General features: G+C 44.2%; 1 protein-coding gene and 1 long non-coding RNA gene across 3 annotated transcripts; both read right to left on the bottom strand.

The window, feature by feature from the left end:
• Positions 1-34,040: 34,040 nt before the first annotated feature.
• On the bottom strand, positions 34,041-73,246 carry LOC311596404. 2 transcript variants are annotated; one of them, XR_014778818.1, is made up of 4 exons: positions 73,137-73,246; positions 58,808-58,957; positions 55,479-55,568; positions 34,041-34,556 (listed from the first exon to the last, which is right to left on the bottom strand). It is a non-coding gene; the product is annotated as an uncharacterized lncRNA (long non-coding RNA). The 2 variants fall into 2 exon arrangements; XR_014778819.1 differs by lacking the exon at positions 34,041-34,556 and adding an exon at positions 54,869-55,016.
• A 4,035-nt stretch (positions 73,247-77,281) lies between these two features.
• Positions 77,282-77,474, bottom strand: LOC311596134 (thymosin beta-10-like). The gene has a single exon (XM_084779351.1). The coding sequence runs from the start codon at positions 77,442-77,444 to the stop codon at positions 77,295-77,297; it is 150 nt and encodes a 49-aa protein (XP_084635477.1). The 5' UTR covers positions 77,445-77,474; the 3' UTR covers positions 77,282-77,294.
• Between the last annotated feature and the right edge of the window lie 66,705 nt (positions 77,475-144,179).

Here is a 144,179-nt window from a genome sequence, read left to right as displayed (position 1 = left end):
TGCCTTTCACTTCCTGTCCTTCTGCCTGGCTGATTGGCTAAGCAGCATTTTATTGACAATTGTTACATCAACTCAAGACATTCCTCCACACATGATCTTTCTTTTTTTTTTTTAAATACAAGTGCCAACACTACAGGCATGCACTATCATACCTAGTCTGACCCTTCAGTGCTTCATGTGTCAAAGCAGACTAAGTCTATACAGTGTATCAGCCTTAGGAACATGGCAAGCAGTGCTAACCTCATCACTGTGAAGACAGGTTCTTGACACTGGAGAACTGACACAAGTGTTGAGTGGGTTGGTACACTGGTACATTGGTAGCAATTGGTTATTTCATTGGACAACACTTGGGTTTGCTAAGGAAAATCCTGTTTTTAACAGGGTAACTCAAGGTTCCATCCCATGCAGATAGCGTATTTTTCCCCCAAAAGTCTTGGAAAGGAGAAGAAACTAAAATGTCACCTTATCATTGTGAAGCCATCAGCAAGTGACGAGTTAAAGACTAAGTCCTTGTCTCCCACAAAATATCCCACAGACTATTGAACGGCATGCTACTATTTTTAAAAATGAACTGTCCCTGAGCTTTCTGCTGAGAATACAGAAGGCTAGAACTTAGAATGTATACATAGAGTTAAAAATGTAAAGAATTTTGGATCTGACATTAAAGCCAACTCAATTTTATTTATTTTACTTTTTAATTAATTTATAGATGTCATTGGACCTCTGGAAAGCTTCTTCTTGGAAGATGTACACACATACATGTATACACACACACACACACACACACACACACACACACGTACACTTGCACATAAGATCTGTCCATCATTTCAAGGTAGCCATAAGCTCTCTGAGAAACTCACTCAAGAGACCTATATTAAGATTTCTAATCAAATTCCTGAAGAATCCGAGAATCAGAGACTCTAAGCAGCATGTCAAAACCCAAGAAATATATTTACGATCCCACAGTTCCTGCTGCATCCTGCCTTTTCAAGGTGTGCCCCACTTCAGCCAAGACTTCTGAGTCAGAAACTAACGCTGTAGATGAGATTTTGAGTGAGCTATCACCACACAACTGGAACCATCCTGCTTCCTGACTCGGCTGCGCTCTCAGCGTGGTTCTTTCCTAAGTAGTTGTGAGGTTCCGGTTGCTCGTCTGCAGCCACACCCTCTGGTAGAACACAGCCTCCATCCCACACACACTTACCCAGCTCTTGTTCTGTTTCTCCAGCAGGGCTTTCTGTTTCTTTCCTGCACTGTGTCCTTTCAACTTTGTTTTGCTCACCTTAATTCTTTTGCCTGTAATTATTCATGAAGGCGAGTTTGCCGGTAAACTTACATTTCCTTTACAGTTTTCTTATGCCCGCAGCAGGGTTGGATGGGTGAGCTGGGGCCTCCTCTCCCCAGACTAACATCTAGTTCGGGTTTATATGCTAGCAATGAGACCAGTGTGTAGGGTAAAGAATGTTCAGGTCTTGGTTGCTTTTCTTTTGCTGGGAGACACCATGGCCAAAGTAACTTCTAAAAGAAAGCATTTAACTGGAGCCCTGCTTCCGTTTCCAGGGTGTGAGGAGTATGACTCAGGCAGGCAGGCATGGTGTGGAGACGTCACTGAGGCCTTGCATCTTATCTGCAAGTTGGAAGCAGAGAGCAAGAGACTGAGACTGTCACGGGCTTTTGAAACCTCAAAAGCTACTCTCGGTGCCACACCTCCTCCAATAAGGCCATGTGTGCTTCAAAAAGGCCACATTCCCTAATCCTTTCCAAACAGTTCTACCAGCTAGGCACCAATAATTCAAATACAGTAGCTGACAGAGGCCTTCTCATTTCAGTAACCACAGCTCTACAGAACCTTGTTAAAAGATCAAGTCTTTATAAGACTTTTTCATGTTGTTTTACGTCCCAGTTTATCAGATAAAATCTTTCCTCCATTTTGTAAGGTTTGCTGCTTATTGTTGTTGCTTTTTTATTTTTAAATGATTTACTCACTGGTTGTGGTGTGGTGGTGGTGGTGGTGGTAGTGTGTGTGTGTGCGCGCGTGCTCGAGTGCGCACATGCATACATGAGTGCACATGTGTGTGGCATGCCTAAGTGTATGTACATGTGTCACATGTGTGCAGGTACACACAGAGGCCAAGAGAAGACATTGGATCCCCTGTAACTGTAATTGCAGGTTATAAGGAACCCTGGTGGGTGCTGGGAGTCGAATCTGAGTTCTCTAGAAGAGTGTTAATTGTCCTTAACCACAGAGCCATCTCTCCAGGACAAGATATCTTCCTTTCAAAAGGTTAACATAGCATTTTATGAATGAAACAGTCCTTTCTTCCTTTGGGGTTAAGTCGGAAAACACTTCACTCTCTAGCTTGACCAGCAATGCTACAGTCACAGTTTTGCAGAGAGTTAGAATATTAGGTATAAATTGCCACTGGCCCCAGAGAGGAAACCCATAATATTGCTGCCAGGTTTCCAAGGCCTGAGGCACCACAAAAGAGCCATTTCCCCCACCCCCCAACCCCACCCCCTTATCTCAGGTATTTGTGTCAAAAAGAGTTTGCCAAGGAGCCAAATCTGTTTATGGCTTCACAGTCTATGAAAAATGCAGGATCATTAGAAGCTAATTACTGGTTTCATGGTAATATTTATCACAAAAGCTAATTTGGTCTTGCAGAAGCCACTCTGGGGGACAGCAGAACCCATCTCTGACAAGGACTGCAAAGTTTCCTTTTCAAACTCCTAAAAACACTTCACTAACAAACCAAAACCAACTGGGGAAGACAACAGATTGGCATGGCCTGACATCTCGATGGTTTCCATGTGGCTGTCGTCATTTCTGAAACAGTGCATTTCCAGAGCATTCCTTTCTGCTTAGAGGAAGATAGTTCCAAGTTTCACATATGGAAAGTTCAATTGAGCATGCCTTTCTGTGTATCCTGGAGAACTGATTATTTTACAATGCAATTGAATTGCTTACACAAGACATAAAAATACACTCAAATAAAGCCTAGAGGCCCAAATTCCAAACTTTCTGAACTATTTGCTGACCCCTGTATTTCTCTGCTGTTGCTTTTGCCTTCCTTGCATGTATTGGTGCCTTCTGAAGATGAAGTGATTCATGCCTATGTTTTCTACACTTATTACTGGGGACACAAAAAAATTCCTATTTCATGGCTTCTATTAAGTTTTGGAGATAAAAATCCTTGATAAAAATGTCAGAATACATCACAGTGCAGAAAACAGCCCTGGATAAGTATATGCATTCAAAAAGGAAGAGGATGGTATAATAACCAGAACCACAGCACCAAACCTGAAGGAAGAAAGTCATCTGGTGTGAGCCTCAATTGCACCATCTCCAAAACGGTGATGAAGCCCGCCCCCTTTGATGCACCTGTACTTTAATATAGCCTGAGTCACCAAGGAAACCCGGGGCTCTCCAGACCAACCGTTGGCTCCAAATCAGAATGCTTGCTTGCTCATTTTTGTCATGTCCTCGTGTATAAAGTTCATGCCTTCTCCATCCCAAGTAAACACTTTTGTGCACACAGCTTTGCTATTGTTATTTTGTTTTTGTTTGTTTGTTTTGTTTGAGAACAGTGTTTCTTTCTGTAGGTAGCCCTGGCCATCCTGGAACTCACTCTATAGACCAGGCTGATCTTGAATGCACAGAAATCTGCCTGTTTCTGCCTCCCAAGTGCTGGGTTTAAAGACATGCACCACCAACTGCTGCTCAGAAGGAACCAAGCTCTTACATTTTAAGACATGAAGCAAATGTACTATGAATTTTCCTTTCCTTCTCCACACTTCCTTGATTAGACAGTTCATTCTGGACGTGTGTGGGGACAGAGGAGAGAGGCGACTGCCTCTGACATGAACTCTGGTGCCTGTGATTTTATCACTGCCCCTTGGTGGGGTGGCCTTTTGGGTGCACAGAGGAAGGGGATGCAGGCTACCCTGATGAGACCGGATAGGCTATGATCAGACGGTAGGGAGGAACCCTCCCCATCAGAGGTCTAGGGGAGGGGAATAGGGCGGAAGAGGGAGGGTGGGAACCAGAAGATAAAAGCGACAGGATAACAATCAGGATGCAATGTGAATAAATTATAATAAATAAATTAATAAAAAAGAAAGGTCATTCTTGTTTTCTGCCCTAGCTATCTCCACTTGTGCTTATCCTGTCCTGATTATGCCAAGAACTCTTATGCAACTTAAGCATCTCCCAACATCTCTTGGGCAAGTCTGCTGCTTTGGGGCAGCTAGTAAGAAAAACAAGTTAAGAACAAGCATGTTGAAACCACATAGATAACAAAGATGTATGTTCATTGATGGGCAGGTACCATTTGCAGTGTGGATCTGATGGGCAGGATTTACCCTGCGCAGTAGGAGATCTCAACAGCCCCTCAGAATGGAGTGCAGTTGATGCATTATGAATTCATTTCTGAATGGTTTGGATGGGGGTAGAACACAGATACTGAAACTACAATGTGATACGTGTGTGTGTGTGTGTGTGTGTGTGTGTGTGTGTCTGAACACCAGGAGAATTGCTTCACCACTGTAATAGGTAGACTGGTATGGTCTACAGGGATAGGTTCTGGAAGGACATGGGAGTGGTTGGGACTGTGAAACATGGCAAATAAAGGGCGGGGCTGGCAACCTAAAGATATTATAAGGAAACAAGGAGAATGATCCACTATACAATTTGGGGTGGCCAGGCATGGGAAATATTAAAAATGCATCTGACCAAGATGTTCGTGGTTAGACCGAGGGAGACCTATTTTCCTGAAGAAAGGTTAATGCCTGCTAGATTTTCTCAGCTTATCCGTGTACTGTCTGCTTTTAAACTTTGTCTTTGCTTTGTTGTATCTGTTGATGCCAAAAGCAGGTCACCTGAACAGGAACAGGTGGGGAAGAAGTCTGACCTAAGGCCTAGCTCAGGATTTGACACCAACTGTGTGGATTAGGCATCACCCCTGTTCAGTTCCTGTGGGTCTGTGAGTGTGAGATCACGGGAGTTCCTGGCTCTTTTCTGGCCCATGCTCTGTCTTAAGTCTTTGTTAAATAGCACTATTTAAGATAAAAGACATCTCTGGAGAGAGTGTATTTTATCAAAAGGACCGAGGTTGCCATGCCCTTCCTCAGACATCAAGGGCCTTTGGATGTTCACAGGTAAAGCCTTGGAGGTCAGGATCTATGTCTCAGTATCTTAGACCCCCTACTGTGCCCAGCAAGGAGCCCTATACCGAGCAAACATGGTGTCTACTGAGGGTTGGATGAAACAGCAAGTTTCCTTTTCAAAGCGGCCACCTTTGCCCCAGACTGTTTGTGTGTACTTTGGAAAGGCTGGTCATTGAGGCCAAGGCTCAAGTCAGGGAACCTCTAAAGAGAACGTGTGGTGGCTAACCCAGATGGGGGCCCTCAGGTACTTGGCGGCAAGCATCACACTTCTTCACATTTTCAGATCCTCCAGTGTCTCATATGGGCCTTTGCCAATGGTAGGGTATCAACAAGCTAGCATCCAATTTAAATAAATTAACTCCATGAAAGTCATTTGATTTTTAAAAATCATTTGCCACTTATTCAATCTTAACAAATGCTGGGGACGGGGCGGAGTATGAGAGAGAAACAGAGAAAATTCTAAGTTTCTGTTTTTACTTGTCAAAGCCCATTGGTATGAGAACATTCAAATGTCCAAAACCCCTTAACTCTGTATGGCTAGTCCATTCATTTTCAAAACCACTTCTCTTTCTATTTTCTAATAACATGGGGGAAAGGAGGCAGAAGGAAAACAAAAGGAAAAGCTCCTCTCTCCAGTCCATCCCCTGAGCACAACTGTAGGTTCGGATCGTGGTGTGTGAGATCATCTCTAATGCTGTGTCAGCTCCGTGTATCTATAAGCGGAAGGTGGATGAGATGGAATTGGCGGAAAGGGACCCAGAAACCGCTGTCTCTCACAATGGCCATGTACATCCTCAGGTCCATTCTCCTCTAACCTTTGCCCTTTGAAAGTGCGTGTGTAGCAGCGGCCAGCCGTCAGCCAGAAGCAACCTGTTTCTCACTCTCAAATCCCATGTGCAGTCAGTCCTCATCCTGGAGGCTCTATTTCAGAAGCGCTTTTCAGATCCTTCCCTTCCTTCCCCAGGCATCACCATCCAGCTGTGGCCCCTTTCTGGGCTTGCCTCTTACCACCTCTCCTGTGATCTATGAGCTTTGGGTTTTCATCCTTTCTGACTCCATGCAGGTCCTTCTCGCCCCGCCCCCAGCCCCGCCCACATTTGGTCTTGAGAAGCCCACTCTCTCATCTCTAGTGTGAAGCTTATCAGTCCACCTCTTCCTGAAGATGCTCGCAGCCTCTGAGTGGCACCTCCATGCAATTATATGTAAACGGCCTCGCATGGTGTGGGAGGACTGAAGTGGGTGCTCACGCAGGTCAGGTCTAAATCCATGGCCTCTTCTCTCCACCCCAAGGACTCAACAGGGGTCTTGCACACAGAAGAAGATGATAAATAAATTGATCAGTGCCTCATGATCAGTCTATAAATTGATCAGTCCACAAACGACTTGGAGGTGGATGGGAATGGGGGGATAGAAATTATCACAACCTAAAACACAGAATGGCTGGAGCAAAGAAGGCGTTGCTTCCTCTTCAGTGAATTGTGTCTAATCTTAGAACTAAAAACAAAATCCAGTGTGGCCTGGCGATGTGTGGAGAAAGTGAGGAGAAAAACAAGAGATGGCCCACAGAGAGGGAACACTCTCTTGACTTGATCAGAGAGCGCCTAATACTGAGACAGAGAGAGAGAGAGAGAGAGAGAGAGAGAGAGAGAGAGAGAGAGAGAGAGAGAGAGAGAGAACTTCTTACTTATTTCCCTTGCAAATGCTTGTTTTTTCTTTCTTTTTTTCCGCAATCCTTTGCCATTTGGAGGACACTCGTTAATCTGCAAAGCAAGCCCCTTTCCAGGCCATTAGTGCCAGGACGATGTGAAATAGCAGCCAGCCTGGGCCATTAGTGCCATGGTCATTTAAAACACCAGCCCGTTCAGGTTATTAGCGAGCCAGGGCAATTTGAGTGAACAACCTGTCCAGGCAATTAATGCCAAGGTAATTTAAAGTGCCACACCATTCACGGGCCTGTCAATTAGCAAAGGTGTCTTCCATTTTTACAAATGGAGCATGCAACTCCTTGGGCACATTGGGGCACCTCCCTCAGATGAAGGAGGGTCTCTGACTTTCCCATTCCACGCCTAGGATTGTCTTCCCTGACTTCAGGCTGGCTTCTGGACTTCATACCTATGGGTGGAGACAAAGCCACAAATCTTAGATACTGGCTTCAGTGCCCAGTGGCATCTTGTACAAAGTGTTGGGCTACAGTCAGAGCCTCCCCACAGCCCCAGAGCACATATTGTAATGCAGATTGCACCCCCTCAAGAGAGCCAGGGCACCATTCACCAGCTTCTGTGGTGGTCCCACTGAGTGCCAGAGTGTGCCAGCTGCCTGGGTATCACATAGACCAGCCCCACTCTTGGCACGCCAGAGGGGGTTGGGTGCCATCTCCCATTTTCTACAAAATCCAGCCTAGAAGCACAGATGACTCTGTGTTCTGGGTGTTGCTGAAAAGATTAGTGCTGTTGTCTGTCAAACACATCATGATTGAATCCGGGGAAGTTTGTGGAAGGCACCGGGTTGCGCCAGCTGGCTCATGGGCACTCCTCTACTCGCCTGCCTGTCTCCAAGTGGCATTCTCAGGTGGCTTATCGGTGCTGGCTCCCAGACACACAGCCCTTCCAGGTCATCTGTGGAATGCGGGGTCGGGACCCGTAAACTGCAGTGTGAGGTGAGGGCTGTCCGCTCAGCGGAAGGCAGAAAGCATCCATCAACTTTATGAGGCACTTTGACCTTGTGGGTGAGCTGAACCAACTTCATAGACCCTAAAATATTTTTATGTTGCTCATTACCATTCTGATAACAGTTCAGCACGTGCAAAGTCCGTCTGATGAAGCCACCCTGCGTTGCCTTGATTAATCAATTCTGTTCAACAGTGGAGTTTAATCCGTTAATTTAAAAGCCTTTGTCAAACACATGTGCAGGCAACAGCCTTAGGAACCTTGTGCTGGCATTAAATAGAAAAGCTCTCTGTCTCCAAGAATTTACAAGCCCACTCACTCTATTCCTTCATCAAATCCTTTTGAGGCACTAATCACAAGTTCAATAAATCCCACCAGCTTCAGAAGAAAGGTGTTCAAAGGGGACATTAGGATTCGCTAAGGAATGACAGGAATTTCAGTCAGGGATTAGGATAAAGAAGGAGATGGACCAAGAGTCCATGGTGGCCTCCAATATGATCTAGAGAAAAATTAAAATTTCTAGAAGGTCTTGGGGCTCCATTCCAGGGTAACAACTGCATTCCTGATTGTTACGGTGAGAGGAAAGAGCTGACGTTTCCAGACACAGGTCATTCGTGGGGGGAACTGAAGCAGGCCAGTAGTGTTGGTTTTAAGTGCTGTTTTCTATCCTATAGACAGAGCTTCGTCAAGTATTTACATGGAGGTGGTGATTTTCTGAGAGAGAGAGAGAGAGAGAGAGAGAGAGACAGAGAGGAGGCACCACACTTGCATGGAGGTGAGAGGAGAGGAAAGCCTTGTGTTTGCCGAGGGGGGTGGGGGGGGGGGAGGGGAGACACACTTGCATGGAGGTGAGAGGAAAGCCTTGTGTTTGCCGCGGGGGTGGGGGGGGAGGGGAGACACACTTGTACGGAGGTGAGAGGAAAGCCTTGTGTTTGACCTCGCCCTTCCCTTTATTTGACCCAGAGCCTGTTGTTCACTGCTGCCTAAGCCAGCACTTGCCTGTCTTCCCTTCCACGGCACTGCGGCAGTGCTAGGATTACAGATGTGTGCTGTGTGTCTATCTGTACTTGGGTTCTGAGGATCCAAAGTCAAGTCCTTGCAAATTTAGCAGCAAGTACTTTGCTGGCTGAACCATCGCCTTAGCCCGGCAAGGACTGTGCTTTTATGACGACACCTAAGGCTTGAAGGCTCTGTCCTCACAATGCTAATTACTCCTTGCTAAGTCCTTTAAGGCCAAATGGAGTACCATCCCTTCCCAGACAGTTTTTTCCCACTCTTTTCTAGAAACCAAAGTTAATTCTTAATTACCTTACAGCAATTATTTATTTCTATGTTGTATTGCCACTAAGATTTGTGGGAAGCAAGCAGACTAGGTTGTGTCTTACTGTTTTATCTATAAGGCACTAAATTCCACCAACGTTCCAATGTTCTCAAGCACCCACGTTTCTCAGATTGACTCTTTAAAATATTTTAGATTACATTTACTCATTATTTATTTGTGCGCGCATGGGTCACAGCACACATGCAGAGGCGAGAAGACAGCTTGAAGAAACTGACTCTTTCCTTCTGCCATGCAGCTCCCTGGTTGTCAGGTTTGGCAGGAGGCCCTTCTGCCCGCTGAGCCATCTCACTGGCCCCGAGACTGATTTTCAGACAAACATATAACAAGACTGGGCTAAGATGTGTCTTGGTTTGCTATTTATACCCCATGATGTACGACTGTGGTTACTTATGACCATGGTCCCACTTTCCACTATAACTTCCATAAGGCCTATTGTAGACATTTTTAATCTTTTATTGCGTCACTATATTCCTAGCATATTGCTCTACACATATGCTATTAAGGACTTTTACAGTGTTGAACTGCATCTGCCTTCTGTAACTTGTATACTAAATACGTTACGACTCACCAGGGCAGAAGCAGGAAGTGGCTTCATTTGTCTTCACCCACTGTTTCCTAATATCTTTGGACAAATATCCCTTCACTGTGCCTTTGTGGATTCCCTGATTAAATGTCTTCAAAGGCATTTTCATTGACAGGAAAACTCCCATTTTGATAGTTAAGATTCACATTCAGTTATTACAAAAACCAGTGTAGTCATGTTTATAGTTTCAACCCCAAATTCAAAGAGAAACTCCTCCCCTGTGCTCTGGGCTCAAGCCTAACCCATACATGGGCCACCTGCAGTGGGTCTGAGGCACCTTGGTCTGTATTGTGTCACACTGCAATTCAAATGGAGACATAAGAGGTGATTTGGTCACATCATATACATTTCATACTATTGACTTCATGAAAACAAACAAAGAAACAAACAAGCAAAAAAAAACACCCCAAGATGAATGTTTGGTTTAAACTATTTTGAGTTGTCAAACTCTTCATGCACTTTCATTGTTCTGGCAATGGTGGAAAACTCTAAGACTTTAATAGAGCAGGCATCAAATCCAAATATTATTGCAGAACAGAGCTGAAGTACCCTTTGCGGAGAAAAGGCTAATAAAAATTTGCTCTGCGTTCTGAATTTGGAATTAGCATCTGACTATCCCCTTGGAATTATAACTCTTGCATTGTTACACACTAAATAGCTACACTTGTCTTGTTAATAAAATCATAGTAATTGAGTAGCATTTTCATTAAGACAGGAGCATGGTTCATTTTGGAGACAGATGAAAAAGACAACCTGGAAATGCCACAGGAGCTCCGCTCCTCCATTCAGGTGGTACAGGATCCATACTAATGGGAAGTTGTTTTGAACAAACACAGCAGTGAGCTGCATGCTGTTGCCCCCTCTTGGGGTCAGCACTCTGTGTCTCTGCTTTGGAGGTTATCGGGTGTTTTTCTGTCTCTGGGCTGCCTCATTAGCCGACAGAGTGGCTGTACACATCTATGTTAGAAACCCACACAGTACTCTCCTGTAGGTAGGGCTGCCTCGGGCCTGGCAGGCCATGGAGTAGAGGAAGTGGGCAGAGCACTACTAAAGCTCTTGCTCCTCCACGCTGAGTGGGAGAAGCTGCACGCATCAGAGGAAGCCCATTAGGTAGCAACGGATGCTTCGCGCTTTAGTAAAGCCTGGCGCCGAATGCGGAACCTGGGTTTGGAAATGGATTCTCCCTCTCTGAAAAAGAGGAGGATAAAGGTCCTGTTCTAAGAAGGGGTCATCGGGAGGTGACTCAGCCTACTGGACTGCATTCATGAACATCATGTTCAGCGTTGTACACAAGAATGCTCAGCATTCTCTATGGGGTGGCTCTGGGTGCCGAGGAGGACAGCGGCTTATCTTGTTGCGCTCCACGCAACTGAACCTCAGGTGACTCCTGCCCTAAAGAGTAGATAAAGCCGAGAGAACAGCATCTCTGTCGACTTAAGGTAAGAGCCCTCTGCTTAGCATAGAAAGAAACTGGGAAGGCTGAGAGGAGACCAGATGCTGAGCAGCTCCTGTTTCTACAAAGACCTAAATTCGACTCCAGGTCACCCACACCATCTTTCCTTAGCCATTGGAGTAGTTGGAAACAGCTGCTGCTCAACGCACTCAGCACAGCGTTAGCTAGAGGGGACATTTCAAACGAGTGTAAGCTACTGTGCTTACGCCTCAGAATCTCAAAACTTCAGCTGTTTCCTTCCAAGGCATTTATTTGCTATCATAATTGCTGTCGTCTGACGAGGGTGGGGTAGGTGGGCTGATTGAGTAGCTATCACCTGAAGCAGACACAAATTCTGAGACCAATGTCCAGATGTATACTTGGATAGGTTCTCAGAGAGAGAGAGGGAGAGAGAGAGAGAGAGAGAGAGAGAGAGAGAGAGAGAGAGAGAGAGAGAGAGAGAGAGGCCTTGGCTGAAGAATGTGTGGGTCTATGACAGAGGGCTCAGCTCCTCCCAGGGCAACCTATGTCTGGAAGATCCTTCAAAGAACTCTGAGTTAAAGGGGTCTCTCATCCCTCTCCCTACAATGGTTTCCCCCTTTCAGGGTGGAGGTCGGACCAGTGCTGAAGGCAATGCCTAGAGAGAAGCCCAGGTGTGAGTTAAGGGCAGGCAGCAGCCTGCCTGTCTATAGGTGGTCTCTGAGGCTCCACTTAAGGTGCGCGAGGATTCTGACTTCCTCCCCCTTTCACATAGATGCTTGGAGCTCAGGGAGGAGACATGCGTGAACTTCAACACAGGAACTGGGGCACAGAGGTGTGGAGTCCGGAGGCTTTTACCTGAGGCAATTCACAAACCTGAGAGATCCTCTTGAAGGGTAACAGTCATCTGGAGAAGGGACTTTACTAGGCTTGTCATAGATTGGAAGTGACACTAGAAGAACGGGGTCTCAGAGCCCGATAAGCTGGGGTAAGCTTGGGGACAGTACGCCCATAATTCTGTGCACCCAGAGTTTGGGGAGCCCTGTCAGCTTTCATCCGTCTTAGCCTCACGCACTCTGTAAATGCAGGAGAAGACCTCGCTAGTTAACTTGCTAAGTACTGGTACAAAGCAGGATGCTGTACAGAGACAGAGCAACTGACTAGGTTCTCTAGCTTAGGGACATATAATGAAAGTAGAGGCAGAAGTGCAAACAGAGCATGGAGAAGAGATTTGGAAAGTGATTGGTCTTGGAGATCTGAGTTGTAGCATAGACATTTCCTACCACTGTGGTTTAGACAAGAGCCAAGAAAGGTGGGAGGATAAATTTCATTACTAGAAACATCTTCTGCTTCTCTTGTATGTAAGGAAAGAATAGTTCTAAATTCTCCTGACTTCATGAAGATATGGAAGTTTAATTTTTTAATGTTGGGGTTTTTTTCTTTTGTTTACTTTTCTTTCTTTTCCTTTTCTTTTTCTTTCCTCCTCCTCCTCCTCCTCCTCCTCCTCCTCCTCCTCCTCCTCCTCTTCTTCTTCTTCTTCTTCTTCTTCTTCTTCTTCTTGTTTTTTTGTGACAGAGTTTCTGTGTGTAGCCTTGGCTGTCCTGGACTTACTTTGTAGCCCAGCCTGGTCTCCTTACAGAGAACTTACAGAGATCTGCCTGCCTCTGCCTCTCCGAGTGCTGGGCTTACAGGTGTGTGCCACCACTCCCCAGATGATATGGCAACTTTTAAAGTCTAAGTTTTATAGCTCAGAAACTTTCTTCCTACCCAACCAGGTACTTAATTCCTAATGTTTTATTCACTTGGCCTGAAGTACTATCTAAACATAGATTCTTGTAGGATACAAGGGATGGGATAACAATTGAGATGTAATATGAATAAATTAATTAAAAAATTAAAAAAATAAATCCAGATATTTAAACCATGCTCCCTGACCCCACGTGGTAGAGTTGGGATGATCTTACACACACACACACACACACACACACACACACACACACACACACAAACACATGGCAGCCATGAAGGGCTTCTATATAGACAATGACCAAAAATGAATTAAAAATCAGATGTGTGGTGGGTCGCGGGGGCTTCTGGCAGTGTTCTCCTATGTTGTATAGTGGGACTGCAGCATCAGTTCAGAGCACACAGTATGACCACTTTGCACTGGGTATGCTGTACTCCAGATACTGCAAACACTGCCTAAGATGCCTAGACTCAGACCCGAGACTGCTGTGTGTTGTGACCTGGGGCTTTTTAACTGTAGGTACAAAACTTCTCTCTCTTATAGACACAATGGTTGCCTGTGGGATGTTTAAGAGGTCGCTACCATTGTTCCAGGTGAGGACCTTTTGGACCGGAGAGTGTTAGAATGTTTGATTTTTTTTTTAAGTTGATGCTTGTTTTGCTGACTTGGATTTCATTTAAAAAAGTGATTGAATTAGCTTTGGTTTGGGATTCGGACAGAATTTCCATTCACTTATGTAATAGTCCTAAACATAGTTCCAGCATTTTGTGCTATGTATCCATGTGAATTAGTTCTCTCAGCATTTATTGATGATCATAAAATCTATGTTGATCAACTCGTAAAAATGTTGTAGATACCCTACGTACTGTAATATCAAATATTCAGCCAAGATTTATCTTTTTATACAAAACAAACAGTATATCCAACTCATTACTAGGCAAATTTCCTTACATCTTTAATAAACACTAAAATTATATATGTAAAATGATTGAGAACATTTTATTCATTATTTATTAGTAGCAAATGTTTGTTTGTGTAGTATCTTATAAAGCTATATGCCTAGGGTCACATAACGTTTTCTGGGTGTGGCCTGGAGCTAGCTCAGGGGATGAGATGATTGCCCTTGTGGAAGACTCAGGTTCAGTTACCTAGTACCCATAATGGTGGCTAACAACAGGTGAAACTCCGGCTCCAGGGCATCCAGTTGCATGTTCTGGCCTCTGTGCACACCTGCACACACAGGGTGAACAGAAAATCACATAGGCACACGTATACACATGACTTAAAACTATCCTAAAGGTACAAAGTGAGAAGTTGTTAAGAGTAGAAAAGTTTAGGAAACCCTTATACAAAGCGTGGACCCCACTGGTGGCTTTCAGTCTTGAGTCTGCCTAGTCTTTCTGCCCTGTCTCCTTTGAAAGGACATAGAGCCACTCAAGGACTATGAATGATGGCCACTGAGTTCACAAGGGCTTCTAGAGCTGTGGGTCTCCAGAAACGGAAGTCTGGGGTTCAAGTGTGTGTGGGATGAGGAGGCTTGAGGGCAAGCAGAAGGTAAACACATAGCATTGGTAATCGGACATCAGACGTCTTTGTGGAGCTCTCTGGAGACTGCGGTGTGGAGTTGCTTAAATGAAGTCTTCTCTCACACAGTTAATGGCTGCAAGAGCCAGAACTGAGAACAGCATCCTTAGACACCCTGCCCCCACTTCAACCGCAGGGTGGGACAAGGCGGTTTTCTTCCTATCATGTGCGTAGTACTGCTAGAGGCATGGACCTCCGCCAGGTGGGTCACACAAAGGAGGACAGAGCACAGCCTGCTGCTCTCTCTAGCTACACTCTGTCCTCTGGGTCTAAGAAAATTGCTATGTTTAGAATCTCAACCTCCTGCGTGGAGCTTCGGCTACTTACTTTTGTCTCAAATCGGAAACATTCTCAGGAGCGTGGTTCCGTTGGTCTCAAGCTCTCTGACCAGTAAGCTCAGGAGCTTAGAGCCAGCCCAGGGACCGGCAGGGAACAGAGAGGGATCAATGTCCTCACCCCACAGCTAAAGTACATCTGCAGGAGCTACAGTCTCCCCAGACACTGTTATTTTACCCCGTCCTTTTGTTGCTTGCAGCGATCGCATCTTGCAACATCTTTATTTCAGCAGATTCTCTGTGCCTGGCTTTTGTACTGTTAAAATGTCCACTGAGGCACTTTCCCATAAACCATATGGATGGCCTGCTGAAAAGGGGGACTAGCAGCCCCATATGCAGCAAGACAGAGAGACGCTCAGACTTAAATAACGGATTCTCTGGCTCTCATTATCCTTATCGTGATTTATGGTATCCTAGAGACAATGCGGATCTCAAGGTCCCCGTCTCTCCTCTCCCTGCAGCTGTCCAGGGAGAAATCCCTCTAAGACCTTAGAGTGGACCGAGAAGCTTACCAACATGGTGTAATATCTGGTGTGACTAACGCACGCCGTTGTGAGGACCGTCCTTTTTCTTCAGTGGCTGCAGATGTAAGGGTTTGCATGCAAAGGGAAAGGATGTGAATTTATAAGGGGATTGACTCCCGGACAATTCTGAGAGTATTAATAATAGTTTATGAAGAATAGCACAGTTATATACTTATTATGGGAAAGAGGAGCCTTAAATGTGGATTCATGGAGATAGTGGAGGTCAAGGAGGTCAGAGACCATCCCTAGGTTCCTACCTAATACAATGGAAATGCCATGTGACTCCTTTTTTACGCCGGGTTATTCAGACTGAGAATAGTGATGTAGAAAAAGTTTGTACATGTTAAGTGTCCACACAGCCCTCGTGGGCCTGCTGCCTTTTTAATCGGCCTTTGATGGACTCTGATGATGTGGGGCCCCCAGATACAGAGGGTGGACTGTGTGATCTTGTGATTCTGGGAGAGTTTCTAGCTGAGCCCTGACTTGAATGACATTCCGTTTCCTATTTATCCCGCCTTGGCATATTCATTCTAAAGCTCTGGCTGGAGATTTTCTACCTACTTCCCAGACATAGCAATTCTTCCCTTCAGAGTTTCACCTTTAATCATGTGTGTGCACACGTATTAGTGTGTGTGTGTGTGTGTGTGTGTGTGTGTGTGTGTGTGTGTGTGTGTGTGTTGGGGAGGCAGGCTCTGACTTAGTTAGGGTACTAGTGCTGTGGTAAAACACCATAATCGAGAACAACCTGGGGAGTGAAGTGTTTATTTGGCTTTTGCTTCCACATCACTGGTCATCACTGGAGGAAGTCAGGACAGGAACTCAAGCAGGGCAGGAACCTGGAGGCAGGAGCTGATGCAGAGGCCATGGAGGGCTGCTGTTTACTAGCTTGCTCCTGGTGGCTTGCTCAGCCTGCTTTCTTATAGAACCCAGGACCCCAGGCCAGGGATGGCCCTACCCACAAGGGGCTGCTCTGTCTCCATAAAAACACTAAGAAAATGCCCTACAGAGATTTTATGGAAGTGTTTTCTCAGTTGAGGTACCCTCCTCTCTGATATGTTAACTGGTGTCAAATTAAGATAAAACTACTCAGCATGGCCGCACCCTTGGGCTGTATTTTCTTCATTCACCAGATGGAATAGTGTGTGTGTTTACCTACTTTCCACCTACCTATACCTCCACTAAAGCCTATGCAGTTGTTGTGAGAGTAAGTACGACAACCTTTGTGATGCTCTGCATATACGAAGCATGCTGTAGGCATTAGATATTTCATTACCTCTTGTCCTTATTCTTCCATGTATTTTATTTTAAAAAGCATGCTTAAGGATTCTAGGCAAATACACTAAGACAGGACAGAAAGTAGGAAGTTCACGAGAAAGAAATGTTTAGGGTTTCAGGAGACCCGGCTCACTGAAGGGCCAAGCCCAACTAAGGCTCTTTCAGAAACTGGGTCAAGCTATGCACATTTATTTATGTAGCATTTCTTTATACATTTATTTATACTCAGGAGCCTCTTGTGTCCCTTGTATTTTAAAATATTAATTTAGCTGAGTTCATAATCCCTCTTGTGAGCTATAATAAAGAGAAGAGGGAAGGAAGATGAGTGAGAGGGAAGGAAAAGAGTGTCCTTGTTGGGAGGCCACAAGCAGATGAGGAAGAGGAGAGAGAAGGTGGAGCATGGGCGGCTGCGGTGGGTTCTCAGCCCATGATGGAAAGTAAGGCCCTAGCCTCCTATGAAGGCAGACTGAGGAAGTGGTGCCAAGGGCTGTTTGGTTTGTGAAACAGGTCAGATATTTAGAAACTAAAGAGCATACCAGTCTCCAAGGCTGAATTTAAAAATACCTGGAGACTGTATTTTATTTTAGGTGACCAAGAACTGAGCTGAAAGCCAGGCTGTGGTTCTTTTTAGAGCTGTCCAAACAGTTTAAGCTCTGAGGCTATTGGCATCTCAGTTTGTTATGTGTATGCACGCTGTGAAAAAAGTGCCGAACAACTCTAGCAAGGTTTATTTCGGCTCATGATCTCAGAGGACTCGGTCGATTATTAGTATGGCATGATGATACAGTTCCGTGGCAGGGAGGCATGTGGGGATGCTCTTCACACAGCAGCTGGACCAAGAAGCAGAAAGTTCCACCAGAACCTTCGAGGTACGCCGCATTATTCTACGTCTGGATGGCTGCACATCTCAAAGGTCCCATAACTTCTCAAGACATCACTGACAGTAGCTGGGGATCAAGTAATGAAAAGGAGCCCATAGAAGTTATACTAGATTTGAGTACTACTACTACTGCTACTGCTACTGCTACTGTTACTGCTACTGCTACTCCTCTTCCTCTTCGTAATAATAATAATAATAATAATAATAATAATAATAATAATAATAATAATGTCCTTCTGCAAATATTTGTGAACTCCTTTCTTCAATAAATGGCCCAGAATTATCGAATAAAATGAATGGTCCAACACTATATACAACTCTGATGGAAAGAGCTATTGTGTATCTGGGAAAGTCATAGTGAAATAAAAAAAATATATTAGACTGTATTAGGGTTTTTTCATTGCTATGACAGAATGCCTAACAAAAAGTAACCTAAAGAAGGAAATGCTTATTTTGGCTCACAGTTTGAGGGTGCTGTACATCATGGGGTGTCCACCACGGCAGCAGGAGCCTGAGGCTGTCGGTCACATCGACTCTACAGCGAAGAGGCAGAGAGTGATAGTCAGATGGTGGTTAGTTTGCTCCCTCTCTGAATTCAGACTGAGCCGCTAGCCTGTGGGATGGTACCAGCCCATTCAGGTTGAGTTCCCTCTTACCTTTCAGGAACCATTCTCATATATGCAGCCAGGTGTGCGTTTCTATGGCAACCCTAAATCCTGGAAGGCTGGTAATGAAGTTGAACCATCACAAAGAGGTGAGCAGCAGGTGGGTTTGGCACATCTCAGTGTAATTCGGTTGCGGGCAGTGAAGGTGCCAGGTTAGACTGTTTTTCTAGACTTCTGAGACTTAGCACCCATCATCACAGATACTTCTGCTGAGACATGGCATATGTTTTCCCTCCGCTTGAGGCTTTCATAGACATGAAAGTGGATTATCTTGAGGGAAAGCTCACTAGTCTGTGGCCATCTTCTCTGATGTTCCTTCATGTAGGTGAGTGGCAAATGGCGCTCAGGAGCTAGACTACAGAATTCCTGAGTTCGAGTCCCAGGTCTGCCATTCATGTTCATGTCTCAGAGCCTGACTTTCTCCATCTTTAAAGTGAGGCTTCAGTGTGTGCTCCAGTGGTCACTATCCCAACGTTGTCTCTACTGCGCTGCTAATGGTCACAGGGTAGGAAGTGCTTCTTACAGTGACCTGTCCTGTCAGTCAGCGGTGATAATGATGGTCTCAGTGCCGGTTGTTGCTGTTGTTGTTGTTGCTGTAAGGTTGCAAGAAGAAACAGTTTGTATTTAAGGGCTGAGTAAACCCACCATCTATAGATATTTGGTTGTTACTGGTGGCTCAAGAGTCTTACGGGAAGGAATTGATTAAGCAATGCTGAATGATACAGTAGAACTTCACATTTAAATACCGTAGGTCACTCCTTCTATAGATGTACATATTACCTGCCAGTCAACTGCCATTTATCTTTGGACATCTATCAATAATCTGCTCCCTATTTATATATTATCTATCTATCTATCTATCTATCTATCTATAATCTATAATCTATAATCTATAATCTATAATCTATATATTGTCTACATATCTATTATCTATCTGTGCAGCTCCCATTATAACCCAGTACTGATTTGTATCATGGCCACATTTCTAAGCATCTACACTGTAGGATGATATCCCTCAGGAGCTGAGGCGACATGTCTGTCTCTCATTGTCAGCCAGCTCTGTTTGCTGTGTACAGTGCTACCCCACGGGCCCCACCGCAGATGCTGATAAAACCCTATTGCCCTAGAGAGAGGAACCTGGTGACCACCATCTCTGATATCCCCCTTCTCACCTCAGTTCCTTGTATGACAATGGCTTCACAATTTTTGTCATTGAGATAAAATTTCCTTACCATAAAACTGTACTCATGCAGTGTGTCCAATTCAGTGTCCTTGTTCGTACGTGCACGTAACTGTGTAGTTGCCACTAGTGTCTCCAGAACATTTCCTGCTTTCCCTAGGGACCCCTTACACTTATTTATTATGGTTCCCTCATGTGTCCCTGCCCTACATTTTTGTCTCCATGGATTTGCTTAATTGGAGCATTTCAAACCAGTGGAACAAGATAACATGGTCTTTTGTACCTGATTTCTTTGCACTAGCATTTTGGTCACAAAGCTTATCTACATTGAGACACGTATCTGAGCTTCAATCTTGTTCTACAGCCTAATAATGTTCCATTGTATGGACATACCACATCTTTTTACCCATTCATCTGTAGATGGACATCAGGTTAATTCCTCCTTGGGACTATATGCGTAATTCTTCAGTGAATATCTACAGTTTTGTTTAGATATGTATTCTCACTTCTTTGACATGTATCCCCAGGAGTAAACTTGCTGCCTCATGACTATCAAATATTTTGTAGCTACCTTGCTACTTTGTTTTGGGTCACTTTTCCCCCTTCTGTTTCCATCTATCTGGGACATTTCATTTTCTCTTTGATGCAGAGGTAAGAATCTGTCATTAACTGACATGGCTAGCTGATGGTACATTGGCCACACGGACTCACTGAACAATGGCTTCTGCAGGCAGGGCCATTGAACGCAGCTAGGGCTGTTCCTGAGTATTGGGAGCAGCACAGACAGGGCTCATCATCTCGATCCCCACTGCTTACTGTTACACCATTTGCTTCTAGCAAGTCTGCAAAGACTTGTCTTAAGGATGGTTCCGTGAGCCACGGCTCTTCGGTGGCAGAGCCCAGTGACAAGCTTAGATATGCTCTCCCTATGCAGAGTAAGGCTAGAGATGTTTGCTTCTGAAAAACTGCTCTGGAGGTCTCTTATGACAGAAATAATGGAGGAAAACAGAGGTAGGTCCAGTGGGGTGTGCCAACCATCAGAATGCTTCTCAGTTGTCAGCAAGCCCAGTCCTGTGCTGGGGAATCACTATGTCTGATGTCCAGATAAAAGGTTCCAATCAATGAGGGAAACTTGTCTAGGCAACAGAAAGTCTTTTGCTGTGTCTGACACAGGCTGGAAGGCACAGTCATAAAGGAAAGAACAAAAAAAATGTGCTTGCCAATTCCCCGAAAGGGCCCTTTTCAGCATCGACATTCCTGGAGCTGGGGGCTGGGGACCACAGATGTCATCAAATAGGTTATTAATGTTTCAAAGACTACAGAGCCATAAAGGTAAACACGGAGAGTAGCTATTAAGCCTTCTAATCCTTCAATTGCCAATGCCTGCCTCTCTTTCCTTCCCCTCTACCCAAGCAGGTAGGTTGTCAGGTCTGTTTTGAAACAATGCCTGTGACTGAGCGTTCCTCCTCTGGTGCAGGTGTCTCTGGTGAGATTTGACAGGAAGCTGGCCAGAGTGTTCCTAAAACAGTAACTTGAGAGGTGGAAGTGAGGGTGTTCTGGTGTGTGACGCTCAATAGCAGGCCAATACACGCTGGGGCCAGAGCAGCTGGAACCCTCAGCTTCAAAGACGTTGTTAGTGGCAGGCGGTGAGGTGCCACGTCTTTTATTTATTTTGGAGGTGGATTTGCTCCTGCTTGGGGACCACTGACTGTCATAGGCGTCCACTCCCTGGTTTGCTAGGAAATGTGCCTGGTGGTTCTTTTGTGTTTTCTAGCTTGTGGAAGAGTATGAAAAGCCCCCCATTAGCAATTCTTACCCTGGGTCACGATGTGATTCTCCATTAGGATAAAAATACTCACGAGAAAACAAATGCATTATAGCTGCCTGTCATCTGCCTTGATTTTTGTCTAGGCATCAGGATCTTTTCAGACAGCAGGTCCTGAGGACAGAGTTAGACGGAACTGGGGTGGGAGCAGGGCGGAGAGGTGGAGAGGAAGAGCGAGTCCTCCAGCAGGCTGCATCCTCTCTTGAGCGCACACCTCTGGGCAGCAGAAGGCACTTGCTAGAGAGAAGGAGGCCCCCCAGCTGGGAAGGGCAAGTTCACGCTCACCTTTGGCATAATATCCACTCCAGCCAATTCTGCAGCCAGTTCTCAGCCCCCACACTTCATGCCCACTACAGCCAGCTGGTCCACGATGCGCCCTGAGGTGAACATCAGGGCTGACTCCGCATCCTACTTTCCTGACCTGCTGCCCTCTGCCTGGGAGGAACAGTGCACATCCATCAAAACAACCTGGTGCCTCCATTTCATTCTGAATCTTCATCAAATTTCCAACTACTCCACACCGATGAACCTGTAGCAGCAGTCAGGGTCTGCAGACAATCAGAAACTGCAGTGTGATACATTATCCAAACAAGCAGATAAACATCTCTCATGACCCATGCACTCATCACAAGAAACTGTAGATAGTTACCTCACAGGCAAATGGAGCTCAGTGGATGTCATTAAGTTAAGGACTCAGAGATGTGAAAAGCATCCTTGCTTATGCAGGTGAACTCACTCTGTTCATAATGCTGCGGAAAGGTAGAGTTTTCCCGGCTGTGGTCAGAAAAACATGGCAAGGAGAAGAAGGGGCAGGCAGAGAGGTTGTACTGGAGAGGGACAGGGGCGGGGGAAAGAAAGGAGGAAAAGGGTCCTTTACCAGAGACCCCCAAAAGGAGCACAGCCCTGCTGACATCTTGACTTTTAGCCAAGTGAGACCCCTGTTAGATTTTTGACCAGATGACTGTAAGCCAGTACATCTGTGTTGCCCGAAGCCACTGAATTTGAAGTAGTGAGTTCCGGCAGAAATATGAAAACTAACACTCATATAAAAGCGAAATGAGACAATTCTGCAGCCTCCATGGTGCTCACTCGATCCTCCTTGGTCACTACCAATACAGAAAGATGCTCACCATTTCTTCTTACAATCCATAGCTCTGCATCAACTCGTCTGATTGGCCACCAAACATTTCCACTCTGCCCTTTGAGATTTATTTTATTTTTAATTGTGCACAAGTGTGTGTGTGTGTCTGTGCACATGAGTGCAAGTGCAAGCAGAAGCCATAGGCATCAGGGTGGCTTTGAGGCTCCTCCTACAGGCACTGAGAGCTTAGCTCAGGTCCTCTACCGGAACTGCCCCCCTTGACCAGTGGGCAACCACGCCAACTCCTACTCTGCCCTTGGAAAGCTAACTTAATCAGTAACAATAGGTTTTGTGTTATGAACACTTATTGATGCATTAGTTTTCGTATGAGCTTGCTTACTTTTCATTCATTCCAAAACACTTGAATTTTACCTATATGGACACTTGGGTTTAGGGAGGTAAAGCGACTTTCCTGGAGCAGCACGGCAGGAGTGGTGGGAGGAGCTCTGGGCACAGATGTCCAGCCTATGTTGTTGGTCTCTGTCGCAGCACTCCGCTTTCGGACATGCCTTAGGAAATAGCTCAGTGTGGGACGAAGGAGCATTAGATGGGAAAAGGATCCTGCGGTCTATTCTATGGCTCTAATTTTCTATTTTCTGATTGCTGTCTGGTGAGGCCAGGTCACCTTTGGGCTTCTAATTTGCAGGCTCTCCTCATCTTTGACACCTGCTATCCACTAGGGGCTTCTGTGTTTTTGTGGCAGAAGCATCTGGCCTTCCTACTTCACAGTTCTCTCTTCGGGTACTTTTTAAACCTATTACTCAGTCTACCTGAGGCAGAGCTATTTCTGAAACGCCAACCTTCCGGCGTCTTGCCCACTGCCTAGTCTCCTCTCTCCTTCCAGCTCTCCCAAGCTATTCCCAAAGGCCTTTCATCTCTTTGTCCTTCCATCTTTCCAAGCCTCTTGGCCCCATCTGGGCCCTCCTAGATGTGTGATAGCTTTATGTTTGTTGGTGCAAATGGTTGAACACAGAAACTAAACCTCTGCTGTGGTGGATGAGTCTTTTGCCCAGGACAGCCAGGTTTCAGAATCATGCTCAGTGGCACCTGGACCACCAAGCAAGCCTTATCCCTACACCTCTGCCTGCTGCCTTCTCTGTTTCACCCGTGTGCTGCTTGCATTCCTCAGATTTCCATCCCTGTACCAAATACCTGAGATAAACAGAAGGGAGAAAGGTTTGTTTCAGCTCAGGGTTTCCAAGGATCAGTTGGTAGTTGCTTGGCCTTGCAGCTTCCCTGGCGAGGCAGAGCATTATGGCAGAGGCTCAGGGAAGGAAGAGCTGCTCGCCTCACGGCATCCAGAAAGCAAAAGAGACAGAAGGGGTATTGATCTCAGAGTGCCATGAGTCCAGGGCCAATCTCGGTTACATAGCATGTCCAGGACACCTTCAGCTACAGAGTGAGATCCAGTCACAAAACAGCCCCAAACAAAAACAAATCACAACCACAGCAGTGGCAATGAGACCCAAAACAGCAGACACAGAAAAATCAGGATCTGTATAGTCTCGCCCTCTTCTCCCCACCCTCCCTGCTGCACCGCAGTGTATGTGTGTGTGTGTGTGTGTGTGTGTGTGTGTGTGTGTGTGTGTGTGTGTGTGTATGGAGAGAGAGAGAGAGAGAGAGAGAGAGAGAGAGAGAGAGAGTTATGGTGATGCTTTCTGGGGATAAGGTCTTGTGTAGCCTAGGTTTGCCTTAAATTCTTTACAAAGCAGAGGTGCCATGGGTCAGCTTGGGAGTTGTGGACACAGTCTTGTGTGGCAAAGGAAGCCTGGGACCCACCCCCATGTTTCTCTTCTCGTCTCTTTCTGCATTCCTCCTGCATTCTTATTCAGATGCCAGGAATGTCAACCCTTACTAACACCTGCAAGTATAGTTTGGGAGAAGGTTGGCTGAGGTGGGAAATTTCCTGTCTAGTTTAAACTCCAGGGGAGGGATTCTACCCTTTATTTTTTAAAATTATTTTTAATATATTTTATTAATTTATTCATATTACATCTCAATTGTTATCCCATCCCTTGTAACGTCCCATTCCTCCCTCCCTTCCTCCCATTTTCCCCTTAACCCCTCCCCTATGACTGTGACTGAGGGGGACCTCCTCCCCCTGTATGTGCTCATAGGGTATCAAGTCTCGTCTGTCCTTGGATTAATTTCTTCTTTTGCCAGGACTGCAGGTGCAACTGTGTGGCCAAAACATGGCTGTTCCCACATAACTCATGCACCCGCACAGTATTTGCCCAGTCCAAGCAACATCAAGGTTGCTGAATATCACAGGGGGTGGAGAGGGGGACTTCCTTGAGGAGACGGAAGGGCCAATTGCAGAGCTTGTTTTCCAGAGCCCACTGGGTCTTGGATGGAATTGAACAAGCTCTCTACTCATCTTATTGCCAGTCAGTTCTCAGTCACGTAAGTTGATTTTTGAGCCTTGCCACCCCGCTTCGTATTTCCACCACATGCAGCTCTACAGGTCAAGTGGTAGCCGCTGGGCACAGACTTCCTCTACTCACATCCTTCCAGCCACAACCCTGTCTGTAGCCCAGCATCAGTCTAGAGTGATTTCTCTTCCTCCATAGGCTACTAAGACTTCCTCCAGGTTACACACTCTCTGGCTTTTGGTTTCCTCTCACTGGGCACTAGGACCACACTCAGGACTTGACCCTGCTCTTTCACAGCTGGGACTTCAGCTTCTTCCTGATCCCGGATCCTTCCGTCCCTCCACCAACTCCTGACGTCCCCTCCAACAGAGGTCACCAGCGACCTAAATGCCAAACCCACTGGGTGACTTCAGCCTTCCTCCTAATGCAACTCCTTGCTGCCTTTGATGTGCTTTTCTGCGTGTGTCTCAAATCTTTCCTGTTCGTCTTGTCCTAGTGGCCATGTCAAGCCACCTTTTAATTTCTCCTGAACAGCTGGAATAACTCCCTTAGTGGTGTCCCTGCCTTCAATTTTACCCACTGCTTCCCACCTCTATTAAAGTACTTTTTCTAAAGCAGAGTACGAGCAAGCCAGTCCCCCGTTTAAAAATCTTTCCATCGCTTCCTGTCATCACCTAGAGGAGTTCAACACCCTCAGCGCGGCACAGACAGCGTTATATGCTGCCAGCGCCTTCTCCCTGCCCAGTCTCATCCTCTTCCTCTCTCTGCACTGCCTCTGTGTCTGCACAGACCCAGCCACTCACAGTCCATGGATTAACTCTGTTTTCCAGCCCTGTCCTTGGGGGCAGTCTTCTGTGTTCAGTTTTCCCTTCCTCTTTCTATGCCTAGTGTCTTTCTCAATTGGGTTCTATTGGCCCATTTGTTTCTTTACATAGAAGAATCTGAGGCTTGTCGCTGGCAAACCAACAGCCTGTCATTCTTAATTAGTAGATAGCTAATAAGTAAACAAATAGGTGGTACGAGGGGCTCCATGCAGACTGAATTAGGAATCATAACACACTCTTAATGTGAAAGCCTATGCTACAAAATCCTAGCTAATCCCTGCCATGTGGACTTGACCTTGCTTCGTGACATTTACCCTGTCTGCTTCTAGCCGCGTTCCCTGGTATTCAGGAAACAACACCTCCCTCATACGTAGCACCTGTCTCCTTTGATAGCTTTTTTTTTTTACCAAGGCCTCGCTTGGCTTCTTAGACATTCTGCCTCTTTGCTCTTCTCCTTAGAATCCAATTTTGCAAAGCAGGTTGAGGAGTTCCCACTGAAAGATCCGCATCGATTTGTGCTGCCGTCCTTATTTATTAATGGGACCACTTTCTCCTTGATAGTTCGCTTCCCCTTGATGTATTTGTAAAAAGCTCTGATCCTTCCTTTTAACCCCATGAATGAGATTAGCTGGGCCTTTGGGCTCCCCTCTCTCACCTTTCTCTTCCCTTCCACTCCAGTTGGGATGCATTTTTGTTGTTGGTCTCCTTTTCTACACCCTCCTTCTCAGAAAACAAAAAAACAAACAACCCCCCCCCCCCAAAAAAATTCAAATGTTGATTCTGGAAGACAGCAAGCTGTTGGCTTGGAACCACAATGCTTTGCTCTTTGTTAAGTGTCCTTGGCTCATCACACAGTTGGTAAGAATGCTATCTTAGAGCCAGGCTGCCTGCATGCGGATCTGAGTTTCCCCTCTTACCAACCAAGTGACTTTATTCAAACATTTTTTTGCCTTAGTTTCCTCTACTGGAAAAGTCAACCAACTGACGAGCTTTCTAAAACCTGTGCTGGGGTTGTTTTGATGATTAATATCATTGAGAATGGTACCACATTGAAGGAGGGTCTGGCACAGAGTGGCCCTTGACGGGCACTGGGTCTTCCTATTGTCTTTTCTTTACCTCCTTCTGCTGTGCTCAGTGGGTTTCTTGGGTGGTGAGCGTCAAGCATTGGGCCATTGTCTTCTCTGTATGGAGCACAATTCTGGGCAGTGTGTGGTGTGCGTCATGACAGGAGGATGAACCTGGGCACAGACAAAAGCTAGAGTCTGACTGCAGACCGTGGGGTTAGAACATAAGAGAATGTAAGCGAGCCTTTATCCCTGGGCAGTGTGACACGTGCCTCACATAGTTTGTTACATATGATACCATCTATTACATCAGAATATATAATACCATATGTTATGTATGAAACCATATCAGCAAACTTCGTAGATGAACAAATGGAAATTCAGGAAGGTAAGCAGCAGAGGTGAAATTGAAGGCACCAGTTAATCACTATATATTCCTTAACCACACGGCTGTGCTCTCCCTCACAGAAAGGTGTTGCTACAATCCTGTCATCTGATGTAATGTTATGTCAAGAAGCAGCTGGTGCCTGGCATGCCATTGTTCTCATGTAAGCAATAGCTGGGAGGGCTCTGACACAACTGGGGGACTGTAAAATTGAGATAAACGGGGATCTTAGACTAATGCCTACCTATTCCAATGGACTTTTAAAGGTTGGTATGGAATAGAAAATGCTAATTGCGGGGCCTTGTAATCTCACAGTGGCTCAGTAGCTGTTTTCTGGGTGGACACATTAGTATAGAAGTGCAGCCAGGTGGAATAGAGGCAGATCAGAGACTGAACTTCCTCCAGGTGGACTCTGGGTATCTCCAGGATTCATCTGGTCCTCTGATTCAAGCCATATTTAGGACACCGTAGAGGCAGGAGTGTTGGGAAGGTTTCTGGCTGGCAGAGAAGGCCAGATGAACCAGTGAGGGGCAGACTGCTGTGACAGGTGCTTGACAACATTTTGTTCCTGAGGATGAGCTGAGCAAAGCTGCAGCCTCTGTGTCCTCTTCAGTGACATGGCTCTGAGAGCATCAGTGATCCTCACAGTAAGGTCTGGGGTGAATGCTGGTGGAATGCTGCGCACATTTGACTCTGCCCAGAGTTTAGAGTGACTTATACAAATGACCATTTGGGGCTTACTATTAATGAAGGTAGCTCTGGAAGCCTGTTGTGGGTTGAATGTGAAAATATTCCCACAGGGGATACATTTGAATACTTGTTTCCTAACTGGTGGAACTGTTTTGGAGACTTTCCATGTCTTTAGAGGGTAGAGTCTTGTAGGAGGAAGTTGCTCACAAAGGGGGTGGTCCCAGGGGTGTTGTAGTCTGGATTCTACTTCCCGTCTCTTCTCTGTTTCCTGACTGTGACACAATGTGACCAGCCTGCCTTACATTTTTATTATGAAACCTCCTACACCATAATGGACACATCCCTTCTACCCTAAGTAGAATGAATCCTTCCTTTCGTCCTTCCCTTGTCTCTTGTCAGCAAAGAGGAAAGTAACTAACCCAGAGCCTTCCTGCACCTCACGTCTATCACGGTCTATGGGCACTATGGGACTTGACCTTTGCCTCCTCTGCTGCTTTCTTCTTGGTCTTTGCTCTGTCCCGAGACATGGAAGCTTATCTTGGCCCTTGCAATTCGGCATAAAACGGTCCTCTCTGCTTCTGGAAGGGCAGGCTGCCTTGCAAGCTCCCAGTCTGAGATTCAGGGTCTCCTCAGTTCCTCATCTGAGACAGAGCCTACCAGGCTGCCCAGTCACTCGGTTTATCTTCTTCCTGCACTTACTCCTAACTCAGGGTACCAACTCTATCTGCTCAGTCTGTCTTCCTGTGAGTTGAAGCTCAGCAGAAGCAGAACCATGTCTGTTTGTCTGTTGATACAACCCTGGTTCGTAGGGAGGTGCCCGGTGGACAGTGGATGTTCAGCAAATGTCTTTGGAGAAAACGAATGAATCAGTCACACTGCTCTTCACAGATGGAACTCAGCTTTACACAACATATCCAGTCTTGGTTGCTGTACAATGCCCTGGCTTCTGGTTTGAAATTCATAACTCCAGCTCTATAGCTATGAAACAAGTAGAGCCTGCTCTTCATCAACCCCCAGGGGAGACTCAAATCATAGAAAACACTACAGTGTGATTTACTGTAAAGGAGACAAGCAGGTTATAGGGCAGCATTTTTATAAAGACTTAATAGTTTTCATTTCTCTGTTTACTAAAGAGAAAAGCGATCTTGGTATTTGACTGGGGTTCTGCGCTTACAGAAGTTCAAAGGCCTGGAGGGACGGCTCAGTCAGTAAAGTTCTGGCTGTGCAAGCATGGAGACCAGAGTTCAATCCTCAGCATCTGAAGAAGAAGGAAGAGGAGAAGGAAGAGCAGGAGGAGAAAAGAGAACAAGAAGAACAAGAACAAGAAGAAAAACAAGAACAAGAGGAAGAAGAAGAAGAACAAGAACAAGAAGAACAAGAGGAAGGTGCCACCGAATGGCACCGGAGAGATGATTCAGTGGTAAGAGCACTTATTGGTCTTATACAGAACCCAGGTTAAGTTCCCAGGACTCATGTGGGGGTTCACAGCCATTTGCAACTCCAGGGGCTCCCTCACCTTCTTCAGACCTCCAAGCATGGGTGTGGTGCACATAGATAAACGCAGGCAAAGCACTCATACAGGCAAAGCAAAATATAAATGGGAAAGAAAATCCGAGCTAAGCAGCATGCGTGTGTAATCCCAGTCCTGAGGAGGTCAAGACAGGAAGATCCCTGGGGCTTGCTGGCCCCAGTTGAGTTGGTGAGCTCCAGGGTCAGGATGGGGTTGTGGAGACAAAAATGGGAGTGGGTAAAGAGTGATGGAGGAAGACAGAAGACCAACCTCGGGCCTCTACATAGACTCACAGGCATATGCAAGAATACCCACGTGCTGGCTCGCTCTCTCTGTCTCTCTGTCCCTGTCTCTGTCCCTCCCTCCCTCCCTCCCTCCCTCCCTCCCTCCCTCCCTCTCTCCCTCTCTCCCCATCCCATTTGAAAACTGAGAAAGAGTGAGCTTTGTCCCAGCTAAGGGTTAATTTTTCTTTGGAGAGTTTGCTGCTCATGTTTTTACTGGCTGCAAGGCATTTTCCATTCTGTCCTGAAAGAGATTTCCTGTCTCTCTCTTCTTAAGTCCAAGGAAACTGAGAAATATGATGTTTCTCCCCCATCCTCACCCAGACACGCCATCTGCCCCCCCATCCCGTCCATCCGAGAGCCGTTCCTGCCTCTCTCTCCTGCTGATGCCTCATTCTCTTCCCACATCAGCTTCCGTGCTGTCTTCATCTGGACGTCTTGCTGATGTTTGAAATTTAGCACACCATGATAGCAGATTCTCACATCACCTCCAGAAGGTTGCTTTCAGACTGGGGAATATGATCTGGGCTCACCTTCTCCCCCTTTCCGCTGGGAGCACCTCATGAACAGCCTCTAGGTCTCCCGTTGTTAGTTGTATAGTGGAGTCCTTTTGCTTTTTTTCCCCCAGGGAATTAGGTTGAAATGGGTAGGGCGGGATCTGTGGCTATTTATGTTATCTCAGTGTCACCCATGGCTGCCGTGTGGCCCCCAAGCTCCTATGTGGTCTGTCATCTTTTCTCCGATGCAGCATCTTTTCCTCCATGCAGCTGCGTTGAGATGTGGTACCTTAGGCCGTGTTCTGCTGACACAGGCGAGGCTTTCATGTGTGGATAAATGCTTCTTCCTCCAGTGAGTTCTGCTCTTATCAAATTGAATTGGTTATGATAACAGATGGTCAGAAAATCAGACCCTTGTATTTGGTCTCTTCCAGATGTATCCACTGGCCTTCCATCTTTCCCTGTGAGTTGAAGTGGCATGTCCTCCTCAGTGGGTGGGGCCGCTTTGGCTCTGACTTCTAAGCCTCCAAACCACAAGAAAGTATCTTTCTCCTACATGACTTATCCATTCTCAAGTGTTATGTACAACAAAAGAAAGTAGACCAATACAATGCTCTTTAGCATCTGCACCTTCCACCCATGGTCCAGACCCTAAGACCCATGCAGCAAGTGAGAATGCAACAAAACACCTGCAACTCAAGCTCCAAGGGACCCCACAGGCTCTCCCAGCTTTAGTATGCACACAAGCATGTAGACTGCCCCGTATACATTCACAAACTCTCTCTTGCTGTCTCTGTCTCTCTCTGTCTCTCCCCCACTGGCCTCTCTCTCTCTCTCTCTCTCTCTCTCTCTCTCACACACACACACACACACACACACACATTAAATATATATATGAAACAAAAAAATATTCAGAAAGAAATATGGCAGAATGAAGACTGCTATATTAGTCAATATAAATTATTTTAATGCACCAGTTTAAAATTATTCCACCTTATCTTAAGTGACAATACCTCATTAAGGACAAGAGATAACCTTAAACAAAGGGACAGGAGGAGATGAGACAGGAACAAGCAGGTACAATACGTAGCCAAAGGAAGAGAAGGGGTTGGGCGCTTGGCATCAGCCTTCACAGGCTTCCGGCCACGCAGCGCTCTGTAATCAAAGAAGGGGTGAGCTTAATAGAGCTTGAAGCAATGCATCACAGGGACACACAGTGTCTGCACTGAGGGTCTTGGTCTCAACACTCACAAAGTAGGAGTGCAGATTAGCAAGGGAGATGAGAAAACACTGAACAGAGACATTTGTAGGATTCTCTGTAGGCGATGACACTGAGGGACAGCAAGATGATGCTGTGGATCCCAGTGCTTACTGCAGCTCCTTATTACGGAGCTGTGAGGAAACACCATGACCAAAATGGAGGAAAGGGTTGGTTTGGCTTACATATCCAGAGTCGCTGTCCACTGAAGGAAGACAAGGCAGCAACCCGGAGCCAGGAGCCGATGCAGAAGCCATGGAACGGTGCTGCTTACTCGCTTGTTCTTCGTGCCTTGCTCAGCCTGCTTTCTTATAGACCCCACCACTGTCAGCCCAGAGATGGCCCCTCCCACACCAATAACTAATTAAGAAAATGCCCCCAGAGGCTTGCCAACAGCCCGAGTTTATAGAGACATTTTCTCAATTGAGGTTCCTTTGAGTCTGAGGACTCTAGCTTGTGTCAAGTTGACATAAACCTAGCAGAGGGGACCACAGCAAAGCATGGTCTGTGCTGTGAATGGGGTACATGGAGTTGAGACAATGAACAAAACTTGGACTTCAAGCTTTTATATATATATATATATATATATATATATATATATATATATATATATATATATATATATATATAGACACACACACACACACACACACACATACACACACACACGCACGCGCACACACATATACATACATATATATTATTAGAATTTTGGGAATTTGCTCTTTCATGAGGGTAAATGAGGAAATGAGAAAGAACCTTAGAAAACATGGCCTGATTTACAAATGTGTGTGGACATTCGGGCTTCTTCCAGGAAGTGGTGTTGCACAGACAACTATAGCTCTTAGGGACGCATCTCTGGGCAAGCTGAGGGTAAGTTCCTATGATAAGGAGAAGTTTTAAATGGTTCACATACTTAACCTCACAGTGGGCCCTGGGTGGGGGTGGGCATGGGGGTGGGGCTTCTGCTTGAGGTCAACCTTGTCATTCCTACGGTGTATGTACATTATCCATCTTTTAATAGGTTGTCCTAATTTAATAGGACATACTCTAAAACATGCATACTTTGTTGTGCTCCTTTTAATGGTTAAATTTGGCTCATTCATGTCTGAATAAACACATTGAAAATCATAGTGTGGCTACTGCCTATACCACAGTATTAGATATTTTACCATGTAAAGCAAAATAACCTTGCCTCAGAAAGATAGATAATTGCATGTTTTCTCTCATATGCAGAATCTAGATTTAAAAGTGAAACAGTTGGTGTGTATTTGGGAAGAAGAACTATGTGAGAAAAGATTTAAAGAGTAGGGTAGGGGAACAAGAGTGGGATGCAGTAGATATGTCATGAAGTTCTCACTAGACTATTTCTTTATACATTAACCAAAAAGTTAGGGAAAACAAATAAACAAGTAGGCCAATGAAGCAGACATTCCATCATGATGCTCAGGGGCTGGAGATTTGCTGTTTCATGTTGCACACACAAGCTTCTCAACAGTATTAAATGATCAGAAGGCTTGCAGAATATTTAAAAATCCATGCACCTTTCTTTCTTTATCTCCTGTGTTACTGTTAGCACACTAAACTTGACATGTGACTTGACACATCTTACTGAAAAAAAAAAAAAACCTTACATAGAGTTTTCCTGTATCTATGCAAGACCCAAATTGTTTAGTGCCTGTCTTTCCTCACACTTTAGCTAAATAGTTAACTACTTGGTCACTGACCTTGCTTTGTATGCTCTGATGGTTTTCTCTTCTAGATCACTTATAATATTGTTTTGCACAGAGGCTAAAGGGCTTCACTAGTAAAGCCCCAAAGGTCCAAGCGTTCGGAACCAGCCCAAGGTCTAGTCTCCTTTATGTCCTGCCTGGGCCTGCCAGAGAGGTCAGAGCTTTAAAGGGATTCTTTCCCCCTGACTGACAAGTGGGATTTCTCCCGCCTTTGGCAACTCTGCATCTCATGGTTGTGGGGAGGGTGGCGTGTGTGAATATTGGCGCATGGCTAGACAAGGTCCTCAATTCTACTTCTCCACTTGGATTTTTTGAGACAGAGTCTCTCAGCAAACCTAGTAGATTAGCTGACGAGGGCGGGATCTTAGTCTCCTCTCTGGGCTTGCAGTTGCATACCTCCATGTTTGAACTTTCCCCGAGTGGATGCTAGGGATTCGAACTCAGGTCCTCATGTTTTACTGAGTTGTGTCCTCAGCCCCAGTGACCTATACTTGAAGCAGGATTTTCCTGGGGCTCAAGGTGAAACTCCAGTTTGCTCTTCCTGGGCTCGTGGCACTTTCTGATGGGGGTCTCTGTGTGCTTCAGGGGTGAGGAGTCTCCCTGGTTCAGGAAAGGAAGAATGTTTTTACCACCTTGACACAGGAGGAAAGTATATTTGCCACGGGTGAGCTGTTTGTAATTAATGTGTGCTATGTGGTTTTAATCATTCTTTAATCTGTTAAGCTATAAAAATTTATAGTGCAATTTTAGAATCAAGCAGGGAGGGGGGCTAAATTGCATAGTATAGACCTTAAAGTTAACCTATTTCCCAAGATCAGATTTGCTGAGGTAGCATCTACATAGGCTGCCCTGTGCTGTTCAGTTGTCTTTTCTTGATGGTTTTGCTTTGTCCCTTACCTTGCAGTCACTGGACCAGAGACTTATCTCTCCAAAGAAAGTAAACAAGACAGTACATGCCATATGAAACAAAGAGAAGAAAAGAACATATTAGGTAAATACCAGACTACTTATTTTATGATTTTTAAATGTCATTTTTTGCTCCAATATTGACTTTTTTTTTTTACAGAGGATAAATTATAGATCCATGGCACTGGCGAGGCTGGGGTTGCCTTTCTTCGACACAGCTGGCCAAGTGAAGATCCAAAGTCATGGTAATTACTTACGAGTTTCTTGGTTTAGAGGATCAGGCTACAGAGAAAACTTTGAGAGGTGACCCCTGGGGGAAGGGGTGGTCCTCCAGTGAGAGGGCTGGAGTGGGTAACGAAGGCACACAACATCTCTATCTTGTAGCAATGAACAGATGTTGCTCCCGGCAGTTGCTTGCAAAAAGGAAATACAGGTCAACCCTTCATTTGTCTGAGCAACTTCTCCAGGAATTGGCTTTGGGGCAAATTATTTCAGGATTGCACAGCCTGCTAACAGGCAGTGGAAGTGGAAGCTCTTGTGGTCCTTGGCAACCTGAGGTCTCAGAAATGATGCTGCGAGAAGTGAGAGGGGTTGACTGGGGTCATGAAGAGACCTCAAGCCAGAAACCAGGTCACAAGGATGGAGGCGCTGGGGAGGGCATCTCTTCAAGAAGAGGATTCTTCAAGTAGCTAGAGGAAGCTGGTGAGCACTGTGAGGGGGAGAGGTCACAGGAGGAGAAGAGAAAGCTGAGTTAGTAGTGCCCGTTGCCCTCTGCTAGGACTTGGGTTGTTCATGCAGGCTACACAGACACATGCTGCTTTAGAGAAATGTAGATCAAATGAGGTAATTTGAATTTGCAGAGTCAAAAAGAAGTTAATTCAGACCAAAGGGGTTGTGGTGATGAGGCCTTTTGCTTGTTTGGAAAAGCACGATTTTAGGCTGAGTTGTGTCCGATGACTTGTTCTCCAGCCTACATACATGGAGTGACATGACTAGGATTCCCCACATACATGGAGTGACATGACTAGGATTCTTTCCTGGTCTGTTTTGCCAAGAAACCTTTCCCCATTGGAAGCTGAAGACAAATATTATGTATGACAAATGCACAATTACTGAAAAATTGAATCTATTCTCTACTTCACTTTCTTGATCCAACTGCTTCTACAATAGTGAGCCATTTGTAAGTTATGTGCCCAGGAATAATTAACACTGAAACCTATGTTGGGTCTGGGTATGTGTTTGGTATTTTGGTAGCTGGTGTGCGCATGCACATGTGGTAAGTCACCTGTCTATATAAACAAGCTAGACTCCTATTGATATAAAGCTAGATGCTAGGCATATTTTAAGAGCTCCATGCCTCATTTTATTCTGTCATCTAAATTAGAATCCCCCAGCACCCACATAAGAAGGAGAGTGTGGCCACATGGGCAATGCTGGGCTTGTTTAACCTGAGAGCGCCAGGTTCAGTGGGAAACCCCATCTCGGGAATAAGGAAGAAAACAATAGAGCAAGACACTCACTGTCCTTTGTGGGCCTCACACAAGTATGCAGACCCTCCCAACACAGGCTCTCTCTCCCTCCCTCCCTCCCTCCCTCTCTCTCTCTCTCTCTCTCTCTCTCTCTCTCTCTCTCTCTGTCTCTCTCTCTCTTTCTCTGTCTCTGTCTCTCTCTGTCTCTCCTTCTCTCCCTCTCTCTCTCTCTCTCTCTCTCTCTCTCTCTCTCCTCAACTCTTCTCTCTCTTACACACACACACACAAACAAACAAACTTTATGAACACTGTTAGAATGCCTAATTTGTTAGAATCCTTGGACTCTCTATATTAGCCCTATAATATAGGAATTGTTGTTACCTTTTCTTTACAGAGGAGGAAACTTTGGCCCAGGGAAGTTACAGGAATATGGCCCCAGAGTTATGAAGTTAGGGAACAGTGGGCCAGATCATGATTTCAGAGTTTGGTCTCCTACTGGTAACACTAATCTCATTTCATGTTAATTTCATGCCCTTTCAAGCCATTAGTGTCATCATTTCCATTGTATATAAAAAGAGACTGAGACTTAGAGATTAAATAATAAAGATTATCTGGTGGAAGAAGCCAGGACTCAAAGCCAAGTAACTTGCATTGCCCTTTAGCTAGTGGGGAGCCCTACACTAGGTTTCCTTAAACCTCTGCTTTTCAAACTTTAATGTGCATGCGCGTTGCCTAAGGGCCTTGCTTGAATGTGGCCTCTGACTCCTTAGGCCTGGAGAGGAGTCCAAGGGTCTGCATTTCTACCCAGCCTTCATATGTCAATGCCACGAGCGAGCTAAAGCCCCACACTGAGAATCTGTTGCCTGCTTGGCTCTGCTCCTTGATTATAACAGTTAAAGCCTGAATGCTGAGAGCCACATGCCCCAAGCTGCCCACTACCCAGCTGTCACAAACTCCCAGCCACAGGGGTGGGTGGTGGGTGGGCAGTGCTGGGGGTGCTTGAAACAGGCTTAACCTGTTTCCAGTATCTTGTTGATGCTCCGGATGACCTTGATCTCATTATAATCTCATTATAAAGATAAAAACACCAAGTGGGCAGCCAGCACCAAGGCAGATCTGACCATGCCTTAAATTAGGAGGAAAGAGGCAGTGCCCTCAGCCCTGGAAGCTCTGCTGAGGGCATTCCATATCCCCTCAGAATCCAGTCCTTGAAGAAACCCTGCCTCAGTCCTGAGCTGGAGAAGCCCCCCTTTAGGTCCAGCCTCCCCTGTTGTACTCACTGGCCAATGAATAGCATGTCTTGCCTGCTCCCAGCACTGGTCTTTTTGTTACTGTTTTGTTTTGTTTTGTTTTGTTTTTTGAGATAGGGGTTCTCTGTGTAGCCTTGGCTATCCTGGACTTGCTTTGTAGACAAGTCTGGCATGGAACTCACAGAGATCCTCCTGCTTCTGCCTCCCAGCACTGACTGACAACCATATTGCTTGGGATAAAAGATGAAGTGTTGGTGGGAACTACCAGTACAAATATTGCTGAACCATGGTTTGTGTTTCAGAAGAGCTTAGGGGGCAGACCATTAAAAAGAGTTCACAGCTTCTGTAAGGCCTTAGAGCAGCAGCTCTCAACCCATGGGTCGCAACCCCCGCAAGGGTTATATATTAGATGCCTTGCATATCAGATATTTACATAGGAATTCATAACAGTAATTGCCCCCATAGGCTCAGCAAGTGGTACTGTTAGGAGGTGTGGCCTCTTGGAGTAGGTGTGGCCTTGTTGTAGGTAGCGTATCACTGGAGGTGGCCTTTGGGTCTCAGAAACTCAAGCCAGGCCCAGTGTTACTCTCTCATGCTGGTGCCAGTAGATCCAGAGGTAGAGCTCTCAGCTACCTCCCCAGCATCATGTCCGCCCTCATGCTGCCATGCTTCTCGCCATGATGACAATGGACTAAACCTCTGAAACTGTAAGCCAGCCCCCCAGTCAAATGTTGTTCTTTCTAATCTGTCTCTTCACAGCACTGAAGCCCTAACTAAGGCAGTATCCAGACTATAGTTATGAAGTAGCAATGAACTAATTTCATGGTTGGGGACCACAACAACTTGAGAAACTGTATTTAAGGGTTGCAATAAGTATTAAGAGGTTTGAGAGCCCCTGGATTAGAGTGTGTCTTTGAAAGTGCTGAGCAGTCAGGAGCCAGATTCAACTTGGCGTTCTGTAACCGAGAGTCATCTCAGTGTTTTCTTTCCTTCAGGACCATCCAGACGCCCACTGAAATTCAGGTAGTTTCTTCCCTATGGAGAACCAGTTTGTTTTTAGCTTATTGGAATCCATATCGTTATCAAGGCCACAGTAAATGTCATCACTTTGCCCATAATGGAGCTCCTTAAATGACTTTTACAGACCTCCCTTCTTGATTTGCATTGTGTCCTTCTGTTCGGATCCCCCTAATAAACTCAATTTGATCATTAACGAACATTTTATAAGACATCAGCTTTAATACTTCATATGGGTGGCCCCCTTAATCACCTACCTTTAGAACTAAATAAAGGAGCCCATTGCGCCCACTTTCTTCAGACAGAAGAGCCTCTGGCTAACCCATTCCTGTTATTTCCTGCCTTCTCCGCACCCTCTGCCTTTACTCTTTCTTTTCCTTTCCTCTGTAAACACCGTAACTGGATTCTGAGCCTCAAATCTATATGTCAACTCTGGCTTACCCAACCCCGGAGAAGGCAAGAATACAATACACTGGAATTCATGATTTATGCCAAGACCCTTCATCAGCCTTGCTTCTACTGCCAACTGAGCTGAAAATTGAAATGCTGGCTCTGTCTGTGGACTCTGGTTCCATGCCTCTGTTGTGTTAACTAATTCATTACTAACCCTAGCTTGAGTGTTTCGCTTACCCCAAAGCATCTCATACTGGAGAATTTAAATTTTTCATGTAATCTCTTTCTTTCCTTCGTTGATCAAACTTATCCAGGGTAACAAGGCTTTCCCTATGGATATGAATTTTCTCCCCCATTTTGCGGAACCTTCAAACAAAGCTCAGAGGCACACTGCAGTCATTCATTAACTGAAAACATGCAAAGTGCACAAAACCTTCCAATGGAAAAAGCGAAGCGAAAGGCAAATGAGGTAAATTGCATTTCTTGACCCGCCCTGGGACAGCTTAACAAGTGTTAGATGCTAACATGCTGCCAAGTCTCAAGATGATGGGACGGTTCCCATCGGGGCCCGGAGTGCTTGCTGAAGGAGGAGGTCCACCCCTGCTCCACACAGATGCGGTCTTTCCAATAGCCACTCATGTACCTATGACAATAAGTCCTCAGAGGCGTTGTCCAGTGGGTGGGATGGATGACAGGGCAGATCAACCTGGGTCACCATAACCAGACATAATGCTTCCTTGTCTTTGCCTATAGCCAGGTATTTCACTTGTAAATATAGCCAGCGTAATGATTTGTACTTGAAACTGTTGCTCTTACTGTGCTCGGTGCCTCATTCATTCTGTCACCTAGAAATCCAGCCTTGATATATTTAAATTATAGTTAGTCTACGGGGTTTCAGAGATGGTCAGTGGTACCTTAAGAGAACTCAAGATAAGAGTCACAGGCATTTCATCCTTCCAAGGTACCCCAATTTCTCTTTGTTCATGGCTTTGCTTGCCGCAGTTTCAGGAACCCATATTCACTAGCGGTCTGAACATAGTGTATGGGAAGTTGCAGAAATAAGCAATTAGGAGGCAGCTGTAAGGTGCCGATGGTTCTGATAGCATGATGGCATCCCATGCTGCCCCTCTCCATCTGGCCTGGGATGTGGATCATCCCTCTGTGAAGAGCACTCAAACTGTATACGTCCCCCACCCATTAGGTAGCAGAGCAGCCATCTCAGTTATCAAAATGACTATTCTGACGTCACATTGCTTATGTCCAGGTAGCCTTCTTTCACCTAATTGCCTCAAAACACATGAGTAGTGGTTTAGGGAGGTGCTAAGGCAGAGGCAGTTATTTTAGCTCAGTGATCAGTAGACGATGCTGCCGTAACTGTCATGTGCCTATGGGTTCTGTGTATTCATGATTTCAGACACTGATGATGACACTGGAATGTATCTCCTACAGATTAGGGGAGTCAACTGTAGTAAAACTGGCATTTCTGGGATGACTTTGATCACTCTGTGCCTGCCCGCTGCCTTCTCTTTCCCGTAACTATGGTATCCTTAGTTCTTGGCTCAGCTATCCCACTGGACTTTGGATTTCAGACTACCCTAAGAACAGTTATTCTCTTTATTGGGAGTGTTCAAAACTGATTGCCTAGTTCGTTAGCCAAGTGGCTGACTCACGTGGATTGCACAGCAAACGTAAACTGGAAGGATTCATGCTCCTGGACTTTTACAACATGAAAGATCAGTGAACGGGAGGGGCAAATGTTAATTATTTTAAAAATTAAAAGCACCTCCCAAGTATTACAATCCTATGATAGCAATTCACCTCAATTCAGGCGATGCTTAAATAGTCTGGCCATGTTGGATGCTTCTTGCCTGCAGGACCACCAGCATCGTCCTTCAGCCCTCTGATAACTGATGCGCACCACTGTTCATCCCTTCTGCATATTTAAACCTCAGGAAGGGTGCCCCACATCAGGACCAACAAAACCTATTAAATGCCTTCAAGGGGTCAGGGAAGAGTGGCCCAAGGTTAATGTGTTCTGGTCCCAGCTCTCTTTTCACGTGTCTCTCCTCTATTGTGCTGTGAGTATCAAGTCTGCAGGAAAGTGTTGTGACCAGAATACACAATCCAGATCCCCCAGCATGTGACTGACAATGTTATTCAGCAAACAGTCCAAAAGAATGCCAGCCAAGAGCGCTCGCTGGAGCCCGGGACAGCCATGAGATCCTGGCGGCAATTATTACATCCAGCCTGTTTCTCCCTCTACTAAAGGGTAGTATCAACAGTATTTCTGAAAGCTCAAGAAAGCCTCTCTGCAGCAGTCTCAAAGGGCATGTGGACTCTGCCCTTAGAAGCCCTGTGCCTCTACTTGGCAGAACCTTTAAGCCCCCTGCTTTCAGCAGTGACAAGAGAGTGCCACGTTTCTGTCATTCTCCCTTGTCTGATTCTTCTTCCGTGAGCTGGGGTGACTTGCTGGAAGGTGTTCCCTTTACCAATGGCTAGAGCCACACATGTGCATCCAGACAGTAATCCCCACTGGGGAGACATATATGTAAACACATTAATGTATATATTTAATTGGGTTATAATCTATTGACCATAGATACCAAGGCACTGAGCAAGCAATTAACAAAACAGCTTTGACTAAATATAGTTAGCTCTAAATATAGTTGGTTAATTGGTATTTAATATGCTTATTAAATGTCAATTAAGTATCTTTAGCAATGAATTGGTAGCTAATTAACTTAGTATAGCTATCCCGTTACTTGACATTTGAACAGCTAAATATTCTCTACAAGTTTAATGTTTTAATAAGAAACAAATTATCCATGTATTGCTCATGAATTTTTCAGTTAGTTTAATGAGATTTAAATGTATCTTGCAACTTGGATGCATGTTTTTCTTATAATCAACTGGTATTTTACATTCCATATCTCTTTTAAACTCAGAGGGCTGATCATAGGAGAGGAAAAAGCTGCGCAAGGATTTTGAAGAAGTAGTCTAATATCATCTCCGTCATTGGACACTCTTTGTTATCACGACCCATTATTTCATTGCTCAGGAGCCTCATGGTCCTTGTTGACTCCATGGCATTAAAAAATTAAGAATAAAAGTTGTTTGTGTCTGGGGAGATGGCTCAGTGGGGGTAACATACTTGCTATATACGTGTGAGAACCAGAGCTTGGCTTCCCAGCACCCACATAAAAGTAAAACCTAAGCAGCAGTAACAGTCCCATGATCCTTGCCTTTGAAAAGTGGAGATAGGGGATCCCCAGAGCAAGTTGAGTAGGGAGACTAGCCATATCAGTGAGCTCTGGATTTGATTGAGAGAATCTGCCCCCAATAATAAGGGCGAATAGAGGTGGTGGATGATTTCCAATAGCGATGGTGGACCATATCCTGGGCCTCACACACATGCAAACATACATATCACACATACATACAATATACACACACATAAGTGCACTCATATGCACATACACAAATGGAGTTAAAGTCTTAAAAAGGTGTAGTGTGTGATCATGCTAACCGATAGCATGCACTTACTTAGCTATGGTCTTAGGTGATCTCTGTGTCCATCGGCGTTTCTCTTTCAAAGGCTAGCCCGTGATTTATAGCATGGTCGCTTTCTTGTGCTACTTGTGGCGTGGGGCAAGGAAAGCACATGCCCTGTTCTCTGCTTGTGTGTTTTACACACCCTGCACTTCATAAACAAGGGTTCTTTTATTAAACACTTGCAATAATTCTAGTGCCAATTACCCTCACTACACTAGAGCCTTCACATTCCTCCAACATATGCTTTCCTTAAGCTATAAAAGGAAATACATTAAGCAGGAAAGAGGGGCTCAGTGTGTCTCCCTCAAAATTTGTTGTTGAGTCATTTTGAAATGATCTCATGGCCTGCATTTATTTTATTTTATTTTCTAAGTTTTTATGGTCTCAAACTACGGCCATTATTACTGACTAATTTATAGAGGTTGTAGTCAGCCTTATGGTGGCAGCTTAGCTCAGTTTTGTTTCCAGGGGCAATATACATTGTTGAAGTTAATTGTTCCCTAACCACTTTTTCCATATGGCAGAGCGAGTCTCTCTGTAATAGCTTTGGAATGATTTATCCCGCATTTGTCATCATCCTTTGGATGTTTCTTGGGAAGTCTCACCGATCTTTTGGGGGCCATAGGACCGAAGTGAAGATATTGCACCTGCTCCCCCTCCGAGCCACCCATGGCCTCACTGTGATCACATATGTGGCGATGGCTTGATTATGTGTTCTCCACAGACGAAGTAGGTCGCTGTTAGCCTTATTGCCTTTGTTGATGTTATTGTTGTACAGGTGCAAACATACTCCTATTTTGCTATTTATAAATCTTCCCCTCCAGACCCACAGGTAGTGATTAGTGCTCTGTTAGTCATCTGCTGGCATATTTGGAGTTCTCAGTTCATTTTAGAAATTACTGGTGTTTTCAGAGAAGGTGGATAAGACAAGGGCTTGGGCACCACTGGAGTAAGTTGGAACAGCATGGGAAAGAGACGAAAGCCAGATTCAAATCAGAGCTGTAGTCTCAAGCTCACCTCATGCACAACCGGAGTCCCAAAAAGTAGCTTAGAGCTTTGATTTCTGCTTCTTTAAATAGGTGAAAAAGAAAAATGGTATTTACCATGTATGGGTGGTGAGGGGAGTGAAGGGACACTGTGCTCAAAGGACTGAGACTTCAGCTTGTAAATGGTCTTCAAAACAGGTCAGGGGCTGAAGAGATGGCTCAGTGGCTGAAAAGACTTGCTGGTCTTCCAAAGGACGCACGTTTGATTCCCAGCACCCATTTTGGGCAGCTTACAGAAGATTCTCTCTCTCTCTCTCTCTCTCTCTCTCTCTCTCTCTCTCTCTCTCTCTCTCTCTCTCTCCCTCTCTCTCCTTCTCTCCGTCTGTCTGTCTCTCTGTCTCTCTCTCTCTGTGTCTATCTGTCTGTCTGTCTGTCTGTCTGTCTGTCTGTCTGTCTGTCTGTCTGTCTGTGTCTGTCTGTCTGTCTGTCTGTCTGTCTCTCTCTCTCTCTCTCTCTCTCTCTCTCTCTCTCTGCCTCTTGTACATCTACACACGTGTGACATATACTCACACAGACACACACCCACACAAATAAATCTGAATAAAATGAAAAAGCTAAAGCAGAAGATTGAGTACTGTTGAAAGTGAGTGCTCTCCTAAGGTACGTGTCCTAAGACGTCCCTAGAACCACAAGACAGACTAGTGGGAAAGTAAAACAAGTTAGGTTTGAAAGCAGGCAGTGGGTTCATTACCATCTGAAGAAAAGATTATAAATGAGAAAAGGCCATGTGCTGGATACACAGAGCTTGAAAACATTAGCCATCAGGACACCTGGCCATTTTATTGATGCTTCCTACATAATACAACTGTGAAATTTCCTTTCCTATTTCTGGATAGTGAATCAACTGAAATACAATGAAGACGTTTCAATATTTAGAGAACAACCCATGTGTTGAAAATGTTCACATGTGTATTTTAGCCTGAGTACACCAGACCACTAGAACAAAGGCATTCTTACTATTGTGTCAAGACAGTCACTGGACTATTTTGTCATCAGGGCAAACAAATATGTGTGCTCCTCATCAGGAGTGTGTCACTTATGGATCAGATGTTTTTTTCACAGGGAGACAAAATGAGCTCACCAAAGCTGACTGATAAGACAGAGCCCTAGAGAATCTTTCCTAGCTGTGTCAGCTCATTTATTGGGGAGGGGATATATTACCTTTTAAAAAAGAATGGCTTTATGCTCTGAGTTTATATTAAAAACACACACACACACACACACACACACACACACACACACACACACACACACAGAGCTACCTCAAAATTTAAATTAAAACAGTTCAATCACCTCGTATTGAGAATCTGCTGTAGCCAGGCAGGCACTGTGCTAGGCTCTGAGGAACTAAAGATGAAGTCGCGCTTGTGATTTGCAGTGGAGACAGAGGCTTGTAAGTGTTTCTTTCTGCAGTACAAAGTGTGCAATACAAACAAAGGGCTTTGGGAGCTCAGAGGAAGCATAGGTGACTGTTATACAGTTGAGGTATAGGGTACAGAGAAAAAGGGGAGACACACACACACACACACACACACACACACACACACACACACACACACACAAAACTTTTTGGGAATTTCACATCATGCACCCAGATCATACTCATGTTCTTCCATATCGGCCTCCATCTTTGTGAGTCTCAAATAAAAAAAAGTCCACTTTGTGTTATCTATATACTCACTGGAGCATGCTCAAACTCTCAGTGACTGTCCCCCTGAGTCCTTCCCCTCCCATCCCCCTGCCACAAGCCATCGACTGTGAAGAGTGAACTTCAGTATCTCTGTCACACTTTTGAAGAGTTCACTTCAATGGCTTCCGGTGTAGGCTGTTACTTTTGGGGAGCTTGGGGGGTGGGGACAGGGGGAGTACGAGTTGTCCAGGACTCAGTTTTCTTAACCTAATGTTATTTACACTTCTAATCAGTAGAATTTCAAGACCCATACCTATGGGGCTTACAACCCGTGCTATAGTCTGCAAATTTGTCCTGCATATTTGTTTATACTGCCACCAAAAGTAGCTGGGGAGATTACAGTCAAGACTGAAATCAGGCAGAGATGGAGTAAAGCAAAAGCGGTGGTATTTTCTACTTCTAACTGGTGGGTCGTTGAATTAAAATGAGCGGTTATTTTATATTAAATGAAGGTCTTACATTTGCAACTAAGAAACATACTTGGCGCTACATGCCACACGCTTGTTTTATGTGATAGAACTAATTGCCCATGCTGCCTGCAAACTTCACTAGCAGTGACATGTGCCAGCAAGCTCTCTTCCTACATCTTCTTTCCCAGCAAATAGCCACAACTACTACTGCTATTTAAAGTCTGCCTCCACATTCGTTAGCCAATCAATTCTCCTGATTCTTTGAGTCTCACTAAGTACCTGGGTTATGACAAATGTTCTGCGGCAGCTGGATGGTCTCATATACTTCCCCTTCACAGTATTCGTCGCAGGTTTCTAAGTATGCTTTCTAAAAGACAGACCCACTCATACCCACTTCTTTGCTTAAAAAAAACCTTCTGTGACTTGTGACCGCTAATGACTAATTGAGCAAAGCCTGAATCACTAAGTGTGGTCTTGAAGACCTTGGATGCTTTGATAGAAGCCTGGTTGTCCTGCCGTACGGCCAGCTGCTCTCTGCAGTGCACACCCAGACACCACTCTTCTGGGAGCACTGCAGTTTAGCTCCACCGCACCCTTACCTACTGAGATGCTTCTTTATCCCCAAGCCTTCTTATTGTGCAAATCTTAAAACTCCTCTTGTCACCTTGATGAGGTTTTTCCAAGCCCTCCCTCCCAGAAGTTAACCTTAGGCAGCCTTAACATGTGCATGTATTTCCATGGGTACATGTGCACATGTTTCTGTAGCACCAGGAAGCTCTTTATTGTCCTTCTATTAATCATTTATGAGTACCTCTTTCTCTTCTTTATCTAGGGTCCACACAGGCATCTGAGGAACTGGACCTATATGAAGTATATGTGGACATACCACATGCTTAATACCAAGAATCTGTCAGAGAACTTTTTCCAAGTTCATGGTATGTAATCACGTATCTCTATCCTAATTTCACAAAATAGACATCTGATGCTCAGAGAAATGTTGACAAACCTGGGTAGAGTTGTGAAAGTCACGAGCGAGAGCGATGCTACCAGAACCCTTGAGTATACTTATAGTATCAACTGTTCAGTCTACTATCTTCAGATTTATGGTTTTCTAGGACTCAACATTTGTTGGCTGATTCATTTATCTTTGTTTTTACTTACTCCAAAATCACAGGCACTGCATTGTCTTCGTAGGACGGCCACAGTGCGGTCCTGTAGACTAGGAAGACTAAATGAAATGCGTTTGTTTCCTTTCAATTCTGGAGTCTGGAAGTCCAAGATCAAAGTATTAGTAGGGTTACTTTCTTCTGAGGATTCTCCACTCTCCTCTGGGCATGTAGATAGATGGTCCCCACTCCCTGTGTCTTCACTACTCTCTTCCTATAAGGATGCCAGTCGTATTGTATTAGAGCTTTCTTGCTGTAATGATAGTGTGCGTGTATAAACACTTGTGTGAGTGTGTACACACGCATGCACACATGTGTGCACATGAACACACATGTGGTGTGTATGCATGTACATTTATGCCTATGTGTATGAATGTGTCGATTCCAGAGATCCATGCTGGATTCTTTGCCTATATTTCTCTGCCTTGCATTTTGAGTCAGGGTTTCTCACTGAACTTATTGGTCACCAATTTGACAAGCTCCAGGCACTGTCTAGCCTCCACCCTTCAGTGCTGGGATTATAGCACACACTCCCATGCCTGACTTGAGTGCAGGGACTCTGAACTGAGGTGCTCATGCATAGCAAGTATTTTACCCAATTGAACCATCTTCCTAGCTGTTTAAAAAATATATTCCTTTTAATTCAATCACATCTTTCAAGGCTTTATTTCCAAATATTCTTCTGACATCTAAGGAGATTGGATTCAGCATGTCCCAAAGGCCTCAATAGATGCAGATAGATAGATTCTTTCTATTAAATGGCATAGGGCTTTTATAGTGCATAAACAGTCCCACCTCTACAGTTACTATACTAATTATTTAGTGGATAATGACAAGAAGAAAAGGTTGTACATGTTCAGTGTGGATGCATTCCCCTTCCCCACTTTCTGGCTGAGGTTGGTTGAATCTGGGGATGGGGAGCCATCAAATACAGACCAAATCTGTGCAATCATGCTCTAAGGTACTGAGGTTTAAGGATTTCAACATTTGAGTGTTGGTGAAATGCAACAAAAGGCTTAGAAAATATCTCATACGTGACCCCTGCTGTGGCAAGTGCTAAGCTTGGTAGTCATTGAAGATGACCCTTTGATGGTCATAAAGTTGGTAACCGTCTGCACCACCCTATTCATTGACATTTAGTATTTATGGTTGATGTGGGGCAGAGGAAAAACTACCCCCACAGTTCCTGTGGATGGTTTATTAGCTGAAGGTGGGTGGGTGCTCATCTCATTCCCCCCAGCGCTGTTGGCACCTCCCCCACCTTGCAGTCTTCAACCTCAGCATCAGGACCTCTATTGAGCCCTCTGTACCTGCAGGTTTTGTGTGTGTGTGTGTGTGTGTGTGTGTGGAAGCAATATCAGTAGATTGGAACTGTTTTTCTTAACTGTGGTTAGTAAGGGAGAGATGACACAGTCAGTCAGGTGCTCACTGGTTTGCCAGCATAAGAAATTTGATCTCCAGAACTCCCACTAAAAACCAAGAGCAGTTAGTCCTTGCTTACAGTTTCAGTTTGGGGGTAAAGTGTGAAATAGGAGGACCCCAAGGCTTGAGACCAGAAACTCGCTCTGTGTTTTGTCAGAGATGCTGTCTCAAGAAAATAAAATGGAGAGTGATTGAGGAAACACTAATTGTTGGCCTTCACACACACACACACACACACACACACACAGACACACACACACACACACACAGAGACACACACACAGACACACTCCCCGCCCACACAGACACACAGACACATGCACACAGACACATACACACAGAGACACACACAGACACAGACACACACACACAAACACCCCCCACATCCCTACCCCTGCATCCACACTAATGTATAAATATGAAAATATAAATATAAATGAATAAATAACTAGTCCATGTATACGTTATCATGCTGTCTTAGTTTTCTGTAGCTGTGAAGAGACCCAGTGACTATGGTAACTCTTACAAATGAATGCTTAATTGCGGATGACTTACAGGTTCAGAAGTTTAGTCTGTTATCATTGTGGCAGGAGTCATGGTAGCACACAGGCAGACATGGTGCTCACGAGAGGTAGGTGAGAGCTCTACATCTGGATCATATTGGCAGGCAGCAGGAAAAGAGAGAGAGACTGGGCCTGCCTTGAGCATTTGAAACCTCAAAAGCCCAGCCTGCATGACACACTTCCTCCCACAAGGCCACAGCTACTCCAGTAAAGCCACACCTCCTAATAGTATCACTCCCTGTGAGCCAATGGGAGCCAAGTTCACTCAGACCACCACACATGTAAATCCTTTTTTTTTTTATCCCTTAAACAATACAGAATAACCATTATTTACACATCCTTTCCCTCACTTTGGTATTCTAACTAATCTAGGGAAGACTGAAAAGTCATATCTTGCAGACATGTTCAGGCCCTATTGAAACACCTTGTCATCTGAAGGGGGGCGTAAGCATCTACAGACTGGGGTCTCTGGCAGTCAGAACCTGAAGCTAATTCTCCACACGCCGGCTCTTAGAGTGTTTGCTTCATAATGCCACAGATGTGCCTCACCACTTTGCTAGTTACAGATGCCCTCATCCTTCAGGCTCAAGCTATGAGTGTACAAGTGTACCAGTGTACAATGCACAGCGTAAGATGCCAAAATGCACAGGACAGATGAGTAGATTAGAAATCCCTTCCCTTAAGTGCTCCGGCCCTTTGTCTGATGCTGGGAATCATGGCATAAGGGACTGCGAGGAAAAGCCTGGAAACTTTTCCCTTTCTAGTCAAAAGGCCAAATTTTCTCCTGCTTTTCTGAAGGAAACAGATGCTATAAATGATGACAATACCAGTCACAGCCTTAATGCCCACATAAAAGCGCAATTGTGAGACACTCACCTTCTCTCGAGTCCCTGGTGTGTCCCAACCACTTTTAAATCATCACACTCTTTCTTCTCCACGGCAACAGTGAGCCCAGAAGGCCCAAACATCTAAAACACCCTCTCCCCAGGGCCGCTTCTAACTCAATAAGAAAGTTTAAAACTCCTGACAAAGTCTCCCGTCTTTGTCTCGCTTCATGTTCCCTCCAGCATCTTCCTTTTCGATTTCCCTCTGTGATGTGAAGGATTACGGCTTCAGAAACACAATGTTCTAGGAATAGTGGAAGACTCAAAGACCACAGAGGCAGTGAGCAAACACACACGTACTGTCTGAGAGGATGGGGCCCTATAGACAGGAATTGGGTGTGACCTTGCCCTAGGGGATTCTGGGTGCACAAAACCAAACATGTGGAATTTTCACCTGGAGAATTCTGGAATAAATTGGACCCATAGAGCTCTGGGAATGTCCAGCCTCACATCTGTATGCTGCCTTCAGTGTTTATAAGCATCTCCATGTCCATCTCGTCCCTGAGGTTTTTGTATATGTGAAACACACACTGACTCCTACTGCCCTTAACAGAGGACCAGTTGGTAAGCTCATCCTCCCTTCCCTGCCTCTCACCCTGTCACTCCCTTCTCTTTCTCTCTCTCCCTCCTTCCTCTCACCCGCTTTCTTCTTTCTGTGCTGGAGAGAGAGAAACAAGGGCCCCACACGTTCTGAGCACACGCCCTATCACTGAGCTTTTCTCCAGCCCAGAGACCAGTAGTTCTCCAATGCTGCAACCCTTTAACACAGTTGCTGATGTTGTGGTGGCTCTTCCCCTCCCCTGACGCCCCAACAAAAATATTTTCATTGCTACTTCATCATTATAAAGTTACTACTGATACAAATCATAACGTTGAGATGGGCAGGTTGACAGTCACAGGCAGAGAGCTTATCGCCTGGTGAGGAATAACGGCAGGAGGCTGGCCTTCATGGGGTTGTACGTCTGCAATGTCTAAGGATTCGAATTCAGCACAGCCAATACATAAAGAGTATTTAGTCTAGCAAACTATACCTCAATGTTGGAAATATATCTTGATATTTTGTCCCAGCTTTCTCCTGAATACAAAGCTTTCTGCTAGAGAAATGCTTGAAATGGGAGGACTTGGGGGAATGCCACCGTGCCAAAGACCATGGGGAACATCAGGGCTGGAGAGAAGATGGGACTTGCCTTGCTCCAGGTAGGCTAGAAGTAGGGGCTTCTTCCAGGGATGAAAAGGTTTCTACAAAAGATAATGGCTTTGGTATGGACATGGGAGGGACAACGTCTACCTCTGAGGAGATCCTGGGGGAGAAGCTCCAGTCATAGGGCAGGTCAAGGTGGTATCTCTCCAGATGTGCAGAGCAGAGCATTGCTCTAGGTCTCTGCTTATACACTGTCCAGTGGAGTCATGGGGTTCCAGGACTGTGTTGGGTTATCTTGAATGAAATGATGTCACTGAGTTCTGGTTATGAGGTGCAGCCTTGGGCGAAGTGGCGTTCCTGAGTAAGCTATTTTTGCATTTCTCAAAGATATTTTAAACTATGCCTATTACAGTTTAACGTGAAAGGTAGAGATGTTTCTAGAAATTAACTCCTCTTCTTTTTCCAAATAGGTATCGTGTTGTACAAAAAGAAGAAGTGTTCAACCTCTTATAATTAGGAAAACAGAGTCTGGATTCCACCCAATACTCCTTCCCTTAGCATTATTTGTGGAAATAATGGATGTGTGGCTGTCGGAACCAGATGGATGGGTCCCGGGGGGTAACGTGCCAACCAGGATGAGGATATGTACGTTGCTCACCACCAAGAACTATCCAAGGCATACCTAGTTCACAGATATTGATGCAAATGAATTACAATTATCATGATAACCATTAGTTAATTCCTCTCGCTTTATAGAAAACTTGCTTAAACATTCATGACCCATAGATACATAACCAGGGCTGAAAACATAATGGAAGGTGAGAGTGTGACTTTGTAGTCTAAATACAAGGAAAGGAAAGAGAGAAATGGGGATGTGAAGACAGGACAGAAAGACAAGAAGGAAGCCTGGGAAAGAAGGAAGGAGAGAGGGAGAGAGGAAGCTAGTGAAAGAAAAGAGAGCAAGGGAGGGAGGAAAGGAAGGAGAGTGGGAGAAATGGAGGGAAGGAAGAAGGTAGGAAGGAAAGAATGTAGGAAAGAAGAAAGAAAGAAAAGGATCTAGGAAGGAAGGAATCCAGGAAGGAAGGAATCCAGGACGGAAAGAAGGAGGAACTTGGGAGCCAATCCCATCTTTAAAATGAATTCCACAGGTGCTTACTTCAGGACGGTTTATCATATGTGCTGCCGACTTGTCCCTCAGAGTCACTAAAGGGAACCTGAATAGCTGTGACGCAGCTCAGCTTCCAAGAAGTACAGCCTGTTCACACGTATACTTCCCCACAATAAACGGTAATTGTTAGCTGTGCATATCTCTGTGTGCTGTCTGGACGGGAGGTCTCTTTGTCCTTTATTCAGATGTGGGTAAGGATGCTTTCAGCACAGCAAGATGACAGCCAGGCCTCCTGACTATGAGCAGCCCCACAGTCCAAGCATGAACCAGCTACAGCAAGTCCCTTTGTTCATCATGCCATGCTCATCTTTTGTCCATCAGACCCCAGAAACTAAGGTACACACAGATCATTTTTAAAAAAAGAATTTCAATAATTTCTGAAAGACACAGTCTTGCTAAGTGGTGGTGTCAGGACAGCCATAGAATCTGTTGTCGTGGTCACCATCCACTATTAGGGCTGTGCTTAGGCGGGGGGAATGTAATCCTTGTGGTTTGTGTTTCATTGAAAACAGAAAAGTCATTATTATCCAGGGTCCTGATGATGGCTGCTTTTGTGACATGGCCTGGTGGGGGAGGTTGTGTCACAAAACCCTTGCCCTTTCCACAAAAGACCTTGGCCATGAGAGGTGGGGGGGGGGCTGAGGGGAGATGCCTGGCAGGGCTTCTTTTTAGCCTCCAGGGAGGCAGCTTTGGGCATCCTGTATTCAGAATGCTGAGGCTGAGAGCAAGATCTCACTTCAATTGTTGGCAGAGAGGACAATTGAGCATTGATAATTGAAGATTTGCCCGAATGCAAGCCAAGGGGGTGACCAAGTTTATTGATCCCACAGAAACCCTGGCCCCTGGGGAATGTCTGATTACATCTTAATGTTTTTCTAATGCATCTCAGCATCACATCAGTAGGCAGGGCTCCACGGAGAAACCAAGTAAGACATCATGGACCGGAGGGCAATTCATGTCCCCTGGAATTTCAGTTTCTGGGAAAGATGGAGAAGAGGTCAATAATTTGAGACTCGTCCAGAGTTTTGAGTAGCACTCTTTCTTCTACGTGCTGCTCTCTTCCTCAGATCGTCCTGTGTGCCTGTCAAGGTGGGTGGGCTGCTCGTGACCACGCACTAAATAAACGATGGCGTGCTTGGTCTATGTCATTGCTCCTACAATCAACTCCCAAAGTTACTTCTGGTTCTCTCCTAAATAATGTTTTGTTTATTCATTTTAATCATACCAATGAAAACACTTGAACTTAATACGTATTTACCTACAGGCATGTTTTAAAGATTCATTTTCAGTATGATAATCTTCATCGTTATTATTTTTCCCATCCCTGATTTCTGGTGCTATTAAAACCAGCCACTCTATGGGAGGGACCAGCAGATGTCACTGTAGTGCTGTTCATTCATCTTCACTCCTGATGGAATATGCGTTCTGGTTTTTTTTGGCTCAGCTGACCACATTTCTTATTTAATCAAAGCATAATGCACCCTAACATTCATAATTTCTGTTGCTGTTATTCTTCCATTGTGTGTGGAGCTTGGACGCACATCTTCACAAACAGAGATGCAAGCCATACAAAGTTGCTGCCCCCCCCCCCCCGCCCCAGTGAGGTGAGTGAGGAAATCAAAGGAGCTGCTGGGGAGCCAGCTAAGATAAGACAAAAGAGCAAGGAAGGCCATATGCATGCTGACTTCCTGCACTGATGGAGATGACTTCCTGCACTGATGGAGATGACTTCCTGCACTGATGGAGAGTTTCACAGTGAAAGCCAGAGACCTTCCCATTGTCTAGGAATCCGGAAGCGTGCTAGGTCAGAGGAAGTTTCCATGTCCCATGAAGACAAAACCCCAAACCCAGTCCTTCCATAAGAAGACATGGTTAGTCTGTGAGGGTGGACTCCTTCAAGTTCAGCATTGTTGGTGCTAAGAACCGCATCTCTTCTTAGAAGAAAATAACTTTGATCTTGGGTTGGTAGGATATAGTTTCTGAGAAAAGCAGCATTTGAGGAAGGGAACCCAACCATCAAATACATAGGGTGGGACAAATTCTCTCCCAGAATTTGTGCTCCACACTGACAGAGGGATTAAATAACAAGACAGGAGACCTCAAATCTTCATGGTACTTCTGTGAGGTAAGTAGGCATTCATGTGCTGAGGAAATGGAAGAGCCATTGATGCATCCATCATCCACATGCACTGGATGTCTGCAAAGATCATGACAGAGGAAGCAAGAGCCTGTACGCTACAGACAGGAGTTCACGAGTGGTGTCGGGGCATGGCCTCCTCTTGCCAAATAACTCAATATGCTGATAGCAAGAGTTTGGCTTATATGGCCTGGTATATTCTTCTGAGAGACATATTTTATAGAAGGACTGTGTGTCCAGGATGAAGCATCCCAGCTCAGACCATTGACCTGAATTCTGCACAAAGTGTACACAGCTTCTGAGAAATAAGCTGGTTTGTTCAATGAACCAAATTCTCGGTTAAGCTTTGCTTCCTCCCATCCTCTTCCTCCTTTACCTCCCCTCCCTCCTTCCCACTCTAGTATCCAGAATTCAAAGTGGTCTCAGCACATGCCTATTTGGACTATGTGTTCCTCTGTGCGATCCCCTTTGTATAAAAGTTGGTACATATACTTGACCAACAGAATATGATCTGACCAACAGTGTGTCAGCCCCAAGCAAGCACTTCCCAGCCCCAGACACTCTTGGCGACTGCACCATGTACTGACATGTTGACTGTGACTGCACAAGAGACAAGAGCTAAAACTGTATAAGGCAGCTGCTTTTGAGTTCCAGACCCTGTGAAGCCTTGAGTGACCACACACATATTCACGTTGTTTGAGAGAAGCTGGTTCCCTAAAGAATATAGTTTAAGGACTCAATCATACTCATGCTCAAAGTTATTAACATGTAGGGGTCTAGTTTCCCTTTAGCGCTGAACCTATTTGCTATTAAAAATTTTAATTGTATGAATGTGTGATAAGTGGGTATGTGCATGTAAGGTGCAGGTGCTCACTGAGGCCAGCAGAGGGCAACAGATTCCCTGGAGCCATAGTTACAGACTATGAGGCACCATACTTGGGAGCTGGGAACTGAACTTAGATTTTCCTCTACAAGAGCAGTATATACTCTTAGCCACTGAGCCGCCACCACCTGTCATGCTAAGTCACTAAGCCTTGGAGTCATTTGTTACTCAGCTGGCCATAAGCACACTGTCTTCTCCCTCCTTTCCTCCCTTCCCCTTTTACTTCTTATTGTGTCCCGTTCATCTGGGCTCACTCAGGCTTTATAGAGTTTTGTCAATTATGTCTCTTCAGATGTTGTTGGCGGAAGCTATCTTGTAACTAACTTCTTAGAGACGCCCCCCTGCACCCATATGATTTAGAATCCAATAGGGTAGTCATTTATGTCAGCCAATTAATTTAGAAAACAAAGGAGGTTCCACTTTATATGTTTGCTACTAGTCCAACATTGATATATACTAATGGAATTTTTCTTAGGTGCTATCATATCAAGAAGATATTAAAGCCTCTCTCTTACCACAACTTATGACAGTGAAGGCCATTTTTCATTATGCGTAACAGTGGGGTTGTGGTTTAATACACAGCTGAGAGCCACGAGGGATGAAGCAAACAGCTAACATTAACGCAGGTCAATGAGAAACAAAGGCTTCACAGTCCAAATAGGGTGGGCGAAGACAGAGACTGGAGCCAGAGAATGAGGATCTGATGGGGAGCCGGAGAGCTCCTGAGCACACCAGTGATTTTAGCTGAGCCAAGATAGAGACAAGCCTCTATGGTGCACACCCAGGATGTTATTGACACACTCAACACCACCCAGTGCCTGTCAGCTTCCTTCTACTCTAATAGATTCTTGAGAGGAGAGATACATTTTGGTTCACTGTTCCAGAGTTTTCTGTCCATGGTTACTTGTCCCTGCTGCTTTGGAATCATAGTGGTACAGGACATCTGGCAGAGTTGTGTGACATGAGTTCTACTGACCTCTTTGTTGGGAAGGAAGGAGACAAAAGAAAGGGTCAGGTTCCAATATGTCCTTCAAAGCGTCCCCTGGTGACCTATTCTTCCCACTAGGCTCCAACTCCTGATAGTTCTGATGTGTCTGAACAGCACCACAGTCTGGGAGCCAGGCCCTCAGCACATGGATCTTTAGTGAGGAATCTTCAAGATCTAAACAGTACCTCTCTTCCTCGGCCCCTACCTTCTGGGTTCATGGGAACTTAGCACTGTACATCAGAGTTGGACCATTTATTTTATTCTCATGACTTTTAGCATGTTTCAAGTTCTCTCTCTCTTCTTTTGTGATGATCACACTTTCACCAAGCCTCTTATTACATGTTCAGGGTTCTTTAGAGTCTCCTCACCACTGAAGTGTCACAGAGCATCACAGAAGTCTTTTTCAGATGAATGGCTACTTAGACCATGTCGAACAGAACAGTACTACTTACCCAAGATACTGGTGATGGTAAAATGAAGTGCGTTCTTAGTCTGCTCAAAACCACTTGAAATATTTAGGACCACTGGTGTATCATCAACTCCTATGAAAAAATAACTTCTGACAAACACCAGCATTTAATTATGGTAATAAACAGTAAGAGTAATGAGGAAGAGGAGGATGGGGCAAGATAGAGGAGAAGGGAAAGACAGAAGCTCTGGCTAAGTTCTACTGAACATTATCTATCAAGTATTATTTCTTCCTGAGTCACAGGTACCATCTTATTTAAGCTTCATAAAACCCTAATGAAGGAGCCTATGGTTATCTGTATGAGAGGGATACATAGAAATTATGTACTGCCATGTGCCCCACAGCAGCATTCTGATCAACCGTGGACTGCATCGATGATGGGGGTCCATAACATGATAGTGGAGCTGAAAGTACTTTTATATCCTAGTGACACTGTAGTCATAGTGTAATGAGTTGCATGCACAGATTTAAGGTGATGTTGGTGGAAAGAAATACCCTGTGCTGCCAGCCATGCATAGCCATGCATTATGCACAGTGCACACACTCAGACCATATCACCCTGTGATGCTCCTCAATGATGAGAAACTCATCACTGACTCATGACTGTAATCAGACAACGTGTAGGTGGTAGATTCAGGTAATGTATCTCTTTAAATGTTTTGCTACTTGTCCCTTCATGCTATTGTTGAGACATTGCAGATGAGTACTTTTGTCTTTTTATTTTTATTATTACTCCTTATTAGTATTGGGCATCAACCACAGGGCCTCACTCCTAGTGCTCTACTACTGATGGTTATTTGCTTTTAGAATTGTGGAAGCCTGAACTATGTAATAAAAGGCAGCAGAAATATGCTTAGGATAGGCAGAGAAAGAAAGTTCATTACAGAAGTGTGTGTGTGTGTGTGTGTGTGTGTGTGTGTGTGTAGCTTTCATTAGCACAGGGAAGAGAGATGAGAACACTTGGTGATCAACAGCAACAAACAGACTGATTTGCCTGTGGACAGGACAAAGCTAATGTTCTCACTCACATCCAAAGGGAAGACATTACATGTGACAGAGAGCATGGGAAAGAGGTTGTTGCTTTCATATCTCCGGGTACCAGCTGATGATTCAGGATCAGTACTCCCAAAACTAGAGCCTAAGCACCATTCGGTCATTCACATGGGTTGACCTGGTATCAACTAGGGAGCATGATTGCCTGTTCACAACCAAAGAGCCACAAGAACTAAGAGATGACATGGGTCTCTGGTCCCTAGCCATTGGTGTTGGGAAGGCCTGGGTTCAAATCCTGGCTCCATCACTTCTTGGCTACTTCTTAAATCCCTGAACTGTTGTAAACCTCAGAAGAGATCAACTGCAGTAATATTTCATGGTGTTGTCTTGAATACAACAGTTGTGCCCAAAAACTGAGGGCATAGACTTTTGTGCACAGAGTTCAAGTCTTGCTTTGCCCCTTACACATTCATAAACTTGAACAAGCTGTGCAGCCTAACTGTGATTGATGGAGCATCAGTGGTTACTCAAATATAGTAGTGTTTTGCTTATCTGTAGGGGATTTCTTTTTATCTACAGTGAAATGTACCAGCTGCTATTTCCTGTATCTCCTGCAATGTTGCCTCCTAGCACTGGGGCAGTAGTGATGCCCCTTATTTGGGATCTGGTACTTCTCACTTCACTATGCTGGGTAAAGGAATGCTTTTCATTTTATGGGGCTAAGCAAATCAGTGAGGAATTTCATCCCTACCCAGAGCAAAGCACCACTGAAAAAGCGATGAGCTTCTTATTTCAGCGATTTTCATTTAATATTCTCGTAGTGTGGTTTGCCACAAGTAACCGAAGCTGCAGGAAGAGAAACCATGGGAGGTGGAGCTGCCATGCTTACTGCGTGGGGTTTTGGTGAGGAGTAAGTTAATGATTATAAAATCCAAAGAACAATGTTTGGCACGTAGAGATCTCTTTGTAAGTGTTTGCTATTGAAATGAAGTCACAGAATGCTTCTGAAGCAATGGAGCAATGCCCAGCACAGTGTAAATGCTCAATTAATGGTTGTGATTGTGTGTTAGCGCTGATGATCACCATTAGCTTGGAGGACAAAGCTGGTTCATGTTAAATGTGAACCAATAGCAAATTGTCACACTGTTGAAACTTTAATAATGCTAGTGTCTATTTCTTGCGGCACTGTAAATCAAACTGTTGGCTCATCAAGTAGTTGTTTACTGGGATTTTTTGAGTTTCTTTGAACTCTTCTGGCAAATGCGTCATATTGACTTATTTGTGACTTATTATTGCAAATTACTTTTGTTTTTATGGATTATGTTTCTGGGACTATAGTGCTGCTTATCTTGAGAAGACCCTGTCTTAAAGCCATGCGTGTTTATTTTCTTTTATTATTTCCATTTATTTATTTGTTCAGTTATGTGTGTGTGTGTGTGTGTGTGTGTGTGTGTGTGTGTGTGTGTGTGTGTATACATGTGTATGGAGATCAGAAGCAAACCTCAGGCCTTGTTTGTCTAGTGCCATCCACCTTGGTTGTTTTCATTGTTGTTCTTTTCTGTTTGAGTCAGAGTCTCTCACTGGCCTGGAGCTCACTGAATAGGCCAGGCTGGTTTCTTAATGAGCCTCAGGGAGACTTTCCTGTCTTTACCTCTCCAGCATCAGGACTATAAGTGCATGCCACCATGCCTAGCTTTTTCATGTGGATTCTGGGCATCATATTTATGCTTGCATAGCAAGCATTTTGCTGACCAAACCATCTCTCCAGGTCTGCATTCTTATTTTATTGTGCCCATTTTTCTCAAATGCAGTTGTGTCCTTCAGTGCCAATGTAGGTTAAGGCATTGCATTATCACAATGTTGGGACCCTGAGAGGAGGCTGGTGAACCAGGACTATATCTCTCCTGTCTTTCACTGGCGGGGTCATCAGATACCAGGTCTTCACTGTCAGTGGTCTAACTGAACTAGGGATAGTTATGAATGCAGATCTCTCTCTCTCTCTCTCTCTCTCTCTCTCTCTCTCTCTCTCTCTCTCTTCTCTCACTGTCAATCAGAAGTCTTTCCTGCAGGTGCAGACTCTTGGCAACCTGGAGTCAGGCTCTGCAGAAGTGCGTGTTTCCAGCCACAGCATAGCCATTGACAGCAAGGGCTGGCATGTTTCAGTTTTCTGCAGCCAACCAGGTGATTGCTTCCCCAAAGGTGGGAGCAGGTGCTTTGCCTATGTCTCCACTGTGTCTTGGTTCCTCTAGGCAGGGTGTTTGTAGAGATACCCTTTAGTAAAATTTGCATACATGGCACCTGGAAGGCATTGGATGTTACCTAGGTTGGTCTCCACATTGGGGAATGGATCATCAAGCAGGATGTGCCATTGGCCTCAGCAAATCTTGCTGCATTGGTGGCTTTCCTCTTTGCTATTACTTTAGAAAGAGTGGCGTGTTGTGGATCAAAGTTCGAGGGTACAGTCCATCACTGAGGGGAAGCAAAGCAGCAGAAATATGAAGAAGCTGTTTATATTGGGCCCACAGTCAGAAAACAGAGATGGATTCTGGAGCTCAGCCCACATTCCCATTTATATTCAGTTTGGTGCCTAGGTTCCAGGCTTATTCAGGGCGAGACTTCCTTCCTTAATTATGTATCTTTGGAAACACCTTATAGATATACCCTGAGACACACACACACACACACACACACACACACACACACACACACACATCACGATGATTCTAAATCCCATCAAATTGATAGTGAAGATTAGACTTCAGCCTTGCCTTCAAACTAGCCCACACCATAAAAAACCCATCCACAAGAGAGAATTAAAAAAATACATCTTAAAGAAGGAACTTAAATATACTGTTTCTTGGGGGCAGGAGAGAAAATCTTCAATCCAAATTTCTCAAACAATGTATTAGTTTTCTTTTCTGTTGTTGTGATAAATACCATGACCAAAAGCACCTAGGGAGGAAGTGTTTATTTAGCTTATACTTCAGGGCTACAGTCCATCACAAGGGAAGTTAGGGCAGGAACTCAAGACAGGAACCCGGAGGCAGGAATTATGTAGGAGTGTTGCTTACTGACTTACCACTGGTCTATGATCATCTAGCTGTCTTATATAGCACAGGACCACCTGCCTAGGGATGGTACTGCCCACAGTGGGCTGTGTCCTCCTACATCAATTAGCAGTTAAAACAATGCCCCATGGACTTTCTATAAGCCAATTTGGACTTAAGCAATTCTTCAGTTGAAGATCCCTCTTTCCAAAGAATCTAGGTTGTATCAGGTTGACAATAAAAACCAATTGGGACAGAAAATGTAATGGAAATTAATGCATCAGGGTTGAGGATGAGAATGTTGCGGTCATACATGCAGGTCTTGGTGTCTACTGGGGAAGTGTCCAAGGGGACATGTGCCTTAGGAAGCATCATGATGTCATGTTCCAGTGTCATTAGACTAAAGATCTCAGCAAACAACCTGTCTCTGAGATCACTCACAGGATGGCACTGCCTTTCCCAACTCATTGCAGACTAGCTTCCTTTACTAAATGCCATCATAGGAGAGGGACTTTCATGGGCCCCCCTCAAACAGGGGAGGTAAGGACTCTGTGCATGCCTGGGCTTACCCTTTATAGATACACACAGAGAGAATCTGGGATCCATGCTTATAAGAGTTATAAGAGTCAAGTTTGTATGAGGTCCTCACAGTGAGGGTGTCTATTCCTTTGTTTCCACTAAGAGTTTTGTGGAGAAAGGAAATTTGTGCTGATGCTGCAGGTTCCTCGGGCAGAGGACTTCCACAAAGCCTGGGCACCACTTTGCTCTCAGCTTAAGTAGTACCCAGCCCGAGGACCAGTGCTCATGGAAAGCATATGGAGAAGAGGACAGGTAAGAGACATGGGGGCAGATGCAGAATCCATGCACATTTCTGTTTCTCTCCTTCCTTTAGCTCCATGCTAGTGCTATTTTGTCTTTGGGATGAAGCGTATGCCTGGGACAGGCCTTACTCCTCTTCGTAAGAAAATTTACCTGGATTGGTGAGCTTCATTCTGTCCCCCGAGCTCCACCATCTGGGCCACTGTTTGCCTTCCTGAGGAAGTCTACTGACCCCAGGAAGTCCTTTATGAACCAGAAACATCCAGGTGGCCAGCCAGCACAACAGACAAGCAGCTGGCTGAAGGTCGGCATAAGAAAATAATCAACAAGAGCCAGGGCAATATGTCACCACCAGAAGAAGCTATCCTACTGCATCAAGCCCTGGGTATCCTCACACAGCCAACGTACATGAAGATGACCTTAGATACAACCTTATAAAGATGATAGAGGCCTTTAAAGAGGAAATACAGGAAAATACAAGCAAACAGGTAAAGAAAGGACTAAAACTATTCAAGATCTGAAAATGGAAATAGAAGCAATCACGAACACAAAAAAAGAGAGGGAATTTTGGAGATAAAAAAACTTAGGGAAGAAAACAGGAACTACAGACACAAGCATTACCAAACAGAATACAAGAAATGGAAGAGAAAAGGCATAGAAGATAGGATTGCAGAAATCAATACATTGGTCAAAGAAAATGCTAAATCTAAAAAGTTCCAAACACCAAACATACAAGAAATATAGAACACGATGAAAAGACCAAAGCTAAAAATAATAGGAATAGAAGAAAGAGACGACTCTAAGCTCTAAGTCCCAGAAAGTATCTTCAACAGAATCATAGAAGAAAATTTACACAACCTAAAGAAAGGTATGCCTATTAACATATAAGAAGCTTACAGAACACTAACCAGATTGGACCAGAAAAGTCTATGCCACATAATAATCAAAACACTAAATGTATAAAACAAAGAAAGAATATTAAAAGTTTCAAAGGATAAAGAACAAGTAACATATAAAGGCAGACCTATCAGAATTACAAGACTTCTCAACAGAGACTTTAAAAACCAGAAGGGCCTGGACAGATGTCTTACAGACCCCAAGAGAGCACAGATGTTAGCCCAGCAAAATTTCAATCACCAATGATGGAGAAAACAAGATATCCCATGACAAAACCAAATTTAAACAAACAATATCTACCCACAACTTCATCTCTGTAGAAGATACTAGAAGGAAAGCTACAACTCAAGGAAGCTACGTATACCCAAGAAAACACATGAAATAACTAACCCCCCCAACATCAGCAAAACAAAAAGAAAGGAAGAACACACACACACACACACACACACACACACACACACACTATATCACCAATATCAAAACATATCAATCATTGGTTTTTAATATCTCTCAACATCAGTGGACTCAATTCCCCCATAATAAGAATCAGCCTAACAAAATGTGTGCAAAACCAGGACCCATCGTTCTGCTGCATACAAGAAACACATCTCAGCAACAAAGACAGACATTACCTCAGGATAAAGGGTTAGAAAAAAGTTTTTCAAGCACATGGACCAAGGAATTAATGGAGTGGCCAACCAATGAGTGGTACATCTGGAAACTTATCCTATGAGAGAGAGAGGGAGAGAGAAATAGAGGGAGAGAGGGAGAGAGGGAGAGAGAGAGAGAGAGAGAGAGAGAGAGAGAGAGAGAGAGAGAGAGAGAGAGAAATAGAGGGAGAGAGGGAGAGAGGGAGAGAGGGAGAGAGGGTCCCTGAGACTATTAATCATATTCTTCTATACTTGCAGACAGGAGCCTACCATAACTGTCCTCTGAAAGGCTACACATGTAACTGAGGGAAACAGATACAGAGAAAAACAGCCAAACATTAGGCAGATCCCAGGGAATCTGTGGAAGAGAGGAAGGACAGATTGAGGGAGCTGGAGGAGTCAATAGCATGACAAGAAAACCTACAGAATAAACTAACCTGGACCCATAGGGGTTCATAGAGACTGAACCCCCAACCAAAAAGCATGCATGGGATAGACCTAGACCCCCTACACATATGTAACACGGGCAGTTTGGTGTTCAGGTGGGTCTCCTAACAACTGGGGCAGGGCCTGTCCCTGACTCTGTTGCCTGCCTTTGGATCTTTCTCCCTGCCCCACCTCCCGCTCGACTGCCTTGTCTGGTCCCAATAGGAGAAGATGAACCTAGTCCTACTGCAACTTGATATGCCAAGCAGATTATATCTATTGGAGGCCTCCCCTTCTCTGATAAGACAGGGGAGAGGAGGAAGGGAGGGGAGGGGAGAGAGAGGGACTGGGTAAAGTGGGAGAGGAAGCTGCAATCAGGATGTAAAGTAGATAAATAAAAAAGAAAATGTACTTGACATAGAGGATGTATGCTTATATATTCATATGAATGTATATACATCTACCTGTATATTTAGTAAAAATATATCCAAATCATTGGCAGCAGCCCTTTATTCCCTGGGATATTTTTTATTTGTTATTATTATTATTATTATGAGTATGAGTGTTTGCCTGCCTGCATGTATGTATGCTACCAGTGCTATCAGTGCTATCTATACTGTGGGCGTTAGATCCCCTGGAGCTGCAGTTGCTGACATTTGCGAGGCATCATGTGTGTGTTGGGAACTGAACCCAGGTTCTCTGCCAGAGCAGCAAATGCTCCGCACAGTGGAGACATCCTTCACCCCTCCCCCAATATTTGCATTTTAGAGGTTGATGTGAAGAAGTTTTACACCTGCAGACCGCCCTCTGCATGGGGACAGCATAGGCATTAGATAATGACCTACGAGCGGTTCTCACATCTGCATAGGAGTTGTAAAGCAAGATGGGAGAAATGTCAGAGTTGAGCCGAATCCATTCTCCAGGAAGACACTGGGCTGAGTTTAATCCCTACTTCCTAGCAATGCACGCTGTCTACGTAGACTTCCTAAGACATTCGCACCACGTCACAGAGGCAGCTGTATCTTTTATCTGTAAGGCTAACTTTTATGTGCAGCTGGCCTGGCCTTGAAAAGCTAACCACCCTTGTCACGCAGTAAATTCCATTAAGGCAGGAAGTATGCCATCCTTGAACATAAATTTGGTATGTTTATCTCAGAACCCTGCAGCTCATGGCCACTTAATAAATATTTGCTGACTTGTTGGCATGCTACTCAGAAAAGATGTGTCCATGAAAACAAGTGTGCACAGTATTTGTCTGGGGGACCCTGGGTCCACGGGATACTCCTTTGGATGGATGGCTCCTCATCTGTAAAAGATATGGCGCTTAACATTTATTGAGTGCTAACCCTGAGCCAAACATCGAGCTTAAATACTTTACCATCAGCACCTTATTGACTTCTCAAAACATACCTATAGAGAATCACTATTTCCAAGATGGGAGGCCTCAGCCAAAAAAGCCCCTAGGTCACTCATCAGTGCCAGAATGGTGACATCAAAGCAATTATCTCCTCTGGGAGTCAGGCCATTGTTTACCCAAGACCCTCCAGCAAGCAAAAAATTACCTACACCTTATTCTTATGCATTCAGATGCTGTTCCAGTTTGTTTCTGTTGCTGTGATACAACGCTATGACCAAAAAGCAACTCGGGGAAGGAAGGGGTTTGTTTTATCTTACAATCCTAGAATATAGTCCATCATTGTAGGGACATCAAGGCAAGAACTTCAAACAGCTAGTCACACACATCGACAGCCATAAAGCAGAACAAAGCTGACTGTGTTCACGCTCACCTTGGTGCTTGCGCTTAGCTCCATCATTTCACCCCCATACAGTTCAGGACCCGCCCACTCACACCTAGGGAATGATGCTGCCCACAGTGGGGGGTGTTCCCACCTCCATTAACTTAAGAGCACATGCCTACAAGCTAACCCAATGTAAACAATCTCTATCTTTCAAGTAGATTGGAGGCTGTGTCAAACTGACAAAGGAAACCATCACAGGGGCCATGCCTCTCAGGAGTGGCCTTTTGGTTCCAGTCCCTTAAAGACTAGGAATGAATTCTCCAGGAGGAACACCATGTTGTTGCATTAGGATTGCTTTTGGCTGCAAGTCACTTCATCAACTAACAGTGCAGCAGGCAGTGGGCTTCCTAGGCAGGGTGGCCATGTACCCTTGGGCATTGGTTACTATTATACTCTATGGTTGAAAGGCCTCTATTTTCTTGCTTGTACCTCTTCAGAGGCAGCACCCAGATCAGGAAAAAGGAAGATCTGAGAGGCTCTCTGCCTCCACATCATCTTCCATTCCTGGCCTAATCCATGTTGCTAGCCAGAGAGAAGGGGAAGGCATCTGCTCTCCCTGACCCCTCTGTGAAACTCCTCCCCATGGGTAGAAAATGCAAACACCTCTGGCTGGTAGTGCCCAAAGAACGGTTCTTCCAATAATTGCTTTTCATTTCCTGGAATGCCTGCAGCCAATTTCTGTGAGATCGGGCTGTGAGTAACTAACTAGAGAAGACCAATGATTTGAGATTTTAAAAATGACTACTGGTGCAACCCCCTGACGGTTCTCTTCATTATTTAAAATTAACTCCTTTTTTCATTGGATTAGCAGTTAGAATGGGTGCCATTGCACTGCGTGGCTGTGCTCTCGGGGGCCTATGGGCTTCACTACGGCTTCTTCTGTTAAACCACCCCTTGAAAAGGGGTTAGGAGGCTCACAGGTCCCTTTGCAGCCCATCTTCACTGATACTGGTGATGCTCCTGCCCAGGGATGCATCTGATCCTCACTGATACTGGTGATGCTCCTGCTCAGGGATGCATCTGATTTTCACTGATACTGGTGATGCTCCTGCCCAGTGTTACATCTGATCCTCTCTGATACTGGTGATGCTCCTGCCCAGGGATGCATCTGATCCTGATACTGGTGATGCTCCTGCTCAGGGATGCATCTGATCCTCACTGATACTGGTGATGCTGCTGCTCAGTGATACATCTGTGGGCACTTAGTGGCCTCCCAGCTGTTCTCCCCTTCCATAACTCATCTGCGCCTCCCCTCATACCCTCATTCTGCTTATATTCACTGTACGTCTTCTCTCCCGCCAATGAACAAACTCCAGACTGTGCAGCAGGAACTTCAGTCCTCTCCTTCGGGTGTCTTGTTCTCCCCATTTCATTCCCTAGCTCCTATCTGTCATGAAGCCGTCCTGTGGCATGAATATGTTAGGCGTGGGGCTCCACCTCCTCTGCTCTTCCTCTCTAACCCTAACATCCCCCAGCCCCCACCAGCACATCATCTTGTGGTCCACAGGAGGCTGTCTTCCACCAACTCTCTATCTAACCTTCCTCAGCAGCCTCCCTTCTCTGTTCACAGACATTCTATAGGCCTGGTGGTGCTGAGACCTGGCACCTGCCAGTGATGACCGAGCACATCTCAGGGCTGCTTAGTTTTTGCATCTCCTGGACTGTGCCATTTCCAATACTAGCTTCACCCAGAAGAATTGGTGGTGTGTGTCTGAGATGTATTCTGAGAAACTTTGGTGTGCAAAGCCAACACTTCTGATGTGGCAGACAGAAGAAGAAGAAGAAGCCCAGCTGTCTGTCTCACATCTGGAGTCCCACCACTCAAGAGATAGATTCGCAGGGACCACGAGTTCAAAGCCAGCCTCAGCTATGTAGTCTCAAAGAAGAAAGCTCTTGGGTGCTTGGTGACTGGCTGTGTTGCTATAAAGTTACTCCCCTCTACTGCCTGCCTCCACCGGCACTTCAGCTTGTGGCCCACAGGAGGCTGTTCCACCCTCACTTCTCTGTCACCCACGTCTTGACCTCCGAAACATGAGGTTTTGTCATTGTTGTTGTTGTTGTTTGTTTTTTGGGCTTTTTTTTGACTACTTGAGATATTATTAGCTGGATATTCTGTTACTTGCAACAGAAAGCATTCCTGAATTGTATAGCCAGCTTAATTTCAAAGGTTGTATAACGAATCAAGTACTGTGAATCAAAATAGATATTTCAGACAATAGAACTTTTAGGTAATTAACAGCATACGCATCTAAGTATATAATACATTTACAATATAAATGAATTATCTTGACGAAGTTAAAATGTTATTTTGTAACAGCAACTAATTAAATCAAAGCTGATCAAACAAAAGAAAACAGCAAAGAGAATTCATTAATTCCACTGATGGGAATAAAAGGATGTTGGCATCTTTTTGTAAACAATCAGATTTTTTTTTACTATAAATAAAACTATACGAATATGACACATTCATTGTGCTTTAGTATTATTTAGGGAGTCTCTGTTCTCCTGGGTTTCTGAGAATTTTCCCTGAGCTGAGCTTCTGCCGACATGACATCAGACCTTTCTAATGCTAGTTTGCCTTCAGGATTCCTTCTCTTAGGAGAAAGGCACGCTTTCCTGGCCTTTCTCTCGCTTTTCAGCCTCCTATAGAGTTTCTTTGGCCTTCTCCTCTCTGTGCACACCTCCGCCACTCCATGTAGCAGGGTTTCGTGATCCATGATCTGCCCCTGCACAGGCGAGTCTGGCAAAATTCAAATCTATAGGGAAACACAGTCATAGCCATTAGTCAGGCACGGTTCCCCTATTTCACCCTGATTACTTATGAAGTCAATATTTTGATCTCTATCAGTCTGTCTCCCATGCCTGCTTCATAACTGTTTCCATCCATAGGAAGAGCTGAAACACATCACGACCAGTGACCTGGAATGCTAGTGGGCTTCTTGTCACCAGTGTGGCTCTCTACTGGGAGGTTTCTTACTTTAGTAGCAGAAATGCTCATCTTCTCCTTTTGGAATGGTAATATTTTACTTACTTAATCATTTATTTTTTTAACCAGAAATTATTGAGTATTGAGTACACAGCATGCTGTAAATATATGACAGACATACAACTCTCATAACACAAAAACAAACATTCCGAGTGCTGCTAAAAAGAGGCCCAGAAGGGCAGGCTCCATGAGATGGATAAGGATATTTGATTTAATTACAGGAATTAACAGAGCTGTTAGGCACTAATCAATCCAGCTGAGATGGTAAGAAGAAACTGTCATTGACTAGCTGAAGGGAATAGGGAAGAATATTCTAGAGGCATGCAAAGGTCTTAGGTACACGAGGGCCTCAAAGAGTCCAGAGTGGACATAGGAGAAAAGTATGAAGTGTATTAGAGACAAGATTGGAGAAGTGGGTAGTGTGCAGACCACGTGGAACCTTAAAGGCCACGGGAAGTTATAACACTGGTCATTATCTTCCAACAGTGGGAAAGCAGCGGGCTCAGCAGAAGTCAGTGAAAGGAGTCTGACATAAGGTAACAGAGGTAGGAAGAGAAGACTCTCAGTGAAAACACTTAGGAGATGGTTGACAACGCTGAGACTTGAGGCGAGGAGGGCCACGCATGGCATGGGGCTCAGCTGGTGTGACTGATGGATGGAGGGAGAGCACTTATGGGGAGAGAGGCCTCTGAAGAGCATGCTGTGCAAGACAGGCAATGAGTTTGGTCTTGGGCCTGGTTAACCTCAGTGGAGGATTCTATATGGGAAAGGAGTTTCAGAGCAGATGGGCATGACCATGGATACACTACTGTGTATTCGGCATATTGGGGAATGTGTTATGTGTTGGGGATTAAAACTCAAAGTTTGGAGAGCTTTTGGGGGCAAAATTTGGCATGAGCCACCAAGCCCAACTTTATAAAATTAAAGAGCAAGACTATAGAGTTCTAATCTTCAACCATCAGACCGGAATCCATGTGGAAATTTACAGTAAGAAGTGAGAGCGGTGGAGAGGCATCCACCTTCAAGTGACACAAAACTTTAAAAAAGCAACCGTTTCAAAAAGTAACAGTGTTGGGAACTGGGGAGGTGGCCCACCTGGCAAAGCACTTACTATGCTAGCGCAAGGACTTGGATTATATCCCCAGAATCCATGTTGAAAGGACCGCGTATGGTAGCTCACCCTTACAACCCTAGTGCTGGGCAGGTAAGGAAACAGGCAGATGCTCTGCGGTTCCCTAGCCAGCCAGTCTAGCCAAGTGTTGCATTATGGGACAGTGAAGCATGCTGTGTCAAACAAAGGTGGATAGCATCTGAGGAGTGACACTCAATAGAGCTCCAAATGTGCATATACATACATGTGCATCCACACATCATCAACAGCTTTACCCACTGAATCATGTGACAGAATTTCCCCTCCACTATTTTTTCATTTCTCCTTCATTTCTTCTTTATCTTCCACTTCTCTCTAAATGATGAAAACTATTCCTTTAAGAGGTAAGGGTTTTGAAGGTCCTTAAGCCCTTCAGGTATTTCTATTGTGACATAAAACCCTTTACATGAGGTCACAGGTTCAAATTCAGGCTGGCCCAGTAGTGACTAAATGTCTAATGACTTGCCATCTGTTAGTTCTTCCATGGCTTATGTGATATGAATGGATAGCCTCTGTCCATTTGCCAATCTGCTTCAGAAGGGGTGTTGCCAGACACTGGTTGGCATCCTCAGCACAGAGGGCAAGACCTCAATCGGACGCTTTAGTTTTGGGATACTGCAATTAACTTCTGGAGGACAAAGCCATGGGTGAAGCAGCAAAGGTGGGAGGTGATGGAGAGAGAGAGAGAGAGAGAGAGAGAGAGAGAGAGAGAGAGAGAGAGAGAGAGAGAGAGAGAGAGAGCCATTGTCTCGTGTTGTTATTTTCTCATTTAAAAAGAAGATACCTTATCCATGGGTATTGTCATACATCTATAGTCCCAGCACCCAACAGGCTGGCAGAAGGATTATAGAGTTTGAGGCAAGTTCAAGCTACATAATAAGTCCTTGTTTCATAACAACCAATAACCTTTTAGAAGCATGGGGGAGAAGCACTTCCTGGCTTGCTGTTCATTTTGCAATTCCACTCAGCAGAAGGGAGGTGATGTCTTGTACCAACAGAGGAGTGCTATAACAAGGAGTTGGTTTTTCTTTTAACCAAAGAGAGCAGATAGGAAGGGGACTTGGCTAGGAGCATGGACATAACACATTGAGCCTTGAAGAGCCAAGAGGAACAAGAGGCAGATAGCCTGCCCTTGCCTGCCTTACTTCTGGCTACAAGCTTCCTGCAGGAAAGGAGTATCTGTGTGTCACTGTTCCAGATTCCTCTCATGGAAGGTCTTTTTCAAGGACAGGCAAGGATAGCCTCTACTGCCACTTTTCACTGGAGAACTTTTTTTAAAATCACGTACACATATCTAAGCATTTCCAGACTAATTATGATCTAGGAAACAGATACCCCCACACCCAACACAACACACACACACACCTTTTAAAAAGAAAGCCTTTCAATTTTAAGACTCATTCAAAAAATGTCCTTATTTCCAAAGTCTTCCTCAATTCCAGGTCCTTCTTAACTGAGCCTCCAAATCCTTAATGAATACAATATGGCCGGAGGGTAATTTCAATGGGCCAAGGGGCAAATGAAGTTAAGAAGGTTACAGTTAGGAACATGTGATGATCCTTCTAGAAGGCTGGTGATGAAAGAGGAATAGAAAGCAGCAAGACAAGGCATAGGCCAGAAGCTTCCCTGTGGTGAAGAAAGAATCACGCAGACTTTCCAGCTTTGATAGATAAGGGAGAGTGAACCTGGTTAGGGAAAAAGGGGATGTTGAGCAGGGCCAAAGACAAAACACCGACTGCTTAGGGAGTGGAAGAAAGTTTAAAAGGAGAAGAAATGTCTTGGTTCCCTTTCAGACGAGGCAAGCTGAATCAATGGATTCATCAACAAGGCACTTGCTACAGTTGGCAGTTCAAATGTAGCCCTCAAATTTGGGTGTTGAAAACTTAATCCCCAATAAAAGAGCATTCGAGGCTGAGGGCAATGGCTCGCCTGATAGAGTGCTTGGCTTGCAAGGGTAAGGACATGAGTTTGGATTTCTGGCACCCATGTGAAAGGCAGATGTGGTGGTAAGAGTGTCTGTAGTCATGGGTCTCCTACAGAAGATGGGAGGCACAGACAGGAGAATTCCCGGACGCCGGAGGACCAGCTAGTCTGGCACCTACAGCAGCAATGGGATTCTGCCTCCTACCAGCTAGAAGGTGAGGGTAGACATGGGAGGCTGTGCTCTGATTCCACACACACACACGGTGGCACATGAATGCGTTCTCACACTCACTCACACACGTGCACACATTGGGGATGTAGGTGTCCTTTGAAAGCTCCATACTTATGAATAGAAGGAATACATCAATTATGAATTTGAAAAGAGTCCACGTCTGTGAATTCCATGCCTTCCACCGTTTTACTGCATAGCCAGAGTGCCTTCACCATAGTCGGCCCTTGAGTTTGTGTTTTCCAGCTTCTGGAAGTGTGAGCCGGATAATGTGTATGGTCTACAAAGCACCTCATCTGAACCATTCTGTTGAAGCAGCATTAAGTGATGGAGGCCATATCCTGCGTAAGATTGAGTAAGGCATTGTTTTTGCATCCTTGGCAAGGAGGGTCGCAAGGCTGTTCACAGAGCAGTGGCTGGTGGCTGAGAGTCTAGGGGCCATGCTAGGCATTTGTGGGGATAGAGAAAGGATGTTGTGGGGGAAAAGAAGTGCTGGTGTGGGGACTCATATGGCTTTGCATCCTTGCTTAGTATCGTAATGTCGTGTTTAAAGCCATCCCACATAGTTTGGTTTTCAGTCATGCAGAGACCATCACTGCTTTATATTATATAAGGAGGTTTGACATGAGGAGAAAGAACAGACTAGAAAATTCCATCCAGGATATCCACGGAATGAGGGAGGGAGGCAACAAATGGGGTTGTCAGAAAGTTTTCAAAGAACTCCGCACACACAAAAAGTCCTTTCTCTTATTTAAGTCAAAGCAGCATGGAAAATAATATTATGGTGCTCAAACTCCATTCTCTCTGTTGGGGGTGACGCATGAAGCAAAAGAAAGGCATACTCTGTGCCTAGTCAGATTTTAATTGGTCACAATATGAAGCAAAAGTTCAAAACTATATGCTAGAAATATCTTCCCCCTGGAACATTCAATTAAAAGCTGTGGGGGTGAAGGCCTCAAAATGACAGCCAGGGACAAACAGCAACAGAGCTCACTGTCAGCTGAAACTTTAGCTGGGCAGATGACGTGGAAATGAGTCTAGTGTTTGGGGACTTGGCAAGCTTGAGTAGTTAACCCAGCTGCTCTCAGCTGATGGTTTGACCCAAGGATTAGCATTATGCATCCTGCACGGCGGGGCGGGGGGTTTCTCTAAGGCAAAGTGTGATCTGGGCAGAATTTACCGTAGGCATTGGAAGCCCTGACTTCTCCATAGGTAAGAAGGGCTTTCTTATCCACGGCACAATCCTCCCTTCAACCATTTTGACTATCCATTGTCTTCCTGAGGCCTTCCATCACAAAGGATGGGCATGCACTCTCACTCAGGTAACATGACCAGGCATACGGATGACTAGCCTCTCACCTCAAGACACTGGCACCTCAATAAGGCAGGTCTTAGGCAGGATGAGTGTCCCTGGCCTCTGGGCATCTCTGGGATGAGAGCTTCATAGGCTCATTTCTAAGATAAATTTTGCGGAACGTTCCATGTTGCATCCATCAAGAGGCCACGTGGAGAAAGAGCTCCTGGAATGATCTGGGTCCTAGAAGGGGAGCTTGGAGGTTCTAGCATGCGGCACTGAATAAGACGATGTCAGAAGCACACAGAGAAGCCTCAGGGTTGCAGTTGGCCTCAGCGTCCCCTTTGGAGAGTCTATGTCCACTTAGCATTTTGGCTTTTGCCTTAAAGGTGCAAACATGTGTTCTGTATGTAGAGCATGTGTCTACACATAAAAGTATGCACGTATCTGAACCCAGAAGTTTGGCAGGATTGCCACATAGAAAATATTCTGCCTTTGAAGAGCCATACCTGGTATTGATGAAATTATTCCCCAGAACTACCCCCCTTGAAGTTAGAGAGAAGTGAGCTGAGGCAGAGCTTGAGGAGCTGGCCAAGGCATGTGCGTGGTGCTGAGACACTCATTGGCTCAACATGGCCCTTCCTCAGTCCTCCAACACTTAGTGAACTGCCTCTGAAAACCCGAGACAAGCATCCCTGAGGCTCTAGGATTTAACTGAATATGGAAGGCTCCCTTTTCTAGTTTAGGGTAGATGGGTAAGGTTTAGTTTGTTTCCCATTAAATGTGGTGGTTTGGAGGAAATTCAGTACTGTAGTGGGTACAGGATGGGTGTTAATGCTCCCCTTATTTTACTTTCCAACAAGCCAGAGCCTAGCTTGTGTGGTCCCCTCCCCTATGGGGGCTTATTACTATGGGAAACTGAAGGCATTCTGCAGAGTTTAGACTTGATTGGGAGGGGGAAATGCTTGGAAAAATACACAGAGAAATCCTTATAGTATTATAGGACTTGACTTGAGTTGAGTTGAGTTTGGAGACATGGGCCTGTTATATCAACTGCTCAGGAGGCTGAGGCAGGAGGATTGCAAATGTGAGGCCTCTTTTTGGCCACAGAGTGAGTACAGAGTTTACCAGACTTTGTCTCAAAAGGTAAAGTAAAACAAGATCTGGGGATGTGGTACAGTTGTAGGACCTGTGCACAGTGTGTGTGTGTGTGTGTGTGTGTGTGTGTGTGTGTGTGTGTGTGTGTAACAATTGTGTGTGACAATTGTCAGTACCACGAAAGAGCAAGTTATTTCATATGGTAGCAATACTGAAAAAATTAGACAAATTAGTTCAGGACTGGCTTAGTTAGGGTTTCTGTTGCTGCACAGAGACACCATGAGCATAGCAGCTGTTGTAAAGGAAAACATTGAGGTAGGGCTGGCTTACAGTTCAGAGGTTTAGTTCATTATTGTCATGGTGGAAGCATGGAGGCGACAGGCAGACATGGTGCTGGAGATGGAGCTGAGAGTTCTACACCTGGATTCCCAAGCAGCAGAAAGAGAGTGATGCTGGGCCTGGCTTGAGCTTCTGAAACCCCAAAGCCCACCCCTTATGACATACTTCCTCCAACAAGGTCACACCTCCTAATAGTGCCACTCCCTGTGGGCCTATGGGTACCATTTTCATTCAAACCACCATACGAATACAGAATAATAACTCAGTAAATTCCGTGTCCTCTTCTTGTTTGCCTGCTCATCCTTTTTCTTCCTCCTCTAGCTTTCCCTCTTCCTCCCTCCCTCCCTTCTTCCTCCTCCTTCTCCTTGTCATCACTGTTGGAGCTCAGGCTCCACTGTAGCTCCTCTTTTGTGTCCTCTGGCCCAATCTTCACACTAGGGTGGCCCTGTGAGCTTTCAGGCAGATAGGCATAAGACCACCTGAGAGACAGACTCTGAGGAACACTCAAGGCCATCTGGAGGTGAGAAGGCCATTTCTGCTTCCTAGACCCCATCTGTGTCATCTGCAAAGCTCCGAGAAAGTGGCTGAAGACTGCAATTCCCTGTATTTGTTCAGCCTGCATCAGGCAGTTTGGGAAGGAAAACATCAGGTGCCACTGAAAGCCTTGGTTCCATTGCTCCCAGCCAAGCTTCGGGACAGGGTCCTTATTGCCAATACATACTGCACAAGGCTGGGAGCCTAATATTAATAGCTAATAGATTCACTATCACAGATTGGCACTGCACTTCAAACACAGTATAACCCGTTTTGAAGCTGACATCAAATAACATTTCTATGCTTGATTATGTTTCCTTTGTTCCAGAGCAGTAGATACTAATTAAAAAATGAGCAAAACATCTCTTGTCATGTTATACTGGAGGTTGTCATCAATGGTCCAGTCAGTCAGTAAGTCAAGGGCTAGAGAGAGGATTAGTTTTAAAACGCCATCCACACACTGGTGGTGTCGTGTGCACTAAGTCACTTCTTCAGTAGCCTTATGGGTAGGGGTTGTCCTGTCCAGTGTACACATAAGAAAACAGTGTCTGGAGATTAAAGAAGGATGGTGCCAAGTGCAAAAACTGGAGCTGGGACCCAACTACAAATGCTTTCTATGTACATATACATGGATGTAAATATTAACACCCCCAAATCATCATCACACACACACACACAGAGAGAGAGAGAAAGAGAGAGAGAGAGAGAGAGAGAGAGAGAGAGAGAGAGAGAGAGAGAGAGAGAGACAGACAGACAGACAGACAGACAGACAGACAGAGAGACAGAGACAGAGACAGAGAGACGGAGAGAATATATGCAAGAAGGACATAGTCCCCACGATCAAAAGCTGCCCACAGAAATTTACCAAAGCTCCAAAGAACAAGTTAGATACCCATCACAGGGAGCAAAATACCAATTATTAAAGTAGATAAGCAAATAACAGAGGGGCTGAGCCTGCTAAGTGCAATGGAGAAAAGCACAGCAAGGAAGAATGGGCAGTCTTGGCGGACATCTTGGTTCTTCTCGGAAGTAATGAGTCAGTTACCTACTGCCATCTTTTCCACATGACCAAATGGCGCCATAAAATCATGGGACACTACTAGGATAAGTTAAACTAAAACTACAGTGCTCTATTGGGTTGCAGAGAACAGAGACAGAGCTGGCTAATTTTAGCACCAGCAGGTTACTGAAAGGATTCAGAGGCAAGAACGGCAGCAACAAAATCATCCTGGGTCTCCACAGGCTTCTTAGAGCTGTGGGGCCATACAGAAAGACACAGAAGAAAGCAGGTTTAAATTCAAATTCTGCTTGCAAGCTGTGTGATCTTGGCATGGGGCATAATCCCTTCATCTATTCCAAGGTGTAAAAAAAAAAACACAGTATCCATCCCCTGAGGCTGTTAGGATGGCAGCCACCAAGGCAGGCAGGTCCTTACCCTTACCTAGAAGCACTTTCACTAGTTCTGTTGTCACCATTCTGCTCCTTTGGCCACAGCAACGGTGGTGACAAAGCTAATCTACTGAGGTGAAGGTGAACTCTGTTCTTATCTCCATGTCAGGAACTTGGATGTCACCTGACCTCATGTCACTGTGCCCTCTTGCCTCCTCTTTAGCTGTCTAGTTGGCTTGCCCTTGGCTCCGTGCCATCCTTAAGTCTTCTCCCGTCTTCCTTCCTCTCTGTCTATGTAGAGAACCCACATACTCCCACATGACCACATAAACTCCAGATAGCACAATCTTCCCTTCCCCTCTCATTGAGACCAAAAGGAGGGATCAAAGAGGAATTTTCTCAGGTTCTTGCCAGGAGCTGCAGAAGACAGCTTGTCTCAGTTATTACCTCATCCCCAGGCTTCTCACCCCTCCCTAACCAACTCTCCCACTAAACCACCAGCAACTAGGATTTCACTTAATTTATTGGACACTATTCATTAGCATCCAACCTGTTTGACTCCTCCCTCCCTCCCTCCCTCCCTCCCTTCCTCCCTCAGTCTTTCCTTCCTCCCTCCCTCCCTTCCTCTCTCCCTCCCTCCCTCAGTCCTTCCTCCTTTCCTCCCTTCCTCCCTCCTTTCTTCCTTCCTTCCTTCCTTCCTTCCTTCCTTCCTTCCTTCCTTCCTTTCTTCCTTCCAGGGCATCCTACCTTCCTTAATGCTGGCCTCTTATCTCCTTTCTAAATTCGCTGGCTACTTGTTATTCTTCTTCGACAATTCTTCTTCCTCTTTGGAAATTAAAGAAGAAGCTATCTGATCTACCCCTTTCTCCCCACCTCCTCCACCATTACCTCAGCCCAAAGCGTCTTCCCACGGGTGCTGCTCCCCATCAGGGCTCTCTCATTAGAAAGCTATTCATGACTCCCCAGAATGCTTAGAAACAAAAGCGCGCTGATTTTTCTTGTCATGGCTTGGACCAGCCTCCATGTTCTACACAGCCTCACCCTTCAGCCCCATCTTAGCTTTCTTTATGATTGACTTTCTGCTGTAGACATACTGACTTTGCTTGGCCCCTCAGATCATGTTTCTTTCAGCACTGAGCCTTTTGAGTTGCATGGCATTTTTATTGACATTCCCCTGCCATATTCTTGGCCCGATTCCTGTTTATACCCAAAGAGCAAAAGTTCCTCAAAGGAGTTTCCCAGGATCTCTCGGGACTGAATCATGCCTTTGTTCCAAGCTCTTCAGGTACCATGTACATCTCTTCCATAATACACACTGCAGTTGGCTGCCTACCTCATAAATTTGTTAGACTCATCTATGCCTTCTTACATCATCCGAATACAACTGCCTGGGCTATTCACACTAACAGAAGGGGAATAAGCCAGCCTCGCTCTGAGCCGTTGTGTGAGGTGCTGCTAGGCTCCCGGCATTTGAGCTCAGGCTTCTGTCTTCTCCAATGCTTTTTTCCCCCTCAACTCCCGTTTCGAATTGAGATTCTTTATCCAGATTTTTTTCTCATAAAAATGATCCCTGTTGCCCAAGCTGCCCTTGAATTTGTAACATAGTTGAGGAAGAGTTTGAACTTCTGGTGCTTCTGTCTCCCCCTTCTAAGTGCTGCATTGCAGGCATGCCCCCACCACACCCACGTTTGTGGTCCTGAGAGTGAAACCCGGGGTCTCAAGCATGCTAGGCAAGCAGCCCACTGACCGAGCTCCCGCCCCAGTCCTAGGCAGACGTCAGCTGTCACCTGCTTTGAGGAGGTTGCCCTCCAAAAGCCTTCTAGTTACTGCTCATCTCCCTGTCAGCATGCGACTTATTGCTTCCTTTACTTCTTCAATATCAAAACAGGGAAGTGCTTCAAAAATAGCATTTAGAATAATTTTCTATTACAAAATAAAACATTCATTGTAATCACTTGAAAATGTTTTGTTTGTTTGTTTGTTTTTTGCCACGAGGTGTGTTTTATTTTCACCAATCATACAAACAATTTTCTATAATATCCCAGGGCAAACCAGTGAAATTTGGCAGTCCGATTATAGTAGGGGGGTCCCGCTTCAGAGACAGTGGCATCGGTGCGGAGTGCCCGGGTTCACAGTGCTGCTTGTGGCTCGCGTCCATCTTGCAGGTGGCTCTTCCTCCGCATCACGAAGGAGTCTTGGGTGGGGTGGGGAAATCCTCCTAGGCTTTTACGAAATTTCACTCGTCTTTTCCTGTTCAGTGGTCTCTTTGGTCGGCAGGGTGTTCTTCTCCTTTGTCTCGGTTTTCTTCAGCTTGGACTTATCAAAGCTGGCGATTTCCCCCATGTCCGGCTTGTCTGCCGTTTTCCTGCGACCCATCCAGTCTCGCTACCAGCTCGCGCTCCAGGTGCTCCCACTCGCGCTGCCGCAGCAAGAGCTGAAAATGTGTTTTAAGAAAAGAAGTTAAACAAAACATCTGTCTAACCAGCAGCAACCATTATAAGTATTTTGGTTACACCACTGTGAACTTCCACGCACATACATAGGCACGTCATTTTGAAAGTATCAGAGAACTTTACCTTTTAAAAAAGAAGGAATACAAACGTACAATTTTCCAAAGAAACCAAAGGGCTATTAGGATATGAAGTCGTATTTAACCACACTAAGGGATGACGGCAATAACAGGAGGCTTTCCCAGCTGGTATTGCTAAAAACACTCATTGGACGTTTAAATGTGAGCATTTCTGTTAGGAGAGCTTTCAGAGTAGAGCTGTATACGCAACGATTATCAATGCATTGTCATTCTTATTTAACTTAGTAACTTTTCTTTTATAATTTAAAGCAAACCCCAGAGTTCAGGATGTTCCTCTCTATAAGATGTCAATTCAGTATATATCTATAATGCCAAAAGCTTGAGATTATAGCTGAAACATCATTAGTTTATATAACAAAACCAACAACCAGGCCTTGGCTCCATCCATTTCTGAGTCCATATTTGGTTTCTCTGTCTCAAAAGTGTTTTTTACAGCTTGCTTGTTTGAATTACCATCCAAAAATGGCATGTTGTATTTTATTCATATATACAGATTTTTAAAATTAAGAACACATTGAACAAGCTGCTTATAATATGCCTTTTAAGCTCAACATATTATATGTATTTTCCCATATGTTAAATATTTTTTCATCAGTGGCTCTAATGTCTTTCCAATCGCTCATACATTTTACACTGTCTCCCCTGAGTACACCTTTGATGTGTGCATGAGGCTTGGGCCCAAGGTGGATGGATGTATTTATAGTGCTGCGTAGTTCCTCAGGCATTGTACACCAAATCCTCTTTTCATGGAGGTTTCCTTGTAAACAATCAGGACTGCCATTGAAAATATGTCATTATTTTTATCCACATCAACAAGCTGAAGGACGTTGCTGTTGCTCTTATTTACACTCTGTAGTGTGGCTGATGTGGCTTTGTATGTTTAAGAGTCATTTGATGTCTTTGGAAAACTGCGTGTTCATAATCTTTGCCATGGCTCTAATTTGAATTGTTTTGCAAAGGTGCGTTATCCAAGGTATGTTGGGAATGTTGCAAACATTGTTCTCCTGAAGTTTGCCACTGTCCTCTTGAAGAGTACACGTTTCCTCCCCACCTCAGAGTTCTAAACAACTGCAATTTTTAATCACCTGGAGCTTTATTTTTTTCACTGTTTCTCAGATGGGTCCCCAGACATCACAGTACTGTGACTCTGGCTGAACTCCCCTCCAGCCCTTCTTCCTGGCAGATTTATTTTTACCCCAGTCTCTTGTAGTCCACTGTGAAGACTGACATCTAATAAATTATTTCCACGATCACATTTATGATATCTCTCCTCCATTCAGGACCTGACCATAGAACTTTACAGCCTATCAGATAAAATCTAAATTCTCCAGCCCAGCGTTGAATAATATACCTAGTTGAACTAAAGCTCTCCCCACTAAATCCATGCCCCATTCTCTCTTTCCCAGAGGCTGTCCCTGGCTACCCACATGTTTTCTCTGCTCTGCCCATCACACAGCTCTGTGGCCTGCATCTTGCTTCTCTTCTATCTGATGTTCACTTCCATCAAGACTGACTTCCGTGTCTTCGAGGGGTACCAAAGTCACATCAGCTCTGAGAAGTTGCCTGCACATTGCTTCAAGCCTGAGATGTCCCCCCCTATCTCCTCAAATATTTGTCTTTCGTATCTCCTAATTGTTCAACTCTAGTTAAGGACCCGAATCCAAAAGTTCCAGATCTGAAATGCTCCAATATTGTGAATTTTCCTAGACACCATAACAGCATCACAGGTGGACAGCTCCATACCTGACCTCCTGTGACAGTTTGCAGTCACAGCATGGGCCAACTAAAATTACTGCATAAAATTTCCTCCAGGCTGTGTGTATAAATTGTAGAAGAAACATAAATGAATTTCATCTTTCGGCTTGGGTCCCATTTCTAAGATATCTCATTATATATATGCAAATAGCCTCAACTCTGGGAAAAGCTGAAACACTTCTTGCTGCAGGCATTTTGGTTACAGGAAGCTCAACCTGTATTTAAATTTAGTTTTCTCAATGAAAGTGAAAAAAAATTCTAATGGGGAGTATTCTGCCATCTTCTTTTGATTCTATTGCAATGCATGTACCTACCCTAGTTGGAATACTTATAACCATGAATTCTTTCTTCTTTTACCTACTGTCCTTCCTTCTTCTCCCTCCTTCCCTCCATCTGCCTCTGTCTCTCTGTCTCTGTCTCTGTCTCTGTCTCTGTCCCTGTCTGTCTGTCTGTCTGTCTGTCTGTCTGTCTGTCTCTCTCTCTCTCTCTCTCTCTCTCTCTCTCTCTCTCTCTCTCTCTCTTTCATCAGCCTAGGCTGATGTCAAATCCTTTATGTTCTAGATTCAAGGCCCAAGCTAGCCTTGAACTCTTGATCTTCCCGTTGAAGCCCCCTGAGTCGTGAGATAACAGCTATCAGGGAGTGCATATGGCTATCAATCACACCGTTTTTTGACAACTTGGCTCCGCATGGGATGAAGGCACTATTCACTAGCCAAGAGCAAGCAGATCAGGTATGTTTTCAATCAGTCTCCAGGTAGTGATAGCTTGGGTATTTTTGCATGGATTTCCTAAGTAGTTGAAAACCAGATCATGGAATATATCATCTAAATCTTTTTTATGCATCTCTAATCTTTATTCCACTTTTCCTTTTGGCTCGTTTCAGTTCCATACACGCACACAATGGGGAGGCTGGCTGCTTCCAGGAGTGGGGTAGTGTGTTCGCCTGGGTGTAAGCTAAAGGACTCACTGAAAGCCACTTAGTTGTTCTGACATATGGGGCTATTAGATCAAAAAAGAAGAGAAAATACAAGGTACAGTCTGTCTCTTAACGAGCTAACTGAGTGCTGGGGAGATGGCACAGCACTTCAGAGCACTCGCCGTTCCTGCAGAGGACCGGAGTTCAGGGGTTCAGGGGTCCCAGCCCTCACATGGAACGACTCATTACCTCCCGCAAGTTCAGATTCTGGTGTCCAAAGTCCTCTTCTGAGTTTCCAAGCACTGGTACACACAAGCACACGAATGCATAAGTAATGTTTTAAACTAAGTCTTAAAAAGAAAGCGGAATGAGAACACTAACGTTTACAGGTGCTTCGTTTCTATTGTTAGGGTCGGGGAGACAGGCAAGCTTGGTGCTCTTTTCATAAAAGATAAACATGAACGTAGAAAGGGGGACCCATTGTTTATGTTCCCCTCAGAGGAGAACTCTGACAGGCAAGGGGTGTGTCCAGTGGCTTTGCAAGGAGATACCTCGGGGAAGGTCTACAATAGGTGTCCTGGCCAAATACTGCCTTTGCCACAGTGGGGGGCAACTCCTCTCCCAGTGATCTGCTTTCCATGATTCCATCATGAATTCTACTGCTGGGAATGCTTAAATCAAAATAAAATCTTAAGGAGCCAATTCTTAATGTGCATTCAGAGCCTGGCCGCATGGTAGTAACTCGGCATAGTTTACCAGAGTATGTTGTTTGTAGTTTTTTTTTTTTAACATATATGTGTCCTATGTGCTCAGAAAACTTCCTGACAGTTAACAGGTACTCGATAAGTATTTTCTAGTTTAATTTATTCTTAAGTTCTCAGTCATATGATCTTATGTGTATACACACATGTCTGTGCATGTAAGTGAAAAGAAAAAGAGAAGGCATATGTGTGTATGTATGCTTACTGCTAGTGGTTTCCATGTAAGATGGCCTCCACGGGTTCATTGGAACACATGGTCTTCAGCTGGTGATGTCATTTTGAAGGTTGTAAAGCCTAGAAGAAATAGACCTGCCCTGAAAGAAGTGGGTCACAAGGGCTGTGCCTCCAAGCTGTGCCCTGCTTCCTGTTACAGAGGCAGTGTGACCACCACCCACCCATGCTTCTGCTGCCATGGCTTACTTAGGACAAAGTACCCCCTTCCTTTCTTAAGCGCCTTTATCAGGTACATTTGCTCACAAAGATGAGAAAAGCAACTCAGAAATTCCACATGCTATAAAATCCCAGACAGGAAATGCAGCACAATGATATTCATGATGGCTTCTGAACTGGTGAAGGTGTGTCATAGTTCATTTAGTTGATTTTTAGGTGATGCCTAGAGTGAACTTATCTCTCTGATGGAAAGCAAGGATGCAGTGATGGTGCCTGCCTGTCTGGGTATACCATCTAGGTGGGAAACGCAGGCGAAAAAAAGTTTCTATTACGAAGCATTGTGAAACACAGTGATGATCAAAAGGCATTTATACCAACATCAGTCGCCTGAACGTGAGGGGGCGGAGCTTTTTCCTGGTCTCATCCACTCCAGGGTCCCTGGGCCTGCACGACGTGTCCGTTCATCTCAGCTGCCATCAGAAGTCATGATTTACTGTCTGTAGAGCCAAGGAAATAGAATACCAAGGGCTGTGGCTGAGTCAGCACCTTCTGTGTGCCACGTAATGACCTCAGCAAACCTGAAAAAGAGCCTTGCTATCTATCAGGTGAGGAAAGTGAGACTCCAAGAATTCATCCACTTGCCTAGGGTTATTACTCAGTTGCAGAGTTAGGATTGAGGTTTGGCCTTTATATCTCAAAACCTGTGATCTTTCTAGAATGTTGTAGTAGCACCCACCCATTCTGTGGTCCTCCTGATGCATTATTTTCTGGGACGCCTTCCAATGGAAAACTTCAAGCTGTTTAGAGAACCCTTAACCTGCCTGTCTATAAACACAGAAAAGAGATCCCTACAGCCCTCTGACCCACAGTGCAAACAGTTCAAGGTTACTTGCACAGAAAAGTCACAGGTTAGGCGCAGGGACCCTCCAAGAAACAGTGGCATGTTACTTTTGCAATGTCTTTAAACCTTTGGGGTTACTACTGACTTGCTGATAAGTGTCAGCTGTTGGGAATACCAAGGTAAGAGATGAGTTTTCACTTTAAGCCTAGTAAGAAGGCTAGGCTCGGTCAGAATACTGCAGTGGGTTCAGTGGGTTGGTCATACATTTCATCCCAGAACTCTGGAGACGAGGCGGTGGTAAGAAGATTGTAAATTTGAGGCTGGTCTGAACTAAACAATAAGACCCTGCTGGGGGAAAACGCAGTGCGGTGCAGAAAACACAACAGCAGCATCAAGTATAAAGAGAGGTCAGCCGAGGGACTCAGTGGAAAGAGGGGTCACCGGGAAGATGACATTATGTCAGGCTGTGACGTTTGAACAGAGATCTGGGAAGCAGAGAAAGGAGAAGCCATCAGAGGCACAAGGAGCTAAAGTCGATTTCAGGGTCCTGTCGCGGCTCAGCCAACACGGCCTGTACGTACAAGAAAGACACTTGGCCCCGTTGGGTCTCTGGTTCCTCTTGACAGAGAAAATATACCGCAATAGCTAAAGACAGAAATCCACTCACATCCTTTCCTGTTCTGAAGTCCGATGAGCTAGCAGAAAAACCTGTTCTAGTTTCCTTATTGCCCAGGGTAAGCGCGAAATTCCCTGCCCTTCATGCTCTCCGCGACGCGACGGGAAGGGCGTTCACCTTTTCAATCTTCCGGAAGCCACTTAGCTAATGAATGCTGGAGGTACCGTAGGATGGAGTCACAGCTTGCCACTGTCATCAGCTTAGCACTCCCAGAGATGGGCTCTCAAGCTCAGGCTGCCGGGGTGCATAGGAGAGAGGGGTTAATCGTCTTCCGATCTCGCCTCCTATTGTAGTGATTCACAGAATGATGAATGTGAAGAATCCACCAGTTCAAAAGGAAGAAAATAACTGTGTCGATATCTTCCTTGGATGTGTTTAAGCTGAACATAGAAACAGAGCATGATGCTAGCCATTCATAATGTACATTTCCATTTGTATTTTCAATTTTCATTTTATTTTGTGTATGGGTGTTTACCAGCATGCATGTGTACACTGCATGTGTGCCTGGTGCCAGTAGATGCCAGAAGAGGGCATCAGGTCCCCTGGAACTGGAGTTATAGATGGCGCGGAGCCCTCATATGGGTGCTGGAATCAAACTTGGTCATATGCAAAAGCATCCAGCACTCTCCTGAGCCCTCTCTCTAGCCTCCACGAGTGAATCTTTTTTATTTAGTGGTTAGAGTTCACATCTCTCTCTCTTCAACGTACTCTAAAATCTGAAACTTTCTGGTCAATAACATGATGGCACAAAATTCCGTCCCTGACCTGACATAAAAACACAAGAGACATTTCAAATATTGTATGCAATTATCTTCAGCATGTGTATATGAAATATGCAAGAGGTACAAATCAATTTTGCATCTATATTTGGGTTTCATCTTTAAAATATATTGGTTCTATAAGGTATTTTTATTTATGTATGCATGTTCTTGAGGATGCTTGTGGAAGCTGGAAGGGAAAGTCACATCCTTGGGAACTGGAATTAGAGGCGGTTGTGAACCTCCTGACCTGGGTAAAACAAGCTCCAGGCCTCTTCTAAGGATGGCAAGTGTCTCACCCAGTGAGCTCCCTCCTTCCCTGGAGGACCAATCGGATATAAGTAAATATTCTAAAATCCCAAACCAGTTGCAGTCTCAAGCATGTTGGGTAGAAGCTAAGTGCCCTGAAAGTGCAAACATTACGTTGCTAGACTCTTCTGATGAACAATTTTTAAAGGCTTCCTAGTGTTCTGTGCATTATATGACTTATCATGACGTAGTAAAGCAATGCTCTGCCACCGGGCAGGACCATGGTGTTCTAGCATTTGCACACGCATAAACAACTCTCTGATGAACATCTTGAGCTAGCTTTTTGGGCACATAGGTGATTACTGTAAGCCTGGGATGGTATTAGCAGGCAGATTGGACTCAAAACTAAGCCTTCTGCATGACTGCATGCATGGAAGCTGTGCTTAGAGAGTTATTTCCCCCCAGTTGCATGTACTGGGGATGATTGGCCAACCCAAGACCCTCGGCGCACCCTGCTGAGCCATATTTGTGTTGCCACCTGCCACCTCCCCATGTGCTCTGAAACCTGCCACCGGGCTGGGGCCTCCCAGTTGAGAGGGAAGGCTTGCAGGGTGGGAAGGCACCGTGGGGAGAAGGAGGAGAGGGCCCTCAGCAATTTTTTTATGACACCAGGCTTCTGTTCAGTGCCTTGGATAATTAAAAATAGACCCCCACCCAGGCCTCATCTTCAGTCTAAAATGTACTGCGTGTGGATTTTGGAATTAGCTCCTGAGGGACGGGGTGGAAGCATGCTCCTCTGGGACATTTCTCCTCACTGCAGAAGTGTTCTAGAAGCTTCACGTGGAGATGAGGCCTCTGCAGGCAGTGCTCGGAGAGATGACCTCATAGGTCCTTCCCATCTGTAACTCCTGTGATGATAGGAACAGATTTGAGGCTGTGACCAGACACAGAACACAGGCGTTTAAGAGACAAGCCATTTGTGTGCGGTTATCAGATCTGTTTTCTCTGTATTTTCAGCTCTGTTCTTTCACAACGGCAGCGTGTAGTCCTCAGTCCTGGCCTGGGGGAGGTCTATATCCTCCTGAGCAATAGCAGAACATTCCAGAGCCCACTCTTTCAGGATTGACAGATCATCACCAACTCTAGTCCTGTCTGCACATGAGAGAAGGGATCATTGTACACTCTGCCATCTTCATGTGGTGCAAAGTGCCTTGTAATATCATTGGGAGAGCTGAGATGGAGCCACAGACATCCTGCTTTTCTTGCCTGCTGGCTTGGTACATGGCTCCAGGGTTTTTTTGTTTTTTGTTTTGTATGTTTGTTTGTTTTCCTGGTTTTTTTGTTTGTTTGTTTTTCCCTCTGTTGGAGTAGAAGCTATGGCTGCCAAGGGACACACAGGAGTGTGAGATAGTGATGGAGCCTCAATCTTGTTGTTATAGGCCTGGCCTGTGTGTTTCCAAACGCCATCCGCTCAACCACAAGAATGGGACAAATTCTTCTGTTTATCCCTAACATTTTTGAAGTCAAGCACATTCATTTTACTTGTTTGTCTCTAGGAACATGATATGCCCTCAGTCGACATTAATTGAGTAAATAAGTGAATGAATGAATGAGTGAAAGAATGAAGTAACTACTATGACAAGGTACTGCACTAGTTGGCAGGACATCAACATGGCATCATTGTTATTTATTGCATTCGCACATTTATGGATTCCAATATGCATTCTGAGTCTCTTTCCCCCTACATCCTGGTTAATGACGCCCCTCCTTGTCCTAGGGAGTCTGTGGTGATGTTCTGTTGATCCACTGCCTAGCATCGGACCCAGACCTAAGAGGCATCTAGCAGGTCCTTCTCATTCTTTCCTGAAGGGGATTCTGGCCTGTGTTGCTCCCTGATGATCCAGCCAGATTGGGAAGATGCTGGGTAAGGGAGATTTAGCTGTTTGTGGGGTCCCCTGCCCATCCCTGGTGCCTGGTGGAGGAGACTGGCTGCGCTTGCACTAAGTCATCCATCTTTTCAAAGCGCACACCTGGAGCTGTGCACAGAGAGGAATCTGCTCCAGTGACAGCTGGTTCATTTTCTAGCTGCAGACCAGACGCGCGGGGAATTAGGAGAGGAGACAGGCTCACGGTCCTTGCCGTGCACTGCGAGGCCATTACGTTTGTTCTGTGCACTGGAATACCAGGATGGCTATCTGGTGGCCCTGCATAAAGCCACGCCATTCCAATTTAGGGCGCACCAGAATCTGACCCTGTTTCAAAGTCAGATATAGAAGCTATCCATGGCCCACAGAGGGAAAGGGCGAGGCAGCACCATGAATCACTAGTCTTTGCACACTTGATGTTTCCACAAACGAATCACTCCTTTGCTTAAATAAAAGCCTCTGCTTCGAGCATTGTCATTAGCAATGAAAGCTGATTACACTTAATACGAATGGCTCAGCTACCTGAGCCTTGTACTTCACACCAGAAACCTTAGCTGAAATATTTTCATGTGGTATCACTTTCGATAGGAAGAAAAAAAAATAACTTAAACAAATAATTAGCCTTGAGAATAAAAGTGTACACAAAAGCACAATTAATGAATTTCCTAATTGTTCTTCCCTGCTGTGGACATTGCTCAAAGTTCAATTTTAAGCCCTTGAATAAATAGAAAGTACTGCACCAAGCCACAGATCTGGGTGGCTCAGCATTAGTCACTAATGCTGCCTTCAAAACAAACTGCAGCTCTTGGAGAAAATGCTGTCACCTAGGCAGACATTATTTTGAAAATAAAGCAAGTCTGGGATGATAAACTGTTCTTTGAGTCATTGGGAAACACACATGCACACACACACACACACACACACGCACACACACACACACACACACACACACACGGAGAGAGAGAGAAAGAGAGAGGGAGTGGTTCTCTGGGTTCTAATTTCCTATGTGATATCAGATCCCAGCACTATTTCTTTTTTCTTTTCTTTTCCTTTCTTTTCTTTTCTTTCTTTCTTTCTTTCTTTCTTTCTTTCTTTCTTTCTTTCTTTCTTTCTTTTTTAAACTCTCCATTAGCTAGCTACAAAGGAATCAGCTTGGCCTGTCCTCATCATGTGGCCAAAAACATCCACTTCCATCGATCTCTACCCCAAACCCTTGCTGAAATGGATTAAAAAAGGGACCTTAAGTGCTTCTCTGTCTGATATTTCCTTTTCTTGGTCCAGACGGCTTCCTTCTCCTCCTATCTTCCCCTCCTTTCTTTTAATCCCTACCAAAAAAGTCTGTCTCTAGAATTTGTCAAAAGAGCCATAGACCACAGATTAAACAACAGAAATGGGTCTCCGTGTTTCTAGCCTGGGAGCTATGGGAGGAGGAGGAGGCAGTAGAGAGATGCCAAGAGTGGAGCCATTCCTGGCAGAAACCACTGGGTGTTTCCTCAAACAGAAAACTCCAGCATCAAAAGATTTCTCTCTCTTAGAGAGCTGTGCACTAAATATGGTTCCCAGAGGTAATTATTTCTAACTTTTATTTTTCACATGAAGAGACAATGCAGGGCACACCTGTGTACGGTGCCCTGCAAAGTAAACCCATCCATTAAGGGATCACTCATTCTAAGGCTTTGCAGTCCAAGATAGGGAACATCTAGGTAACCATCGTGCCGTGTGTGTGTGTGTGTGTGTGTGTGTGTGTGTGTGTGTGTGTGTATGTGTTGCATTCTGTCCTTTCATCTATACCCTACAATGTACTGAACTGACACCCTGCCTGTCACAGGAAAATACAAAACAAAGCAGGCCTCGAGGGTCAGGCTATGTCTCAGGCTGAGTGTCCAATGTCACAGATCCTAGGAAGGAGAGAAAGGAGGTGAGCTCTCTAAAAATCGGGGGCAACTACTAAACACTATTTGAAATCGCTGCTTGGAAAGACTCCACAGGGTAGGCCACAAAGAGCTTGGAGCGGCAGGGAGTGGGAGCTGGTGGAGAAAAAGAGGGGAGGAGGGGAGAATCTGCACCAGAGCTGAAGATTCCCGAAGTCTGACACAAGAAGCAGACTGGGCTAGGGAGCGAGAGTGCGATAAAGCAGTTTTCAGGGCTTCTGGCAGAGACCTCTCTGTCCACATGGGTAAGGTTTCTAGTTTGTTCGCATTCCCCCAACCCTGCGTGGACCCCATCCCCTAGAAGCAGAGAAAGGGGGGAGGCGGCAGAGGCGGAGCAGAGAAGGAGGGGGCGCTGGCGCCTCTCATGTCCCTCTTCACTGGTGGCAGCCTGGATATGAGCTCATGGGCTCTCCAATTTTGTTTGTGTCCACAGTACATTGCTGATGGCTTGAGTAATTTCGGCAGAAAAGGAGGGCCCTGCTCCTCCCTTGGGGCCAAGAAGTAGGCTGGGGAGGGGACAGGACAAAGGACGCCGCGGAGGGATAGGAGTGGCAGGCGAGCCAAAGGTATTTTCCCATCTTTATTTCACTGGGGCCATGCAAGTCCGCCAGCTGTAGCCCTGCCTCTCCTAAGAGCTACTCCAGAGAGCGATTCTAACCAGCAGAAACTTCTAAGTGGGGAGTGTGGGTTTCAGCCAAAAGGCGCATAGCCCTTGCCTGGAGTCCCCACACCATGGTGCCCTGCACCGAAGGAGTGGTAATGCTTTTAGGCTTTGTGGTGCAGGGGCTGAGCTGGCTGTTCTCTGGTGATTTCTTACGGAGAAGTCTTGTTCTCAGGATCCCAGGAAGACAGATGGCCGGGTGCCAAAGCTCCCTGTCTTTGGATCCTGGCTCTGCCATCTCCCATCTGTGTGACCTTGGGGCAGAGATTTGACCTCTCCGCTTCTCAGTGTCCAGCTCTTTGAAGTGGGGATAATGACAGGACCCACCTTTTCTCCCCACTGTGAAGATGAAAAGAGTTAATTCGTAAAGGGCACTGGAAGGAAGTCCTAAGCATCCTGACTGTTAGCTGAAGGCCTTCTAGCTTCTTCCAGAGAGGGCAGACTTTGTCTTTGCATCCAAGTGAAGAACGAATCAAACTGTTTGAGGATTTTTTTTTCCTTTTCTTTTTGCTCTTCCCTTTCCTGGAATGTTCTCCAGAATGATTTGGCTTCTGAAGAGGGAGTAATAAGGCAGCTGAACTTGCCTGGTTCTGTCTCCCAGTCATTATCGCACAGGAGTAACACAGGTTAATCACATAGCTAATTAAGAGATAACATTAATGGAATCTGAGTTGGTGCCCTGATAAAGCCAGAGCCCTGGCAGATAAATGCTGAGGTGGAGCCAAGCCATTTATTTGAGGAGCAGCAGGGCTCCTATCAGGGCACCGGCTCCACTTCCATTAAAGTTATTGATATTACACCCCAATCTACAACTGTAAGAAAATCCAATTCTCTCTCTCTCTCTCTCTCTCTCTCTCTCTCTCTCTCTCTCTCTCTCTCTCCCTCCCTCCCTCCCTCCCTCTCCCTCTCTCCCTCCCTCCCTCTCCGTTTCTCTCTCCCTCCCTCCCTCCTCTCCCTCTCTTTCTCTCCCTACCCCACCCCCATCTCCATGCTGTTCTTGGTTCCTGAAAGAATCCAGTGTTAGCCATCCGGATGGAGCCTTTGAAGAACAAGCAAGGTAACCCAGCCCTCACCACTGCACACACTTAATGAATTAACAGATAAATGAGTGCCTACATACTAAAGAAATTCATTCATGCGACCACAGCTGTAATTAATATGTTCTTATTCACAGGCAATGTTGACTGGGCATCTAGCAGAGCCTTCCTGAATTAATTAACACCCCCCCCCCCCAAGACTTTGCCTTCAAACAAATCAATGAAGCACCTGAAGAACCAACTGTTTCAGCATCCCTCCCTGTCTCAGCCCAGTTATCTTGAAGAAAGGGCTTTTGGAGATCACCTCCACCTGACCCCACCCCTTCTAGCTTTAATAAATTCTCTCATGGCTTCTTTAATTGTTGCTTTTTCTTTTTTAAATTTTATTTTATTAATTTATTCTTATTACATCTCAATGGTTATCCCACCATCTCTTGTATCCTCCCATTCCTCCCTCCCTCCCATTTTCCCCTTACTCCCCTTCCTTATGACTGTGACTGAGGGGGACTTCCTCCCCCTTTATATGCTTGTTGCTTTTTCTCTTTCTCTCTCTCTCTCTTTCTTTAACCCTTTCTTGGGATTCAGGATCAATTACGGCATTCAGCAGGTTGATGGCTGACAAATGCAGCTGTGATATAAAGGAAGTGCCTACTTGCCCCATATCTGCTTCAGGACAAACAACGGTGGTGCTGGGCTGTCTCAGAGGTGTGGACTTGGGCTTTTGTAGTGAGCCAAGCGTATTTCTCTGAGAGCCACTGACAGCTCGAAAGGGAACCAGACACTCAAGACCCTGTCATCCCTGGTCACAGATTTAGTGCATCTCATCACACATGTGCTGTGGACAGTTTTCATCTTCGCTCCTTGAACCGCACCCCAATGCAAATTCCCTTCCGAGTCAATAAGCTTCGACAAAGGCCTTTGCTGGGGCGAAGGGAACCTGACAGCAGAGCAATGAGACTTTGCCGGGTGTCCTTGTGCTGGGAATGTTAAATACCAGCTCCATAATGAGAGGTAAACACTGGGGCAGTTGAAGAATCACTAATCAGCCAGCCAAGTGCTTGCTGGCCATTCAGAGGTACCCGGGAGTCGATCAGAACCGCCACTCTTAGACATCGTGGCCTCAGGGGATAAAGTGCCTACCTAGCATGCACTAAGCCCCAAGTTCAATCCCTAGCACTACCTAAAGCCAATCGAGGTGGCACATGCCTATAATCCCACACTCAGAGGGTGAAGGCGAAGGCAGAAGGATCAGCAATTCAAGGTCATTTCCAGCTACATAAGGAGCTTGAGACAGCCCAGAAGATAATGCACCTCCTAAAACAGAGCTGGGACTTTATGGGAGATTGTATTTAATTGTTTCATAAGCCAGGCTTCTGTGGAAGGAAACTGAATTCCAAAAGGAGATGAGGGTGATTACTGCCCATTTTGAGCCAAGGTCTCACCACATAGTCCAGGCTGGCCTTGAACTTGGGATCTTTCTCTCTCAGCACTCCCAGTGCTGTAATATTAGGTACATGCCATGCTAGCCCACTTCCATTATCACTGTTAATTCATATAATAACAGGAAAATTCACCGTAGCTGGTTGTGTTTTGGTGGTCTGTATTGTGGCTTTGAATGGGAGTAAATTTAAATTCAAGGAATAATCTGCCTTTTATTTTAGCTACATAAATTAAAAATAAATAGACAATCGAACATTCATGCAGTTGTGTGCTCCTCAATATTCCCATTTATTGAGTCTCAAAAGCAGATAGATTTCTTTTAGCAATTTACCAAATAAATCTGAAAACACCCGAGACAGTAAAACTCAGGAGGAAAATTCCTTTTCTCCTGAAAATTTAAGCAGATATTTTACAATAAAATCAGATGTCATAATTGTGCCGTTGTATATGAAGGCCTGTAATTAAGCCTTATAAACACATGATTACACTATTTACTTTAATTGCTTCTTTGACAAGCAACTCTTAAGCATGTAAATATGTGACAAAAACAGTCAGTGAGAACCACGCACAAATGTCCTCACAAGAGGAAAGGGCCCTACAGAGTAAAGAAACTCACAATTAAGAATTAAATCTCTAAAATCTACACACAAAGCAAACCCAGGTTTTATGGAGATGGTGACCTACCGTGCCTATGTACTAAAGAGTAAATTCTATTCCACTCAGTCCTTGATAGATACACACCATTTCCATGGCGAGCGAACTCTAATTACGAGCATTGTCAATACAAGGTTCGTGCCCGGGAGCACAGAGTAGCTACTGGACATAAGGATATTCTTGCCTTTCCTCCCATAGGGAACTGAACTTGAGTTTTTAAACACCAAGTAGGCCAGTGTACCCCCTCCATCTGGTTCTCTCCTTCCCCTCTTTCTTGCCTTTCTCTCCTCTCCCTCCTATCCTATTCTCCCTCTCTCCTTCCCCCCTCCCTCCCTCCCTCCCTCCCTCCCTCCCTCCCTCCCTCCTTCCATTTAGAGTTACAGTGAGATGCTATCCAAGATGTCCTTGAGCAAACTGCCGCGTCTGACTTTTTCAGAAAGTGCGAAGCCCGTCTGGGCCTTAGCAGGAAGCTTGCTGCCTGACCCGGCCCATCTTGCTACCCGGGGTCTCCCTCTTCCTTTCTGCTGTTCTCAGAGGCCTTCATTACATCCAGCTTCGTCGGCGTCTCGTGCCTCCGTTCGGCTCTCTTGGTTCACACCTTAGTTTCTACAGTATGCTGCCCACCATCTGTGTTCCTTCACTGAATTCTTCCTAAGTCCTTCCAGTCTCGTTTCCATTTACTTCGTGAGGACAGAAACCGTTTCATTTATTTCTCGCTAGTCCCTGAGCCAGATGCACAGTCTCTAGCATGGAGAAGGTGTTTCTATGTGTTTATTGAACTGAATTATTGAATGTGATCCTCTTGATCATCACTTCCCATTCCACATGCACGCACGCACACACACACACACACACACACACACACACACACACACACACTCATGCGCAGATCAACACACATGCACACACACACATTCACACAGGCAGACAGAGACAGAGAAACAGGCAGTTTTTTTTTTAATTATGAAAAGGTCCCTACTATGTTTTAAATAAGGATAGGTGTGCTTGTGTTCTTGGCTCCAGAGGCTTCCATCCGGGGTCGCTTAACCCTGCTGCTTGGGGCCCTAGCAGCACAGTCAGCCATGGTGGAAAAGGTTCCTTCCCACATGGTAGCCAGAAAGCAAAGCGACTGAGAGGACTAGGGTCTCCATATACGCTTCAAGGATGTGCTCACTATGACTAAGGTCCTCCACCTCAATCCCACTTCTTAATGGCTGTTCTACCTTCCAATAGGGCTGGCTGAGAGCCATGATTTCAGCCCATGGGACTGTGGGAGCATCCATGACGCAAGCCCAGATGCGTCAGTGTGAGTTTGTGACCTGGGATCTTAACTATTACCTTTTTCTGACACACGTCCACTCTTTCAGGTGGCCAAGTTCTACTTATCTCAAAAAAAAAAATCCCTGAGCTCCTAATATGCATTCCTTGGTTCTTTTCTTCCTCTCTTCACATTTTTTTTTCCTTGCAGGTAAGCTGCCTCTCTTTCTTTTGCTCAACAAACTAACTGATTAGCTTCTGGGCTATGTTTGACCTTTGCTCTGATCACCATGAGCATCAAAGCATGCTATCCTAAAAGTCCCGATGTTCAGAACAGCCATGGGATGGATTTTCGCAGTGAGTCATAGGAAATGCCACGGACCCCATGCCTCCGCCCAGTGAGAGCTGCACCTTGGGCCTTGGGCCTTGCTGTACATTCTTCTTCCAATAGCAGAGGCCAGGTATCTCTAGTTTCTCTGGAACTGAAATACAGACATTGGCAAAGAGGAAGCTCTCATCATCTCCTAATGACTGCATGGCAGAAAGTACTATAAGGGGGATGTACAGCAAAATAAATGCTTACCGGCAGCAAATTAGCATGGTTCTTATATATTTTTTTAAATTGAAAAATGTCCAATGAATTTCTGCAAACAGTAATAGGTGCTCTTATCAGCCAGGACCCAGTCAGAGAAACAGTGCTTACTGCCAGTCAACGGAAAGTATTTGACCTAAGGCACTGGTTACAAAGCGAGGCATTAGAAGACAGAACACCACCAGCGAGCAACAGGTGTCGAGGACGCAACTAGGGCTGGTGAGATGGCTCTGTGTTATGTTATTAGCCGTGCAACCATGAGCACTGCGGTTCATACCGTTAGCACCCACATAAATGCTGGACAGCCATAGCAGCCCTTCAGTAGTCTCAGAGCTCTGGAAGGCAGAGATAGAGGACACCCACTCAGATTAGCCAAAGCCGGGAGCTCTGAGTTCAAATGAGAGACCCTGTCTCAACATTTACGATGGAGTAGAAAGCTAGCAAGGAAGACACCAGTACCAACCTCTCGCTTCTGCATGCACATGCACAAAGATGCATATATAGGTGTTCCCGCATACCTGCAAACACGCACCTGGGGGGGAAAAAAAGGCAGGCCAGAGCCAGCCTCTAGAACTTGAAAGATGGTGTTTGCACAGAGCAGATGCCATCTGATGGCTGCTGGAGTCACAGAAAGGAGACATGAATCCAGTGGTGTGGACTACAAAGCTTGTGGCTCAAATGTCGGTAGAGGCAAAGCTTTCAGTGGCAGCAGTGTAGCTTCTGCGGGGTGAGGTGGGACAAGCCCACGTTCGAGAGGAGAGAAAATCCCAGCCAGAGTGGAACAAAGACCCAGGCCACTGACAGTTCTGGGAGCTTTGTTTTCGTTTTTTGTTCCGTTCACTACTTTTTAAATGACAAAGAAATGGAGCCAGATAACAGCCCCCAGAACAGACGTGTTTACAACTCCTTAAATACAATCATACGCTGCTGCCCACAGCTCTCATCCTGTGGCACAGCCTCGGTCATCTCAACCAATGTTTTCATAGTCTTTATAAATAATACTGAAGGTTCTTCCAGGTGCTAATTCAGACAGACATTTGAGTACAGAGCTGCCCCTGCCCCTGACTTGTACTGTACGCTGGTGCCTGCGACGGTTCATACTGTCAACTCCACAGGGTCTATACCGTGAAGATAAATTTCTGTGTGTCTGCTATGTCTAGATTAGGTTAACTGAGGTGGTAAAATGCGCCGTAGGTGTAGGCGGAACTATACTGTGGGCTGAGGTGGTGGATCACGTAATAGGGGGAAGTGGGCTGAGCACCAGCATTTCGTCACCCGCTGCTTCCGGTCTGCGGTTACAGTGAGCAGCCGCCTCCTGGCGCTGCCACCATGCCATGCCTTGCCCAGGATGGACTCACCTCAAACGTGAGTCAGAACAAACCCTTCCTTCCGTAGCTTAGCTCTTGTCAGGGCGCTTTATCACAGCAATAGGAAGAACGGCTAACATGGCGTTCCATTGTGACAAAGGAAGCGAGGGCTCTGTGCCATGTTTGACCGGAAACAGTACCTGTCACGTGCTCACAGACACAGCCCCGCTCTCTGCTTTAGCACAGGCTATCTTTGAGATTCTGGCCCATCACACAAGACAAACAGAATACTTGTCTGTTTGCAGTCTCGCCAAACCTTCTACCAAGCTGAGAGACAGCACAATGCTTGCTGTGCTGCCGCCCGCTAGATTTCCACCCTTCTCTCCACTTCTTTCTTGAATGTAGTTTCTTTCTTTCTTTCTTTTTCTTTTCTTTTCTTTCTTTCTTTTTTTCTTTTTTTTCTTTTTTTTGCATATGTTTCTCTTTTTAGCTGAATATTCCAGGATCTGCTTTTCTTCAACTAAACTACTACAGTCTGGATCCGACATGCCCCCGGAAGCCCTGGTATTAAAGGCTTTCTTTCTATCTTGATGCTGTTTTGGAGGTAGGGTAATCTTTAAGAACTGGGGGCTAGTTAGACATCTCTGGCTATTGAAGTCAATCCTTTAAAGGGAAGAGTAGGACTTCAGCTCATTTCTTCTCTCTTCGCTCCCCACCCACTGTGCAGTGTACAACCTGATCTGCCACCAAAGCAATGGGCTGAGCCAAGTATAGACTGAAGCTTCAAAACCTGAGCCACAACTGCTTGGCTTTCTCTCTTGTTAAGAGTTATTTGCCTTGGGTACTTTATTATAGTCACAGAAAGCTAGCACAGACTTAGAAAACAACTGCTTTCCTTCTAACACCTTCCCTTCATTTTCACTTATCAGTTATCGCAAACCTACTGTCCCTGGTACCTGTCTGCACATCTTTCTGCTTTGCTTGTCCTTTCTAGCCCTTACTACAGACTGCAGTGTCCTATCTCCTCTGGGGCCTTCAGCCAGGAGCATTACTGCCTGTGGCCCTCCCTGGCCTCCCCACCACGCCCCTGTGCTCCCTCACCTACAGCCTCCATCTCTCACTGGCTCTCGAAACTCACCCTTCTGTCATCTGAAACATCAGAGAAAAAAAAACGCCTTTCTTAAAACGTCTCAAAATCGTGATCAAAATTCGAAACAGGCATGCTTAGCGGCTTTGTGGCTTCCTAAGACAGAACTCGCTGCGGCCCATCCTCTGTTCCTCCTTCGCCCTGACCTCACATCAGGCATGTCTCTCAAAGCACCTATCAGGGCAGTGAATCCAGGTTAAAGCAAGCTCTGTGGCAATCAGGACCCCGAAGTCCTCCAAACCCCAAGCCTGGTAGCTAAGGAAGGGGAACATGCCTGTCAACTGCAGGGTGGGGGCCCTCTGTGGAGATTTCCTAGCCTCCCATCTTAATGAGTTTAACTCCAGAGATGGGCAGCCAGAGCTCTCCCGCTGAGCATAATTACCATGATGGGGCACCTGGGGAGAGATTGTCACGAAGATAACTGGGTCTCAGGCTATTTAGCGCCTTACAGATGAGAGTAAGGTGGTGACTTGGAAAAATGAGGTCTGGTTGAGATCGGAAGATTGCCGAGGCTCATTTTTCCTCCTTCCTTGTAGAAGCATATACACTGTTGTGGTTTTAACTGCTGTGCATGAGCCCCAGAACAAAATCGGGTCACTTTTGGAATCACAGGACCCTGAGACAGGATGGGACTAGACCATCCCCCCACACACACACACACACAGGCAGGACCTCCTGCTAACAGCCTTGGACAGACAGCTCCCTACCCTTTTCAGCGGGAACCTCGGGAGGAGGTCAGAACACAACACATAACCAAGCGCTGCCTGGGTACGAGCACGCCCTACAAAGGACTATTTGTGTCTGTTTATTCTGGCTCTCCTCGCTTAAAAGCCACAGCCAAGGTCAGGGTCAGGTCCTGAATACAGGCAGCTTAGAGCAGCACACCGAAATGTCAAAACTCACCCGGCAGCATGAATACACTGACGAACACACAGGAAAAATATATTGAATCATCTTGTGCAAATTCACACTTCACTGAGGAGCCGAATGGGAAGCTTGACCTCTCAGCCACTGTGGAACTCTTCCTCAGAGTACAGCAGGGTGGGGTGGCCTCCTCTCTGTACACCAAAAGCAATCAATGGTGGCCTCAAGCAAGGATTGATGGAGGGGACACAGGACAGGTAGTCTGAGCCATTTAGGGGTGGCATTCATCCCTGGTGGAAAGCAATGTGCTAACCGAGCAGGCTGAGAGAAGGCTGCAGCAGCCCCCACTCTGCTCAGTGTGCCCTTTGTGTGACTACAGCACCACTGCAAGTTCTTGTCAGGGGACACTTGAACCAGGGAGGGGCGGCACAGAACGTCTCAGGGAGACCCAGCTGTCCTATGGCACTGCACAGTTGAGCAGGCTCATCCTCCAAGGTGCTTAGGCAGGACCCATGATGGCGGAATACAGAGCAACGTAGAGCAAATAGGTCCAGCTACCTGAGAAGTCTATGAGAGAAAGTTTCTCTCTAAACCACCCTTAAAGGCCTGGACTTCATGGATCTGAATTCCCTGGAGGGAGGAGCCTAGCCTTTAAGGCCAATGAGCCAAACCTAGCCTGTGGCCTGGTTTTGTCCTATGTTTTTAAGGTAAAACAAACTGGACTCAATGGGTCACAAAATAGGGCATTATGTGAAGTTTAGATGTGGGAATACTGGGGTTGTAGGGTAATTGTGGGGGGAACGGTGGGTAGGCACGACCATATTTCATTTTATATATACATGTATGAAAATTTCAAGAAAATGGAGAGATTATTAATAAAAATACATACATAAAGTCTTTTTAAAGAGTCAGATAAGAAATGAGAACACACCTCAGACTATATTTGGCTTCTTGTCCCTGTCTTGAAATACAATTTTTAAAAAGTATTTTATATTAAATTTAATATACCTAGCTTTAATTTCAAATTAGAGCTTGATTCTGCCCACCAAAGGGTATGACTCTGCAACAAACATAGCAAACCATTTCCTTAATGACAAGGACCAGTAGAGCATGCTCAGAAACTGTTCTTGAGAGCAACTAACAAGACAAAGAAAGGCGAGCAGGCCTGTGAAGGTTAACAGAAGCTAGGCCGAGGAGGAGAAGGGAGACCCGGCTTGTTGGACCAGGGCCAATAGCCATGGACCAGGACCAGTGATGAGCAGGTGTCTGGTTTAGGGAGAAAAGAGCCAGAGTAGGTCAGATCACGGATGCGTTTCTAGTTGGTGATCTGAGACATTGGGAGTCGGCCATGTGGAAAGACTAACTGCCCAGCCTCTGAAGATGCTAGCTAGCTAGCTACACAGTCTCTACCTCACTCTAATGTCTCCATGGGTCCAGGTGAGTGCAGAGCAATGGCATGTGGCCAGAAGCAACATGTAGCACTGCCTGCAGGACGACAGAACATCCAAGCTACCTTCCTACATCTTTCTCTGCTCGTGCTCACTGATGAGGCTCCAGGGTTAAAACTGAAATCATCTCAAGAAGAGTGAGGTCCGTACCCTCGCCTCAAGGCTTTGAGAACAGTCAGAAAATCTAGAAGCAAAGAAATAGCCATATTTGTGTCTGCTTAGGGTAGGGGAAAAACCCAAAACCTTTTACTAAGTTGTCTGTTGCAGTAGTGGTCCTATATTTATTTATTCAGAGTAGGAAGAATTTTCCAGAAGTGGCTAAATGGTGCCTGAATTTGCTTCCGGCATAAAAGGACATGTGAGGCAGGAAGAGTTCCGGGTGGCCTTGGGCAGACATGTGGAGGAGGGCTGGAGGCTCCCGAGTCGGCTCCCCCATTGATTTTTGCTGGGGGCAGCGGTCTTGAACTCATTGATTTTCATCGCTGATTAAGTCATGTCTTCGTCTGTCAGCAGTCACTCTGTTTTCTTTCATCTATGCTTCCACTTGCTTGAAGCTGCACAACAAATGGGGCTCTTTACTCCACAACTCCCATTCCAGAAAGAAGGAAAATGGCTTCCCTCCTGGATGGCGATGTCTGTTGAGCCCAGAGCCCAGAGCCCAGACTTTTCCTTCCTCCTCTAAGAAAGCTGTTCTCAATGCGATTGCCTGTGAGACACAGAAAACTGTCAAAGCCAGAGGCAGCTGATCTTCACAAAGGTTGCGAGATTCCTTCCAGAGGAAGTAGGAGATCTGCCGGGAGTTACTGTAACGCAGTAATGCATTTTCTCTTCCACACAAAGACCTTTGACAATATCCAGGACCCAGAGCAAGCTTCCCAGGACATAGGAATTAAGGAGCACAGGTGGTAGCTGACATGACAAGACGAAGCTCATTCCCTTTGAGAAGCAGGGTGCAAAAATATATAACCCAATGTGGCTTAGCGTGCTTAGACTGGGAAAGAAACCTCAGGACGGAGAGGCTGGAATCCCTACCCCCCCTGAAACAAATATAACAAGATGTCTGTGGATGGGTGGCTAGTGCCTGAAAAACACCAGCTCCAACACCTATGTGCCAGCCTTGCCCAGCTTATCCATCTGTCGAGAAGGCCACATGCCTCCGCTGATCAGTCTGCACATGCGGATGGTTTGACTTCGAGACAGGAGGCTGGGGAGAGCAGGGTGGAGTTTGCTCCTGAGGATCTTCGCTGCACCTTGTCCTGCTCTTTGTCCTTGCTGGCAGAAAGCGACGCAGCTGTGAGGGCCAACCCTTCCTCTCCCTGTACTGCACCACCCTGTACATAATCCCTAGAAAGATGGTGTTTGGTACCACCTCCAGTTCCCCCAGAGGAGAGTCAAAGCATCAGTACAGATTAGAAGCTTTTGGGAGGCAGGAGATCAGACTTCCTTTTCTTTTCTTTTTTCTTTTTTTTTTTTTCAGATGCAAATTCTGTCACCAGGTTTGGGGCAGGCCAGGCCTTTGTGCATCATTAGCAGGATTTCTGACATGCAGAGGCATGGATTTTATGTTCTCTTTGTCCGTACCTCCTAAGAATAGACAAGCCTGTATATTAGCTCCTTGACTGGGAGCCTCAATCTGCTGTTGTCAAGGAGGCTGATGCCATGGGCAGCCTGGTCTTAGGTGCAATGATGGTGGCCTGGATGGAAAGGTGGGCCCTTAGGGCTGCTCATGTGTGTACATGTGCCTGAAACTGTGTGAGTGGATGTGGTGTGTGTGTGTATGTGTGTATGTGTGTGTGTGTGTGTGTGTGTGTGTGTGTGTGTGTGTGTGTGTGTGTGAAAGTGCGTAAATGGATATGGGATATTTGCATGTGTGTGTGTTGTTTTAAATGTCTCTGTGTGCTTTTGTGTGAGCACATGCATGCTTCAGTTGTACTTGAGCTGCTTGTCTTGTGAAATTTTCTTTACCCATTTTATTAGCTATTTGAGGGACAAGATGGATAGACTCAGCAAGTAAGAAAAAACCACATATCCAAAAGACGACATGTGAGATGAACAAGTCCTGGAATCCTTGGATTGTTCTTCTGGGAAGCCTGTAGAATGTTCTTAATGCACTTCCAGGATTCTCGCCTTTTTCTCCTCGAACAGAAGTCTATGAGCAATCATGGAGACCTTTCTCAAATCCCATTCTCCTTTCCTCCCTAAACACAGTGCATGCATTTTTACCTTCAAGCCAGGGACTAGCCTGCCATCCTTTCCTAACTCCTCTGATCATGTAATCCCGAGGGGTTGCCTCTTTCTTTGAGTGGCACTCAGTAAAATAGCTCCCATAACTCTCCTGCACACGGTCTGGATTGGACAGTGAGCCCTGTGGACACTGGTACCTTGCCTTAAGCATTTTGATGTCTCTACACCACAGAAATAATAGTGCTGATCAACTACTGGACTTGAAATATTCTTCCAATAAATGAATACATTCTTTCTCAGAAGGAAGCAGCAATTTCAGTTTTTGTACCACTCCACCCCTGGTAAGACTTCCCCAAGAACTATCTTATCCTTTAATTGACAAATCTGAGAGTCACTTTTTGGTCCTGTGCCCTATGTGAACCTATTGCAGAGTCGCTTTCTGGTCCTGTGCCAAGTGCGAACCTATTACAGCTATCTCTCCTGGGATCCCTGGGATCCTGGGCTCCAGAGCTCAACTCGCTCACTGCTGAGCTTCGGGTTGGGAGCTCACACAGAAGCATTTTCATATGTGTCCTTTTCCTTCTGACTCTAAACTAATCCTTTTCAACTTCAGATCTTTGCACAAACTCCCATGTCATCACTGGGGAGTTCTGGGCCCAGAGCAAAGGTAGGAAGAAAAAGCCCCAAATCTGCACGTTTTATTTCATTGGTACATGTATTTAATCCATCTGCAAACTGTTCATTGGATAGCATCGTCGGCTTCTCTCCCTGGGAACACTAAGGTATGTGTATTCAACAGTGGAAAATAAACATAAGATTTTATTACAAAGTGCCACTGCCGCTTCTGGCATGAGTAATTTGTGCACCTGCATTTTTAAAATGTTTCAAAGTTTTTCCCATTGGTGAATTCCCGGTAACACACATTAGCTTCCTGGCTGTCGCAGTCTGGTTCCTGTAGCCCTTCTGTTATTTCTACCCAGGCCATCCAGAAGTCACCGTCTTTAGAACAGAAAACAAGCAAATACAACGGGTGACCAAAAGTCTCCAGCAATCCAGATTCAGCTTTTGCCCTGATAAATACCTGTCTTCGCAGAGTCTGCAGACTTACTCCGGGTGTTAGTGCCAGTCTTTTCTGTGGACATGTTCTTTGCTTTGCAGAGTGCCTTGCCTTAAGCACTAGAATGAAATCAGTCGACTGTGATTCCTCAACAAATATGTGACCCAGTCTAAACCATTTGGAACTGGGATGTCAGTCAGAAGAGAGCCTGGCTGGGGAGCCTCAGATTTGGGAAGTGGGACAAAACAACAGAAAAGAGGGATTGTTACTACTATGGCAATATCTGGGCTTCCTTAGGTTTTCCATTCTATTTTTTTTTCCTTTTTTTGTGTGCAGTGATTCCGATTTTTGCAGGTGTCTAAAGTCATCTCTCTGTGCACTGTGCTAGCAAACAATTTCCCCTGCGATGCCTGTAATCTCCTGGAAATGTTCTGTGATTCCTTCCAATGTCCCCCACAACAGCCCCAAAGGCTGGCAATTCCAAGTCATCTCAGGCATGTTAATACTTTCTTGAGTCATATTGCAGAACACTGTACCCTTCCCTCCAACAGCAGGTCTCAAAGGAAGATGCTAATGGCCCAGTGCTACACCAACTTGATCATTAGAGTCCCTGTTTCTCTAAGCAACATCAGAAAAATAACTTGCTCTAAAGAGTATTTATTTATCTGTCCAACACTGCAAATGGAGACAGAGCGAGCGCCCCTGATAGACTTGCTGGGTGTGAAGTCTTCATCATTTAGTGTGATGGAGAGCCATGCAACCCTTGTTCACTTAAGTGATACTTTTCAAATGCCATACGCCATCTGCCTTGATGCTCTTTGGCCCAGGCACAGGATTGAGTGCACATAGCATTTTTAACGGTTTAAATGCAAACTTGCTCTGTCTTAGCATGGTGGGTATTGGGGGAATAGTAGGTGGCATTTCACAGTGAAGCACAAGCTCCCTGTTGTGACTGTGGACAGGCATCTGCGGGCCAGCTGCCTGTCTTTGGGTTCCACTACTAAAGCAGGTTTTAAGATCCCCTCTTGGAAGGCAGGGGAGATCCTGCAGCCGTACCCTCTATGTTCTGTGCACAGGCGCTCATGGTCAAGTCCTGAGTCGCTGTTCACGGAGATGCTTCTTAGAATCCTCTAAAACTTCCAAAGCAGTTGATTTCAAATCCTGCCTTAACTAGTGTTCAAAGGCAAAAGCTAAATTTTAACTGGAACAAACACACACACACACACACACACACACACACACACACACACACACACACACACACACCACACCATACCTAAAACATGTGCCAAAACCACACACTATACACCACACATCCACCATAACAAACATACCATATGGATGATACCACACACACACACACACACACCACATAAACTACACTCACCACACATCCACACACAGCCCACAAAACATACACTATACACCATACCCACCTGCATTTATCCCACATGTTACCCGCTACATACATGTCACATAGCACTGCATGCATAAACAATGCACATGTGCATCTCCACATATACACACACTGCACATCACACCCTATACTTCACATGCCCCCTATTTGCCTGGGGAGAAATCAGATTTTGTGGCTCTTCGTGATTGTCGTGTGCCTTAGTTGCTTGTTGATGCCATTCCATGCAACACATTCTGGAAGCCGACTGGAACTAGCTGGGGAGATGATGGTCACTTTCAACAGATGCCCACTTGATAAACATGACTTGCATTAAAAAATCACTTAGACTCCATCCACAGTTTTAAGCAAGAGATTATTGAACTAATTATGTCAAGGATCCAGAGTAAGGACCTTGCACTAGGTAAAAAAACACTCAAATGAGTAATCCTACAATTACAGCACATTAATAAAATTAAGATATGTTGTTCTGCCATCTCAATCTCTATGTTTTTTTTTTAATTTTTGTTCTTATTATTTTTAAATACAAGGTCTCCCTATAGCCCAGGGTGTCCTCAGACCCACAGTGTAGCTCAGGCTGGTCTTGGATTCCTAATCTGATTGGCTGTTATCTCCCAAGTACTGGTATTATTGGTGCAGCCACCAGGGCTGGCTTACCCATCACAGTCTTAGGCTGGCACCAGTCCATAATTCAGGAATTCAGGCTACTTCCATCTTTTGTCACTGTCACCCTTACTATGTGATCTTCAAGGTCCATGAAAGAGACAGCATCCAACTCTTTATTTCCTTGTCCCCAAAGTTCCTTCTCAATACAACAGGACTTGCAAGTAGAATCTGGAGCCAATCTCTGCCACCAAGTCTATTGCTGAGACTCTGTGTGCATTTCCTGTGGGACGATGCAGCTCCAGTCATGGACTGTTTCTGGACTCTTCTGTGTCTTTGACCCAGTGGAGGGCTTGCAGGAGCTTTTCATCGTGAGTGTTAGCCCAGTGTCATACAACCTGAGTGAGTGACAATTGTGTCAATTGTCTGCCCACATCCTACAGGTGTTGGGATTAAATTGTGTTCCACCAAGACTGGCTGACTTAAGTTACTTTTGACAGTAGTATTTTTGCAATCAGCAAAAAGGCAACATCAAGAATGGATTATAATATTATTTTAGAATACCAATGATAAATTAATAAATACTAATTTTATAGTAAGTATATAACAAATTAATAAATGCTAGTATTTACACATATTACTATTTACTAACATTATTTATACCCATTGTAAACTTTCACAGTGTTTGCAATATTATCATTTTATTAGTGCTAACAGTGTAATACACTGAAGCTCTTTAATAACTCATAAGAAGAGTTTTCTCTCATGACCCATTATTTACATACTTAAGCTTGCTTTCAACATGCCTGTTCCTTAGTATAATAATTTTGCAATGTTGGCCTTTACATTGTCTGAAATGTTAATAATTCTTTTAGTCATTCTGAAATATTGGCTTTATTTGTGACATCCTATTTTTAGAGTTCTGATGAGAAATAACATTATACTGAGGCCTCTTCAGAAATGTCATGAGATGGAATTAGAACCACGTTTATTAGAAGCTTTGTCGTCTAATGACAAAGAGAACGTAAGTTTGTGGGTATTTGCTCCATTTTGCCCAAAATAAATTTGCTGTCTTTCTGGTCTCTATTTTGAGTGTGCTGAATTAAAAGGGAGTCTACTTCTCAGGGGATAAAGGAGACAATGATGTCATGTTCCATCTTTGTGATGAAATGCAGATTTCTCACTAAAAGGGCAACTCTACATCTCCAAACCTAGAATATAAATGGAGCTCCAAGAAACTTTGACTAATGAAACATAGGCCTTCTCCCCTAAAGAAGAATTTTGGAATATGCTCTGGGCATAAGCTAGAGGCTTTCTTGTGGGTTCAAACTTACACATGTTCTTTGCCTCTTGATCTCATCCTACAGTATTTTGCTGTCTAAATAGTGGTAGACGATCAGTGGTCTCCATGGCTCCTATGTGTGAATCATGTGGTCTCCAGAACTCCTCCTTGTGTACCATGAGGTCTCCGTGTCTCCTCCCTGTGTACCATGTGGTCTCCGGAACTCCTCCCTGTGCACCATGTGGTCTCTGGAACTCCTCCCTGTGTACCATGTGGTCTCTGGAACTCCTCCCTGTGTACCATGTGGTCTCTGGAACTCCTCCCTGTGCACCATGTGGCCTCTGTGTCTCCTACCTGTGAACCATGTGGTCTCCTCTTTGTGTACCATGTGGTCCCTGGAACTCCTCCCTGTGTACCATGGCTGACTTGTTTCCAATCCTCTCACAGATAAACACAGTTTGTGTGAGTTCTGGGTACAGTGAAGGGAGATACTGAATCAGAAGAACGGCCATTCTTGTGGGTATTTGGGGGAGTACAAGCATTGTTCTCTTTACTTTAACTTCTGCTGGACAGTCATTGTCTTCATCTTCCTGTAAACAGTTTGTGCAAAGATTGAGGATGGAGATGTCATCTTTTTATCTGCCTATCATTTCTACCAGTTTGGTGTGTGTGTGTGTGTGTGTGTGTGTGTGTGTGTGTGTGTGTGTGTGTGTGTCCAGGCTTAGCTTAAGAGGTCTTGAGGTGTCTTAAAAACTCATTACCCATAGTCAAATCCACAAATGGAAAAATGATAACATCTTCAACAAATGGTGCTGGTCTAACAGGATGTCTACCTGTAGGAAAATACAAATAGATTCATATTTAATCACTCTGCCCAAAAGAAAAGTGCAAATGGATTAAAGACTTCAACATAAAACCAGATACACTAATTGTTTTAGAAGAAAAATTGGAGAAGAGCCTTGAACTCATTGGTACAGGAGATAACTTCCTGGACAAACACCAACAGCTCAGGCTCTAAGGTCAAAAATTAATAAATGGGATCTCATGAAACTGAAAAGCTTCTGTAAGGCAAAGGACACTGTCAACAAAACAAAACAACAGCCTACAGACTGGGAAAAGATCTTCATCAATCCTACATCCCAGAAAGGGCTAGTGTCCAAAGTATATAAAGAACTTAAGAAATTAAACACCACTAAACCAAATAACCTAATTTAAAAATTGTGTACAGAGCTAAACAGAGAATTTTCAACAGAGGAATATCGAATGGCTGAGCAACGCTTAAAGAAGTACTCAACATCCTTATTCATCAGGGAAATGCAAATCAAAGTGACTCTGAAATTCCATCTTACAGGTATCAGAATGGCTAAGATCAAAAGCTCAAGTGACAGCACATGCTAGTGAGGATGTGGATAAAGGGGAACACTCCTCCACTGCTGGTGGAGTGCAAACTTGTACAACCAATTTGTACATCAATCTGGAGCTTTCTCAGAAAATTGGTTATAGTGCTACCTAAAGACCCAGCTATTCCACTCCTTGGCATATACCTGAAAAATGCTCCACCAGACAACAAGGACATTTGCTCAACTATATTCATAGCAGCTTTATTCATAACAGCCAGAATCTGGAAACAACCTAGATGTCCCTCAACCAAAAAATGGATAAAGAAAATCTGTACATTTACACAATGGAATACTATTCAGCTATCAAAAACAAGGAAATATTGAAATTTACAGACAAATGGATGGAACCAGAAACAATCATCCTGAGTGAGGTAACCCAGACCCAGAAAGACACAAACGGTATTATAACTCACTTGTAAGTGGATATTAGCCCAACATAGATGTCCTCTGAGAAACTCCACCCAGTGGGAGATCAGGACAGATACTGGAACATGCGATGAACTCTGGGTGAAGAGCTGTGAATTGTATACAAGAGTTGGGGGATGGAAAGAAGGGGTGAAGGGATTGTCAGGAGCTCCACAAGGAGACTATCAAGGCTGGTGGATCTGGCCTCAGGGGGGCCTGCACTAATGGATGCACCAACCAGGGACATGGTAAACAGAGGACCTAGACCCCCTGATCTGATGTAGCCGATAGACAGCTCACTCTCCCCATGGGAAGGGAGGGGAGTAGGGTAGTGCCTCTGACAAGAACTCTGGTACCCTTGATTTGGTCACTGCCCCTTTTAGGGGAGAGGTTCTTCTGGAACACAGAGGAAGGGAATGCAGGCAATCCAGATGAGACCTATAGGCTGTGGTCAGATGATGAGGGAGGAGGACCCCACCGGTCAGAGGACATGGGGAAGGGAATGGGATGAAAAAGGGAGGGAGCGTAGGAACAGGAAGATAAGAGCCAGGGGATTACAATTGGGATTTAATGTGAATTAACAACAACAACAAAAACAACAACAACAACAATTTAAAAGAAAAGACTCATAAGACTCATTATCTACTTGCCAAACTAATCCTGGTGGACTTCAATTTGGGAGCATTTCCTTCATTTCCAAGATTCAAAATCTCACCTTTCTCCCCCTCTATACGAATATTCCTGTGGCTTAGGTGAGCCACAGTAAGCGTGAATGACTGCCATGGACTGGCCAAGGAGAGCCAGATGATGAACTTAGTATCTTAATTCCATGTTGCTGCTCTCAAATTACTGGTCACTGTAGAGGTGGTAGCCTTGTGTAAAGGGAGAGTCCAAGGGATGCAATAAATACGTGATATGGCGAACACATCCACTTCTTCCAGGGAAGCTCAAGGGGTCAAGGACACCATCTAACACCTCTTTGTATTTGCTTTAGTTTTCCTGTGACCTCCAACGTGACTTTGGAGACCTCCAAAATCTGGTCTGTCCAGTGTGTTCAGCATCCTCAGTATCAGCAAGGGGAACACGCAGGTCCATGCTTTCATGGAGGTGATGGGGGAGCACACCCTCCAGGCAAGGTGGCTCCTACATGCCCATGGATGAGAAATGCAGAAATAGCAGCATCCTAAATGCTAATCTCGAGCCATGATCCGAGTCAGAGTTCTTTATGGAAGCCAAGTGGGGAGACAGGTAGCAGCGACCTCAACACTAGAGGAGGACCAACCTCTCAAGGTGCAGTTGTGTGGCTCCCTCTTGATGCAAACCTGTATGGAGAAAGGAACTGAACGACACTTGCAGGCTGACGAGATTCTGTTTCATCATTTTGTACACATACATTCACGATGTGCTATATGTTATATATAATTTACCAAAGCATGCTTTTTAAAAATAGATTTGAGGAGCACGGAGCCCCCAGAAGCGTGTGTTATTGTACTGGGCTTGAGTTCCTCTTTCCTGTCCACAGGGGACCTCTGAAGGTCTATTTGAGGGCATGAATATGGAAACTTCAGCTCCAACTCCTCCCGCCCCCACTCCCTGAACAGCACTGCAGAACTATAAGATTTTGAAAGAACAGATGCAGAAGACAAAATAAGTGTAGAAGAAATTTGGGGAATGGGTCCTAGGAATCACCACGTTTCCTATCACTCTCAGAACGCGTGCAGATATTTCCAGGGGTACTGTACATCTGGGTGGCTTCAAACCGCCAATTATTTCTCCAAGCAACATAATTACTGCCTTCTCCTGAAAACGCCAAACACTAGAATGAAATGCAGTTTCAGAGATCTTCACTTAAGTTAATTGGTTCCAATTACCGAGACCTGCTTTGGCCCCCTAAAACATGTGAAAGCCAAGTGTTCATTTTCTTTCCTCCCCTCCCCCACTCACTTTCTGTAAAGAAAGAAAGGAAGGGAGAGAGAGAAGCAAGAGAGAAAGCTTCACATGAGTTCTTCATATTCAAGTAGGACTCAACCAAACTTGTACAGAGAGCGTAATTGCAACTGAAGAGACGAAGATACATGTGCAGCCATTTTTTGGTCCGGACACTGAAGGGTCGCAGATGTCACTGGCCTTCCCCTCTGATCACTCTGAACACATTCTGTTGGTTTTGGTTTGCTGAGTGTACATGCTCATCAAGGAATGTGGGGATGGATTATTTATAAGACATTCACTTCCAATTAGTGTTTCTTACACGCAAGCGTGCACTTGGTGCATGCCACGGCAGCTGGGTCTGTTCAGAGGCTGGGCATGTTGGGGAACAGGGCGTGGTTAGGTGCCTCATACTGAGCAATTGTGCGACCCTTTAGCCAGCATGGAAATTGGAAACAGCCTTGTCTTGGTGTAGATTCTAAGTTTAGATGTACACCCTATACATGACATGACAGAAGACATAGATGAGGACATTTTCAATGTCCCTGGGAACAATGTATACAGGCTCAGAGACCTCCACGCCACTTTAGCCCAATCCTCTTGTGTTTGATGGGAGAACCGACCCATTTCATTTAGTAACTCTCTGTCTCTGTGGAAACCAAGCCCACATTACAACATCATGGAGGCTGAGGCCCACTGCCTTCGAATTCCAGGATCTGATATGGTAAGTAGACCTTCTAAAGATGAATTTCCCAATTCTTAGACAATCAAATTAATCATATTGAAGGATCCCTTTTGCTGAGTTTAATCAAATGTCTATTAACTGGAGTCTGGATGTGGCTAGAAGGTAAGGCTTCGAACATAGGGATCCCCATCTCTCTCAGTGACTTGGCAGAGGGTAGGTCTCTGCCTGCTGGCTGTTCAGCATAGGAAGCAGGGGGCACTGCACAGAGAGATGGGATAGGAAATGAAGCCAGAGCCCTAGTGTTTCAGAAAGCTATCCAAAGCCAGCCTTTGGTACTGAAGCCAGAACATGGTGGATCCTGGAATAGGACATATCCCATGGAACCTACAGCAGGACCCTCTAACTTGGAATATTTATGTTCCAGGGAGATCCACACTGCCTATGAGTAGCCTGCTGTTGCATGTTACTACTGAGCCTTCTCTTTAGATGAACCATCGGCAAAGCCAAGCTGTAAATATTCAGAACTCCAAGTCTCCTGCTTCAAGTTTAGCCTCATGCAATGAAATGCTGAGTTCAGCCTGAGCTCTACTTGCCAAGAGTCACTGTCTTTGTACAGGATTGTTTTAGCTATTCTGGGTTTTTTTTGTTTTTCCATATGAAGTTGAGAATTGATCTTTCAATGTCTTTAAAATATTGTGTTATTATTTTTATAGGGATTGCATTGAATCTGTAAATTGCTTTGGTAAGATGGCCAATATGTTAATTCTCCAGATCCATGAATAAGGGAGATCTTTCCATTTTCTGATGTCATCTTCAATATTTTTCTTCAGAGATTTGAAGTTTTTTTTTTCAAACAAGTCCTTCACTTGCTTGGTTAGAGTTACTCCTAGATATTTTATATTGCTTGTGGCTATTGTGAAGGGTGTAGTTTTCCTAATTTCTTCCTCTGCATGATTGCCATTTGTATATAGGAAGGCTATTGACTTTTTTGAGTTAATTTTGTATCCAGCTTATTTGATGATGGTGTTTATTAGCTGTAGGAGTTCTCTGTTGGAATTTTGGGGTCACTTATGTACACTATCATATCATCTGCAAATAGGGATAATTTGACTTCCTCCTTTCCCATTTGGATCCTTTTAATCACCTTTTGTTGTCTTATTGCTCTGGCTAGAACTTCAAGAACTATATTGAAGAGATATGGAGAAAGTGGGCAGCCTGGTCTGTTCCCCAATTTTAGAGGAATTTCCTCGAGTATCTCTCCATCTAATTTGATGTTGGCTATTATGATATAGCCTTTATTATGATTAGGTATGTGCCTTGTATTCCCGATCTCTCCAAAACTTTAAACATGAATGGGTGTTGGATTTTGTCAAATGCTTTTTCTGCATCTAAGGAGATGATCATGTGTTTTTACTTTCAGTTTGTTTATATGGTGGATTACTTTGATGGATTTCCATATATTAAACCATCCCTACATGCCTGAAATGAAGCCTACTTGGTTATGGTGAATGATATCTTTGATATGTTCTTGCATTCATTTTGCGAGTATTTTATTGAGTATTTTTGCATCAATATTCATAAGAGAAATTGGTCTGAAATTCTCTCTTTTTTGTTGGGTCTTTGTGTGGTTTAGGTATCAACGTGACTGTGGCTTCATAGACTGAATTTGGTAATGTTCCACCCATTTCTATCTTTTGAAGGAGCTTGAAGAATGCCGGTATTAGCTCTTCTTGGAAGGTCTGGTAGAATTCTGCACTGAAGCCATCTGACCCTGGGCTTTTTTGGTTGGGAGACTATCAATGATTGCTTCTATTTATATAGAAGAAATAAGACTATTTAATTTGTTTATCTCCAGAGGAATCTCCATGCCTGATGTCAAGCTGTACTATAGAGCAACAGTAATTAAAACAGTATGGTACTGGCACAGCAATAGGCTGGTTGACCAATGGAATTGAATTGAAAATCCAGAAATGAATCTATACACATATGGTCACTTGATTTTTGACAAAGAAACCAAATCTATTCAATGGAAAAACGATAACATCTTCAATAAATGGTGCTGGTCTAACTGGATGTCTACATGTAGAAAAATGCAATTAGACCCATATTTATCACCATGCACAAAACTCATGCCCAGATGGATTAAAGACCTCAACATAAAACCAGAGACTCTAAATAGGTTAGAAGAAAAAGTGGAGAAGAGCCTGAAACACATTGGCACAGGAGACAACTTTCTGAATAGAACAGCAACAGCCTTAAAGTCAACAATCAATAAATGGGACCTCCTGAGGCTGAGAAGCTTCTATAAGGCAGAAGACATTGTCAACAGAACAAAGCAACAGCCCACAGACTGGGAAAAGACCTTCACCAACCCTACATCTGACAAAGGTCTAATACCCAAAATATATAAAGAACTCAAGAAATTAAACACCACCAAAACCAATAACCCAATTAAGAAATGGTGCTTAGAACTAAACAGAATTCTCAACAGAGGAATATCGAATGGCTGAGAAACACTTAAAGAAATGCTCAAAGTCTTTAGTCATCAGAGAAATGCAAGTCAAAATGACTCTGAGATTCCATCTTACTTCCATCAGAATGGCTCAAATAAAAAAACTCAAGTGGCAGCACATGCTGGCAAGAATGTGGAGAAAGGGGAACACTCTGTCATTGCTGGTGGGAATGCAAACTTGTAGAACCACTTTGGAAATCTATCTGGCACTATCTCAGAAAACTTGGAATAGGGCTTCCTCAAGACCCAGCTCTTCCACTCCTTGGAATATACCCAGAAGATGCTCCACCACACAACAAGGACATATCCTCAACTATGTTCATGACAGCCTTATTCATAATATCCAGAACCTGGAAAAAACCTAAATGTCCCTCAGTCAAAGAATGGATAAAGAAACTGTGGTACATTTACACTATGGAATACTACTCAGCTGTAAAAAACAAGGAATTTCTGAAATTTGTAGACAAATGGAGAGAACTAGAGAAGATTATACTGAGTGAGCTAACCCAGAAGCAGAAAGACTCAAATGGTATGTACTCACTTATAATTGGACACTAGCCCAAGTGGCATGTCCCATGAAAGTCTTCACTTCCCAGGAGATTGGGATAGATGTGAGGACAGCCTATTGTGACTCTAGGTGAGAGAAGTATGGGATATTGAGGAAATAGAAGGATCCAGATGGTCCTAGAAACCTACGAGGATAATATGATGTGCAGATCTGGGCCCAGGGGTTCTGCTCAAACTACTGCACCAACCAAGGACAATACTTGCAGTAAACATTGTACCCCTTCTCACATCTAGCCAAGGGACAGGGAAAGCTCCACAGTTGAGTGGAGAGCGGGGACTGACTCAAACATGAACGTTGGTGCCCCATATTTGACCACTTCCCAGTGGTGGGAAGGCCTGGTGGAACTCATAGATAGAGTAAGCAAGCTACCAAGATGAGACCTAAAAGCCTATGACCATATAGTGGGGGAGGAGGTCCCCCTAGGTCACAGACATAAGGGAGGGGAATAGGGTGAAAGCAGGAGGGAAAGAGGAACAGGAGGATACAAGGGATAGGATAACAATTGAGGTATTATCTGAATAAATTAATTAAATAAAATTTTAAAAAAGAGTCACTGTCATAAAACTCCCCCTCAGCTGCCTCAGAGCCCCCCTTGATGCTATGAGTGAGATTTGGCTATGTGAAGGGGCAGTAGCTGTTCTCCTGGCTGTATTTGTTGGCCCTTGGAGAAAGTCAGCTGGCTGAGCCTGTCCTTGTTGGGAGGGTGATTTTTCTGCATGTCAATCCAGGACTCAGAACCAAGACTGGAAGAGACCTTTGCAGATATGAAGACGGAAGTCAGAGAACATTCTGTGGCACATGATTTAGAAAGCACTGGGTGAGGAAACCACAAGGATCTCTTCTTCTGAGTTAAAAGATAGTAAAATTGTGTCAGGAAGGGCGTGGCCAAGTCAAAGGACTTGGACACCCCACATACCACTGACTACAAAATGCTCCAGGTTGATGGGCTGGGGCAGTGGCTGAATAGGTAAAATGTTTGTGTTGTAAGCATAAGGATCTGAGTTCAGCCTTCCAAGGCCACGTGAAAAAAGCCATGTGTAGTGGTGCTTTCATAATCCCAGCACCAAGAAGATGGAGACAGGTGTGGCTCTCAGGGCCCACTGTTCAGCCAGCTTAGCTTACTTGGTGAACCCCAGGCCAGTGCCTCAGACCAGCAAGTGGACAGCATCTTAGGAAAAAGCTGAAACTGTCCTCTAGTAGATGCGCACACACATACACACACACATACACACACACACACACACACACACACACACACACACGCACACACACACACACACACACATGAAAAGAGGTGCTCATAGAATCTGAGGTGTGCTTTTCCCTACACTTGAAGCTGTTGCTTCCAGTCAAACCCTCAGTAAGCTTGAGATCTAAAGTCAGATACAAACAGAACAAAAACCAAACAAAATCCCTAAAAAAGAAAATTTAAAAAAGCAGGCAGGAATGTAGGAAGAAGTGCTTCTCTCCCTCTAAGGAAAAGTGTTTGTGAAGTTGATGGAGCCAAGTGATAGATACACAGTTTTATTCCTTATCCGTAAGAAAGGCAGGAAAAGTGAATGCCACTAAACCCTGTAGGAAGGATTTCCTTAGAACAGAGCAATTTTATCATGGGGAAAACACAGTAGCAAGATTTGGATTATATTTACAAGAGGGGAGCTTTCTCTCTGTTAATTATTCTCATTCTCTTTCAAAAGAATTTTCTTTCGGCTTCAGAAGACTATATGCAAAGACATTATTCATTAGTGTATAAGTGAGATGGCTTTTTCTCTTTTTTTTTATGCTTTTCTTTATTTGTGTGGGGGAGGTGGCATGTACCACAGCATGTGTGTGGAGGTCAGAGGGCAACTTGCAGGAATTGGTTCTCTCCTTCCACAACGCGAGTCTCAGGACTGAACTCAGGTTGTAAGGATTGACAGCAAGCACTTTTACTTGATGAAATATCTTATAACCATAGATGGCTCTCTCTTTTTTTAAGGTTAAAAATGTGCATAGTAAAATTTGACATTACTTAGTATGAAAAATATTTTCATGATGTCTTCCTATAAAAATTACCCTTGGAAGTAGGCTTTTTCTGAAGCATATTAAGTCTGAGCCATATTTCTCATTCATTATCAAGATAAACGCTTCTCAATAACTTCCAGCTCTCAGTATGAAGCAAAAATGGTTTAGGTGTCCTAATGTCATTTCCTTACTATCACTGAGGAATTGGTTCCAGGACCCCTGTGGGTACCAAAATCTAAGGATGCTCGAGTCCTTCTTAGAAGTGTAGAATTTACATATAACCTACCTCAGCCCTTGTCTCTAGATGACTTTGAATACCTAATGCAATGCAAATGCTATGTAAATACTTGCATTGTTTAGAACATAGATGCAGGCAAATGAGTCTGAGTGTTCAGTACAGATGCAACTTAAAGAAACAAACAAACAAACAAACAAACAAAACGTTTTCATATTGTGGCTGGATCCAAAGATTGGGAAGGACTGAATGTAGTTCTCTGAAGTTGACTGAATGGATCCAGTGGCAGGTCCTTGTCATCGTCTTTGTACTTGCCCTAGGGGTCTGTAAGGCCAAGCACTCCTTCATGGAATAAATATTCATTACTACTGTCAAGGATACAAGGGAAATGGAGCCAAATACTTTTGTTCTGAGACACACACACACACACACACAGAGAGTGAGAGAGAGAGAGAGAGAGAGAGAGAGAGAGAGAGAGAGAGTGAGAGAGTTTAGTTAGTGAAACCATACTGACACACAAAGTTGATAACATCACACACTTCTGTCTTTCATCAATCCTGAGTGAAGGAAGTCAGCAGAGACTTTGGGATTCAATTCAGCACCAGGCTGAGTGCTTTTAGGGGTGTATCACGTGGTACAATCAAACGCAGTCAACGGTCAGATACCAAAGTAACAACCTTGGAAGGAAGAGTCCTCAGAGGCAGATCATCTGCATCCTCGGCTCCTGGTACCAGAGCCAGAATTGCAAAAGTCGCAGACACGTCCAGTGTTGCTGGGATTCTAGGTAATGGATCTGGACTTGTGCACGTCATTCCTGATTTCAATTCCAATAATCCTTCTCAGGTTCATAGCTAAACATTTCTTCCCCAGCCTCGTTTGGTGACACTCTCTCACATCCTGACAGAACCTTGGACCACATGGTGGGAAGAAGATGCACATTCTATGCCAAGCCTTGCCTCTGACTAGCCACATGCGCTTGGGTGGGTTGTAAAATGGTTCTAGGTTTCAGATTTCTCGCCTGCTAAATGAGGTCATTTTACTTGTCCGTTGCTCTCCGCACTTTATCACAGTAATCCTCAACACAGAGAACACTGCCTGGAAACTTAAAGCAGAACTTTAGACATACACCAATAAACAATTTCCCCAAAGCAAGAGATGATCTTAAAGCGTTCGGGTTTGCCCATCTGTGTGATCTGTGTGACTTCTACAGTGATGTTGACATGGCACAATAGGGTTGATGAGTATAGGACGTAAAAGTCTGTTTTGTAAAACGGGGCTTCTTTTTGGAATGTCAGCTCCCAAATAGTGACACGGAGACTTTTTATCAGTTATATAAGCTGTTGACCTTAGCTTTGGCTTGTTTCCAATAGTTCTTAACTTAAATTGTCCTGTTTTCATTACTCCACATTCTGTCATGTGGCTTATTTCCTCTCAGTTTCTTAGTCCTTGCATTATTTCTTCCTCCTTGTCTAGATGGCCAAATCCTCCCGATTCTTTCCCAGAGTTACTATCTTTGCCGGAAGTCCTGCCTACAGTATCTTGCCTTTGCTATAGGCCGTTCAGCTCTTTACTAAACCAATCTGAAGTGTTAATTGGAGTGTTTGTAAAACATGAGGCAGCCATAGGAATATAATACAAAGTCAGGCCTGTACTCAGCTCTCTGCAGGCACAGAAACCAGTATTTGAATAAAACAAAGACGGCCTCTACACAGTGCAGAAAAAGATCACCCCAAAGTTTTGTTGTAATATAAAATCACGTTGAAAAATTTTTTTCCATCTGAGTGCTTATTCCAGCCAGCTAGGACTACACTCAAGTATTTGAGTCCTCAGAGTAGCACAGAATGTTCAGAGCACTGACATTTTTGAAGGCAGAAACTATCTACAGCATCTTCTGCACAGCTGCAGTGGGGCTTCACAGGAGCAAGCCATTTAACAGAAGCCAAGATAAGTTTAATTTCTTACACTGGTAAATGTTTCTTGCCAGAGAGTTAAGGACTAGGTTCTCTGAGGCTTCAGCTGTTTTGCCATAACTTCCTGCTCTCGGTTTCCAGACTGTAAGTGGGTTTCTCACTCACACACTATACTATTCAATGGCCCTCAAAAATGTCTGCTGAGGTGTTTGAAGATGGAGAAGCAGAGAGAGTGACAGAGCCCCTGTTATGAGACTAGAAATGGATTGCAGGCATCCCACAGACCCAAGCAGAGGAGCTGCTCTCCTAGACAGCTCTGGGACCCGTCAACCCGCCTTTGTTGAAAGGAGATATGCTTTGGTATATAGCCAACTTTTGATCCTTTGCCTTAAATCCTTTCTGGAAAGAAATGGACTATGAATAAATATTTGGATTTAGGAGGAATTAACTTAAACATCTCTGAAAAAAATTATGATATCACCTCTTATTCAGATGCAAATCTTTTGAGGACCTATGAGTATTGTTTCTTTCTCCAGAGTCAACACCAAAGAAAATGGTTCTCTCTCCTTGTACTCTAATGGTGGCTCCCTTTGCCTCTTGGAATTATGGGTGAGTTAGATTCGGAAGGATAGTGCTGGGGTTGCAAAGAAGGCTGGTTCTCACCCAGTCCCTGGGCGGTTATCAGCAGAGACAGGAAGGTCAGCCAAATGCCTCATCTGCTGTAGTCGCAAAGTCATCCTCCCCAGTGGCTCGCAGATGGAAAAGTACTCTGAACCTCTGACCATGCCCCAAGGGATGGGCTGAATTTGATGCAGCGAGACTCTTGAGCTTCGAAGCAACTGAGCCCACGGGAATTAAGCTGTTTGTTGGCATCTTCAAGCAGCTTGCATGTGTAGTAAGCATGTGATAGGAATATTTCAGACACACAAAATGGTACTAACTCCACGAAAAAAATAAAAAAGTGGCTAAGAGATTTATAAAAAAGAATGTCTCATTAGAGGGCAGTATCTGTGTTCTGGGTTAGAGAATAAGAGGTCTTGGTTCACCTTGATTATGGAATTTTATCTAATCAAATGGTTTCAATGCTGGCTGCATATTAAAACAACCTGGCAAGTTTTTAAACATTACTGATGCCTGGGCCCCACTCCAAAGTGACTGAATCAGAAACTTTAATGAGGGGCCAGGGCAGTCTTGTTTAACACCCCAGTGGTTCTGGTTCATTGAGTCTGTAAATGGTTCCTCTCACTGGGCAGGTAGAGAGGCTTTCCCAGAATCCCAAGAGGTTGGTGCAGAGCTGGGCCAGAGAAGCCAGGTCTCCCAGTTCAGAACTGTTCACTTTCCCACAAGCCACATAAGCTCTCCTCGTACCTCATGGCCCGTGGGATAACTTGAACTCCTCCACTGGGAAAAGGGAGCAGCAGTTGACCCCCTCACCCCCTGGAAACAAGTGTTTCAGCACCATGGGAACCTTCCTGGTCCTATTTGTGGAAGTAGTCCAACCATGGACGATTTTCCAGGAAAGAAAATTATGAGCAGAGTCTCTTTAGTAACTGCCTATAAGCATTACTTGTAGTGTCTGGGAATATTCTGGCTCCAAAAATATCACCATTTGCTTTCATTCACATATGCTCACAGGCATCTCACATAGGGTAAAGAGAAGTTACATATCAGAGCATAAGTAAAGTCATAGGATCCCCTTCTCCCCCCCACTGGGATAAAGGAAACACTGAAAGCCTATGCGCCTAGCAAAGTGTTTGACCTTAATAGTTTCACAATATATGAATGGCAAGGAGCTCTTTTTATATAATTACTGCATGAGAAAGTCATGCTGGGTCTTATGTGCATTCTCTAATGTAATTATTACCCCAAACCTACGAGGTAGTTATTATCCTTGTATTGAAACAAGGACACTGATGCTCTCACTCTAATTATCATACCTACAGGCTAAAATTGAACCAGAAGATCCTATTAGCACGGACTAACCCCTCTGCTTTATGGATGAGGGGATAGGCCTAGGAAGGTGGCGTGACATTCTCGGGATGTGTAACACATTCAGTGGCTTATCAGTGATTCATGCTGTGTTGCAAATTAATGAGCCCATTCCTTTCAAAACTGAGAAAGGACAGGCAGGATCAGGAATCTCTTAGCTCAGTGTTCAAGTCTTGCTCTGACTATTTTTATCCCTGGGCAAGTTACTTAACATGCAAGATGCTCACACTCAGAAGGGAAGGAGGAAGGAACAAAAAGATGAGTGAGGAGGGATGCAGGAAAGTGATTAAAAATGAAAAGAAAGAAAACAGGGAAGAGCGCAGGGAGCAAGCAGAGGAAGAGGAAGAGCCTTCCACAGGCAGTGGAGGGAAAGAAGGAGTGACCAGGAAACGGCCAGGCCGGAAGTGCCATACTGGAGGTCCTAGGTCCTCTAGGATTGATTTCCAAAGGATGTTTTCTCTACCCTATTATCCAAGTAGACCTCAAGGATGGATGGGAGGGCTTGAAATAGGAACAGACACCAGGAAGAAAGGAGGGTCTCGCTGATTGTCCCTACAGAGTAAGGACAGCACAGTGGCTGGGTTTACTCTTGAGAAATTCATTGTCAAGCAGAATATAAGAATATGGGGGGCAGGGAACGTTTGTTCGTGAAGTCTCTTTAGAATGGCTTCCCTAAATTGAAGAGCAAGGTAACCCTAAAAGGCATAAAATGGAGACCCTTCCACCAGGAGCATGTACCACTTTGAAGTGTCACCCCACCAAAAAAGGCATGTCTTGGACCATAGCTTTTGAAGCAAAGACAAGGACAAAACTGGTCAGAATAAATCAAAGGACACTATAAATCTTTCTCATGACCCTTGTCTGAGACAGAGCACATGTCATTAATTAATGCTTTTAGCTACCTGACCACAGCAACCCCTGAGCCAAGCCCACCTGAAGGGCCCTGTCTAACATGACGTTCTTTGAAGATGAAAAGCACTTTTAAGCGCTGACTCTGACCATGACCACGGATGCTGCTAACTCTGCAGGGAAAGAAATAAAAACACATATTCAAAGTGCTACGATGCTTACAAATGTCCCTTTGAAGGTGGCATCCTCTAAGTCAGATAGGCAGGTGAAGGGGAACAGCAATAGTGAGACAAGATGGTGGAGCGAGGTAGAGAGACAAAGGCCACCGGATGGAGCTTAGAGAACAGCTTCCGGGTGAAGCAAGTGGGAATGGTGGGCCGGGGTAAGGGAGAACACTTCCAAGAGGGACTAGCTTTTGGACCACTTTCCCCTCGCTGGGCTGCCTTGTTGGGCCTCAGTGGAAGAGGATAGCGTTTCGTCCTGATGCACCAACTTGATGTGCCGAGGCAGGTTCCAGGGGGCTCCTCTTTCCTGATGAGAAAGGAAGAAGAGAGTGGGAGTGTGGGAGTGGGAGGAGAGGAGGGAGGATGTGAAGTGAATAAATAAAAAGTAAAGAAAGAAAAAGAAGAAGAGAAACTTCACGCAGAGCTGACCATGACCCACTGAGCTTGGGCCACGTGAGAACCATGCTTCCTTGAATGGGGGCAGTCAGTGAGCCAGGAGAGAGCAAGCACAATGGAAATGCAAAGCAGCAAAAAGGGCCCGAGAAAACACACCATTGACTATGACCAAAGTACACTGTACACGTGGATGAAATCCTCAAAGAACAGGTAAAGTATAACATTAGACACCATATTCTTAAGTTGGCCTATGATTTGCTGGGATCATTTTCAAAATGTTCCTCAAGGACTCATGGATCCAGGTGTAAAGGAAGGAAGGGCTGCATCCTAGCTCTGCCTCTGACTTCCTGGTTGTGGCACAGTTAGCTGTGTTTCCTACTTCTCTCTAGGCAGGCCTGTGTAGGTGTATGGGGGGGGCGCGGAGCAGGGCTGTGTCCTTTTCTGCCCTGCTGAAGTGAGGTCCTTCCTGGGTCTTCCTGGGTCACTGTGCACATCAATGAGAGAGGCAAAGATGTGACTCGATTAGGCTGTTCCAAGCAGCAGCCATACATCGTAGACAGGTGTTCTGTGTTCCCCGAGGCTCGGTTTTCTCATCTATGAAACAAGAATGACTGCGTTTTTGTTTTTTGTTTTTGAATGACTGCGTTTTACAACGTTGTGAACATTAAGTAAAGTGGCATCTAGAAATCTCTCTGCTCTATGCTCTGTTCACGGCAGAAACAATAAACTAAAAAGTATAGCCCTAAGTTTGTTGCCTGTTACTGCGACAAACACCTTGACCAAAAGCAACTTGGGGACGGAAGGGTTGGTTTGGCTTCCGTATCCTGAGCATGACGGACCACGGAAGTAGCGGAGGCTGGAACTGTGGAGGGAAGCTGCTTCCTGGCTTGCCCAGGTGTCTTATACAAGCCCGGTTCAGATGCCTAGAAACGGCACCGCCATGAGTGGGTTGAGGTCTCCTACATCAATTAGCAATGGTAAGAAAATGGCCTCATGTCAGTCTGGTCCAGGCAATTCCTTGAGGGTCTGTCTTCCCGGGTGTGTCAAGTTTATAATAAAAATTACCTACCACGCCTACTATCACTTACTATGTGTGTACAAAGGTTGTATCACATAATGTGGGGCCTCAACTTGAACTCAGCACAACTGCTCTGGGTGCTCATCACTGTAGTTTTTTCCTTGCCTTTCTGATTCTTCTAGCTGGGTAGTTTCCCTATCAAAATCTCACAGGCAGAGCATTGTTGAATAAGGACAGTTCATTGACAGACTCCCTTTCTCTAAAATTCAACCTTTTAATTCATTGCACCTACACTCCTACTGAGGTCTTTGGGGTTTGCTATGGGCAGCTTACTTCTCGGAGAGTCAGTTAATCACAATATAGAATGTTGGGGAAAAGATCCTCAAATGCTTTCCATCTTAGTACCCAAATCCCAGGAAAGCTGGGAAAACATCATTTTTCTTGTCGAAGGCCACCTACAGTATGAGGTAATTATTAAAGCTGATTGCATATCTGGGCCTAAATGTGGCACAATAGCACTGCACTTCTCTCCTGTTCCTCTCACAGTGAATGAGTCAGCAATACCGCCAATGTATTTTTGAAGAGTAAAGCTTTGTGCTAATTAATTATAGCAATATCAACATGTTGATATTGCTATAATTAGCACAGTGGATGACACTGATATAATTAGTATAAATATTTACTCTTCAGAAGTAAGTGGCAGTGCGTACGCATATAATAACTTTAATAACAATATTACTTAGTTACAGCATCACTTTTTCTGAGGGGCTTCTGAAATACATTAAACAGCAAAGAAATGAAACGGAATCTTCGCTAACGGCTTTGATTGCGTTGCTGAGCAAGGTTGAATGGGTTCATGTAGTTAGAAAATCTCATAGGTCTGTTCCTGAAAGAGGAATTTTCTCCCTAAATATCAGTGAATCTAAGCATCTACCAGTAATTCTAAAAACAAAGAGAAATGCAAGCTGTTGGGCCACAGAGATAATCACAGGAAAGAGTGCCTGCTGCTCTTGCTGAAGGACTAAAGGTCAGCTGCACCCATGTCATGTGGCTCACGGTCACCTGTAACGCCAGCTCTAGGGCATCGGATGCCCTCTTCTGACCTCCAAGGCCACCTGACTCACACTCACATATTTGCACAGAAGGCATGTTCATGTAATTAAAGGTAAAATTAGATCTTAAAACAGCCACCATAGCTTAAAGTCATCACAGCATACATAAACAGAAGCACGGATGTGTGTGTGTGTACACATTATCTATCTATATAATATAATAAATGTTCTGTTAATGAATTAAATTTGCTGCACAAATAGCCTGTAGACCATGCTTACAAACCTAAGGCAGCTACAATGTGGTTCACTGACAGAACCTTATAGGACCACCTTTGTATAAGGTGCACATAATTGCAATTGGGTTGGAATTGAATAGGGCTTCTTTTCTTTCTTCCTTTGGACTTACTAACCTAAAACCGCAATTATTCAATTATTTTGTTTAAAAAAACACAATTGGGTAAGATTGGGGATTCAAAACACTGTTGGTGTTAGAAGATGTCAGCCCACTCACTCTGTCTGTGCCATCCGTCTTTTGTTTGATAATGTAAATTACTCACATTGTCACATAACTGAGGCAGAAGGGAGAGGTTGGGGAAAATGTGTGTGTGTTACCATGAGAGGAGAAAAAAAGTGGCATGGTGCCTAATGGTTCTACTGGCACTCCACTGCCAGGAGCCAGTAAGACCCACCTTCCCCACTGTGCTTGTGATAGGAGATATTAATCTCAACTAATTTCTTATTTCCTTATTTCTGATCACTGGCTAAATAAATTTCACATTTTCTTGTCCTAAGAACTATATAGTCAGTCACCACAGTTTTGAGCACATCACGGTACATATAAAGAACACACATGCAAATCTGTACATACAAACGAACTCTGACACACACACAAAGCAAGACTCGATTGAGCAGTAAAAAAAGACAAAATACTGGCCCAGAAGACTGTGAAAATTGGTTGCACTTTACACACACTGGCCTCCTGGCAAACATCTGAAAAGTGAGTCTGGTTTTATGGACTGCCGGGGAGGAGCGCTAGCTTTTACCCTGTTTTCCTCTGAGCACTGACTCCTATAATGGAGCATCCCAGATGTTTCCAGTCTTAGGGCCTCTTGGACGAGAAGATTACACAGCAGGAGGCAACATCTGGGAGAACAAGAGAGATCATGAGAGATGTAGAATATTGGTGTGTGCCTGGTTGTGATTCTTAAATATGTTTGAGAGCGGTCTTTTGGCAACCTCCATTGCAGGTTTTCATTTGCCGTTTCTGGGAGCAATAAGGAAGGCTGTGCCAGCATTTCTTCCTGAGGCTTGAGTTATTGAATTTTCAGTCTTCTAAGGAAAAAACATTCTTTTTCTTGCATTCATGTAGATTTCAAATTTCAGAGACAGACCTGCCTCCTCTTCAGCACAGAACATTACCGCTTTAAAACATCTTGATACATAAAGACACTTTGTAAAAAAATCTGAGTAAAGAACTTCATTGTTGAAGCTGATGAGAAAAATATAGACTGCCTCGGCTTCCAGAGAGCATCATCGTCACAGGCAGGCTGAGCCCAAGCGGGAATGGGTTCAATTCTGATGCTTGGGACTCATGCGGTTGTCTTATTTCATGTGACATGGTAATCGACACTAATGTCCACGTTCCCCCCACGTATGATATTTCTGCATGTGAGTTTAGTTTTCCAGTTTAGTTGGAATATAGTAGAGCTGGGAGAATCCAGCCTCAGAGATACACGTTGCAATCATTTGCCTTGTAGCCTCGGCTCCGGGCTCTTTCCTGAGAAGGTATGAGGAGGCCCATACTGAAATCATTTTGCCAGCATCATCATGGGCTTTAGTGGCTTCCTAACAGGCCATCCAAAGAAACACTCTGGAAACATTTTATGTAATAATGGCACCAAATTGTCATAAAGCACTTATCATCCCAAGCACAAAACACTCTCCAAAAGTTACCCTTTCTAGCTTGAATATCTTGATTATAAATGTTTTATAATAACTGAGAAACTTCATTTAAAACTGCAGATCATTTAATTAGCACATTCTCTCTGTCTCTGTCTCTGTCTCTGTCTGTCTGTCTGTCTCTCTCTCTCTCTCTCTCTCTCTCTCTCTCTCTCTCTCTCTCTAAAATTGCAATAGACTGACAGAGCTCAAGATTTATAGACATCCATACACCTTCTGACCTCTCAGTTAAAATTCTAAGTGGAATTGATCTAGTAGCAAGCTGAAATCAGCATACTGCAAGGATGGCTTTGGGGACAAAAGGAACAGTAGATAGTATCCTTGGCAGCGAGCACTTGCTAAAGTTTGGCAGCCCCTCTAAAATGAGGGGCTGGGTGTATGTTGTGGGGTCTGGGGTGAAGTGCAAAGTACATATGTAAAGAAGTTTCACACACAAACAGAACCATCTGATTCCAACCCCATGTTTTTTTTTTTTTTATGACAGAGATCGGCCACGTGGATTTCTCCAAATGAAAAACGTAAATCAGGAGAGAAGACAATGACAAATTGGGGTCCTTTGCTCTGTGATGCAGGCTGTGGTTTGCAGCTGTGCCTTTCCTGAATTGTCTGTGGGCTATATTCAAGCGTATGTGCTCTCCGGGCCATTTGAAACAAACAAGAAATGGCAGCCAGCCTCAACCATCTTCTCTGTCATAAGCATAGGAGGCAATTTGCTTGTGCACAAGTGACAGGCTCTGTCTGTGACTTAACCTTTCCTACCCAGCACATTCCTGTCTGGATAATGGGAAGGTGCAAGCTGAGTCCAACTAATTTATGCAGCACAAAGTGAAGGGCACAGGGCCTCCCCCCCTCGAATCAGGAGATGCCGCTGGCCTCTGATTTTTTTTCACAGACTGTGACTGGAAGTCTCAAGTATGATTTTCTTTTTCGAAAGCTCTGTCAGGGGTGACCTGCACAGCCACAAGCATTAATCTCATTATTTACTGGTGAAGAATCTGAACCATTGATTCTGATGCTTAAAAGTAAAGCTGAGATGGGGAGGAGCTATTCAGTTCATAATAAATAACAAGGAAGATATATGAATTAAAATAAGCACCTTGATGATTTAATGCCGCTGTGAAACCAATAGGCTGGTGATCCAATCTGATACCCGCAAATTTGTATGATCCTCCGGGTAAAACAATTTAATAGGCTGTCTCTTTCACAGTTACAAAAGGCCTTTCGTGTGATCAATTATACATGAGAGCACAATAAATGTAACTTTCTTGATACTAATCACAGCTCACTTAAATTCTCCTGTTGGTCTTTGGAGTGTATGTAGCATTCCCAATAAAGTTTTTAGTTCTGACTTTTACCAAAAGTTAAGCTTCCCAGAACTTCCAAATAAACGCTCGGCCTGAAAGCCTTCTCCTTCTCCTCCTCCTCCTCCTCCTTCTCCTCCTCCTCCTCCTTCTCCTCCTCCTTCTCTCTCTTTCTCTCTTTCTCCCACACTCAATAAAACTGTTCAAACAATACACTTCATTAGGAAACTGCCCTCCCCCCAGGCTAGCCCCTCCCTCCCCCTGCACAACAGGCCTGCTGCTTTGGTCAGCTAGCATGCAGTGGGGGGTGGCTTTGATTGGTTTTCTCCTGTTTGGTTTTGTTGAAAAGGCAGCCTAACACTGTGTTAACACTGTCACCTGAGGCTAACAAAACTCTTTAAGAGATTGAGATTTCCAGTCTTCACTTTAGAGCAGCCTCAAGAGGTTCTTGGACCCTCCCAGAGTCCCATAAAGTCGAAATTCCCATCTGTTTTATTATATGTTTAATTGGTTTGCTCCTCTATGGAACAGGAAAGTAAAATGAGCCCCATCATCATGTGCCACTTAAGTTAGGGGCAAAGGTCACTTTGCCCATGTTGACTATAATTTTAGTTGACTTGATAAATACTTTTTTTTCCTCTCTATTAAGTACAAGGAGCTGTTCTGGGAAGTAAGAATTTAGTGTGCTGTTTGCTTCAAATGTGGAATGTGCTTTAGACAACTCTGTGCCCCTACACACTTGCTGTATTTATTTTATGGTATGAAGTAAACCAGGGCATAAAGAACAGCAGCTTAGAAAAGAATAGAAGAAGACAGTGGAAGCTTCTGCAAGCATCACAGGAGAGAACACAAAGTTTAATGAAGGAGAGTTCTTTGGATCCCAGTTTGGAGACCACTCCATCTATTGAAGCATATTTTTGGAAAGTGACATATATATAAAAGGTTTAGAAAAATCCAGGCTTCACCACTGAGATGAAGAAGGTGAGAAATTGTATGGGTGTGTGTGTGTGTGTGTGTGTGTGTGTGTGTGTGTGTGTATGTTCATGGGCATGCCTGCCCATACATACATAGTTTACCAAAGGAAAGCTTTAAAAAACATATTCTAAAGGCTTACTTGTTGCTTCTGGCCTATACTTTTGGGCCTTTCCAATACAGATAGTTAGCTAAGAAATCTGGCGGCTAGCACTGAATACCAAGTTGAAAAATGATTTGGAATGTTACACATAATCTGCTTCAGCTATAGAAAAGAAAAAGACATCTGGTAGACCACTTGGAAGTCAGCCAATGATGAAGACTTCAATTAAAAGAAAGAGCATGTCCTCAGGAGAGCATCTCTGAGCCCAAGAAGTTACAAGTCCAGTGTGCTACTTGAAAGCCAAGTACTAAAAAAAGCCATTTGAGGAAGACAGAGGGAGAGCACGCCTCGAGTTCTTCCAAGAAATATACTATCCTAATTGATGATTTAGTAGAAAGTGTCACAACCCAGTGCTAGAAACTGTCTACTACACAGGACTGGAGCTGAAGGTCTGTCTCCGGTGTTTCTAAGAAAACCGGATTTTATCACAAAGTTACAGGTGCCTGTGATGTGGAGAGTTGAACACGGAGGCAAGTGAGCATCAGTTCCAACTCTGCCAATCCTTACTTCATTCTTGGGACTCTCAATTTCCCCACCTGAAAAAATTAAGATATTAAAACTCTTTGTAGACACACACACAGAGAGAGAGAGGCATACACAAAATATTGTATGGGAAGACAGTTGATCCAGTGTGTAAAATAGCATGCACTTCCATTGTGTTAAGTAACATAACCAGAGAGAAGAGAAAGGCCGTGTTTGCTGAGACTCGGATACTCTTTCCATTCTTGGTATGTGAAGTCTGATATAAGCAGTGTTGGTGAAATAAGCATATTGGCCTACAAGAAGTTGTATCTTCCTGAAGAAGCGTGTGGCCTCAGAAATAATCTCAGATATTAAACATAGAAAAATGAGACAAGAAGTCGTCGAGTCGCCATTCAACTAGGGAGCAAAGGATGAGTAAATGCAGTGACAATAAGGGGGCTGAATACTGAGTGGCATGGAAATTTCAGCAAACATGAAGTCTTCTCAGTAGATGAACATTTCTGTATTGTAATTGTACCCCCAAAATGCTAGATAACCATGCATGCGCAAGCTCGGGTGGACTTCCGAGAAATTAACATGGATCTTTATTCTATCACTCACATTCTTTAAAATGTTGATTTTTGATTGATGTACTGATGGCGTATGTAGATCATGTTCAATATATTTTTAAATATGCATATATGGTGCCATACATTATCTTAACAAACAGAGTTAGCATTTTCTGTAGTAAGAAAACTTAATTTACTATCCTGTTTTCAAAAAAAACATAGCTCAGTGATTAATTATTAACTACAAGCATCATGTTACAGAACAAAGGTCTGAAACTTCTCCTCTCTAACGGAAACTTTGTGTCTTTTGCACAGCATCTCCCCACGCTATCCCTAGTCCTTCCTAATCACAACTCTAGCCCCACCCTTTGTTAGATTTCACAAATGTCCTGGTTGATTTTCCAATTGCTGTGATAAAAGCAACTTAAGAACACAAAGGATTGTTTTGGTTTAGAGTCCCAGGAAGTTACAGTCCATCATGGGGGATGGCATGGCAACAGGCAGAGAAGGCCAGGAGGCCAGCTAGACACACTGTAACTTCAGTCAGGAAGCAGAGAGTGAATAGAGAGCAATGAGGTCTGGGTATAAAAATCCCAAGGCCCCTCCCTCCTCCCGGTGACCCGCTTCCTCCAGCAAGCTTCCACCTCCTAAAGGGTTCCACAAATTCCTGAGATAGTGCCACTAGCTCTGGGCCAAGGGTCCAAACACAGGAGCCTTTGTCTTATTCTTACAGGACATTTCTTATTCAAACTACAACAGCACAATCCCATGCATGTGAGATCATATACTATTTATAATATATTTATGCCTGGATTATTTTATAAAACTTATTGCTTCTATATTATCCATATTGCTACAAAGAGCAATTTTCCTGTCTCTGTATGTATAGATATACATATATACATATATTTGCATGCATATTTATATAATGCATATTTCTTGTGTGTATATATATATTCACACACATATGTATATATACATTTTTTTCATGAGGTCATGTGAGGAAAATTCTAAGCGCTTGTGAGAAAACTTCAAGAAAATAAGACAAGAATCTTGTGACCTCAGTTTCTTCAAAACATGGAATTGTTCTTAGAATGTGTTTTCATGGCCCTTCCAGGTGTAGTGGATAGGAGTGAGCTTATTTCAGATTGTTCATTACAACTGGCTATACTTATATTTTTGTTTTATTTGTTTACATGTCCCTATAGACAACCAGTCCCATTCTGCCAGGCCTGATGATTTCCTCTAGAGCAGTAAACAATACCATTTGCACTGTGTGTGTACGCATGCACACACACACACAAGCATGTACCATATTGTCTTTATACCTTTATGTATCAATGGACACATATCTCAGCTACTGTAATACTGATGAGAAGAACAGGAGATGGAGATTGCAAGTATCTCTTCAAACATATTGGTTTCATTTCCTTTTGTGATGTGCCCAGTAGCAGATTAGCTAGAGCAACACAGAGTTCTATCTCTAGCTTTTCTTTTTCTTTGAGAAAGTTCCAGGTTGTTTTCCATCATGGACACATTAATCCACATTTTCAACAGTGCTGAAGTGCGCCTTCTTTGCTTTGCCCTTTCCAGTCCTCATGTGACATGTCTCAGAGTACATTTTGTTTAAGATTTAGGTGATTGCTTGCATATGTGCATGTGTGGGGATGTGCATGTGTGTGTGCAATTGACCATTATAGCCCGAAGAGGGTGACAGTGTCCTGGAGCTGGAGTTGTAGGTGATCGTGAGCCATCAGAAGTGGGTGCTGGGGGTTCACCTTCTGCAAGAGGAACATCTGCTGTTAACTGAGGAGCCATCTCTGCAGCTCCCACAGGAATTTTGGCTGGCATCTATTCCCCTGTGATTTATTATGCTGAGCATACACATCTTGTATATATATTCTTGCATGCTTGTTGGCTACTATGCATCTTTCTTTGAGAAAGTGCGGGGCCCAGTCTTTCGCCATCTTCTCTTCCGCTTGCTTCATGTTCTGTTTAGAGTGTTGAGCTCCTTGTGTATTTTTGGTATTAAGCCCAGACACAAGTCTAGCTCGCTGATACTTCCCGCCTTCTGTCGTACTGAAGCACCTTATATTGTTGCAATCCATTTATTTTTATTTTGTTGCCTGAGCTTTGGGCTTTGGAATTTAAGAAAAGCATCATTCAGACCAATGTTAAGGAGCCTTTCTTCCTTTTTTCAAAATTTTACTTCACAGCTTTATAATCGCAGGTCTTCAACTTAAGTCTTCCATCCATTGAGTTGATTTCTATGTGGTATAACACAAACATCTAATTCCATTCTGTTTTTAAATTTCTATTACATTTATTTATCCTGTATTTATATGGGTGTGGGCGCATACATAATTATGGCCTCAGGGTGCAGATCAGAGGACAACTTGTGGTACCCAGTCCTTTCCTTCCACAGTGTGGATTCTGGGGATGGAACTCAGGTCAGCAGGCATCAAGTGCTGTTCCTCCTGAGCTATGTCTCTAATCCCCTGGGCATCCATCACTTATTGAAGAGTACATCCTTCTCCTGGGCACTCTTGGCAACTTTGTTGAAACTTAACTGACACAGTTGTGAGATCTATTTGCTTTGTCAGTCAGTGCCTCTCTTTTTATACCAATAGCATTTGCTGTCATCACCGTAGACTTGTAGTATAGAGACAGGAAACGTGAAGCTTCCAGCTGTGCTCCTTTAAATTAGGATTGCTTTTTTTAAAATTTGGGGTGTTCTGTCATTCCAAATGCGTTTTAAGTTTTGTCCTGTTTTAGTGAAAAACTGCCATGGAGTTTTCATAGCAATTGCATTAAACTAGAAGATCATTGTGAATGATATAAACAATATAAATTCTTCCAATTTTTGAACATAGGGCACCTTTCCGTTTATCTGTGTTTGGGCACCTGGTTTTCCAGTGTGCCTATCTCTCACCTTCTGGCTTAAGTTTACTCCTCAGTGTTACTTTCCTAACTCTGCACAGTTGCTGTCAACACACGGAAGAGCGAGCTCCACTCTGATGCTTGCATTCAGGCAGGTTTCTGTGCCTTGTTTATATTTACCCACTCTCCATGCTACTCCAAACCCTGCCTACAGCCCTTTTCCCCTTCCAAAGACTCTTCCTTCTACGTTCACACACACACACACACACACACACACACACACACACACACACACACACACACCAGTTCTGCATGAGAAATAATGCACAGCATTCTCTCCCTTCTTAGCCTCCCTTGTCCCTTGAGCCCTCTCCTTCCCTTGAGATGTTAACTCTTGACTGACTGTTAACTGATTTCTTAGAAGCTATTTGTTAAGGTGTTAGCTGGTCATCCACCGCAGAGTCATTCAAGCTCCCTGAGTGTTTTGAACCCACACAAGCACTCCTGGGGGTCTCTGGGGGTCTCTCCAGCTAATCTGAATGTCTGAGAATGGACAGTCCCTAGTTTCCTTCAGTGCTCAGTTCTGTCACAAAGACTGGCACATGACATAAGATGGGAGAAAAATCTGTTCAGTGAGTGAATTATATTACTCACTAGGACTTGTGGCTTTTGTGCCTGAGCTATACATGTGGTAAGAGCAGCTATGGGGACCAATAGAACTGACACACGAGAGGAGAGGAGACTTAACAGAGGGTGGGTTAGGAACGCCAGGCTCACCTTCTACCTCAGAGGTCAGCTGGGAAAGATTTGGTCCTTACCTTTCTAAATCCAGGAAATTGCTTTGCGGGGCCCCTGACCTCAGAAAGGCTAAGGTTCACTAGTAAACACCATCTTTCTATCGAGAAGTTGATGGATGGGTTCTGAAATGGAGAAAGGCAAACAATGACTTCCAAAACTGATGACTGCAGGTTATGGTTGGAGAAATCCCCAGGCTCACGAACAGAGACAGCCTATCCTCCTGCAAGTGAGGCGGATTGGCGCTCTGACTCCCAGGGGAGGAGTCAATGGCATCTGAAGTCTTGAAAGTGTGAGTAGCCATTATGTGGAAGATGAGAATGTATAGAGCTCAGAATCTGAGGGTGTGCCAGTTTAATGGGGGCTGAAACCAAAACTCTTCTCAAGGATTATGATAGAGAACTGAAACCAAAGCTCTGAAGAACAACAGAAAGGCTGGGGAGATGATGGTGTTGAAAGTGCCAAATGTTCAAGGACAGGGACCACATCCCCAACACCCACAAGAAGCTGGAGATAGAGGTGCACACCTGCAATCCCAGCATGGGGATGGGAAGCAGACACAACCAGATCCTGGCCACTCATTGCCCAGTGTCAAGCCCAATTGATGAGTGTCCAGTTCGGGAAAAGATCCAATCTCAGAAGGTAAATTGGAAGGCTGCAAACTAGCTCAGCTTGTAAAGATGCTTGCTGCCAAGGCTGATGACCTGAGTTCAAGCCCCGGAACCCATAACAAAGAGGGCAGAAAGAATGCCTTTCATGGCGTATTCTCTGACATACAAATTTGCCCTCATGCAAATACACACGGGCTCATGTGCATGCTCACACAAATGATTACATAAATTATTTTAAAGCATAAGTGATCAAGGAAGACACCCAATGTCAAACTCTGGTTTCCACAGTAGCATGGACACAGTGCACACACATGTGTACATCCTTGGACAAGAACATACAACACACACACACACACACACACACACACACACACACACACACGGAAGAAGAAAGTTTGGGGCAGCCTTGTACCATATCAAATGTAGTTAGGAAAGAAAAGAAAGCGCAAGTCCAAGGTCCTGATTAGGCAATGCCTATGTAAACATCTTTGTGCTTTTCTCTTTTAATGGAGAGGAACACAGGATGAGAACTCTGCAATGTGAGATAAATGATTATCATTTGGGTGATTTATTTCTAATTCTCTAACATATATCTTCAACCTGAGAGATCATGTGTGCAGATGTCTTTTCCTCAAGAAGGGAAATCAGAAGAGACAATGAGAAACAGTCCATTCCATCACTGTGGCCGTTGACTTCTGAGGACCACCCAAATCCACAGTTCTTCCCACAGACCAATGCTGCTCTCTGGTTCTGGGAGTGGGTAGGAACATCGAGAAGAAAGAGGGATGAGGCGCCTTCAAGTTGTTTCATTGTTGTACTGATTGGGAGACTTCCATGCAAGTGGAACACTACAGGTGTGCAACACACACAGAATTCATCTTGAGAAAATCAAGAGAGCATGAAAAATGCCACCAGCACATTCTTCTTTCCCTGAGCATCTTTCTATAATCCATCTTAGGATCATGTGGTCTATAGCACAGAGAGAGAAAAGGAGTCATACAGCCCCGGGGGCTGATCTAGCTATGCCATTAGTGTTTGTCCCACGGTGAACAACTTGCTTACCTTCCCGCTTCCGGTACTATCCCTGAAAAAGAGAGGTTGTACTCCTTCTTTCTTTAAGAAGCTTTTTGTCCCTGTGACAAAATGTTTAAGATAAATAACGTAAGAGGAAATATTTGCTTACCACTATTTGACTTTTTTGAGACAGGATCTCTCTATGTAGTTCATCCTGGCTTCCATCTTGCCATTCTCCTTTCCCAGCCTCTCAGGGCATAAGCCACCATGCCTAGGTGAAACTATTTAGTTTGGCTTGTGGTTTTGGTTTGTCATTACTTGAAGGCACACCTTCGCCACACAGACCCAGACTCTCACACTTCTTCAAGGGTCATCAGGGCAACTATTCAAAACAATTTGGCATATAGTAAAAATGTAAAACAATAATCTGATGTTCTTTGTTTGTTTTGTTTTTGTTCTTTAATAATTTATTCAGATTACATCTTGATTGTTATCCCTGCACTTGTACATTCCTGTTCCCCACTCCCTCCCTCTTTCACCCTACTCCCTTCCCCTAGACCTGTGATAGAAGGGGACCTCCTCCCACACCATATGATCACAGCTTATCACGTCTCATCCTAGTAACCTGCTTCCCCTTCCTCTAAGTGCCACCAGGCCTCCACACCAAGAGGAAGTGGTCAAATATGGGGCACTAGAATTCATGTCAGAGGCAGTCCTCACTCTCCCCACAATTGTGGAGAATGAGCTGTCCATTCAATAGAACTGAATAGGGGATCTAGGTTTATTGAATGCATTGTCCTTGGTTGGTACACTAGTTGGTTTATGTCCCCCTGGGTCCAGATCCGCCATCCTTGTGGTCTTCTCACGGGGTTCCTGGACACTCTGGGTCCTTCTATCTCCCTATTCTTCCATACCACTCTTGTCTGGAGTCTAATAGAGAGTCCCAGCATCTGTCCTGATGCCCCCCTACCCCACCCCCCGAGTGAAGACTCTCAGAGGACATCCATGATGATTTTCTTAGTGCAGAGTCGGAATATTCTCATGCATAACCTATTGATTCTACATTTCTTTTCATTGTTACAGCATGACTAATATTGTGTGACTGATACCATGATGGCTCATCATCCATATCATTTTATAAAATGTCTTTTGAGCTCCAAAACAATCAGATAAATATGGCAGAGCTACAAAACCCATAATGAAATCCTGCACCTTGTAATAGTTTAAAACACACACACACACACAACCAACCAACCAACCAACCAAACCCCAAAGAGACCAAAGGTTGATATATCACTGTGGATAATATAATTGTAACTTCATTAAGTTACTAGTCTGGAGTTCTCTCTATTGCCAGTACAATGTGTTTTATATAGTGCCATTCATGAATTATGGTAGGTACTTTTACATTTATTTTTATTTTATTTTACTTTTAAGAAACCAGAACATTTGTTATACAACTGATAGTTGAAATTCTCAGAAGAACTGGGTGACAACAGCTGTACTTGGGTATTGGCCACTCATGGAATCTATGGTTAAATCTGAAATATATAATTTATAACCAAATTAGTACCCTAGTGTGAATTCTCACCCTTAGCCTTAGTTCCCCAGTTACACATCTTCTCCAACTTGGTAGGACAGTCACTTTTCCCTCTGCCAACTTCTGAAGGTAGCAGGCCTTAGAGCCACAGCGCAGGTACAACGTATGTGACTCATAGTGACACTTTTCAAAGGTAATATCTTATCATCATCTCTTTTTTGATGTCAGTCTGAAGTGTGCTAGCATATATTCGTTTATGTACTTAAAACTTGGTCATCACTGTGCTGTATAGGTGTGTTTGTATTTATCTCACTTCTCCTCCTTACAGAGGAGCTTAAAACTAAAAGAAAGAAGTTACTGGCTGAAGGCTATGCAACTCCTTTGGGGCAAGGGTAGGGTTATGATTTAGGCGTGTCTTTAACGAGCTTCTCCATCACTGGCAATCTGGAAATGCTTCTGTGGGAAACCACGTTCCTAGATGAGATTTCATTAGGACACGGGACCTTCCCGAAACTGTGAGAAAACCTAGGAGACAAAGGGTTGCCAATCTGGTGGTATCTGTGGAGGTTTTATTGAGAACTGTCTCCCACACGCTGACATGTTTCAATACTGGTGCCTGCTGGTGGCGTTGTTTGGGAAGTTTGTGGAACCATCAGAGGAGGGACTTTGCTGGAGGAAGTAGGTCTCTGGAGGGCGGGGCATGAGGCTTTATAGTCTGGACTCACTTCCTGTTTTCTAGTGGAATGACCAATCAGGCTCTTGTTCCTGCAAAGACGTGTCTGCCTGGCTGCTGCCATGTCTTGTGTCTTCTCTATCATGATGAACTGCTTAATTTAAGAGCACTAGACAAAATAATCCCTTTTTTCCTTAAGGTGCTTTTTTCAAAGTATTTTATTGCAGCAATGGGACGGTAACTAAGGCAGCATCCATATCCACTTTGTTTTACTTTAAACTTGAGGGCTCAGAACCCCATCCACTCTTCAACATATAACCCTTAAAGTCATGCTGGTATTGGTTTCTCACACATGCACACACACCATCCCACCCCCCCCCCCACCAAAATGCAACATTAAAATATTTGGGTTCAGATAACCTATTAGATCTCAATCCACCTTCTGTTACTTCCTAGCCATGACGATCCCTGAAGTAATATTTTGCTCTTCCCAAACTGGATTCCTCTAATGAGGATCTGAGTTCATTTCTCCAGCACGCATATAAAGAGCTGATCATGATTGTGCGTGCCTGTAATTCCAGCCCTGTGGAGATGGAGAAAGGAGTATTCCTGAGACTTGCTTTCAGCCAATCTAGCTGGACCAGTGAGCTCCAGGATTGAATGAGAGATGCTGTCTTATAAATAAGGAGAGTCCAACATCTCTATCCAGCCAGAACCTGCATATCCTGGCCCGGCCACATGTACATTCTTTCTTCTGCCTCAGACTTCTCTATCCATATCAGGCCCAGAAGTAACAAAAGTCCATGTGCCCACATCACGTCGCAAAAAGATGAACAATATGTAAGACTGAGCCAGAATCTCCACTCCAAAAATTACCAGTCCTGTAGACAAGTTTGCTAGTGAGAATTACGGATATGAACTCTAGGACACAGAATTAAAAACAAACAAACAAACGAAAAAGAATCATAAACTTTATCTGAGATTCAAGGAGTTTAAAGAAGACAGAGACAAACAGTTCACTGGAATCAAGGAGGAAGAGATTGTAGAGAATAAACACTCACGTGACGCTCAAGAAACACGAGCATAAGGTTGAAGGAAACAACACGAGCACAAGGTTGATGGAAACAATGAAGACAGTTCAAAATGTGAAGACAAAATTCAATAAAGAACTAGAAACACTGAAAAGATCACAAGGTGAAATGAAGTTGGAGATGGATTTGAAAACCGTAATAGCTCAACTAGGAATGCAAAGGGAAACTTAGATGTGGAATGAGTCAAGCAGAAGAAAAACTATTAGGACTAGAGGTAAAGTGCATAGTCTAGTCCAACAAATATGAAAAAATTTAAAAACACAGAGAAGGAAATACAGGAAACGTGGAACATCAGAAATAGGACAAATCTATGAGTTATAGGTGTCAATGAGGGAGAAGAATCCAAAGTCAGTGTCATAGACCTGATTTTCAACCAGAGCATAGAAGAAAACTTCCCCAACTAGAAAACACACACACATTCAAATACAAGAAACATGTATAACATCAAATAGATGTGATCAGAAAATAAAATACACATGGGATACAACAGTGAAAACACTAAGTATACATAACAAAGAAAGTATATTGGAAGCACCAAAAATAGACTTTCAATTAAATTAATCAAAAAAGATGAAAGATACTTTATACTCATACTTATCAAAGAAAAAGCCACCAAGAGGACATCTCAAATCTGATTATCAAGGCCCCAAATACAAGGGGACACATATTTGTAAAAGAAACATTACTAAAGCTTAAATCACACATTGATCCCCACACATTAACTGTGGGAGACTTTAACACCCCACTATCACCAATAGAGACGTCATCCAGACAAAACTAAACACAAAAATAATGGAACTAACAGACATTATGACTTAAAAAGGACCTAATAATATCTGCAGAACATTTCACCCAAACACAAAAGAATATACCTTCATCTCAGCAACCCATGCAACCTTGTCCAAAACTGACCATCTACTCAGTCAAAAAGCAAGTCTGAACAGATATAAGAAAACTGAAATAACCCCCTGACCACCATGGATTAAAGCTGGACTTCAACAACAACAGAAACAACAAAAAGTCTCCAAACTCATGAAAATTGAACAACTCTCTACTCAACTACTACTGGGGAAATAACTAACTAACTAACTAACTAACTAAATAAATAAATAAATATTTTCTAGAAGTCAATGAAAATGAATGCACAACAAGCCCAAACTTATGGGACACAATGAAAGCAGCGCTAAGAGAATGATTCATAGCACCAAGTGCCTTTATGTAGAAATTAATGAAATCTCATACTAGCAACTGAGCATCACACCTGAAAACTCTAGAACAAAAGAAACAAACACACTCAGGAAATAATCAAACTTGGGGGTGAAATAAATAAAATAGAAACAAACAAACTAAAACAATACAAAGAGTCAATGAAATGAAGAGTTGGTTCTTTGAGAAAATCAACAAGACAGACAAACACTTAGTCAAACTAACTAAAATGCAGTGGGATTAACAAAATCAGAAATGAAAAGGGAGGGCCACACCAACTGACACTGAGAAAATCTAAAGAATCATTAGGGCTTACTTCAAAAACCTATACTCCACACAAGTAGGAAATAGAAAGGAAACTGACATTTTTCTTGATACATATCACTTACCAAAGTTAAATGAAGATGACATGAACAATCTGAACAGACCTACAACCCCTGAGGAAATAGAAGCAGTCATTGAAAGTGCCCTCTGAAGAGAGGGCATGAAGCAGGGCCAGCTGGTTTTAGCACAGAATTCTTCCAGATTTTTAAAGAGGAGATAATACCAGTACTCCTCAACCTATTCCATGAAATAGAAACGGAAGGAACATTGCCAAACTCATTCCATGAAGCCACAGTCATCCTGATGCCTAAGCCACACAAAGACTCAACAAATAACAAGAATTTCAGATCAATTTCACGCATGAAAATCAATGCAAAAATACTCAATAAAATACTCGCACACCAAATCAAAGAACACATCAAATACATCATCCACCATGATCAAGGAGGTATCATCCCAAGGATGCAGGAATGTTTTTCAACATACAAAAATAATCAATGTAATCCACCATATAAACAAATGAAAGAAAAAAAAAAACAAGGTCATCTCACTAGATGCTGAAAAAGCCTTTGACAAAAATCAAACATCTCTTCATGATATAAGAGACCAGAGCTACAAGACACATAGCTAAGTGTAATAAAGGCAATATACAGCAAGCTGATAATATCTAGAAGATACAAATTGGAAAGGAAAAGTCAAAGAATCTCTGTTTGCATATGATGCGACAATATATGTAAGGGATCCCGAAAATTCTACCAAGCAACTTCTACAGCTGATAAATACCTTCAGCAAAGTGGCTAGATAAAGGATAGCTCAAAAAAGTCAGTAGCCTTATTACATACAAATGATAAACAAGCCGAGAAATAAATCAGGGAAACAGCACCCTTCACAATAGCCACAAACAATATAAAATATCTTGGTACAACTCTAAGCAAGCAAAGGAAAGAACTGTATGATAAGAACTTCAAGTCTTTGAAGAAAGAAATTAAAAAAGATATCAAATGTTACAAATATTTCCCATGTTCATAGGATCATAGGATTATAATAGCAAAAATGGGCATCTTACCAAAAGCATCTACAGATTCAATACAATTCCATCAAAATTCCAACACAATTCTTTATAGACCTTAAAAGAACAATACTCAACTTCATATGGAAAAACAAAAATCCAGGACAGCTAAAGCAATCTGTACAATAAAAGAACTTCTGGAGGTATCATCATTTTGATTTCAAGCTGTACTACAAAGAAAGAGTAATAAAAACTGCATCATATTTGCAAAAAAGCAGAGAGATTGTTAACAGAATCGAACTGAAGTTCAAGAAATAAACACACACACACACACACACACACACACACACACACACACACTCACACCCCTATGGACACTTGAATTGTCAAAAAAGCCAAAATTATACAACAGAAAAAAGAAAGCATCTTCAATAAGTGGTGCTGATGTAACTGGATGTGCAAATGAATCTGTATTTATCACCCTGAACAACACTGAAATCCAAGTGGATCAAAGACATCAGCTCAAACCAGATACACTAAAAAGGATAGACAATAAAGTGGAATAGCCTTGAACACATTGGCACAGAGACAACTTCTTAAGCAGAACACCAATACAGGCTTTAAGATCAACATTTAATAAATGGGAACTTATGAAATGAAAAGCTTCTGTAAAGGAAAGGACACCATCAAAGGGACAAAATGGCAGCCTACAGAATGAGAAAAGATCTTCACCAACCCCACAACTGACAGAGGGCTGATATTTAAATATATAAAGAACTCAAGAAACTAGACAACCAAATAACCCAATTTTGAAAATGGGGTCAGATATAAACAAAGAACTCTTGACAAAGAAAATCTCTAATAGCCCAGAAACACTTAAAGAAATGTTCAACATCTTTAGCTGTCAGGGAAATGCAAATCAAAAATGACTCTGAGACTCCATCTTACATCCGTCAGTTCATGTTGGAGAGACTTTGGATCAAAAGGAACACTCCCCCATTGCTGATGGGAGTGAAAATTGTACAGTCACTTTGAAGATCAGTTTGAAGGTATTTCAGAAAAGTGGGACTAGGTCTACCTAAATACTCAGCTATATACCCCAGGGCATATACTCAAAGGATGCTCCACTATACCACAAGAACACTTGATCAGCTATGGTCACAGAAACTTGATTTGTACTAGCCAGATCTCCCTCAACCAAAGAATAGAGAAAGAAAATGTGGTACATTTAGACAATGGAATATTACTCATCTAAGGAAAACATTAAATTTACAGGCAAGTGGATGGAAGTAGAAAAGATCATCCTGAGTGAGGTAACCCAGATTCAGAATGACACAGATGGTATGTACTCACTTATAAGTGGGTATCAGCTGTTAAGTAAAGGATAGCAATACTACAATTCACAAGCCCAAAGAAGCCAAGTACCAAGGATGGCTCAAGGGGGTACAAGCAAATCTCACTGAGAAGGGGAAATAGAATAGATATTATGCATGGAGGGAACAGGAGAGATCAGGTTGGAAAAGGACAGCGGAGGAGAGTACTAGGTGAGACAACTGGAAACAGAAGGTGCATCTCTAAGAAGAGCTGGAAACCCAGGGCAATGAAATTCCCAGGAATCTATGGGGGTGACTCCTAGCAGATGGAGATATGGGACCTGACCCGACCATCTCCTTTAACCAGGCAAGACTTCCAATGGAGGTTTTAGAACAGCCACCCAGCCACAAAACCTTTGATCTACAATTTGTTCTGCCTACAAGATGTACAGGGGTAAAAATGGAACAGAAATTGAGGGAGTGGCCAACCAATGACTGGTACAGTTTAAGACCCATGCCGTGACCCCTGACATTGTTAATGATATTCTGCTATTCTTTCAGATAAGAGCCTAGCGTAAGTATCATCTGAGAGCCTTCTCCCAACAACTGATGGAAACAGATGGGGAGACCTACGGCCAAATATTAGCTGGAGCTTGGGGAATCCTATGAAAGATAGGAAGGACTATAGGAGGCAGAGGGGTCAAGGACATCACAGGAAAAGCTATACAATTAACTAACTTGAGCCCATAGAGGCCCACAGAGACCAAACTGCCAACCAGGGAGCATGCATGGGATTGACCTGGGCCCTCTGCAGTTGTGTAGCTTGGTCTTCATGTGAAATTCCTAACTGGGTGGAGCAGGGGCTGTCTCTGACTCTCTTACCCACCTTTTGGCCCCTTTCCCTCTTCTAGGATGCCGCAATAGAAGAGGATAAGCCTAATATTACTGCAACTTGATATACCAGGGATGGTTGATATTCATGGAGGCCTGCCCTTTTCTGAAGGGAAAAGGAAGAGTGGATTAGGTGGGAAGGGCACATGGGAGGAAAGACTCGGAGGAGAGGAGGATGGGAAAACTACTGTCAGGGTATAAAAATTAATTAGTTAATTAATTCAAAACAATATAATAATCAAAAAATGTATGAACTGGTTCTTGGAAGAGACAATGAAACATGACAATCCCTTGAACCAACTCACCAAAAGAGAGAGAGAGCCCAAACTAACGAATCAAAATGAATAGGGAAAGATTACAATAGACACGGAAGAAACTCAGTATATTATAAGGGAATATTTTTTAAAAGCCCACACTTTATCAAGTCAGAAAACCTAAAATAAATGGGTGAATTCATTTAGCTAAACCACCAATATTAAATCAAGGAGAAGCAAACAACCTAAATAAGCCTATAACAAAATACTAATAAAAAATCTCCCAACTAAAAAAATTCCAGGACCAGATGGAATAACAGCATAATTCTACCACACACTGAAATAAGATCTACAGCCATCTAAACTATTTTAAAAACTAGAAACAGAAGGAGCGCCCCAAACTCCTTCTACAAAGTCAGTATCATTCTAAAACCAAAACCAGTTAAAGAAAAATAACAAAATAAAAAATAAATAAGAAGAAAAAAAGAAAAAAACTGAAGGCTAATATCTTTGATGATATAAATTCAAAAATGCTCAATAGAATACATTCAAACAGGATACTGTCATAAATTAAATAGACTATCCACCATGACCAAGCTGGCTTCATCCCCAAACTACAGGGGTGGTTTGACATATGCAAATCAGTAGATATAATAAACCACAAACTGGGCTTGAAGATAAATATCACATGATCACTCCAATAGATGCCAAAAAAGGAGAAAAAAAAAGCCTTTGACAAAACCCAACCTGCCTTCATGATAACAGTCCTAGAGAATATAGGACTAGAAGGCCCTTTATATAAATGCTATCTATGAAAGCCCCACATCCTGCATCATCCCAAGTAGAGGAAAACTTGACGCAATCCTCAAGGACATTGAAGTAAGTCAGTAGAAAGCAAGGGAAGTCTCACATCACCAGGCCTTTCTGATATTGTGCTAGAAGTGCTAGCTGGAGCAACAAGGCAAGAGAAGGAAATTAAAGAGATATAAAGGTGAGAAGAAGAAGAAGAACCACCCACTTTTCTGAGGACATCATAGTATGCATTAGGTATCCCTGATATTCTAGCACAAAACTTGTAAAAGTGATAATCAAATTCACCAATGTGGCAGGAGACAGAGTCAACTTGCACAAATGAATGACTTTTCTATACACCACCAACAGACATAAAGAGAAAGAGATTGTGGAAACACTCTCATTGACAACAGCCTCAAAGAAAATAAAATATCTAGGAATAAACCGAAACAAGGAAGTGAAAGACCTCTGCAGTTAAAACTTACACCTCTGAGGAAAGAGATAGAGTAAGACACTAGAAAATGAGAAGACATTCCACACTCATGGATTCATAGACTTAACATTGTGAATTTTTTTAAAATTGAAAGCTATTTATAGATTCAGTGCAATCCCAATCAGAATACCCGTCACATTCTTTACAGGAATGGAAAACATTGCTCTAAAATTTATATGGAACACAAAAAAGCCTGTAGAGTCAAAACAATCCTGAGCAAGAAGAATAATTCTGGAGGGATTGCCATTCCAGGTCTCAAGATACATGTACAGAGCCATAGTCATAAAAACAATATGGTACCACCACAGAACAGACATGTATACCAATGCAACAGAATGGAAGACCCAAACATGAGTCCACATGTCTATCTAATATATTACACAGTGGCCAAAACCATAAGCTGAAGAAAAGAAAGCATCTTCAGCAAATGGTGCCTGGAAAACTGGATGTCCTCATGCCTGCCTGAGAATGAAGTTAGACCTGTAATTATCATCATGCACAAAAGCTTAAGTCCAAATGGGCCCATGGGAAGTTCCATGTGGAACCTGAGACATGGAGACTGCAACACACAGGCAGTCCTCCATGTGATGTAGATGCAGAAGAGTTCTTTCTGAGCGGGACTGCATTTGTCCTCAAATGGAGGCCAACAGTTGAACAGGTGGGACATCATAAAACTAGAGAAGCTTCTGCACAACTAGAGAAGCAATCACACAGGTGCGGAGGAAACCCACAGAGGAGGAAAGAGTTTTTGCCAATCGAATGTCTGACTGAAAGTTGATATCCAGACTATATAAAGAACCAGAGAACCTTAGAATCAATAAGACAAACAAGAAGAATGTGAGACATCTAATTAAAGAGAGGAGATAGGGATAAATACAGAAGAAGGAGGAAGATGATTAAATAATAGCAAAGATGTCTAAAAATGTCAAAAGGGATTATATTATTAATACAACCTAAAAATACCTATGATGCGTGTAAGTCAGTGAGCAATAGACATATATAACTTAAGAAATAATTTCCCATGAGCTGACAATACTCCCTCCAAGAATCAAAGACCATCTAACACAGAGGTTCCCGACCTGTGGGCCACAACTCCTTTTGGGGGGCATTGAACGACCCTTTCACAGGGGCCACTTAAGAGCATCAGAAAACACAAATATTTACATTATTCCTCATAACATTAGCAAAATTACATTTATGAAATAGCAATAAAAATAATTTTATAGTGTGGGTCACCACAACATGAGAGACTATATTAAAGGGTCACAGCATTAGGAAGGTTGGGAACCACTGAGCTAACAAGCCCCTCACACAAGGCAGGTATGGAAACTCTCTTTTGAGTTGTTGGTCAGGATTATCCAAGAGATTCTCAAACTATTACGGGCTATTGTTGTTGCCCCTTGTTTCCCCCATGGCGGTGGAATTTAAGATCCTATTGCTGCAGACACCGTGTATTTCAGATGCAGGCCCAGGAGCCCCTGAACTGGAACTGACCTGAAAGCCTCCTCTCTGAGCACTAAATTTCATGATATCAGCAGGCAACATGCGAGCTTCCAAAGGAGGGAGGCAACCAACAACTTTGACCAGTGATGACGTCTATGCATCACAACCATCAGCAGCCTGACACAATAACCCTAAAAGTACAGCAGTGGTACCCATATCTTGGCAGTAACCAACAGTTCTCTAACTGCACTAAAGACCTGCTCAAGAAGAGGGAAAATACACCTGTACTGGGAACCCAGCCAACTACCCAGAGCTGGTGAAGCCATAGATCTTGGAGGAGAACCTATAACAGTTGTTTTCCACTATAAAACCTAGTTATATTCTTAACATTTCCCCTTATGGTCACACTTACTTGGGACCATAGTCCCTATTCTGTTTCATGGG

Source organism: Acomys minous (assembly GCF_964271855.1).
Source record: "Acomys minous genome assembly, chromosome: 4".
NCBI classification, from domain to species: domain Eukaryota; kingdom Metazoa; phylum Chordata; class Mammalia; order Rodentia; family Muridae; genus Acomys; species Acomys minous.
The sequence above is the reverse complement of the archived record's forward strand: the minus strand, read 5'-3'. Positions and strand labels throughout refer to the sequence as shown.

Excerpts from the sequence above, each read along its gene's own strand:
- LOC311596134 (XM_084779351.1), bottom strand. The coding sequence starts at position 77,444 with ATGGGTCGCAGGAAAACGGCAGACAAGCCGGACATGGGGGAAATCGCC.